Below are 124,355 nucleotides of genomic sequence, written 5' to 3' on the forward strand. Positions count from 1 at the left end.
TATTGATAAGAAATCCAATGTGGAATACAACTTACACAATTAAAAGAGAATATAGAAGCTTACTTTAGAAATATGAAGTGTCCCACTATGTCCACTAATCAATAAATATTTTAAAGTCACAAGAATGGAGGTAGATCTCAGGCCTAATAAATCAACCATAAACTCTATATGAATTCAAAATACTTATTATTTTTCTTTCAATTAGGAAGGAAGATGTGTTCCTCAGACACAGCACTTCACTCATCAGTCTCCGCAATTTTTGGTTGCTATCCTTCAGTTCACTAAGGTTACTGTTTGAAGAATTGGAAAAGTGTTATCAGTTACTGCTTTTGAGGAATTTTCTAAATTCCTCCACACTCCTGCTCCTTGCACATTCCCTGATGACACAGGTTTAAAGTCATGTTCTTCTTTCTCCTTCTTTTTCTAAAGCATTCCTTCAGTGCTGTGTTTTCAAACAGAAGTACTTTTTCTTCGGAGAAATGGAGTTTCACTATTGGTTCCATCCAGTCTATGAGAATCAATTGAAAGATTCCTTCTTGGAAACATGGGCTTTGGATCAGAGTCTAGATAGTTTTTAATTTGGGCAACTGAATGACATTGATTCTTCAAAACAAAAACTATGAGTTAATTTAGGATTCAAAATAAATCACACAACTGACCAAGCATTAATCAGTTTTATAAACACTGCAAGAGCTGTTGTCCTAATCCAACACAGCACTACAGGACATCCATAATTACCTGATTACTGTATTCAGATTTAAGTGTTTTACTCACGACTTGTACCAAAAATAGATATTCCAGTCAACTACCAGAGCGCAAACTAAAATCCGAGTCAAGTCTCTTTGATATCCAAGCCCTGCTTTAAAGTAGTAAATGGCTACTGCAGCTGGTGTTCAAGTATTTTCGGCAATCCCAGACTGAAGGTACTGCCTCTGAGTTTGCGAAATGCACTCAAGCGGATGTCAACTCAAGTCATCAGACCAGCTGAAGGAATTAAAATTTCTGTTCTTTAATTTTTGCTCTACGATGATTACTTTTTGTGGATTTAATCCTTCATTTCTTGCTCAGACAAGATCATACCTGATAGGTTTCCAATGCTTTTTGACCTGGTGTTAAACTAATGCTGTGATACTGCACCATGACCTCTCTGGTACGCTATGATCCTTACGGGAGCCGTGGGCCCCCTGAAAAGACCACGTAGCATTATCATTTCTTTGGGCATCCCCTCATTCAAAAGACTGCAATACCAATAATTGCAAAGGCAAAATTGTGCGCATCTTCTCTCTGTGATGGGAAACACTCTTGGGAGCCTCTGCTACTCTGCCCCCAGAACAAACTGGTGCGCGTTGCACTAGCTCTGCTTCATCAGCACTGATGTTAATAGTCAAAACTGGATCATCTTATCACCATCTTCAATAGCCTAAATATGGGTAGGTTTGCAGAAAATCAGAGCACACCTTTCATGAAAATGAGAGCCTGGAAACGATCCATTATTCCCGGCAACATCCAGAACCAGAGAAACAAAAGACGACTGGCCTGTATCTCCCTAATCCCACAAATATTTGCACATGTTCTTTAGCGTGTGCACGCAATCCCATGGAATCCAACGGGACTATTCACGGCGCTTCGTTCAGCACCAGGGTGAACTTCGCACGTCCTGCAGCCTCTTCCCGGCCGACGGATACGCACCCACAGCTCCGGGACGTCTCTCTCACTGGCGTGGCGAGCCGGGGTGGTGTGACGCTCGCGAAGACGGCTTTAGCCAAAAACCGCCGGGTGCCTGCCACGTGCGTGGGGAAGACAGGGAGAGGACCGTTCTCCCTCCCGGCGACACCACGTCCCACTCAAGCTCCCCGGTCACCGGTGGGTGCCCTGCGACTCCTGTCCCGGGCCGCTCCCCACAGGCAGACCCTCCTGCCCACGGCCCCGCACCTCAGGAACCCCACGGTCCCGCGGGGCGCGGCGGGGCGGCGTGCGACACCTCCCCCCCCCAGCCCCACCGCCGGCGGGGCCCCGAGCCCGCCCCCGCCGCCCGGCCCCGGCCGCGGCCCCTTCCCCGGGGCGGAGGGAGGGAGGCGGGGCCGGGCCGCGGCTCCGCGGGGCCGGGCCGGGCCGCGCGGGGCTGGCGGCGAGAGCGCGGTGCCGCCGGCGGTCGAGGAGCGACGGCGAGCGGCGGCGGCAGGGGCGGCGGCGGCGGCAGGGGCAGCGGCAGCGGCCGGGGGTGCGCAGCAGGGCCCGCGGCGGGATTGCGCCCGGCCCCCGGCATGGCCGGGCAGTAGGCAGGGAGCGCCGCCCGCCCGCCCGCGGCTCCCGGCGGCAGCCCCCGCCGCGCCCCGTCCGTCCTATGTGACCCGCCCCGGCGCCAAGATGAAAGGTAGGGACGGGAGCGGGTCGCCCGCTCCGCCGCCCGCACATGTGCGCCGCCGGCACCGGGCACCGGACACCGGCAGGGCTGGGTGCGGGCAGGGCAGCGTGCGGGCGGGACGGGCAGGGTGCAGGCAGGCACCGTGCGGGATGGGTGTGCAGGCAGGGTGCGGGAAGGCAGCAGGCGGCGGGCAGGGTGCAGGCAGGATCGGTAGAGTGCGGGCAGGGTGCAGGTAGGGGAGGTTTCGGGCAGGGTGCGGGCAGGGCAGTATGCGGGTAGGGTGCAAGCGGGGTGCTGGCCGGGCACCGTGCAGGCAGTTTGCAGGCAGGGCAAGCCGGGTGCGGGCAGAACACTGGCAGGACGCGGGCAGCCGGTGCCGGCAGAGGCAGAGCGTGGGACTCCCCGCGACCCCGGGGCGCCCACGGGGCAGCCCCGGCCCCGCGCATGGGGCTCTGCGCCACCCCTTCGGTTTGGCTTATGTTCGTCAGTGCCGGTCCGGGGAGCGGGGTGTCGTTCTGTCCGTGTGTCCGTCCGTCCCGTCCCCCGTCCCCCGTCCCCCTCCCGTCATAGGTGCTCACCCCAGCACGTTTTCTCTCGGCACCCAACTTCTACCGCCCCGCTCCCCGGCGTCCCGAGGAGAAGGCTTTTATTTCTTCCTAATTTAGTTGGGGTTTTTTTTGCCAGCGTTTTGCGATGTTCTTGGTGTTGCTTCTAAACATCTGGCAGTGATTAGGTGCCAGTAGAGGCTTAACTGGCTTGTGAAATGTATTTGGCGTATTTCTCCTCAACATCCACCGACTGGAAAATATTTGGTCTTTGCTTTGCATCTGTTAGAGCTGAAACTTCCTTTCTTTTACTTTTTTTCTCCCTTTTTTCCCTTCCCTCTCTTTTTGTTTTAAATGGGTGAGACATGCCACTTCTACCGGTTGACTCCGTCCCACAAAGATGTGACTGAGAGGTATTAGATAATAGACTTTTAAAATCAAATAAAGCAGCAGATTGCCAAATTGCTATATTGTAACCTAGTAAAGATGTATTAGGGGGGTTGCAAGAAAGCCTTCTGTTTATGAAAATTGATAGCCATACAGCAGAAGGCAGAGACTTTACATGCTGGGGAATAGTTACAATGAGAACATCAAAGGACATTATAGAAAGTTTAGGAAGTAGTTGGGAGTTTGTGAGAGTGGAATCTAGCTTTTCTTCAGAGGCAAAAATAAACTTGAAGGGTGGGAAGGAAAAAAACGTACACACAAGAAAATTGCTTTTGGGCACCAGTGTGCCGGTGCTTGGATTGCAGAGTTTGATTCCAGATGCCAGGAGGCCAGTAAACATCATGATAGTTACACTCAGTTTCCAGAGTCTGGGACACCAAACGATGTGATTATTTATTCACTTGCCAGAGTAGCTGCCTGAAGGGAGGAGAAGCTTGGGGGGGGGGGGGGGGGGGGGCGTATTTTTGCAAGCCCACACATGCTATTTAAGTTACTTCTGGCACTGTGACATGGTGTCTCTACAGGGCTGTGCAACATATTAAACATAATATATTTACAATGTTCTTATTTATAGGGTACTCATGCCAAAAATTTTGTCATCAGCTTGTCATTATCAGCGTAAGTGTAATGGCAGGAACCAACCAAAACAAAGGGAATCCAGTAATATAAACCCATATCTGTTATCACTGAAAGCCTTATGCTCTATTTTTGTTGGGGCTGAGACTGCACCAGTTTTGGGGGGAGGCAGGATGCAAAGGACCGAGAACAGCAATAACATTTTTGGGTAGCCGCATACTGTGATGACACTGGGAACCAGACTTTGAACCCACTGAAGCCAGCAAGCATTTTTGCTGTAGTTTTAAGTGGGTATAGGACATGGCCTGGTATAATGCGACTTGCATGTGCTTCGTTCTGCCTCTGTCACTCTTCTTTGCAAAGTGGAGCAGTGGCATTTGGAGGGAAGATGTTACTCCTGCTGGGAGCACATGTTGGTGCCCCACGCTCCAGCAAGAGAGAGACATTTCATTCTGGTTGCTGGTCCTTACCATTCGATTTCGCTAAGAGCGATCACAGCCATCTTATTTCTTTCCCCCACAGAGTTAGGAAATCAGTAATAAAACATGCAAAGAAGAAACCTTAAATAACAGTGCTAATAACAGGAGAAAAGAGAGACTTCAAACAAATCATCACATCAAGTGCCATTGCCAGTGTTATGGAAGTCGGAGAGCCAAACCAAATTTTGACCCTGTGATTTCCTTTTCTGGGTACAGACTTGGTTTTTCGTATTTTCTCTTCCAACTTGATGGTGGTGAGAATTGTAGGACTGTCGAACTTGGTGTAGTTACACATTTTTCTCAATAACAACAAAATGATCTGTTGATTGCAGCTGTCTCTGTATCTACCCTCTCTGGAGAACGGAGGAATATCTGAATAATTACATCACTAAATATCTGTAAGGAATAAATTATATTTTCCATTGCTGGTATTAGTAATGCGTTATGTTTTAAATCAGTAAAACAAATTGAAGTTTATGTTTAATATCCTGGCAGTTTTATTTCCAGCAAACTACACTGACCTCACAAACTTTGTGAGATGCTTTTTAGTAATAATTCATGTGATTTATAAAGAGACTTGACTGCTTTAGGGTCAGATGTATCTTTATCAAATGATATGCCTAAGTTGTAGTTATTTATTTGGGTATGAAGGAGTATTTGTTGCCTGGGAAACAAATGAAAACAGCTTCATCATAGTCAAGCACCACCACATGTTCAAAAACATTGGCCCTAATTTAAGACAGGGACAAGCATTGTTAAAACTGAGAACTTCTTCCTATATATCTGTGATATATTTTGTAATTATTACTTTAAACTGTATCTGTAATCACTACTGTCAATGGTGGTTCTGGTGGTAAGTATTTTTGTCTGAAATGTGAATAGTGCTTGGATAACAACTTAATACTAATGCCGAAAGCGGGGCAATGACAAAGTCAAGGTGGTCATTTTGGGACTCTTGCTCCAGGATGACAGAGGAGCTCTTCATTACAAAACCCAGGATAGCTTAGCTGCTTCTTTCTTCACTGGTCCTCCTCCTCCTTCCTTTCTGCCATCACAGGCACCTCGCTATGTACCGCTTTTATAGCGATGGTGCTGGAGGCTGAAATGGCTGTTGCCTTGTGCTTGTGAACTGGAATGTGACCAAATATCCTGTCCTGTGCAATTTCTCTCATTTAAAAAAAAAAAAAAAAAAAAAAAAAGATGCACAGAGTGAAACAACAGGACAGGTTCATCCTTGGTTGTGGTCCACTGAAATCAGTGAAGCCGGCACTGCCTCAGGAACGGTATAGTCTGAACGCCCAGCTTTCTTGGTGTCAACCAGTTTGCCTCAAAGGCAGCTCTATGTGCTTCATGCACAGAGTTTTCAGTACGTAGATTACATTGAGCTTTCATGGGATATGCTAGCTCAGTTTACCTTAAGTTTCCCTTATACAGTGCACACTTTAACAGACGTATCAGCCCATATTGCTAAAATCATCCCTTCTATGTTTTAACTTGGAGCCTGTGTGTAATCTGCAGGTAAAGCCTCCATTTGCAAAAGCCGAGTGTGCATGCAAATTCAGTTGCTCTTTCTTGGCTGCCTTGAAAACTCTTAAGTAACCTATTTATATGAGCTCTACCTTCTTGACAGGTTTCATCTTTCTCTCTAACTATTTTGATGCCACCACTATTTTTAAAGAATAAAGGAATAAAGCTAATTTTATAATACTGGAGAAGAGTGTATCTCTCTCTCTCTAATCTCCTTGTGCACAAAATGAAATGAGCAGTCATCTGCAAATAGGTCTTTCCTGGCTAGAAACTTCAAACTGCACATTTAAAAAAAAGTCCAGTCCAGAGCATTTTGCAGAAGCCAGAAAGCATCTGAAAACCAAGGATTAGAAGTGGAGTGATCCAGTAACCTTTACTTAGTCCAGTTATAACAAAGCTTATATGAATATAGTGACATAAACATGAAACATATGCAGGAGCTCTGAGTAGTGTGTGTTGGACATGTCACAGGACCCTACTGCAGTAGTTCAAAGGCATGAGCAGTTATAATAAATGTGTGATACAACGCAGAACAAATCCCGAGCAATGCTACTCTACAGTCAGCATGTATCCTGAATTGGTTGGTAGCACAGAGGATTTTAAACATATGGATGAGAAGGATGATCATGCATGCATGTGTCAAAGGATATTCTTATTAACAATATAGAGGAAAGCAGAGTGTTAGAAGCTGTGAAAATACAAGAGAAATCTGTTATTGCACAGATAGAAATATTACCGTACAGCTGTAGTGGATATTGAGCAGAATTAGCATATAAGCTATTTATGACAGGAGTATTTTCGTAAGAAATTGTAATTATTCATCTTTGCTTTCAATCTTTGACTTTTCCCAGCCACATAGGACTAAGAATAGCACCAGCGAGCCCATCCCTGTGAAGAAGAGGGTTGTTTAAAATCTCTTGTGGCTCTTTCTTCTCCTACTTTGGGTAACATAAATTTATTCTAGACTGATTTTTCTACAGCTGAGAGCTGAACAGAGCCCTTTTTTGTCACAACCGCTGAACAGTTTGCTTAGATCCACATCAAAGACCATTGTGCCCAGAGGTTCAAACACCTTTGCCTGCTAGGATAAGGAGGGAAGGGTAATCTTGCAGAGAGAGCGAGCTGATCAGGCCTTGCAGAGCAAAACCAGAGTAAAATAAAGAAAGAGAGCTGGAAGAAATGTCAAGGATGAAAGCAATTCAGTGCTGTGAAGGATGTGTGCCCAGTTATCTTCAGCTTCACAAAACATTCCTTATCCTGAGGTTCTGTGTGTCAGAACAGAGATTCCCCGCTTCCAGCCCTCCCCCTTGGAAAGCAAAATAAAGACGCTTTTTACCAGGCACTGAAAGTGAACCTGATCCTCCTAATAATGTGAGCATGGTCTGTATGAGTGAGGGATCTACCTAAGATGAATTGTCTTTGGAGTTTGACTGCTTCCACCTAAAACTGCAATGCCTTTCTGTGCATAAATTTGAAGTGAAGACTGGGACATCACTGGGGAGCAAAGTGGATGAGTTATAGGAGGTAAGAGAGATGTGTTGTTAGGAATGTATATGCCATTTTAATGGTGGTGTTAATTGCCTCCTCTAACATACAGACAGGGAGGCACAATTTTTCAGTGCACTAATGAGAACAGATTGTTTGCTTTTAAATCATTACACTGAAATATGATATGATTTAAACTTTTAACTTGTAAGGTCAACCCCTCCACACCGTGCAGCTGGTCCAGACCCCAGTACTGTAGCAATGCTCTGCAGCACTTATGGGCTAACAAGTTTTGTCCAAGAAACACCGCTATTTACTGTCTTCATTTTGTGCCTAAAAAGCAAAACTAGAGCCATCATTCTTATGCCTCTGAACTTCTTAATCATCTGTCTTTTCTTTGCATTCTTAGTGTGAGTGTTCACATTTTTGGGGCATAGCAGTGGGGGAGTAGATTGAGACCAGAATATTAAAATGCACCCATTTGCCATGATTCTTTGTTTTGTTTGTTTTATGCATGTGTTAGGTGATGAGAGACACAACCTGAGTCTTAGGTTATGTGTCAGGAGAGGATCTCTGGTCTGGGACCTTGCCTCTTGCTTTCTTGTGATACTAAAAGCTGATAAATTCCCAGATCAGCAGCCTGAAGGACAGAGGTGGGGAAAAGCCTCAGTCTCATTGTCAGAATCCAGGCTCAAACGACATCCCAAAGGATGGGGCTCTCTTCTAGGACTGCCTCAGCTGAATCTCTGCCACAGCTCCCCTAAAGATGAGGTACTCTGCAAATGAAGAATCTGGGTAATCCCGTCCGAAGGAGCTTACTGTATGAGAGGTCGGACAAAGGACGGGGTGGAAAACATGGGCATAACACAGCCAACAACAGTAACATTGTCAGCTTGGGAGCTCGTCAATAGGGAAGGGTTTTAAGTGTGGGGTAGGTTTTTTTGAGGGAGGGCATATCAAAATAGAAGCAGAGAGAAAGACTTGAATATGAAAAGGGGCTATAAGGAAAAAGTAGCGGAGAAACGCAGAAGAGGGCAAGTGAAATGAAGCATCTGTGAAGAGAGAGGCGAATGAGCAGCCTGTTAGCACAAGCAGGAGACTGTCCAGAATAAAAGCTATGAAAACCAGTGGAAACCAATTAGACTGATGAAGTCATCAACATCTGAAGGCCACAGCTGCTTGCTGTGCTTCTGCTGGCTCCGTTTCACCTCTAGGTCAGCACTTTGAATGTAGACGCAGTTAATAGTGACCAGAAATGCATATAAATCTGGTGGCGGCTCAAAAAGCTTTTGAAATGTGATATGAGAAACATATTGGTGTTCACTGTTCTCGTCTGTCTGAGCAGTTGTTAATATTACAGAAACCTCACAAGTGGACAAGTTTTGCCTTTCCGTGAGAGGGCTGAGCTGGAGAGAGCAGGCAGAAGTAGCTTTTTGACACTGCAAGCAGTCCCTCGTGGAGGAGATGCACTTGTTACACGCTTCTGAGCAGAGTTCTGCATCCACGCTGGTTTATTGGTTAAAGAGAGGAATATCATCATTTTCAACTAATGGGCACAGTGTCTTTCCAAAGGGTACAAAAAAAATCTGTTCTTGATAACGTTAAAATGAATTTTACAGAGTTGCACTGGGACGTAACTATATTGTTCCCATTAAGTCAGTGGGAAAGGCAGGGACCTAACTATTAAAGCTCTTTGAGAGAGAGATTTATTTTAAAGGAAACTCTTACACTTGATGTCATTGTTACTACAAATTAGTCTTACAGTCGTGAGTTCCCTGTGAGGTACTTAGGGGTAAGGTCTAATGTACTGTAAATCCAGTTTTCAGGGGGATTATAAAGTAGCTTCTAAAATCTGAGTTGAAACTCGGCATGACAATATTCAGCCCAGATGCCTCATTCTCTCCTGAAATAGATTTCCCCAGATTTTGAAATGCAGTGTAGAATATTGGTGTCTTTTCTTAATTCAAGACTTCAAACACAGTCTTTAAACAAAGACTTTGAGCCCGTGTTTACAGCACACAAAAGTTCTAGTAATGTTTGGATACCAATGTGTCTGCAGCCACTATACGACCCAGCGTCTCTAATGGTTCTGAGATCTAGTTTGCTTCATGTTTAAATGGCTGAGCAGGGTGTACTGTTAAAAGGTGACAGCTGGACATGTACATCGGTAGCATTCTCTAACACCTTCTGTATGCCAACAACAACACCCACAAAAGGAAGGGGATAATATGGAAATAATTTCCCTAAAATCACCTTGCACCAAAGGCTCCTTAGATCTGGTGCTGTTCCAGCAAAGGGACCGAGTGGTGCAGTGGTTATAGGCCCTATATAGTCCTGGGGCAGATTTGGCATCCTTTTTGGCTCCAGGCCAGCTCTTTCTTACTTGACCTCAGAGTGACTTGTAAGTGGTCCATGATTAATTTATTTAAGATTTAAGAACAAGAACTAGAAATTGTACAGTTCTACTCCACAGATTTTTGCTTTGCCTCTAGCAAATTAATCAAATGAGAGTCTAATTTGTTTTAGATTAAATGAATTCCCTCTGTTCGCTGTGTTAATCCCCAGCTGAACTGCCTTTTTATAATTTCCACTCCCTTGAAGCATTGTACTGTAACTTATTTAACTCTACAACTGTATTTATTAGAGGTGTTGCAGTAACAATTTATAACTGGAGGGCAAGCAGAATTTGGCATTGGTACATGGTGGGGTGTGGATATTGCCAAAATATCTCAAAGCTTTTTTTTTTGTACCAGAGCTCTTGCTTTGTACTGACTCCCTAAAATATTTGATGTACTGCTGTTCAGCTACAGTGAGCCACTCATTTTTAGCAGTTTGCTGTAAGCTCCACATGACAATCTGCTGTAGCCTTCAAGGAGACTCTTGTAAACCTGATGAAACAGGAGATCTCCGGTGGTCCTTCCCCTACATGGTTAAATACAATTGGTTGCTCACATGTGTTTCTGTTCTGCCCAAAGTTCACCTTTTTATGGACCTTCCTACTGCCAGAGCTCAGTAGAAGTCAGTGGAGTAAGAAATCACATATTAACCAGCTTTTCGTGTTTCTTCATCTTTCTTATTCTGGATTCCGTATCTTTTGGCTCACAGCTGAGAGCTCGGTAGAGCAGCTTATAACTAAATTATGGCTGGTCTTCCCAGCACTAAAGATTTAATTCTTCCAGCCTCTGGGACTTAACAACGGATTCCGCTTTATTGTCTGCTTCAAGGAGGAGTCTGCCCTTCGTATTTTTCACCCACGAAAATAAGCTTTGCCTGTATATAAATGTATATGTATGTAACGGAAATATTGCATTCATTCCAGTCCTCTTTGTAACTGAGAAGGGTTGGATTTCAACTGAAGAAAAATATTTCTAACTTACGGCTTTCACCATGTCAGACAAAACCCTCTTACCCCAGCTGCAGCCCCACTCAAGTGTATTGGCACCACTGGTGTAAAAACACAACATTTCCTTCTGCAATACCAGCCACTGGTGCTCAAAACTCATTAATTTCTTCCACTCCAATTTCTGATACTGCCTTTAAAAGCATAAGGCATAAAAACATGCTGGAGGTTTTCTTACTATTTGCTTTCCTACTTGGTGTGTATTTTCTTAACCTCTGTAATTCACCACAGATCACATTTTTGTAGTTCCCTTTTCAAAGAAACTTAGGTTCTCTTGTATTTCACTGATTCAAAGGTATCATGAAGCTTTGAGATACTTTTAAAACTTGTGACAAAACTTTAATATTTTCAGCACTGGAACAGGGAGCTGAGGGCCAAGTTTCTGCTGCCTCCAGTGAGCACAATACTGCCCAAAAGGCATAGGAGGAGCAGGCTGGGACACATGGCTTTGCCTCAAGACAGATTTCTTTTGAAGTAGGACTTTCAACCCATCGTAGTCTCTTTTTCCAAAGGATGCAATGCTGTTCATTTCTGAACATTTAGTCTAATCTTATTTTATTCATTTCCTCTTCCCATCTTTATTTTCCTTAAACTTGTTACATTACAGTTAATATTGTAAAGTATTATATTTGCACATGCTTCGAGCAAAGTACCTAAGTGGCAGTTGTGACTGAAAGGCTGCTGAGCTTAGTCTGTTAAATAATTTAAATAGACTTCCCCTAAAATACATTGCTGTCTGTTGCTAGAACAACTCATAGGGATTAAAAAAGGGTTTATCTGATGTTTTAGATTTTAGTGAGCAGGGAGCCAGGTCACCAGTAGGCAAAACTGTCCTTGCCCATCTCCACTTCTTTGCTTCAAATGCCACAAGCGCTCTTCAAAATTAGGAGATTAATGAATAATTATAAAGTATTCAAAGCTTAAAAAAAAAAAAATCATCCCTAGCAAGCACAGCATGCAGTGTTGCAAATATTAAAAAGTATATATATATTTTTAAAGTATATAAGTGTGTATATAAATGTATGCAATATAAGTGTGTATATAAATATATGCAATATATGTGCAATATATATGTAATATATGTATATAAAACATACATATATTGCAAATATAAAAATGTCCAAAGAAACAAAAATATTATAAATGCATGGCCAGGGGGCAATGCCATTGGGCTAAGTGTGAAAAACTAAACGACTAGGGAAGAGGCTAGCAGCCTGGGAGGAAGGTCTTGGAGATGTGGTGTAGGATGAAGCCACAAGATTTAAACATGGCCTGGCTGCATACATCAGATATGGATCGGATAAGCCAGTTTACACTGCTGAGAAACAAAGGAGGCGATTGTGTTACAGCCCCGATAGCAGGAGCGGGCAGGAAGCTAAGGGCTCTGGAGCTGATACCTTTTTTTGTGCAGTGCTTTATCTTTTGTGCAAGAGGGAAGATTATTCCTGAGTAGTTCACTGCTGAGATGAGAAGCTTCGTTGTTGACAGTTTATGGTTTATTAGTATTTGTCATGTTTTGTTGGGTGACCTTGTCTTCAGATAACATTTGGTACAATTGTGAGGGTTTGTTGGGTTTGTTTTTTTAAAGGTTCCTTTGGGCCTTCAAAACCAGGATGTGTTTGTTTTGCCTAAGGAGTGTCCACTGGTTCTTCCATTTCTTTATATGCACCTTTGAACTGGGGGGTCTAGCTTAAGATATGGACAGGAGTGCCTCTGGCAGTGAGCAAACTTTGTGTTATCTGGAGAAGAACATGAGTTCTGAGCTGTTTTTATCAAAAGTGCTATCTGAGTAAAGGGTGAAGTTCTGCAGAATGATGCATTTCAGAGACTCCTTTGCTGCTTCAGGCAATGTCTCCCTCAGACTTCAGTGCAGGGCACCTTGCAGGTCAGAAGGAGGTGCAGGTCAGATTTGTTGCTGGACATACACGCAAATGATTTATACTTTGTTGAGCCTGGATGAGGACCGTCTCTTTAATTCACCTTTGAATTCATCCCCCCAAAGCTCTGTTGTGGCCTGAGTTAGCTGTGGCACCAGTTAGCCCAGTCTCATGACGCAGAGAAGCCTGTTCATGTGCAGTAAGTCTCTGGACAGCAAACGTCTAACTGAGCACAGACCTCTCGCTCCATCACATCTGTTTGAGCTTGCTTTTCCACTGCCGCTCATTAAAATGTTCCCTTCTGGCGAATCCCTTGACTGGCCTTTGAGCTTCTGTTTCCTTCTCCCCTTGTGTCAGGGAAAGGTCTGGATGGAGAGGTTGCAAACGAGTGAGCTTCCTCAGCATCCCATGCTGGAAGGGTGGCACAAGGTGTCGAGCAGGCGCTGAAGCTCCCTGGGGTGCCGAGTCTGCCTCCCCGGCACTGCAATGCAAACGAAAGCCCAGGATTATCCAGGTTTTGGAGAGCAGGGATTGCCGTCAGTCCCCGGCAGTGGTGTTCACAGAGTGGAAGCAGGCTTGCCTGCGCGCTTCTGCTTGGAAATGCAGCAAAGGCAATGTGGTTCCCCAGCACAGCGGTGGGCTGTGAACCACCAGCCACTGCTTGGGAAGCCGTGTCCTAGGTCCTGTTTAAAGACAGCCCTGAGGAGTCTTCCCCCCACATGAAATGGTGCTTGTGGGAGGGGGAATGGGTCTACTGTGCTCCCCCCTGCGAAACAGGGAAGCGGGAGATGAGCAGCCTGGGCTGTGCTGCCCTCCCTGGCAGTCGCCTGGTGCAAAGCCTGGTGCTGGTGATAAGGCAGGGTTCTTGCCTTCCTGACTCAGCAGAAAGAGGGTTTGTGTTGGTAGGAGGATGAACACACGAACACAAACATATTCTTTTTTTTTTTTAAAGAAGTCATGGGTGTATTTCTTCTGCTGATGCCAGCCTTTTCCATTGCTGCTGGAAGGAAGCAGAGAGAAATTAAGCTTCTGACAAAATAAAATTGTGATTATTAGCATTTTACTGCTGGCTAGCTGGTGAAGATGAGAACAAAAGGGCTTGAATGGTTTTTATTTTTCTCATCTGTTTGAGTTTGTCAGTTCTGTTTCCCATTTTTTTATTGGATCTTGCCTCTTGAGGCCAAGCTAGTGCTTGTGGGAGGTGGTGGATGGACGGACAGCCATCCTTTCTGACTCCTCTCTCGTTACTTGGCATAGCTATGCATAGCACTTTGTGCAAACAGCCCAGCTGGTGCATGTATAACCTCAGCCCAACTGCCTGGACGGCACAGGCAGTGGGCTGGAGCAAGTGCCATAGTCCGGGCACAATTGTGGCCGTCATCATGATGAAGGGATGTGTCTGTTCTGGTCTATACTTAGGTGGCCAAGCAGGCCTAGGGATAGCTGCCAGGTGATAAACCATTTGTAGTCTGGATGTCTGCTGGGGATACTGGTTGGGGGAAAGGCTCTGAAATGCCTTTTCTACCTGGGGACAGAGGTGGGACATGAGCAATGGAGGAGAAGATCAGTAACATGCCTTGCAAATCTATTAAATGTTCAAGTACATTAATTTATGAACATGCACCTGTAAAAACCTTTTTCATCTTTTTCCTGTGGTAGTAGTAATACTCTGTTGCGCTGTCTTTCTTTCTTTCTTTCTCCAGACGATTTTGCAGAGGAGGAGGAGGTGCAGTCCTTCGGCTACAAGAGGTTTGGTAAGTGGCAGCAGGTCTTTCAGCTCACTGTTGTATAGTGCTTAGGGTAAGTGAAGTCAAACACTTGCTATGAAAACCTCCCTTGCTGGCAGGATCCAAACACACAGGTACGGTCCCATTATCCACTTCAGTGTAATATCTGCCTAGAGGAAAGTGTGATTTTTAGACTTGGTTTATTTTCTTGGCACTCACAACACTTCAGAAATAGCCCTGATCAGAAACAAGAAGTGGTTGGTTTCATTATTTGATCATTAGCATTATGAAAATGAAGCCCACACCTGAACAGAAATTAATCTGCAGGCTGTAAAAAAGAGGTTCATACTTCTTACATGTCCTCTGCCCAGCTGGGCTTTCCTTCGGCCCACAGGCCAATGTGCAGCAGGGTTTGTAGGTGTTCCTGAGTGGTGCCATAGGACCTCCTGTAGACTCACAGAAGTTGTACTGCCAGCTGAGCCAGGACATATGCTGTGCACTCCTCTCAAAAAAGAAGTAAAAGTATATGGTATGAATGCATTCTGATGTCAAAAATTATTAAAACGAGGTCAGTCACTTTCTTTCCTTTTTCCACTTTCTTTCCTTTTTTTGATGTTTATTCACTGAAAATGGCCTTCTTGTGTGAAGAAGGCAGTGCTATGCATCTCTGCGCATGGGTCAGCAGCCTTCAAGGCTCCTCTTTTCAAGGCTCTTGTGCTGCCTTTCCCTCGGGGAAACATTTCAGTCTCTGCAGCCGATAGCTTCACCTGGGGCAGGCTGACTCCCATCCCTTCAGCCACAGGGAGGTGACACAGTGGCCTCTGAGCTCCCACAGGGCCAGCTCTGTTTTGGAGCAGCCAAAGGGGCTCAACATCCAAGCTGCTAGCTGCCTTTTCAACTGTAAGGCATCAGGATAAAAGTTCACCTTATTTTTTCTATCCTGGGAAAGTGGCTGCAACAAGAGTCACTTTCAACAACCCCACTTGGCAAACGGATAGGAAAGGCAGGCTGAAAATAAAAAATAAGTCAACAATTCACTCCATCCCAAAAGGAGCAGGGGGAGCCAGCATAAGGAGATGGGGCATTCAGGAGATGGGGATCACATTCGCATGACCTCTTCTACCCCCTGAACTGCTCCACCGCTTCCTGCTGTTGAGCTTTATTTTGGATAGGTCAGCCAACCACAGAGCCAGCATCTGTGGCTTGGAAAGTCCTGCCATAAGGCTGCACACAGGGGTTTTTCCTACTCTTTTGTGTGTGTGTGTGTGTGTGTGTGTGGATTAGGCCCTGGAACAGCAAAAAAGAAAAAAAATCTTCAGAAATGGGAAGAAATGTTAACTGTTCATTTCTGTCACCTCCAGCTGAGCAAAAAATATTAGGATTCATTAACACCTCTAAAAAGAGCTTCCCTCTGTGTTGCCCACTACCTAGCTATCCCTGGTCAGCATGCTTTTGCAGTGAACTGCAAAAGATTTTAGCAAGGAGCGGGTACCCCACTATCCTTACTACCCCAATAGTAAGTGAACTGTTGTGACATGATGGTATTTTTGCATATTAACTTGCTTTCATTTCTTTCTTTCTCCTGGGTAATGTGGTTCTACCAATGTGAGTTATTTCTCCCCTTAGAAATGCAAGGTTTGTCTGAGCATTTCCAGAAATGCTTGTGCTGTTGTGCTTGGTGGGGCAGTGGGGAGGGAGGAGAGGGCCAGCAGTCTGGCAGTGGCAGGAAGAGGAGATTTCACCACAAAAGGAGGAGACAGGGTAGTTCCACCCTTAGGAAACAACCATAACCCCCTTCTTCTCCATGAAAACAACATCACTGTGGTCAGGGAGGTGTCCCAGATGTCTACAGCACAAAAGAAGAGCCTTGACTAAAGGGGGAATGGGGTCATGAAGCCATATCATTGGCACTGGTGAGTTGTGTAATTCAGTAGTGCCCTGATCCAAGAAGCCTTCTTTGTCTACACTATTTTTGAGTCCAAACTTACTCCCATACCCCCTTCCTCATCTTTCCCAGCATCATGGGGCAGCACAGAAAGGAGCTAGGCTGACCTGGTTTCCATATATCCCTGCACCAGCACGCGTGCTGTTTGCCTGCAAGTGCTTATGCTTTTGTGACCCCTAAAGGGGTTATTTCCCCTCCCTCAGAAAACCCAACTCGGTAAGTTCCCATTTCTACAGTCCCTGCTGCATTTCCAGGCAGCTTCTGAGCAACCTCTGGAGGGAGTGGAAGCCACGTGCCTTCAGCAGCACTGGCTGCTTCACCTGGCACCAGCCTTGTCCATTCAGGAAGGTGACATGCACATCTTTTAAAAACTCCAAATTCACTGGCCAGCTGGGTCAGCATTTCCAGTGAAGCACCAGAGGTTGCTCTTGGTGCTGAAATGCAGCCGAGTAGTTCGAGCTCCTGTCTGACCAGAAGGAAATGTTATCCCTGCTGTCCCAGCTGGTGTCCCCTCTTGGCCCTGTGTCCTCACTGGTAAGAGAAGGCAGTATGGGGGAAGCCCAAGGCAAGAACCAAGTTTTGTTATACAAACCCTTGATAAAAGATATTTTTTGAAGAAGTCTTGTCCTGTCTGCTGGCTGGCACTGTAGAAATCCTAGCACTGTTCATGTACAGCCTGCTGGACTGAGCAGTGATAAAAGCAGCAGTGGGCTGGGTTTTTTTTTTCAGGAGTCATGGTGTAAGAGCAGTTATGTTAATATATTGTGACCAGAGTAGTACCTGTATGTCCCATTGACATGAGACATGGTAAGAGGACCATGACTCAAGTGCCTTTGACTCCATTTGGAAGTGTCAGGCTGTGTCTGGAGCAAAACGTGCTCTGAGGGGGAGATGGCTAAAGCATGACTGGTTTGTAAAAAACATGGCTTGCAGTGAGTCACTTCTGGCAGCTGGAAACATGTGTTGGTCAGCACTTGGCAGGCAAAGCCTTGACCAAACTGCTTTCCTAGAGTTCAGCTGAAGAGTTTATTATTAGCTGCCTTGTTGCTGGAGCCTGTAGTTTGATTCAAGGAAGGAAGAGATCTGCAGAGGTAGGGAGGGAGAGAGACATTCTCCAACAATTCTCCTGCACTGCTTCCCCTTTTTCCGAATCTTTCTGTCCTTCCTCCTCAGATAAGCTAATTTCAGAGAACTTATCATGCTACTTTATTTTTTAGTTGGCAGAAAATTAACTGGTCATATTAAGCCAAACACACTAAGCAAAACACACTAACATATTAAATAACAATGAATACAGATGCAGACAACTCCAAGATGCTAGGAAAATACACACCAGCATTTTTTCTCTTTTGAGCTCAGGACAAATCTGCTGCTGGGGGTCAGGGAGGTTAAGGAAAGCGCTCTTTCCAGCTGACTGATGCTGTTTACTTCTTCTCAATGGATGCTACAGATGTGCAGGGACGCTGCCAGAAGTGCGAAGCTCAGCTGCAACGCCTCCAGATTGCTGCAGTGAGAAAGCACGTGAGGAAGCATGTTTCTTATCACTGTTACTTCATCATCAGTTGCTGTTCAGGCTGCTTTGAAGTTATCTGCTCCAGATAACAAGCTATGCCTCTCCACTGGTTTTCCTCTACCAGATTGCCACTGATGTTAACTCTTTCATCAATCAGCGTCATTGGTTTGTACCACCCCATGCACTCCCCACTTTGGGAGAGAATGAATGAGGAAAGGCCGAAACTTGCTTTTCAATATTACACACTTTTGAGATGCTAAATGTCAGACTTGAGAGCTCAGACCAGTTTCTAGATGGTAGATACAGGATGAGATCTCTTTACAGCAGGTTTTTGACTCTTTCCTCTGAGATTGGGCTCTGGGCGTTGCTGCAGGCAATGGAGTTAAAGGGAACTAATGGACTCCAAGGTGGCAGATCTGATCTTCCTAACTTGTGGCATTCCCAGGTAATAGATATAGAGATCATTGTGAATTTTGTTACTTTATGTTAATGTTTCAGAACTTAAAACACGGACTTTACTGAATAGAGTATTCAATGTAGAAATTTCTGTGTGAAATTATTCAATGCATAGTTTAAAGCTACAGTATGATATCGACCAGCTGAAAGCAAAGGGCATGGTCTTTGAACTGTCAAAGGGGATGGTCTTTGAACTGTTGTGAAGCACATTTGTAATGTTTTAGAAAACAGGCTTTGAAGAAACTGGCTGAAAGCCCCTGCTGATGAAGAGAAACCTCCCAAGGAATCAAAAGATAGGGCCAGTATAGTACACTATAGATAAGTAGGAGACTAAACAGCTTGTGTAAGATAATTACCCTTTGCCCTTGGCAAACACAGCCAGAATTGGAGGCTGTAAGCCTGTCCTCCATAGTAGGACCCACCTTGGTCACCCTTATGCTCTTGACCATGAGTCAGGATCCTCCCTGCCTTCACCTTCCCGCTCCCCTGCCATGGGGCTGAGCCGTCGGTAGGGGACAGTCCCTCGTGTGCCCAGGTATCTCCTGTGCGCTAAGGCACTGGTCTTCCGGTCTTCCCCACATCCTGTTGGTCAACAGCTGATGGCAAAGTAGGGATAAAAATTACTTGGGGCCCCTCTCAAGTAAGGTAGTTACTTTTTTAGGTATCTTCCATAGGGTATGCAAGAGATGACTGGGTCAGGATGTCCCTACTGTGCAGGTATGACGATCTAGCTCCTGAGCATCATTCCAGGTGTAAGAATTAAATCTAGGAATTTCTGGACCAGAAATGGATGAATCATCCTGCCATGTGGTAATAAAAACTGCTATACTAAAAAGAGGTGAGGGGACCCCCCCCCCCCCCCCAGTTTAAAAACATATTTGGAAAATATGATTTTTTTCCCTGATGAGTGGCTTGGGAGCAGCTGAACTAGATCCATTTAATAACTGTTTTCTCACTACATATTATTTATAGTATTTATACAGTGAGAAGCTATGTATTATTTCTCCACCTTTGGTAGGATACAACTGGGGAGTTTTAGGAGTGTAACAATTGATAAAAGCCTTGTGAATGGTTTACAGTGAAAAATGAAAACTTTGAGATAGAAAACTTATTCAGAAAAGGGTTTAAAAAATACAATTCTTTTCTGCCTATAAATAACAGTTTAAACATGATCACGGTAAGCAAAACTCATGGCTTGGAATTTTGTGATAGTTCAGGAATAGCATTTATTCATTAACACTGCACAGACTGAATAATTTTAGTCCTTATCTCTGGATAAATCCAAGCCATTGTTCACATCTATAATAACATGCACAAAAAAAATGTCTGGCATCAGTCTGGTGGTGGGTTATATCCACAAAAACCTTAAGCCCCTAACAAAAAAAAAAAATTCTGAGCTTTAGGAATTTGTCAGCTTTTCTTTATGGTTTGTAAATGACCAGTGAGGGGTTTCAGGTGCCACAAGCCACATCACTCCCTGGGCATTCTTTCACATGTATGCCTGCAGTGTGTGATCATATGGCTTAATAAAAAGTCACGGGGTCACCGATACTCACAAAGCCAGAGGAAAGTCGGGCATGTTGCTTCCAGTTCACTGATCTGGCCATATTTATCAGATGAGGATTTTGTGTCCAGGGGTATTTAAATCCTCAGTGAATGGCAGTGCCCATGTGGCTGTTCATTTTAGGCTGAGAAATTTCATTTGGAGTGAACTTTTTAATTGCCATGGCCAGTAAGGTGGAAGGGGGCCGAGCCTGCCCTCTCCTGGGGTGAGCCCTGAGCAGCAGAGAGAGCCCAGCGCCCTCGTCCAGGGTTTATGTGGGGGCTTCAGCCCCATGCATCAGGGGCTGCATCCAGAGGGGCCGCCTGTGTAAGGGTTTCTTCGTCGTTCTTTTCTTTTCCAGTACATACTTAGAGTACTGGGGCAGTTGGCAGGGAACTGAAGTCTCCATAAATAAATAAACACTGACGTGTGTGCAGTATTGCCATTGCAGAGGAACGTCAAGGTGTTCACGAGCCGTCAAGGTGCCTGCATGTCGCCAGCGTGTCCCTCTTCTGTCAGTAGCTTCTGTCTCTTGTGATGTAGAAGGCATGGGTGATAAATGGATTATTGCTGATATATCCAAACCATGAATTTAAAACTGCCAGTCTTCCTAAAGATGGAAAATAATTGGTGCACCCTGACAAATCTGTCAGTGTCAGGCAGTAATAGTGTGATCCAAAAGTTATCAGATCTGTGTGTCCTGTGCTAACTTACTGAGGAGCTGTAGGAGCTGTTCAGCTCTATGGGTTTGGAGTTGCACCTCTCCAACCTGTCCTGCTGTGCCTGGCTAAAGGCACTTCTCCTTCTAATCCAAACCCATAAAGAGGCCTCTTAGCAGTGCTGTGGGGACTAAAGTCATTCCAGCTGTGTGCTCTTATGTAGGCAATCTATTTTCTCTTAGTTACGGGTATTTCCTATCTAGTACAATTAAAATTCTTGACATGGTTCTTCATATATTGCATTTGCATGCTTGGAGCAATACCTGTTTGATCAATCTCTGTCTTTTACAGAGGTGTGTTGAAAGGTGGTGTGGTCACCATTATGTGTGAATTTTCCTCTCTATTATTCATTAGAGCTATAAAATAGGTGTGTGGGCTGAACAGCCCGTTGTATTTACAAATGGAATGAAAAACACTGGCTGTACTGTAAGCAACACCTGGGGATTTTGTATTTATTTGCCTGTAAACTAGCTGGACAAATAATGATGTTTAGTAACATCAGCTTGCTGCCAAAACACCTAGGCTGCATTATGGGCTGTTCAACTTCATAACAAAATTACCTGTGAGTTTAATGTCTTGGAAGGAAACTAAGCATTGTATTTGCAGCACTTGGTACCATTATGTTTCCATGCAAAGGAGTAACACAGGAAAACTGTGGGAGAAATGAAAATTTCCAATAAGAAGCCTTCACAAGAAGGAAGAAAAAATGATTTGAAATACCTGTAAGTGGACTGTCCCAGCGCTGCTGTGGGATTGTAGCACACACCAGCATTACTCCTGAGTTCCTCTTAAGCTTCAGTCAAAATACAAGACTGCATCTGTAGCCAGCTGCTACTATACTCTGCTCTTTACTGCATGCTGTTAACTATAAGGTTGCAAGTGCTCAGATGTGTCTAATTGATCTTTGGCTTTTCTGTACCTGCTTCAGAGTTATTCTCCATCAGAAAGCTGCTGTGCTGTGCTTACTACCAGTGACACAGACACACTGGTGTCTCATGAGAAAGGGAGTGCTATTTTCACTTGAGAATATGTTGTTAGATATATCTAACAACATGTGCAAATAAAACACATACCTGTCCAGTGCTGCTTACATTGGTATCCTAGATTCCTTTTATTTCTTGGGAAGTTTCTCAAAATGTCCTGGAGTGCTAACACCCTCGTTAAGTGAATTGGCAGAGGTGACATCCCCACACCTGATTCTGCAGGGTGCTGAGCCCTTTGCAAACGCTGCTCAGCATGCCATTAGTCAGGCCCCTGAACGTGCAGTCTGCATGAAGTGGTGCTGCTGCTATTACTTTGTCAGCTATTTATGAACACCAAGTATGCTAACAGCAAAGAGCTGTGTATTTTAATTAGCAGCTACCAAGAGAAATAGTTGATACAAGTCAGTTTGATAGACGAGTTGATTGACACATACACTGTCTCATACAGTAAGCCCCTAGCTGTCAGATTAGGAAGCCTCTCTGCCTTAGGCTGCCTTGCTCAAAAGCCCCTGTGGTCATTCCTGCTTGCTACAGGTAAAGGAGCAGTCATGTCTCCTGCTGTCCACTTCAGCAGTGTCCCAGGGAAGGGGAAAGATCAGATTAAATTGTTAGTATGGCATTTTCTCTGCTGCACTCTCAGAAGCATTGGAACGTAAGTGCCATGATGTTTTGACATAAGATGTTGTTTAATATTACATCAATCTTCCCTGCCTCTGCATGGCTAGTGCCTGGTTTCCCATGCTGCTGGGGGAGCCACTGTGAGGAAGGTGTGAAACGTCACCAGCTTGGCCCAGAACTGAACCCAGACCTGGACCTAGACCTGGACCCAGACCCAGCAGTCTCTGCTGTCCCCCACCATCACACTCAGCAGCCCTGAGCTCAGCCAGTGTCCTGGGACAGGTGACACCATGAATGCGGTACATCATGTTGTTGTGCTTGGCAGATTTCTTGATGGTTTTCAGAGAGAAAATTTTACATCTGAAGATTGACTTCCATGTGAAATCTGAATATAGGGCTTAGGGTGGGAGGCATTTCACCTACTTTTAGGGAGCCTAGAGATCTACGTCTTTAAAGACACCTGTCCTTAAAATGGTGGTAGCAAGGAGAGGCTAATGCTGCGTGAAGGGACTACCATGCTGAGCAAAAGCATCAGGCTCCTGGTCATTTTGAGTTACTACATAGAGATCTTCAACTCCAGATCTCGGTCTTATGTCCTATATAAATGCTGGGGAAAGCATGTAAATACCTAAAGAAGCCTGTGAGAGAGAAAGGTAATGGGCATAGCGCAAATAAAGAATCTATAAGTATTCTAGGCTGGTTTTGCCTGTTGCAGACACTAACAAGGAACAGTATGTTGCTTTGCTAAGTCAAAACCAATTCAAACTCCGCTGTGCTGCAGTACAACAGATTAGCCAAAGGAAAGCTGGAATAAAATTTTATCCAGTCTCGATTAACCTTCTGCATATGGGTAAACCTAAGTGAAGCAGCCAAAAGCCAAGAAATTTCCATTTGTCCTGTTTCAGCCTGCGTTAAGTGAGTGGGCTGAGATTCCAGAAAGCAGAAAGGGGTCAAGAGGCAGGCGTGAGTGGGAAAGGAGTCTTGCTCAGTGCCCAGAGCCAGAATGGACAAGTGTTGCACAATGGGTGCATGGAGTGGTTTGTGTCCTGCAGATAATCTTCAGCTTGGTCAGGAATGCACCTGGAAAATCTACCCAGCCAGAGAGAGAGATCAATGCCTTAAACAAAATGTGAATGTGTTTTTTCGTGGTTCAGCCTGTGACTCCTAATGGAGGCAGCTGGAGTTTTTGTAGGAGATGGAGTGCAAGACACAGGCATCCACTTCTCTTCAGCCCAGCTAAGGCTCGTAAGGAGATTGTGTGTTAAAAGTCTTGTGCAGACATTCAGGCCAAGCGTAACAGGACTTCATAGTATCTTTTCTGACAGCCATTTCCTAATGCCATGAAGATACAGGGCACATCGGTTTTCTTTTAAGGATGTCTGGGCACTAGGGTCTGCTTAACAGGGTTTCACTGCATATCTTTCAAAAAGTGAAATTTTCAAAGTTTGGAAAATGCTGATTGATTTGCTTTAAGTAACGTGTATCTGTTTGCTTGTTACCAAGGTCTTGGCCAGGAGCGTGGAAAATTCTACCAAGTTTTAGATTTTGAATTAGCCCAGGAATGGGCATGAATGCTTTTACTTGCCAGGCTTGTTAAAGTCAATATACCCTACATTCAGGAGTGCTCAATAGCAGAAAAAGTACTTGCCTTTTATATTTTGCTAAGAGGTTAAGGTATGATTTCAGACCATCTGTGTATGTAGTGACAACTGGTAACTGAAAGATTCCTTACATACATTTCTGCTTTATCATATAATGGAGGACAATCTGGTTACAAAAACTAATAACACATAGAGCCAAGGGATATTTTTCTTCCTTCCTCCCTTCTCCCTGGAAGTTAATTCCTTCAGGTGGAAATATGACATATAATGCCCCATGTAACTGATGATTTCATTTTAAATCTGACCTGTAAGACTCAAGTTTGGAGTGGGAAAGCTCTTGTCCTTAATTAACATTTTGAACAGTCTGAAGCCAGAATAATGCGAACACCCACTGTCGAAGTTTCAACATAACATCTGTGCACAGCTAAATTCACCTGTCCCCAGAAGTTATCGCATGTCACTGCTTGTGTGCACAGATGTTTATATTTAATCCTATGGGCTCCGTTTCATATGAATACATCCAAACCGGATTTGGGTCAGCATGTTGGACTACCTAACAGCATGACTTCAAATGTACAAAAACCAGACCCGTGGACTAGATTGCATGTAGGTTCCATCTGGAAATTTGTGCTCCAAACATGTTCCTAGGGGTATTGCTCTCCAGGTCTGCAAAGCCAAAAATCAGAGAGATGGTTCTTGTCCTCACCCTGTTCAAAGTCCCCAGTCACAAGTCGTCTTGCTACCTCAAACAGGCCAACTAATCATTGCTCCATAACTTACTTGTCTCCTTAAGAAAACAGGTTTCTGCTTGATTAATGATACTACATATTTAACCTCTTTTACAAATTTGTAAAAATGACCATATGCATATTTCAGTGTTAGGCGGAATTTCTTTACTAAGTGCCTTGCAGAAAGCAACAGAGGCAAGGACTGGAGAATATGCAGCATGGCTCACTTTTAAGGGGGAGCAAACAAACGAACATCTGGTTCTTCTGCTCATTGCAGAGGAGCGGAAAAAGCTTTCCAAAATATTGAAAACTTTAAAACTGGTCCCTTTTTAAATAGTTGGTCAAGGTTAGCTAAAATTAGGAGAAAACTTTGTTGTGTCAAATTAGTAAGTTTGCTGTGTGTGAGGGTCTGAATCAGCTGAAATACTGCAGGAGGAGGAGGAGTAGACATGTCTTTGTTGTGTGTCTCTTGGGTCATCAGACAGAACTGAAGTAAAGATCATTTTTCAGAGACCCATAATTCAACCCCTCTTTGCTCCATCCCTGCTGGTCCCAGATCAGACATATCCTTTCTGCAGGATGTGTCTGTTCAAAACAGTGCATGAAGCCACATGCATGGAAGATCCCTGTGCTTTGTGTAGTGTTCGCAGTCCAAGTTTTATATCACTGAGGTGCAGAAAACAAGGTACTTTGCGGAGATGCTGGTCTGTGGTGCCATAAGGGAGCCCCATGTTCTGCTTTTTCTTTTGAAGAGGTAGCAGGAGCAAAGCAGAGATGGCTCCTGTCCTTTTTCTGTTTAGCTGGAAGTCTGTCTCTTATTCCCCACATTCCCTCTGCCCATACAGGTTAGCTATGGAGTAGTCCAGCAGGAAGTAAAAAGCACGTCTCAGCCTCAGGATCAGTACTGAGCCCACCAAGAGGAGGCAGCAGGGAAATATGGTAGCTGCCTTCCATTGTCAGAGGGTGATCAGCACCCCGTAAACCCCATAAACTTCACAGCTCGCCTCTTGTTTCAGTAAACCTTGACTCTGGGCCAGGAAGAGTTGAAGAGACGGCATGAATTTTAACCCCTTTGCCCAGCGTGTTACCACCATGCGTGCTGACACACGGGATGGGAGGGTGTTAGCTGGGTCCCACCTTTGCAGCAATAGCCACATCTGTTCCTCTGCTGCAGCTCAGCATTCCAACTCCTGAGAAACTCATATTCTTGGCAAGCTGCTTTGTGAAATACAGCATGGTGGAGCTGTTTTTATTCTCGGTCGTTTATGCAAGAGGTTACTGTGAATAGTTCTGTGCTTTAATAAAGAGAAGTGGAGCTGTGTTCTCCACAACAAGCCCTTTTTATTACACTTGGTTTGAATAGCAATTGAGCCTGTAATCATGTCTCCAATGGAAAGAAGACCCTTTGTGAAGGCCTTTCATTTACTGCAGAGAATGAATTTTCACATGCATGAAACCAGATTACCAAAAAAACCTCACAAAATAACCAAAATAGCCACCAAAGATATGTATATGTCCAGTGGGTGTTCAAGGTGGCCTAGAAGATATTAAGTGGAAGTGTCTTTGTAAAAGGAAGCAAAAGAGCTGAACATGAAATTAAAAAGCATCTTATGTCAAGGCAGTACTTAATGTCACTGTAGTCCTCTTCATTTTGAGCTTGCTGATTGCACTGATGTGGCACTGTAATAATTTTATTTTATTTTTCTCCCTTCTGGGAGGTTTCTAAAACAGAATTTTAGAAAGAAAAATAAATAATGTCTAATCTCTTTTCAGTTGTTCTTCTGGGAAGACTTGTGGTGAGTTAAAAGAAAATACTTAGTGAAGCTGTGAATGGGAAACGTTTCCAGGGTGGGTGTGTTTTGAGGTTTGTTTGGGTTTTTATAATACTCTACTCCTATGTCTTTTTTTTTAAATAGTTTTCATATGCTTTTAATACAGTGGAAACTGAATTAAGAAACTCCTCCTTATTCCACCAGTTACGGGAGCTTTGCAGGGTGATGTGTTATAGGACTATCACCACCTTTGCAGACGCACCCTTCAGACAGTTCTGCTGGAAGGAAGCCGTGATCCTGCTCTAGTCCTCCAGCCTTCACCTGGGCAAATTACCAGCAAGGACTTTTTGGCAGGCACTTGTCTCTCCTTTTGCTATCGGATGGGTTTGTAACCTCTAAGTGGCCATGTTTCACCTTTTGAGACTGCTATTTCCAGAACGTCAGAGCTCCCAGCAGGGACCAAGGATAGTGCTGTGCTCATTATGGTCTCTTTTCCCCAACACCTTCTGTTTGCAGATCATGTGGCTTGCTCCCCCTTTCCCCCGTGCTAAGCAACACTTCACGTCACAGGCAGGACTTGTTCCTAAAGCATTCTGCTGCAAAGTGAGAAACCAACACAGCTTCCTTTGAGCTATTTTAAACTAAATACTCACAGTCCTGCAGAGCTGATGTGTTTTATGAAAGACATCCCCTCTCCGATGGATCCATTGCATTAATGCAGCTGCCAAAATTAAGCAGTTGAGGGCACAACTGGTTTTTTTGGCACTGGAGTTAATAAAGCTGCATGAGGTCAGCCAGGGTTTTCCTCCTGCCCCGTGCTGGAAGCGCAGTGTTGAGAGCAGCAAAAAATGGAGAGCCAGGCTGCAAGGTGACAGAGATGCTCTGCTGCTGCAGGGAGGCTCGGGCCCTGGTGACAAAACCATGCAGAGCCGGTAGGGAACAGTGGGGAGAGGGTCATCCCAAAGCTCAGCCGAGGGACTCCATTGTAACAGTTTTGTTACTATTATTTGGACCCTGTTCAGCACGGTTCATATTTCTGAGGCCATTCATAGAAAGTGATGTAAAACCCTTTGGACTGCTCCGACTGGTGTCTGTTGGGGCCGTTCCTGCACTGCCTTGAATTGCTTTTATTTTATGTACGAGGCTTGAATTCATCAGAGTGGAGCATGCTGCATGGGTGCATTTCAGGACAGGGTTAAAACCATCTGCAGTCTGGAAACCGGCAGGCTCCCTGGAGAGGGTGTTAAACCCAGAGAGTGCTGATCTGTTTCCTGCCTTTGTTATGATTTCTGCCTTGTAACCCAATCTTGCCTGCGAACCAGCCTGAGCCCGGCCCAGCTGTGTCAGCAGGGCACAACCGCCACTGCTGCCTCCAAAATCCTGGCGGAGAGTTCAGTAATTTGCAGGTTAAGCCATGCTGGATCTGCCGCGAAATTGGTGGGTGCTTGCTGTCTTCGCCTGTGTGCTCAGGAAAGCAGAGCAGAGAGGAGGAGAGTGGGTGGTGAATTGGGTGCTTACCGGTCAGCTGCAGTTGTGTGCCTGTCTAGAAGGGATATAAAGGGCTATAAACATGACTCATTTTTTTTTATATGGGTCTCAACATGGCCCTTTAGGAAAATCCCATAGAAAATAAGTATGGCATTTAAGACTCTGGGGACTCTTTCTCTGTGTTCACCTCCGAGGCTCGTAGAAGGCTTCATGTTCTTAAAGGAAAAAGACCATTATCTGCAGGCTTTTGCACATTTTTAGCACAGCACAGTCCATGTAGTCTCGCAAATACAGACGAATAGAATGGCCTGTGCTGTGGCAAGAGCAGAGAGGGCGAGCTGTGCCATGACCAGACGGTGCTCATGCTCGGTGCAGCCCCACGGTGTTTCACCTCCCACCCTCAGAGACAGCCAGATGCTACATGTACATCAGTTACCCACCTGCGAGAAGGGCTGCCATCACCCTGAACCCTATCACTCTTTGATAGTCAAGGTAAACCAGCGCCCAGGCTTGCTTCCCTTCCCCAGGAGTGGTAGCCCAGCGAGGAGGAGCGCTGCGAGGAAAAGCCCAGCTGCTGTCAGAATAAAGTCTGCTGAATCAATTTGGGGAGAGGGATGGGGTGGAGGTGGATGGTGCAGTCCCCCTCACTCTGCAGGTCCGGGCCACACGGCAGAGATGCTGCAATGTGCCCAGGAGCCCTCGCATGCAGGTGGGTAGTGTGGGGCGATGCATGGCAAGAAAAACTCATCTTCTCTGTTTGTTTGTTTGTTTTCTTCTCTTTCTTACGAGACTTGATGTGAGCTGGCCCTGCCATCTGATCCACTTTTGATCTTTTTCTAGCACGGCCTGTGTGTTTTTTAAAGCATTTTGCTGCCAGAGCTGACCACTACTAAGAGAGAGAAAAAGCAGTCAGCAAACTTCCCCGTTTAAAAATACACTGGTTTAAATCTTTGCAGATTACATTGCTTGTTTTTCAACCAACTCATAAGGACATTGCCAGCAGATTTCCAGTAAACTAGACATTTAAGTCAAAATGGCTTCTTTGAAATATTTGAAAGTGGCGTGAGGAAGGTTTCAGTGAATGATGGGGCAGAGGGGAGGACAATCTGTACTTTTTCTGCAGCTCTGCCTAGTGCAGATGAGATACCCACAGCAGACCGTCGTTCTCTTCAGGTTACGGTTTGTTATGAGGATTTGGGATTTTCCATGCTGATTTCCCAGGCTTTAAAATACTGATTATTCATTTCAGCTGTAGTACAGTAGGCAAAGAAATGGTTTTTTTCTGGGATTTCTTGCTTCAGGCTCTTTTTGAAATTCACAGGAGCTGTCTATAACATCATTTTCTCATAATAATTTTAAATGGCTTTTAGAAATCTGAGAAGAATAGAGAATATTCTGACTATTTCTCACAAATTGCATTCCTAGATCACAGACAAATCTGCTGTAAATAGGTACCACTCCACTAATTAAAGCAGCGTTGTCCCTGCCAGTGTTGAAGTGTGAAATGACTTGACTAGATTTGTGTCATCCCACTGTTGGAAGGCAGGGCATTAAATGATACTTGTGCAGCCAGCTGAAAGGCCTAAATAAGTACGTTGCTTTAAATCACAGTAAGACTCATCATTTATTTTCATTGTATTTAGTGAATTAGAGTCCCACTCTTGGTGAACAGAACTACTTTCCTCTGTAATTGCACGCACTGTGCCATCCATTAACACTTGTCAGAGGAGCTTGAGGTGCTTCCTGCAGAAACTAAGGCATCAAAGTATGTTTCAAGATCTTAAATACTTTTGTGGGTCTGTACCTGCACATTTTAATTTTGCAACCTTGTATTTTTTTCTACATACTGTAAAAATGAGGATAGTTTACATTATTATGATAGTATATCTAGTAAGTCACACAGAGTCCTCTCCCCCTACCCTCTAGTTCAAGAACATTATATAAATTCGTAAGCAAGAGTTTGCTAAAACTTGAATAGCATCAAAGTATTATTGCATCTCACTGTGAATGTTTTAAAATTTTGCAATAGTAAAGTTAATCCTGCCATGGAATTTTGCATTAGGTCAGTATGGGATTTATAAAAATAAATAACATTTTGTTCAGTACTGGATCTTCTTGACAAGCAATAATATTAAGAGTCTGTTTCCCTTTACTTACCTAGTAGGTTGGTATTCACTGCAAGCTGATTTGAGATGGATATTCCTACATTCTCATTGTTGTATTATTCATTTTTAATGAATAAAAGAGATGTTGAATGTAGTCCTAGATGACTGGGTGATAAAATGGCTAACAGTTAAACTTGGGTTTATGATATTTTATGTTTCAAAACTATATCCATCTCCATCTATACTTGATAATATATATTAACCCACTCTGTATGTTTCTGATATTTTCTTAGCTTTTATTGGGGGAAAGGTTATAAGAAACCAGCCAGATAACTCAGAGTTTGCCACCATGTAGCTCTGTTCTTCAACTATCTTTATTTCTTGCTGTGTATCGAGGAACCATGTTAGTTACTTCTTGTTATGCCCCAACTGACTTGCAAATATATACCAGAGGAGAAATAGCAAGGAGTGGGCTTATCTTACTTCCTCTATTTTGCTCAAAAAAGCATCAATATTCACTCAGCTCCCTTGAGGCAGTCCTCTGTCCTCATCTTGATTTTAGAAAAATGTTTGTTGCTGCTTTTATATAACTGGCCCGCTGGGCCATGTGCACATCCCTGCTCAGCAGATGAGCTGCTGCAGCCACGTTCACGCTCCCATCTGAGTGGTAGCACCCCTCTTGCTCTGCAAGGGTGGGCTGTGAGCACAACATGGCGGACCTTGGGTTTCCTTCGTAAGATTACTTGGAGCGCAGCCCAAAAATACATAGGCAAAAAATGGAGAGTTGAGCAAAACAGGAAGGCTAAGCCTTGCTTTAACACAAAATGTGGTCCTGAGTATTACCAGTCTTTGTGAATTGTGAGCTCATACCCATTCCCTCGATGGCATTTCCATTGCAAGCAGAGCGAGTGTGCTATGAAGAGACAAAGCACCTGCTTTATCCCCTGTGCTGCTCATTGCAGGATCACTGTGGTCTGCGCTAATCAGAACTGACAGCAATTAAGAATAATTGAGGTAGTCCTTCTAGTTCAGTGATTTCCCTGTAGCTTTTAATAAGGAGAAATCAGAAGGAAAAACAAATGCTGTTGTTCACTAAGCTCTCATGAGCCGTTTCTGATTTTCTTGGGATTCAACAACTCATTAGATGGAGAATTGGCAGTGCTTGGTTTGAGTAACACCAGTTTTCTGCATGTCTGTGTGATGACATTTTTGTTTACATTCTTTAAACATGTGGAATGTTAATTTTTCAGTATTTTTTTGGTCTTGGTATGGGGTTCTTGGGTTATTTTGAGCCTGAGCTTGTTTTCCTCTATTATGTAAGAAGTCAAGATAATAGGAAGTGTGATGTACTTTTCCTCTTGTGATACTGCAATTAAAGGAACTGCGAAGGCAGGACTGGCCAAACAGGATCCTTGTCACAGACTTCTGGTCACAATAAATCACTGGCTTTGGAAAACATATGAATAGTATGATTTTGTTTGTTTTATAATATTGTCTGTGTTTAGCATGAAGAGGACAAATAAGTACCAAATAGATTGCAAAAGTGAAACATGTTTGTGGTGGTGACAGCCCTGGATGAACAGCTGCCTCACCTACAGCCTGTGTGCTGGGCAGTCTCTGCTGGGACCATGCCTGACATACCAAACCTGTGAGCAGTGTCCAGTGTCTGCCAATGAAAAGAAAAAATGTCTAGAGAAATTTTTCTCTCTTATACCCCTGTCCCAAACTGTGGGTATTTTTTTTCTCCCCATTTGTTTTGGCCTAAATTGAGGACCCCAGAGCAAGAATTGCAAATGGTTGGTGTGAGGGGGGAAAGAGGGATCCATGTCAACTGCTCATCCTCCTGCTCTCCTGCAGATTGCTCCTCATGCCCACTGGTCTGAGGATGCTCTTGCCACACCATACCTGTGGGAAGAGCTTCATATTCATGCATACCTACAAACTGGGGTCTTCTCTAGCCTCTATTAATAAAGTGCAACTAAAATGGTGAATCCTCTACCAAGTTCTCCTCTTAAATGCCAAACTTTTTTTACAATCAAGCCATTTGAGCATAACTTGGGGTCAGTGATGAACTGTGGTAGAGAGCACTGTAACAAAGGAGAAAATTGTTGGGAAAATTGTACTAGTAAATGCATAAGCTTTTCAGGTACAAGAAGGAGGCAGCTGCTGATAAATTCTAGTTTACCACAGCTTCCCCTAGAAGATTTGCATTTTTCACTTTCTTGACATCAGGGCTTCACAAATAAAGGCTTATAGGCTGGCATCTTTATCAGATACCTATCAGGCAACTCAGGTATTGTTTTGGAGGGTCCGTATACTCTCGGTCTATCTGTAAACAAAATACATATGTATTTGCCACATGTCCTAGAGAAAGTGAACAGAATCAAAGGTCTTCACCTCTGATTAGCTACTACTTTGAAAATACTTTCTCAAAATGCAGTTTTCATGTTTAAATAATAAACTGTCAAGTTCTTCCTTCTTATGCACCACCTGCCTCACCCAGATGTTGATGTGCATTATTCCTGTCATCCGTGCAGTAACCCGCATCTTTGTGTACGCGTTCATTACATGCTCTAAGTTTGATTTTTCCAAAGCTTGATTAAATCAGCCCTGTGGCTCCCTGTAAAACTGGAAAAATAGAGATTCTCCTTGGCTGACATATCAAATACATGAGAAAAGCTTTAACTGGACAGTAATTGATGGTTTAAAGCAAGTCTGTGCCCAAAAGCTAAGCCTGTAGCCATGATGGCACAGGAAATCCAAGTAACGGAAGCCACACTGGATTCCCACTCTTTCAGTGCTTGGGTACCTTTTTGGGTATCTAGAATCATAGAAACACAGAATCACAGAATGGTTTGGATTGGAAGGGATCTTTAAAGATTATCTAGTCCAACCCCTCTGCCACAGGCAGGGACATCTTTCACTAGATCAGGTTGCTCAAAGCCCCATCCAACCTGACTTTGAACACTTCCAACAATGAGAAACACACAACTTCTCTGGGCAGCCTGTCCCAGTGTCTCACCACCCTCATCATAAAAAATTTCTTCTTTATGTCCAATCTAAATCTACCCTCTTTCAGTTTAAAACCATTGCCCCTTGTCCTGTCACTACAGGCCCTGGTAAGAAGTCTCTCTCCATCTTTCTTATAAGCCCCCTTTAAGTGTTGAAAGGCCACAATAAGGTCTCCCTGGAGCCTTTTCTTCTCTAGGCTCAACAACCCCAACTCTCCCAGCCTTTCTTTATAGGAGAGGTGTTCCAGCCCTCTGACCGTTTTTGTGGCCCTCCTCTGGACTCACCCTAACACGTCCATGTCTTTTTTGTACTGTGGGCACTGGATGGACATCCAGAACTGGATGCAGTGTTCCAGATGGGGTCTCATGAGAGCACAGTAGATGGGGTGAATTAATTCTCTCCATCTGCTAGCCATGCTTCTTTTGATGCAGCCCAGGATATGGGTGGCTATCTGGGCTGCAACGCACATTGTGGGCTCATGTCAAATTTTTCATCCACCAGTACTCACAAGTCCTTCTCTGCAGAGCTGCTCTCAATCCCTTCATCCCCCAGCCTGTATTGATACCAGGGGTTGCCCCAACCCAGTGCAGGACCTTGCCCTTGGCCTTGCTGAACTTCATGAGGTTCACATGGGCCCACCCCTGAAGCCTGTCAAGGTCCCTCTGGATGGCATCCCTTCCCTCAAGCATATCAACTGCACCATTCAGCTTGGTGACATCTGCAAACTTGCTGAGGGTGCACTCAATCCCACTATGTCATTGATGAAGATATTAAATAGTATTGGTCCCAGTACAGATCCTTGAGGGACACCACTCCTTGCTGGTTTCCACTTGAACATTGAGCAGTTGACTGTAATTCTTTGAACACGGCCATCCAGCCAATTCCTTATCCATCTAACAGTCCATCCTTGAAACCTGTATCTCTCCAATTTAGCAGCAAAAATGTTGTGGAGGACTGTATCAAAGGCTTTACAGAAGTCCAGGTAGATGATATCAGTAGCTCTTCCCTTGTCCACTTATGCAGTAACTCCATTGTAGAAGGCCACTAGGTTGGTCGGGCGTGATTTGCCATTGGTGAAGACATGTTGGCCATCTCTAATCACTTCCCTGTCTTCAATATGTTTGAATATAACTTCCAGGATGATCTGCTCCATGATCTTACCAGGCATGGAGGTGAGGCTGACTGGTTGGTAGTTCTCAGGGTCCTCCTTATTATACTTTATAAAATTGGGTGCAATATTCCCTTTTTCCAGTCACTGAGGACTTCACCTGACTGCCATGACTTTTCAAATATGATGGAGTGGCTTATTGACTACATCAGACAATTCCCTCAGGACCCTGGAATGCATCTTGTTGGTCTCGTAGACTTGTGTACATTCAGGTTCCTCAGGTGGTCTTGAACCTGATCTTCTTTTATGATGGGACAGACTTCATTCTCCCAGTCCCTGCCTTGAGGTTCAGGGACCTGAGAGATGTGGGAAGAGCAGTTACCATTGAAAACTGAGGCAAAATAGTTGTTGAGTACCTCATCCATCTCCATGTGTGTTGTCACTAGTTCTGTCTTATTTACCTGGGGAGGATACATTTTCTTCTACACTTCTTTCATGTCAGTGCACAAAGTGCTGACATGTAGGCTTCACTCTGTGGGTGCCACTCCCCTTGTTCAGGTCAGTGCAAGAAAACCAAAGCCTTTCCATCTAGGGCAGTATCCTTTCGCTGAGTGCCTCTGTCACCAAGTGACCAAGTATGACAAAGTATAAGATACTTTGCATTGGTGAAACATGAAATAACTTGCCCCTTCTCTCGGCTGCTGTGACTTAGATATTGGGCTCAATGCAAAAGGATGAAGATCCAGAGTTTCACATTGGTTGGTACAAGTAGGTGCTTCACCTGTAGACTTTTTTTTTGGCACATCATCACTCTTAGCAGTGAATTCAGAAACTTAATGTAAGACTAAGTGGAAAAAGTATTGTTTCAGTCTATTTTCATCATGATTAAGGGCTCATATATTTGTGATATGGAAGTTTCTAAGCACCAGATACTTCAATCATTTAGACCTCATTTGGGGGATTCCATACTGCAAATATGACTCCGTTGCACAGGGCTGAATACTCCAAGTATATTAGTTTGTTTGTATATGGAAATACTACTGTTCAAAGAGAATGCAATGCTGATGTATTGCTCTAATATTAGAGCTTGTCAAAAAATTTTGACTGTTTTGTCCCAGAGTAAACTCTCGTGTTTTAACTTTTTGTTTTGTTGCACTGAATAAAGACAACATGTGATTTGTCCCCCACTTCCCCCCCAACAAGGGGCTGTTGTAGAAAGGATCATCTTGGAAAAGCCTAGACTGCTTTATTTTGAGGTCTTCAGTTGAAGTGCAATTTCAGAATTTCTGAACAACTGAGCTATTCCACTTTATTCTGGTTTAACTTTAAATGTTGTTTTTTCGTTTCATGGGAAAAACAGATTAGATAAATTACGTCTCAGTTTTCACTAGGAGGCTGAGCTTCCTAGCCAGAGATGCATGGGGTGTCACAGTGATTTATTTAGAAATACTGTCCAGTTGTTTCCTCTTTTTGTTACCTCAAAATAAATACATTTCAACTGAGTAATGCAATTTTTCAGTTTTACAGAATGTTTTGGTGCTTGTTCATTACAATTTGTCCAGAATCTAAACATTATCCACAGCTTATTTTAGCTTTTCTTAAAGAAAAATCTGAAAATGTTTGTAAAATTAAATCTTTCAAATGGAACTACCTTATTCCATAGACACAATATTCTAGTGAAAACTTCCACTGGGTTTAATTTCTCCCCCAAAATGTCACATTCTTCACTATGGTTTAATCAGCAGCACCCTCTAAAAAATATTACAGTCTGCCCATCCATTTATAGAAACTATGTATTTCATATGTACAGAAAATCTGAGCAGTGGCTAAAATGTTTCATGCTTGCAGTGAACAACTTTCCCTTTCCAGTGCCTAAATGGTGGGCTGCTGCTGTTACTTATGGTGCTTATTTCAGTAGCATCTGCTGCTAACCAAAATTCAGGCTAAGAACCGTGCAGGTACCAAAGGGCTTGTGGTCTCAGCAGTTGAGATAAGAAAAGAGTGGGTAATAACCTGCAAGCCAAGGGAAGGATGTGATAGCAGCAATTAGCACATCTGCTCTGCTGGCTCCTAGGCTTGAGATCTGAACAGAGTAGAAATAAAAGACAGTAGAGCTCAGTGAAAGTTGAGGCGGCATTTTAGGAGCATCCATGGTTCCAGGAGAGCCTCCTCACTGAATGACTGAGTCCTCAAGTCTTTATGAGCAATAAATAAATTAGTTCTTCTGTTAGCCATCATATTGTCCTGGTTTCAGCTGGGATAGAGTTAACTGTCTTCCTGGTAGCTGGTACAGTGCTATGTTTTGAGTTCAGTATGAGAAGAATGTTGATAACACTGATGTTTTCAGTTGTTGCTCAGTAATGTTTAGACTATAGTCAAGGATTTTTCAGCTTCTCATGCCCAGCCAGCAAGAAAGCTGGAGAGGCACAAGAAGTTGGCACAGGACACAGCCAGGGCACCTGACCCAACGTGACCAACGGTGTATTCCATACCATGGGACATCACATCTAGTATAGGAACTGGGGAGTGGGGGTGGGGAATCGCCGCTCAGGGACTGGCTGGGTGTTGGTCGGCAGGTGGTGAGCAATTGCCCTGTGCATCATTTGTACATTCCAATCCTTTTATTACTACTGTTGTCATTTTATTAGTGTTATCATTATCATTATTAGTTTCTTCTTTTCTGTTCTATTAAACTGTTCTTATCTCAACTCGTGAGTTTTACTCCTTTTTTTTTTTTCTGATTTTCTCCCCCATCCCACTGGATGGTGGGGGAGTGAGTGAGCGGCTGCATGATGCTTAGTTGCTGGCTGGGGTTAAACCACGACACATATAAAAACATGTTTTCATCTATATTGCTTTCCAAAAAAATTATTGTGAACAGGCAATTGCTTCTAGGCCTGTTTGTAAACAGCTAGTAAACAGGAGGTTGAAGTATTAGCCAAGCAAATTCATAAATGCTTTTTTTACTTGTTTGGGTTGTTTCACCTAACACATCTAGGTCTGTTGGTACAGGCCAAGGAAGGTCTTTATGTGTTGATCATCTTCATCTCATTTAAACTTCATAATCTGGAACCAACACAGGGACATTTTACTAAGAGGTTTCCAGTTACTTTTTTTTTTTTTTTTTTCCCAGTTTGAGTATCAGAATACAATGTGAGTTTATCATGCACAGTCAAAAAATCACCAAGAGAATACGTAGTAGAGCTCAAAGTATGGTTTCTAGATGCATCCAAAATATGCCTTGGAGAATAAAAACCTCTCTAAAACTTAAAGAACAGGGCATGGGGACGGAGGATTGGGAGGGATGTAGCATTCCCATTTCTTCTGAACAGTTCAGCAAAGGTTTAGCATCAAGTGATGTGGTTGTGGCTACAAAACTGCTCAGCTTCCCACACAAATCAAGGCTGTGTTTGCCTGGAGCACTGTATGCTGCAAAAGAACTTGTTGACAGACTCCTTGCTGCAGCAGCATCATGGAAGGTATTACAGCTAATTCAGCATGTCTCTGGCAGCGGTTAGACAAGCTTGAGACTTCTGTGGTATCATTGTGCTTCCACATCAGCATTTGTGAGAGCTAACTCAGCTCTTTATAAGCAAATATATACAAACCAGTTCAGGTTGTACAAATTCCAGGGGTGGTACCAGCGCTCACAGCTGTGGCAAAGCAGGAGTGTTACCTGTCCAGAACAGAAGGATAGTGTTTCTCCTGAAAGGCTCTAAAGGTAGAGAAGATGGAACCTCCTGAAAACACATTTTTACTCTGACGAAAAAACTACTGTGAAGTTACTGCATTTTCTGATATTTAATTTATTCTGTTTATCATCTGAAATGATGTCACAGGCCCCTTTATTACTGTAGTATGTGTTCACATCAAAGAACCGAGTTTCATGTGGTTAGGCTGTTTTCAGCAGAAATAAACAAACTGAAATTTATTATGAATGAAGAGCAGCAAGTGAGATCTGACCCTCATGCAGTTCCTCCTAACAGAAATCCATGATATTCAATTATATCTTTGTTCTGCAACTGTGGAGACAGGCAAGGTGTCCACTGAACCTGGTGAAAGTCTTCCCTTGGATTATTCAGCCAGCTGAGTCCATCAGCCCTGCCTGTTTTTTTGTCTGAATTAGGTTGATTGTGATGAAGCCAGGTGTAGTAAAGCAAGCTGGACAGATCATGCTTCTGTATAATGTGTAGTTTATTATACTGATATTCTGGCTTTTGGAGACTTGCAGCCCATCCTGCTGGATGTCTGTAGGTGGAGGTGGATGGTGACTGCATTTGCGTTCTCGGAGAGACAGCTGTGAGAGCTTCAGCTCTGCAGAGGGAGCTCAGCATCGAGGGCTCCCGTGGCACATTACAGAGCGGTCCAGGAATCAGCTGCAAATTTCAGTGACCTGTAGCATTATGGCTGAGGTGTTGTGCACCCCAGCTCCCAAAATGTGAACAGGATGAGTATTTTTCTTTTTCTGGTGAAGTCTGGAAGGAGTCTGGCTGACCTGTTGTGTTCCTCTCCAAAAACTTTTGGATGACTTCTAAGCTAGGGAATCTCCAGGGAGGTCAGGGATTAAGTTGTGAGAAAGGTTTTTAGAGTCGATTTAGGGTGTGCTCACTGCTGAGGTCTAATGAAGTGTAGCTGTCCTTGGCTATGCGTGTGGTAGTAAAGGAGGGGCTGATTCACCCTTGGATAACTCGGGGGATGGAGCTCTTCAGGGAAGCTACTCTGGGGTGATGGTGCTTGAGCCCTTGCATCCTGGTTTCTGCCAGCAAATGTGCCAGTGCGTAAGAAATCTCCCTACCCAGTGTGAGCACTCGCAGCTTGCTCTGGCCTGGGGGCTTGCTCCTCTCGCTCCCTTCCATCTCTTCCCCAAGCCACAACAGGCTTTTTCACAGAAACTTGGTTTCTGGCTCCTGTGGCTGGCAGAGTGCTCCTTGGGTGACCCTGTTCCTGTGATGTCTCCCTCTTTTTTTGGAGAGATAATACTGAATTATTTAGCCCATGGGCCACTTCCATGTAAATTAAACCCTTGTTGCCTCCCCATGGGGTTGGGGCGGGGGCGGGGTTTGGCATGCACCATTTCCTTTTCTATTCAGAGCACTTCTGGATTTGTAGCACTTCTTGAGACTTGCACAGTATATACCCCAGGCAGCGTTCAGTGCGTGGACCTCTCCTTTGGTCCACCGTCTCCAGCTCTGGATGATGTGCTGACAGGGTGGGTGGCAGATTGACTGCCTCCAGCTCGACCCCAGGCCTGCAGTCAGTGGCAGGGGTGCTGGAGCCACACTTCTGGGTCTGTTCCCATGTTTGATCCCTAACCCTGTCAAACTGGGGAATTTTCACTTGATCCATCTCACCAGGCTAACTTGTCCAGTGTCAGGCTCTTATGCCTATTGATGACTTTTATCATGGCTAACTGAACTAAGGAGGTATTGATGAGAGAGATTTTTGTGTCCAGGATCCTCCATTAATTATCACTTAAGGATGACTGTGAGCTCCAGACTTTCTCCACTTTTCCCCAGTTTTCACAAGGATATCTCCATGATAAGATTAAATAACCTTCCTCAGGATGCGGGAAATGGGGTGAAGGAAACACTCATTTGGAAGAAGGAAAAAGTAGCTTGGAAAGTTATGTTAACCTGTGCACTGAAAGAAACTCTGGATTCTTGAAAATGTTTTGCAGGGGCTATCCCAAAGCCCATATAGCTTCAGTAATCCATGATCTCTTCCAGCTGTTAGCATGAGCCCCACAGCACAATAATCACCTCTGTGTGCATTACTCATTCTCCAATTTATAGTATGTCTCTCTACTTATTAAATCATTGACAGAGGGAACAAGCCATCCATTGAAGGAGACCTGGATGTAATTATGCATATTTCAACTGGATCCTATTAGTGTTAAACAACAAAAGATGTTACATGTAATCCAAGTTAGTAAGCTACATGGAGGGGTATGGCAGAGTCAGGAAGACAAGGACTGATGCTCAGCAGAGAACGCTGCTTGTGGACATACAGTCTTGATAACATATTAACCATGATGCATATTAGCCATGGGTTGTTAATTTTGTCTTAACATTCTAGGTATGAGAGAAACACTGAGATTACACAGGAGTTGACTAATGACAAATAAAACCTGGCCTGGCACAGACGAATGGGAGACTTTTGTTGTCTATAGTGAGCACATGCACAAAATAAGAGAAGACCAAAAATATTTCAGGCTGGTGCTTTTGCTTTGTCACAGGAATGGGTATGAAGATCCTGGGGAATCCTCTGGCTCTGTGTAATAAAGCAGTAGGAACCAGCCAGACCACTATCGGCAGACCCCAACAGGGACTCCTCATCATGCAGTTGGTTAGCACTGCACTCACAAGCCTGCTTCTGTAACTGCAGCGCAATGCAGAGATGCACAAACACACATTCATTAGTACCAACAGCATCCAGGGTAGTGCTGCTCAGTTTCTGCAGTAGTGTCCAAGGCAGGATGGTTAACCCCCAACCCTACCAAGCACCGAGCCCGTTTTCTGGCTGACTTGCATCCAATGTGTAGTTTGCACCCCAGCTCAGATTGCTAATAAATTTAGTCTGCTGAAGTGCTCTTGTAAGGGATCAGTTTTAGGCTCTAGCTAGATGCATGTCTTGCCAGTGTAACTGTGCTTAAGTACTTAATTTTGCACAGATTTCCTCTTAGCACTTGGAGACCTATAAATGTGTAAGTTGAAAGGTTAGGGGAGAAAATCCCTTGAAAGTGAAGCACTTGATTTGCCACTTAATGTTCTTGATATCAGTACAATACTGTGGGCCAACTGTAGCTGTTTTATTCCACCATAAAAAGGATACAATTTTCAGTCAATTGTTCAAGCTTTCCTTGTCAATAAGGTTGTTAAAAGAAGCTTTCTGATTTTTGAATAAACAAGAAACAAAATAGCTGTGGAGTTTAGTTTATACCTCCCATGTTCCAACACAGTGAAACAACGTAGCAGTTAGGGCCAACAGGTACAAGTACTGAATGCAATGGTGATGCAAATACTACTAGTAGAATTAGGGAAATATCCTGATTATTATTATTATTATTGTTATTATTGTTTCATCAGAGGCCATTAGTCTGCATTTTTCTTTCAGAACCAGATTTCAAAATTGATGAAGTGATTTTCTTTACCCAGCCATATTTCAGAAAATGCCATTCTCACAGCATATACTTACAGAGGAAGATGTTCAGTTACATTTTGCACATCCGTTTGACTTATTAAATACATGCGAAGCCAAAGAAAATTTTTTTCTAGCCACTCTTCTTTTTTATTAGAAAAAGAGAAATCACTCTGTCTTCAGTACAAATCTTTTGGTTTCTTGTGTGTCATGTCATTGAAAAACTGCATATTCATCAACAAGGTGAGGAGAGATGAAGAGTTTTTACGAAAATCTTTTCCTCAACAACAGTAGGAATTCACTAGTCATCTCAGAGTGATCATGGATCTTTTCAATAAGGGAAATATGTGTCATCATCCTTTTGGTACAGGAGAGGAGACTGAAACCGAGGCAAGGAATCTGCTTGCAGTCATGGCAGATCAGTGTTCCTGAGGAACCTGTGGAGCAATGAGCAATTAATCTGAGCTCTGATACGGGGCAGGAGGAGAGTCAGGACATCCTGATGGTCTTCTAGCTCTCGTGGGAATGCGTATGTTGTGTTGAGAAATTCACTTAATGTCCATCTGAAAAGGTAAGGAGGAGAAAACACACTTTACAGCATTTGTGTGGTTCTCTGCCTCTGAGAACAGCAGACCACAGAGTTCAGGAGAAAGCAACGGAGCTGCAGACAAAGGCTGGTGGAGGGCATCTAGTTCACTTTACCCAAATATATCTCAGATCCACAATCCCAGCATGGAAATAAAACACAAAACACACTGATAAAGTAGTTTGTAACCCAAGAGATAAGTACCAGAAGTTTTGGTATGCTTACTAAAAGTTTAGTGTTACTGTGGGAGGTTCTTAAATTGCAGCAATGATGGGGAACGGCACTGATAGAGAAATTTATAGCTATTTCTAAAGCTTGTAAAAATCCTTGGATGAAAAGTAGTATAGCAGTGCAAATTATCTTTTGTGTTCATTATCTTTCAAAATGTAGTTACAACAAATAAGTAACTGTATGGCCAGCTTGTGCTGTGGCTAAGAAACTTTACAGGACTAAACATATCGTACAGGTCTTTCCAGTGTGTAATCCTTAGTAAGACTCCCCAAAAGGTCCTAGGCCCCAGAGCAGAGTTTCTTGGTTGTACTTTAATTATACCATGCAGAACAATATATTTTGATTAAATATATAACAGCTTCTCTGGAATACATCCTTTAGGAATTCTTCCTTCTTCACCATATTGTATTTAATCTGTAAATTCAGCCCCATGTCTCAGCTGATGGCACATTCAGAAGGAGCAGCTGCCAGTTGTACCAGTGCTAGAGATGAGTTGCATCCAGCCAGAACCTGTGGGAACCCAAGCTCCACTGTGTTTCAGGAAGGAAAGATCAGACCTCAACTTTAGATCAAATTTGACTTTGTGATCTCAGTTCTCAAGCTGTTTCATATCTGGGAGAAATTGATAATTTCCATAAAGTTGAAACCTTAAAATGTTAATTGTTCTAGAGGGGTTTCTGCCTTATTCAAAATAAGTGATAATATTTTGTTGCATCCAAAGAAGAACCTAATTTATTTGTCAATGTACCAACTTCTCCGATCATCTCTGATAGCTGTGTCTGTCTGAGGTGAAGAAAATTTTCAACTGAAGAAAGTAAGTATAGTCCAGTTTTCTTTTTTTTTCTTTTTTTTTTTTTTAATGAAACTGCAGAACAACCACACATTCTGTACAAACGAAAAAAGTCCGTGAAGAAATCACCTGAGAGGTGTTTGCTGTTGTTTTCAGAAAATCCATAGTGCTATTTTCAGATAAGAAGTTAGACTGTAGGAAATAAGCACAAACCTCCCAAGCCCAATGTTTGAAAGATATCATCCAGCTTGTAGGCCAGTCCATTAGAAGACAATTTGGTCTACCATGTAGACCCATAGACTTTGTCCCGTACCTGTGGTTCATGAATGGCTCCTGTTTTGTTTCAAAGCTACGTTGTAGTAGACAAGTAAGTGGTTGTGCAGACTGAGTTAGGAGCAGCTTTCAGCTGGTACCTGCTGACAGGCAGAAAATCATATTTGCAAATGTTTTATCAACAATATTTTATGCAGAACTTTTTGTAATGCTAACGGTAATTTATCTTCTTGTTTACTGCAATGCTGAGGTTTTGATACATTGCTCTCCCTCCTAACCATTGCATGATGCAGGGGTTTGGAGAGGCTGATAAGTTCACCTGGGCCAGGAAGGCTTTTCTGAACCGTGCTCTTACTGTAGCTATTGGTGAGGCAGAAATAATGTCTGGTAACCCACCTCCCATATTGCTAGTTTGTGTTGTTCCCCAGCCCCTTCCTGGGATCGCTGGAGCTGCCATATCCATAGGATGGGAGTAGTCTAGCACATGGTCTCCAGATCAGTGGAACAACCAGCCCTGACCAGGTATATACAGGACCTAGGATAGAAAAACAGTCGCTTGAGGCAGCAATGAAAGTGCAACTCTTCTGCTTCTGGTTGCTGAGAGAATAAAGAGTAAAATCTGTCTTTAGACTGGCAATGATGATATCCAAGCTCTTTGGCTCCTCTTTGGCAAAGGTAGTCCCCCTGTTTGTTAGTGTTCAAGACTCTCCTTAACCATGGAGAAGTGAAGAGAAATTTTGGAGGAGTGTTTTGTCTGATGAAAAGCTTGCTTGCTGAGATGGCTGAGCAACATTTCTTGCTTGTTGAGCTCAAGATATATCTTAGCACTTCATGAACTGTTGAAAAAAATCCCTTACTGATGCTCAGCCAAGGTGGCCATTGAAAAGCATCATGGCTTGAAGGGCTGTCATAATTCCTAAAATTGTTTTAAACACTCTGTGCGAGAAGTAGCTTTTCAAACAATGTGAGTCCTTCATGGTCATGTAACCTGGGGAGTCTGTGCTGCAAGATGCTTGGGAGGCTGCACTTCCGCTGGAGAGGATCCTATGGTCTGCCAAGGCTTGGCACTGCCATTAGCTATAATGGGAATGTTGCTACCTGTGATGCCAACAGTTTGCCAAAGGGCTCTGTTTTCCTCTTTGAACTGAGGACCCCAGAGCAGAATTTCTTGGTTAGACGATAAAATAATAAAAATGCTAGTTTAAATTTTGAATTAGTAAAGGACTATTTTTGGCTTTCTCAGAGACAGCATATGTAAATAATCAGGCAGAAGCCTTTCCATAAAACAACACAGAAAAACCTCAAAGAGCATTTAGATTCTGCAACATTTAAACAAGATTTTTAACTCATGGGGAAGCCAATGTCAACACAATGCTTCCTGCACATAAAAGCATGGAATTTCTTAGCAGTGTAGGAGCAATAAATGACTATCACATTTCCCTCCTTTCTAAAAACTAAATATTTTTCAATGGAAGTAGTAATATTGATGGAAAAATAAAAGAGAACCATGAGTTATGTAAGAATTGATTTAAGCGCTGAACTCCCATACACTGCAGACTGTAAACTAATTAAAGAAAAACTTAAGCTATACAGTTTTTCTCTAATTGTCCTCCAAGCTCAAGAGATCAAATCTGCTAGCTGAGATCCTTCTTGTAATCATCCACATTCATGACTCATGTTCATTCCTGCTGCTCTCAGCCAGGTGCAACCATAATGCAAACAAAAGAGGTGAATGATATACTCTTAATTATGTCCTCTACAAAGACAGGAGAACGTGATGACTAACAGCTATACACATATATGCTCCTAGCAACCTCTGACCACAGTGTTTGCCCACAGTGTGTGTCAAATCAGAAATTTGTCCATAACCAAGTACATATGGATGGGTTATATGCTAAGGAAAAATGTAAACATTGTCCAGTGTAGAAAAATCAATACTTTATTCAAGATGCTGTTACCTTGGTTTCTTGGCTGTTGCAAGGGGAGTGCTGTTGGCTTAAGGGGCTGTCAAATCAGGCTCTTGTGCATTTGAGTGGAAAATTGTTTATGAACAACTGGCTACATTTCTGGTCATTAGGTTGACCTGACTGAAACCTATACATCTTCAAGCTGTGGACAAATGAACCAGTGAATACCAAATTTGAGGGATGATGACCAGTGCAGGCAAACAGAACTGAGAAATGTTACCATTTAATACGGTTCCATGAGCAAGCTCTGTGGTTTCATGAACCACCCCTGGTTTGTGAACCGCTGCTAGAGAAGGGCTGAATTAAGCATTTATTTCATGTGTGTGAAACTCTGGGTAAAGAAGCAAAAATCACAGTCTTGCAATTCCTGTTTACCAGTCTGGTTAGTTTTTAGCTGTAGTTCATAAGTTGTTATTTAGAGTGACTAATTATCTAGCTTCCCACAAACGACAGATTTCCGTCTTTTCCCAGATGAGGCACAGTTATGAAAAGTTACATAGTAAAGAAGTCAAGATAATGGCATGCCAAACTGTGCCTAAATCTGTTTTTCTCTGCTAAATGATTTACTCAATTTGATATTCTGAGAGATGCCAAAGCAATTTCCCCAAAAACTAGTGTTTGCTTCATCAGCAGCTTTCAGAGAAAACAAAATGTTGTGGTTCAGACACAGGAAAAGATTGTCACAGAGATACTGAGCTTACCGAAGTGCATCCATTGTAATGAATTCCCAGAACTCTCAGTAACGGGTCAGTCAGTGTTGGTGGGACCTGGGAGCCTGGCACAGATGTAGCTCTTAGCTGAGCCATCTCTCCTGGCCTAGCACAGCTGTAGCTCCTGGCCAAACTGTGTCTCCTGGACACCTCCTGCTTTGTGGCTGCCCGAGGCAGGTAGCATTGGAGCGCAGGTGCATAGAGCTGTGCTCCTTCCCAGACTGTGTGTGATCTCTCTGGAGCTCAGCGCTGACATTTCCAAAGGGACAAAGGACATCTAAGCTGGTTTGCACCTTTGAAAATCCTGGTTGGGTCTACCACCACATGAAAATGCTTTGATGAAAGTAAAACATGAATGAAGAGAGACTCCATCTTCTGGGGCTGGAAAAGTTTTGCTCCATCCTACAGTAAGGATTTCTTCCTTTTTTTTTTTTAACTCTGTCAAGCTTGGTAGCACCACAGATTGCCACACTTTGATCATGGCACCATGTGGAAACTAAAAGTTTGTGCTGTACTTGCCGTCTCAGTGTAGCTTTCTTTTCAAATCAATCTAAGCTGCCATCAGAAGAACAAAAAGCTGGTGTGAAGTTTGTTATCACGAGACAGATGTGCAGTGATGAAAGTGTGTGTCATCCCCTATGTGTTGTCCGCACATTAGTTTGTTTACTTGTTAATGTGACTTGTGGCTTTTAATATTTTTCTTGGACTATAGCACTTACGATTTAAGAAAGATACACTGTAAGATTCTGTTAAGAAAGATACCCTTAAGAAAGATTCCCCTGTAAGCGGAAAGGATGCTGAGCAGAGGAGATAACTGTCAAAGTAGGGCAATCCTGCAACTCTTCAAAGTAGAGTAAGAAAGTGTCACTTAGCAGCAATATGGTTGATGGAAAGGTTTATTAACTTGGTTAACACAGGTATCTTCAATATACAGTTTTTCAGGTAGTGTAAGCTGGTGACAATTGATATTTAGTACTTAAACTGAAGACATAAAAAGGACGCATATTTCCCTAATTTACTTGACTCTACTTGTCTTATGCTGCTGCATTTTCATACAGGTACTCCAACTTTTCATATTAAAAGCAGTGCCCGTGCAAGTCACAACTTCTCATAGTACTTTTCATGAGTACAGAAAGTCAAGGTAGGAACAGGGTTGAGGGTAGTCTCGTAGATCAAAAAACAATGAACGAGATCATGCTGTTCAGGTATTATGAAACATTTTTCCATCATGTTAATTCAAAAGGTAATAAGCACAGAATAATCAACACAGAAGTAATAGTATACAATATGGTTGTGCATTTTTTGTTCATATCTTACCCATTCATTCTCCTCATACCATGTGGGTAGCAAACAGATGTATTACATTATACTACATTAAATCCTGTGGAGGCAATAGTCTTAAGTGCTGCGTCAAATATTTATAACGTGGAATTATTTTAGGACAGGAGCCAAGTGCAATATGGCATCCTTCATAGCATCTGTCTTGTTTTTGTAAGAAGCGGAAGCTCAGCTACTGCCTTACAATTATGCTTGTTCTCTAACCTTCAACATCCCTTTTCATTTGTCACCATCTGAATGTTTTAATTATTATCATATATTAGAGTCTCTGTTACTTTCTTTATTAGCTTTCTTATTTAAGCTGGGAAGGGCCATGTTTTCAAGAGCCCCTTTCTAGCCCTACTGCTCATCTGGGTAGGCAAGACCCCACTCTCTTGTGCCCATGAGGTGCCACACGCGCGTGGGGAGCATATGTTTCAACTCTGTGCCCTCCAGCAAACCCATGGCTATGCACCTGGTGCTGGGAGAAGCTGGCCTGTAAGTCATCAGCGCGGGTTGGGTGCAAGGCAATGCCATAGCCCCAGCCATGACAGGGATCCCAGGACTCAGCTTATTGGTGCTTCTGGCCCATGGCTGAGGGTGTGGGGTGGGGGGCCCAGGGGAGACGGGTCAGGGCAAATAAGCCTGGCACATCCTGCCAGCTGTTTTACACTCTGTGCATTGCAGGGAGGTTATGCTTTTCAAGACTATATTCTCTGTGGTGCACAAGACACTAATAATTTCAATAGCAAGAGGAATTTCCACTCTTAAATCTGCTTTATCTGCATAATGCTGTGTTTCTAGACAATGTCTTGCTTTTCTTTTACTTTGCAAAAATGAAGACCCTAACCATAGCAGCCAGTCCTGAAAACATCTAAAATATCTGCAGCTATTTTGTCTATAGAAAATCGGCACATTGAAGGAATTTGTTGTTCATCTACGGCCACATGTCTTCTATTTATGAGTCTGTTTAAATGCCAAACTTTTGCATGCTTCTTTTACTTCCTTTGACTTCCAAGCTTATCCAAATCACTTTTTTTATGGAATTAATTTACAGGTCAAGTTAGTCATTAGAAATTCTCTACTCAGAAATATTGGCAATATTTTTACTCTTTATTCAGAAATATTTCTCTCTGAACATGTTCATTACTCAACCAGCTGTATGACTGACTTCATAATTGAATTGTTGAATTCTTTTGATTGTTTTGATAATTTACCCACACATGCAGGATCCCAGCTTCACAGTTTGACATTCAACAGGACAATGTCCTTTTGTTTGTAGACAATTTTCTGTAGACTTAGAATGTTGGTTTTTTCATGTAGATGAAAGTTTTGGAGCATCATCTTTGCCTACAGTCATTGATAGGGTTTGAGTTTGGTTGAGGTCAGAGCCCATTGCAGTGTCTCAGTTTGTGGAGCCAGCTAGATGCTGACCAATGCACTCCAGCACAGTCTTCACGTAGAGCCTACAAGCCACCCATTGACTGCCCGAGGAGGGGGGGGGGAGGGAGGCAAGTTCAGCCTGCCTTATTCATGCCCATTTTTCTTTGCTGAAAAGGTGCAGTCTTGAATAACCTAAGTGTGGTTTGTCATCCTCTTATGTCCTCTTTGTGGTTATGCATTTCAATATTTAACATGTTGGCAGATGCATGGGAGCTCGTGGGTCAGAACTTCCAGAATAAGAACATTCCTCTTCATAGTGTGCTGCCCTGAGCCTGATGGAGAGATTGATCCTTCCCTGTGTGCATGGCTAATGTAGCATGGACAGTGCCCAGACATTTCCACAGGGTTGTAGTGAATCATCTCAGTCTCATGCAGGGACACATAAATAGGACTGTTGGCTCTCACTCTATCACTTGAAGTAAGACTTTACATAGATCAGCATTGGTATGTCTGTAGTTGAAATACAAGGAATGATGAGGTGAGATGAGACGAGATGAGACAAGACGAGATGAGACGGAGAGAGTGCAGAGCTGAGTGATGAGATATGGCTTTATTTTGTACAACAAAAGTGTGTCCTCTGCCAGCCATTTTCTGAGCGGTGCCTGTCCTTACCTCAGCAGAAGAGGGCATGCATTCATTTCAGTGCTATCACTCTATTGAAAATTTTTCTCCACATTTAGGAATTTGGAGAATCTATTCAACTACATCTTGGTATTTTATCAATATTTGCTTGCCTTAGAGCTGATTTCCAAACTAATTCAACAGCTTCTTTATTCTAATCATTACTGCAGTATGAAGGGGGGCGGCTATGAACAGTGTGTAGCAGGGAAAATGAGGACAGCCTCCAAGTTTCTCTGTAAGGGCCCTCTTTCAATACTTCCAATCCCAAATCCTAATGTGAAAGTACCATAACTCCTATCATGGTACCTTGACAACCGTAATCCTCTCTGCTGGCACAGGCTGTAACTCACTCTTCAGACCCTTTCTCCTGTTTGAAAGTGGCTTCAAGGAATATGGAAACTACTTTCTGCTGTTACTTTAAAAAGGCAATTGAAACATAAATATCTTGGCACAGAAGTCAAAGCCAATCTATATTTTAGTTTCTCAAATTCAGTGCGGCATTTTCTCATTCCATAAGAAAGGAACACTGTCTGAGGTTTCCAGCTCCTCTGGGTGGGCTCATGAGCCAGTGAAACAGAGGGTTGGTTTCTACCAAACTTGGCTCAGGTCTCATGTAGCAGCTCATAAACACCATGATTTGCATAACCTCTCCAGCATCTGAGGGAAAGAGACTGTCAGTCAACACTTCTGGCATGTCAGGGTCATTCTTAACACATTTGATCTGAAAGGGGACCAACAGGGTGAACTTAATCTCCTTCCACTGATGTGACTCACATACCATCCGAGACAGGGAATGATGGTTTCAATCAGGTCAAAATGAAGATGACTACAAGTTGATACCGTGCAGTCTATAAGCCTTTTATTTATCAAACTTCATATGGGATATTCCTGAAACTATCTAAATTTGCAGGTCTCACTGAGACATAAAATACCCAGACTGTCAGTCTGGTTTTCATTTGCACTCCTTCCAGCTCTGCTGTAATTGACATCAGGCCTCATACAGTCTATCTATAGCTTCCATATACCTCTTCTAGGCCTGTGTGTTTCCTGGTTTCATACAGGGTCCATTAGAACAGCAATGAGAAACAACTTTGGGAAAAAAGTAGAAACTGTACAGAATATATTTTGCTTTCACAGATGACTAGATGATCCTGAAGAAAATTTGCGGGTTTAATTCATGCTTGATTTCAATGTCACAAAGTGATGGTTTTTGCTTGTCTTTTAATGGTTCTTTGATTTCAGCAGGATTTAGTTGTTAAGGCACTTTTTAAAGTCACGGAAGGTTTGCATCTGCATCTTCAGATGATACAGTGCTTTTAAGAGGCTGTGCCTGCATGACTTGCTCTGAGGCCCAGTAGAACCCAATGGAAGGACATTGTCCATTCCAAAACAACATCCTGGCTCCTGGGCTGCTTTTCCTTGGCTGTACCAAGGAAAATGTGTGAGGCATGAGAGGGCAATGGGGAAAATTTAAATTAACCTATTCACAAAAAAATTTAATGAGGCAAATGACTTTGTGAAAATTGTCACATCTCTGTCTGAATCCTTCCTTAAGCTACCTGGCATTTCTTAGGGCATTTAAGAGTCATCTCAGTCCCTGATCAACTGGAACTCCTGCTTTCATGCTGAGCATGTTGTTAACTGCTATCCTCCTCCTCCCAGCAGGATTGAAGGAGGGAATTCTTCTCAGGCCTTCTGAGGGTTTATTCACTGCCCTATTCAATGCCTGTTATGGCAAAAAAATCAGCTTCATTCTTTACATATTTCCTCACCATTTGCCTGTCATTGTTTGTTAGGGTGTTTTTCTAGTTCACTTTAGACATAATGAATTGTTGGATGTTCTGGTATATCTTGATATATGTTATCCCTGAAGTCCATTTAGTGCCTAGTATTTTTCCAAAGTGTTTATTTTCAAAAGCATTCAGATTCTGCCTATGTCTTTGATAGATTTCCATCTTTCATATCCACATATGATGACAAAAGTAATATCTGAGTTGGAGATTTGTACTTTTGTCTTTTAGCAATGGATGTTTGCTGACCATATATTGTTTAAAGTTATAAATGCAGCTGTTGTCCTGCCAATTTGTGGCCTCATCTCCTTTTCTGCATCTCCAGGGGGACAGTATGTTGTTTCCAAGGTATGGAAATGATTTAATTTCTGGTATTCATTCTTATTTCCAAGTAATATTTGTACTAAGATGTCACCAAAGTTCTCATTAGATTTGTTTTATAACAAACTATTAATACTTTGGTTTTGTGATGTGGAATGCTACTTAGATATTTGTGTGTTGGCTGGGCTGTCACTTAGAAGAGCAGGGCTATCAGCAAAACTGAGCTTACTGTTGATAAACTTTGTGATAACTGTATTATAAACTGCCATACTTCTCTTTCCCCAAGAATGAAGTGCAAGTCAACTAATGGAGATGGCTATGGGGATGTTGCTCTGGAAAGGCCCAAGGTGCTGGGCTTGGGAAGGCTAGGGAGGGTGTGCACCCTCGGGGGAGTGCCTTGTGCTCCCAGACAAGTTTGTCATGGCTTTATTGGGGAAACACTCCAAAACATTTAGTATGATTCCTAGCAAACGTTGGATCGGATGTAAGAAGAATGTGCTTGTGAAATTAAAGACAGATCTAACTTTGGATCAGTCTATGGTAATGCCTGCCTTTAGCAGACCTGACTGTATTAATTTAAAAAGAGACTGAAACGCCATGATGATGCACATCATTTGGAGAGAAACAGTTAAAGTAGCAGGGAGTTCAAATGCACATCCTTTCTCTTCTTCATTTTAAAGTACTTATTTTGAATAAGGTCCAAATGACAAAATCAGATTAGTTTTCTGGTGCCTTTTGTCAATTGATTTTACCTCTTTTTGACAGCTGCATCCCTATGCAAATGTAAAATCTGAGCTCCTCACTGAGCCCTGACTTCAGAATAACTCATACCTCATCGAAACTCTTTTTCCAAGCTTCAGTACTGCCATTCTTTGTATATATATGAAGTGCAAGCCTTTTTGTTACATGAAAATGATTGAAAGGAAATTTTTCTTAACTGAAGACTGGTTGAGTAATGTTTAATGTAGTTAATTCCAAACAATCAGTTCCATGTGTGATTATAAAATTCTTTGCTTTGCAAAGAAGTGGGCATGTCATTATTACAGCTTTATAATGCCACTACATCTTTCTCTCTCCTAAGACTTGAAGGCTATATGCAGCTAGTAAGAGTACTAAAAAAGGTCCATGTATACAATGCGTGTGTGTGTTTGTGTGTACATACACATAAAACATACATAAGTGTCACACATATCTATGTTAAGTAGTATCCTATAGAGTTCTAGGTACATTGTTTGCCACAATTAAGTTGTTTAAGGTGATGGTAGGTTTCCAATCATATTCTGCATATGTCACATTGAGAAACAATGAGAGCTTTCCAAAATAGTTTAGATGCCATATAATTATTTTAGCAGCTGTGGTTTCAGTTACCTTTAATTAGTTCCCCCTGCAGCTCTAAATAAAGAGAGGCTTCTGTTAAATGCAGTTATTTTCTTCTGCAGATGGCATGGTAAAGTGTGGCTACTCATAAAAGGAGGCTGCTGAACACTACATGGCAAACTTGGGGCTCTAACGACATGTGATTATTAATTAAGGACAGTTTCTCCATGGATTATTCATGATTTACAGTCACTAAGATTTTATATCAGAATGGTCAACCCTAGATTTTATGCCAGCTGACATTGCTAAAACAGTTGGCTTAGATGCTTGAGAGCTGGTGAGATAACCCTCCACCATGGAAGCAAATGGTGTTTTGACATTGCCCTGTATTTTCCCTAAATCAATTACTTGGTTCAGTGACCCCAGCACTCATAGAGAGTGTGGCTCAATCTCTATGAACATGTGTTAAGCAGACAAAAAAAAGTCTCCTAAAGAGTATTTCTTTCTCTTACATATAAGACAAATTCTCAGACCCTATTCAGGCCAATATGATTTAAAAGTATTTCAGATAGAAACTGGAGGTCCACATTCTGTTTCCATGGGATTCAATGATACATGCCTACTGCCATCCATAGGAGCAAACATAGGCACTACTTCTTTCCAATAAAGATTTCATATCATCATTTCCACAGAATCCTTCACATATTTCAAGTCTATCAACTTTGTGACTCTTCAGTGGTATAAACAAAAGCCACATGAAGCAAAATAACAGTTCACAACAACACAACTTGAGTTTTAAGGGTTAATTTATTTTTTTAAAGGTAAAAAAAAATATACATAAATAAATAAGTCTGACTTGTATTGCTGCTGACTGACAAGGAGGGATGGTATCAGAGTCATGACTTTATTCCCTGAGAGTGAGCTTCAGCCTGGGAGGCACTGTAAGATGTAGTGCAGCAGATCTCAGTGGGCCAGAGAGCTCTGCTGGCTTCATCCTGCAACTTCTGGATCATTTAATTAATTAAAGAATTGTTTCTGTTGCAACCACAAATGTTCCAGTTTGCACTGTTACCCAAGGTCAGAGCTCGCCTGACCTCCCTGGCAGAGCAAGAGAAGAGTAAGGAAGTAGGAAAAAAGAGAGTAAGCAAATCACTTCAAGGAAGCCTTGTTTCCCTTACCCCCAAACCCAGCAGAGCAGAAAAGGCTGAATTGAAAGGGAAAAGGGCTAAGACTGAGATTGATTAAGAGAGGTCGAGCCTGCAGAAAAGCAAAGAATGAAACAAGTAAGACAGAGAAAAATAAACTACATTAAGAGTGAGCTCGGATGAGAGAGTCGGCTGCCGGCCAGGAGGGAGCAGCTGCGGCAGGAAGGCCCGGATCCCATTGAAACAGAAAAGGGCCCATCTCTCTGCTGGAAGGAAAGGGAAACAAAAAAATAATTCGCCTTTAAAGGCATAGAAATGGGATTCGATGCTAGGGGAAGAGCAGAGAAGAATAAGAATTTGTGAATAAGACGAGTTATTTTTTTTCTGAGAGCAAAGTGATGGCTATTAAAATCCTCCCAGAGAGCTCTGTGATGGTGCAGATAAATCAGACTGGCCAGAGTGGGTAAGACGCTCCAAGCAGCTTCATGTTGCGTTAGGACTCTTGAATGAATGCTGAGCATCAAGCAAATTTCCTCATTTTTACCAGGGGAGATGAGGCAGATGACATGCTATACTGATGACATCATGCCTCACTCCAGATGTGAACAAAGAGGGAAGAAAGTGTAAGACGGATATTTCACCACAAGCCAGAGTAATCCTCAATACTGAGGGGGAACATGAGGTTGCAAATCTCAACACACTGAGGTTCAACAAAATAAAGGAAAAAAAGAAACAAAGCAAAACCCTGGGGAATTCTGAGCAGAAACTTCAGTTTCAGGCAACAGAGAACGGACATCTTAACTTAAATATTCGTGCCTTCTAGGAAAACTGTGCACAATAAGTGAATGTCATCAGTGTCACAACAAAACGTTATACTGGACTGTGTAAATCTGGTAATTTAGGCATAGGCTGGAGAAGAAGCAAAGGCTGTAGAGAGAGCATTTCACCTCAAAGTGTCCACAAGGAGGTTAGTTAGAAAGCTCCTGTGGTTTTGGATGTGTCAGTGCACTTAGCTGCTGTTAAAAGAAAGAAGGCTGTTGATGTCCCACTTCAAGAACTGTTTTAGTCTCATGGTACCAGAACTGTAGGTTTTAGGGCCCTGCATCGGAAGGCAAGGAAAATTTTCAAGTGTATGTATCTAATGAATGTAGAAGCAAAATATTCTCTTTAAAAGTCTGCTGGACTGCAGCTCCTAACTATCACAGAGCTCTTCAAACTCCCCCTTCCTGATCTTTCCCATTGATTCTTGCTAAATAAGATGGCAGACCTTTGCTTCTTCAGGTGAACTGCACTATCTCCAACCAGACTATGAGAAGGTTGAGACTCTTTAGCTTGATTTATCAGTAAGATTGACAAATCCTGGAAAAAGGGACAATTTTGGAATATATATACTAAGGTGTGGGAAATATAGCATATAAACTCAGCTCAGGACATCTTCAGAAAGCCCATTTGAGTCTGGGAAAAAAAAAGGAAATAAGTAATACTGCTGTAAATCCTTCAGTGATGCAAATACTATGTGGGGACATAACAGGAGGGTGGTGCCACCTCCTTTTCTTTTTCTTGATCTCAGAACTTCTTACAGATTTTTTTCATGATGGTAGAAGTTAATTAATAGTGAACTTGTTTGAGTCTCTTGGTAGTGTTTCCATCATCTTTGAATAGGTGGTTTATCTTGTGTGCCTGATACTGCAAGAGCTCACAAATGTACCAGAAATAGCTGTTTGTCAGCACTGCATAATTATCCCCAGATTTATACTGACAAACTATGCAAAGACATTCTGGAGTTTTGCAATATTGTAATGCATGTTAAAGCCCTCCTATAATCTATAAACATTAGGTTAAAGAATGACCGTCATTTTTGCTATTTGAATCTTTTGCAGCATTTTCCCAAACTCCCAAGTACTGTTGTAAGCAAACAAACAAACCCACAGGAATGACTACAATTAGGCAGTATAAACAGGCTGCCTCCTGATCAAAACAAGGGCTAGCTAAATTCAAACAGTTATGGTTGCATTCTTATGCAAAAGAGGTTGGTTTGTAGTCTGAAAGACCCTATCCCTGCTTAGTTATGCCAGGCTTTCCATTATGGTGTTTACTGTTAGGAGCTGCACTTAGGTGAACTGGAGGTTAGAGTACAGCCCTGAGAAGCTGTGCCTCAGCTTTGGCTCTCTGCTGTCCAGCATGACACCTCCCAGATAACCACCGCCTGGTACAGACCTTCCACCTTTTCAGCTGGTAACACAATCACGCCTGCATCCCTGCTCAGCCCAGTGCCTTCTCTGAGTCATATCCTGATTTCCCAAGGTGAGCAAAATACATGCAGCCTGAGTTACAGATCACCGGCTCCTGCTCAGTCCAACGAGGCACAACACCGAGCAGAGTGCAGCACAGGTAGCTGGCTCTGCAGGGACATTTCATCCTTGTGTGGCAGGGGTCCAGCAAGGAGAGACAGTGGGGAGGCAGAGGGGCACCAGAGGAGCCTGCTGATGAGGTCTGTGGAGAGGGCACAAGCAGTGAGGTCCTGCTCTAAAAGGCTTAGGAATTCACTGTAGCCAAAGTGAGATGCTGCCTACGCTTCATGTGGACTGAGTCCTTGGTTTTCCAACCTCAGCAAGCTAACGTAAAGATACCAGCTTCCCTGCATCTCAGCTAGCCTAGATTAATGCAACTTTGAACATGAGAGATGCGCATCTGCACAGTGTGTTGAAAGAGTTGTTGTGATGTCGCCTGTGGTGAGCAATTCCTAGCAAGTGGGAAGCCACAGTGCGTGGCAGCTGTTGCTTCTGAGTGATCTTCAGGGGTAGCTCCAAGCTTGAGTGCATTGCAGTAATTACATATTGAAGAAAAACTAAATGGAAGTGGAAACCTTCAGTTAACTGTGGCAGGACCTGGGCCTGAAGTAAAGGTTGTAAAGCCTTCAGTGAAGCAAATACTACGTGGGGACCTAACCAGGAGGGTGGTGCCACTTCCAAATCATGAGCTTCTTGCATGAGAGGAGAATAACAGTCCTCAACAGCAGCAGAAACAACCCCTTCCAGTCCATCACTGGCTTTCCCTCCTGTATGTCAGTGACGTACACCGCCAGCATTTCATCCCAGGTCAAGCTTCAGCAAAAAGTATCAGTCCAGTCCAAGTCCCTGTGCATCCAGAAACTGGAGAAATTAAGAAAAACAGTCCTGCACTGCTTTAATGAAGGCAGACTTAAAATACACATTTTGCCTCTGAGTAATGTGGCAGCCCCGTAGCACTTACTGAACTGGACCAGTGGCACTAGGATGTGCAAAATAAATTGCATACACATTTTTAATTTCTAATTTGATTCCTTCAAAGTCTATTCTGTCAAACCACTGTGGAATGTTAACTAAACTTTAAATACCTATTTACATGACAGAATAGATATTTTGTATTTATACTTATTGCCTCTAGACTTTTTTTCCAGTGTCACATTGCGATGCAGTTGAAGCATTTTTTTTAATCCAACCACAAGTTTCCATGGTTTTCTCAAGATAAAGCCAGAAATGTTAACTGTAGTCAAATTCTATACTAGTTTGGTAATAGGAACATGAGAATTGAGGCACAGTTAAGTTAAACTTAGCTTTGGTTTTGACCTATCTGTACCCAAGTGCTTTCTCTTTAAGCTTTTCCAGTTCTCTATATTATGTTCTTAAAGAACATAACACTTGTGAGTGGCTATGTAAACATCCCCCCCACAGTGTGAAACGAGGTGGTGTGCAGAACGTGTGGTTGAAGTTGTCAGCTACAGATACTTCTCCACATGAAGAAATGGAAATCTCAGTGACATTCAGCTGTTTTCAATCTGCTGAAGTATTTTGGTTTAGTTTGTCTTTTTTAATTCTTTTGGGGTTTTGGTTAAATTAAAAAGATGACAGACACCTTATAACTTCTCTGTAGAATTTATAGTAGATGTTTCTGTCTGTAATGGGTACATCACACAAATATGCTGTGTAAGTAGCTTCAGATGAGTTTTCATATGCATACTGTAAGACTCGGAGTCTGGCATTGTAGGTCCCTTCTCTGTATGTCCCCTCACAGAGACGTTCCCTGAATGCAGTGACAGCTACAACTCCTCCATCTGATGCTGTTACCTTTTCAAAATATTCTTTAGCAAAACGAGACAAGGAGGCAGTTTTGGGCTTCTTGAAGTCTCACAGAGGCTTTAAAAGAACTTTTTAATTTGTTGAAACAGTTTTAGGTAAAAAAGCTAGAGATGGATCACTGCTGAAAGTATTCATTGGAAAGCAAAAAAAAAATAGGGCTCTGTTTTGACTCAAAATCATGAAAAATTAAATGTAGGGCTAGCCTTGCACAGATTTTCAAGAAGGTTGAGAAGAACAATGTGAAGAGATTTCATTTCCCCTCTTTGAGCAAGGAGAAACCAATATCCTTAGCCTTTTGCTCCAGAATGGCAAAGATCTGGATTTGATACTGGGAATTTTCTCTTTGGTATAGTAAGGAGCAGTTGCAAGCTGGATACTGGCTGTAAGATCAGACCTTTAAATGGCTTTCCTGAACATCAAAAATACTGAGCAAAGCTGCTGTCTCAGCACAGTTATCACATGGCCTGAGCTGGACCTGAGGCTCTGAACTTCAGTGGAAGCTTAGTCCTGCATCAAACTTCATGCCCACAAAAAGTAGGCTCTTTGAGCATCCTGTAGTGATGTAGTTGTTTATCCTTGTGCTAAGAGGAATACAGGGCTCATCTGGTCATCTAAGCAGAAAGGCTCTGGAGGAATTTGTGCACAGAGTTCTGTGAAAAGCAGACTTTGTTCTCAGGAGGACATATCATCCTTCCACATTACTAATCAATCAGCTTTTTTCATTTTTAGATGTGAAGGCATTTGCCCAAGACCATTGGCATCTCTTCCTAGACCCTCATTGCTTTTCACGACACATTACAATTGTAAAATGGTGTAGCTTTGAAGTCATCTTTGCAGGGAAGTGAAAGCCTTTTTATTCTCCTGAATAAGAGTAACCACATGAGGGCTTAAGTTGCTTTAATTCACATGTGATGTGCTTCATATGCCTAATTGATTTATCTTAGCTTTCCCACATGTCCTCACACAGGCATGCCTCAATGCAGCTTGAAAGGAGGGAGTGCAGCCTTATGGCTGAAAAAGCTGATGGTAAGTAATTAAACCTAGCAGCAGCAAGAACCCCTGAGACAAAATTTTTGCCAGTTTTCTACACCATGTAGTGAGCTTGGGTCACCAAGGGCCTGTAAATAGCATCATAATGACTGGTTCCTCAGCAGGGATAAACATGTGCTTTGAGTTTTCTAAACGATTCAGAGGCATGCTGTGAGATAACTACTGATAACAAGCAGATGTGAAGTTTGCTTTTCAAGACAGGGAGACTGAGAGGGAAAGTCAAGTAGATTTTGGCTTATGGTCCTCTCAGATAAGCCTGATATTTGAAGATCATTAAAGCGTCTTTTTTTTTTTTTTTTTTTTTTTTTGTAGGGGAGGAACTCAGTTGTATCTGATGAAGGTAATGCTGCTTTAAACCAGTGCTTGTGAGGGCTAGTGAGATACTGTAGACAAAACTTCCTGTGAGTTTGAACCTGAAGACAAAATTGGAACGTTATTTTACAAGATTAGGAATATTGTATATTTTCAAAATCCATTTTACATTATGCCAGTGTCTTTGCAAAAGCTTTCTCAAAACTTGCATATGTGTAATTCCTTTTGTATTTAAATGGTGCCTAAGTGTTGAAGGATGCATTTCACCGTACCAGACAGTAAGACAAAAAACAAAGGTGCTGAGCTAATGTGCCCATACTGGTGTAGCAGTGCTGCTCAGCAGCATAGCTGCAGTAATGCTGTGGTGCTGTGAGTCCAGGGATGGGGTCAGTGTTAACTTGGGGCTCTCAGCACTTGTGGTTCACATTAGCAAGATAGATACACAAGCAGTCCTGTAGGATGACGCGTTTGCAAGGTCTCAAAGGAAAGCTGTTAGTCTCCCAGGTCAAAGGCACTTACCAACAGGTCACCCATTCTATCTTTGGGGAGCTTTGGAGTTTCACTAATACTGTACAAGTGGAGTAAAAGAGATTATTTAAAAAGCCAAAGAACATGTCAATATTTTTCTCAATTACAAGAGTTCCCAGCAAACTGAAAGGCAAGGTGAAAGCTGTTTCGGTGTTCAAGGAGTGAACTATTTAGTAAGAAAAGTGACTGCAGACATCACTTATGCACAGTGACTCCTCTGAAACATGGAATAGGTGTGAGGATGGACTTTTTTAAAAAGCAATTTCTCTGTATGTTCTTTAGGAGTTCCCTTTTAAATGGCTTACCCTGAAGCCTCACAATACTTTAAAAAACCCTTTTGCTAAAAGAGCAAAGGAAGAGGAGGAGTTCCTCCCTGCACTTTTCTGAGGGGCCAGAAGGGGAGAGAAATGAAAAAACGTCACCAAACCATATCGGGGCTCATCAGTTGCCATATGTGTCTGGTGCCTCTTCAATTTCTGCTTTGTCCCAGATTTTCCAACAGAAATGCACTGATTCCTTCTGAGCAATGCCTGGCAGTCTGTATTGTGACATTAGCTCCCTATTCGAAGGCTGAACCTCCAAGTACAGTGGTGATACACACTGCCGAAGCAGGAGCTCACCGCTGGTTTGAGGGTGGAGGAAGCCAGCCAGGTCTTCAGGCTGGGAGGCTCCAGCACAGTGGGACCCTGGCGACACTCGAGTCCTGCATGCCCAGTCAGTCTGACATGACTGGCCTGACCCACCTGGCTTTGCAAACACAAGTCCCAACCCAAGGGCAGTTACTAAATGTGAGAAAGATGTAGCCAGGGTGACTACTGGTGCAACAGAAAAATTGAGTTCAGATAAAAATCTCTTCAAATGCACAAAGGGAACAAGCATGATGTTTTTTTAATGTTTTCCTTTCTGATCTCCTTCAACCTGAAGAAGAACCCAACGTGGCTCAGGCAGCCTCTGTGCCCTCAGGGAGTCTTTTGCACAGGCATCCATGTGGTATCTATATGTTTGCTTTTGCAGTTGAGTCCGTTTCCGATAAGCATAGCAGCTGGTTACTAGCTGTTGTGAGATACCCTCTTCAGCCTCTCCATCTAGAGAGTGACTAATTTTTATAATCATATAGTTCAGTGCAATTAACTGTTTTCAAGAGCTTAGAGTGCTTTAAAAATGCATAGGCTCATAACTTTATATGATCATGCAACCTGACCTTTTGCATAATACAAGACAGAGTTATTGCTGAATGATGCCCATAAATTTTTTTCTGGCGTGAAGGCATATCTTTCAAAAAGACATCCAGTCTTAGTTTTAAAACTTCATGTGACAGAGAGAATCCATTAAATGTCTTTTCCACTGTTGCCCATTGTTAATCATCTTCTCTGATAACAATCGTCAGCTTGTGTCTACTAGGAATATGTTTAACTTCAATATCATGACTTTGTTTACTAGAAAGCCGTGTATTATCAGAAAGGGTTTCATTTATGAGCAAAACATGAATAAGTCAGCTTAACCTCATCTTTGATAAACTCAGTAAAATGAGGTTCTTTAGCCCATCATTTTAGGGTAGGCTTTTATCATCCTTTCATCTGTACTAAGCCATTGCTGCATTTCAGTTCTTCAATGAGTGAATGCAAAAATGACATACATTATTCCATAGCATCACCAGACACAGCTATGCCACATCTCTAATCTTGCTTATACACCCAGCCATTGCATTTGCTCTCTCCTCAGTTACAGGGTTTCCTACTGTCAAGTTCTGGTGGTTACCCGTACTGCCTTCACTGCTTGCTGAAACACAGTCACCTATCCCTCCTACACGATGAGGCTCTTGGGTTTTACATTTAGTTAGCAATATTTAAAAAAAAGACAATACTGGCTGAGTTAAGTCAATTGCCTCACAATCGAGCTGCTTTGTAGATCTGACTTATCTGTATTTTCTAAAGTTTGTGTCCTCTGGTGAGGTTTTCAGCCACGACTCACAGACTGTGGTGAATCCTGCTGAGTACCCACCGCAGTTGCCAGATATTTTATGTTGTACAGACGAATTCTCCTTATCCTCACATATCCTGTTGGAGATTATATTGCCATTTGAAAGGATGTGGTGCTGAATACAGATTTCACATCAGGCTGTTTCTGGCTCGGTGCCTCTTTGATGTGTCCTCTTTCAACAGCTAGGTGGGCTTGAGGTCAGTACAAAAGCCCTTCTGACAACTGCAGCCTTCAGATAACAAGTTTATCAGGGTGGTGGTAACTGTCTTTTGATATATCATCAACATCTGTTTCTGCTGCAGCCTCTTTACATGGCATGATGTGATTTGGGGAAAGCAGATATTCTTCTGAGCTTTTGTTGAAGTGTTGTTGCCATGGAAACAGGTGAATTTCTTTGTCTTCTGCTCTTTCGGGGACTGGGGGGGATATTAGAGGGTTCAGGGTTGTTTTTTAACAAATTTTGTTCTGTAGCTTTTCAAAAGCCCTCACTATCAAGAGCCCAGGCGGACTAGCTGTAGTGCTATATTCACCAAGTCATTTATAACACACTTTAGGTTGCACTGTCCAAACCGCAACATATTCAGTAGAGGCCCTGCCCAGAATTGCTTCCAGGTTAAGAACGGGGACATAAATGAGCAAGCCCAGAAGGCAGCACACATGTGCGCAATGCAACTGCTGGATCTTAAGGGCACCAGGGACTTCTGCAGGAGAGGAGCGGGCAGGAGGAGGTGATGGAGCAGGGCTGGGGCTCTGTGCACAAAGACTGGGTGCTGCTCTGCTCATGGGAGATGGAGAGCAGACTCAGCTTCCTGCTGCTTGTCTGGAGTTTTACAAGTTAAAGCAGGAGGGAAAGGCCAGGGTGTGAGAAGAGAGGCATTAGGAGTGGGAGTCTGGCTAGGAGTGGACCTCTGGAGCGACCAGCAGGCCCATGTGTGTATTGCGGAGATGGAGAAGGGGGATGTGGCAGACGGATACAGGGAAGATGACGGAGTCGGATGGAGGAAAGGGAGGTAGCAGCCGCCTCAGAAGTCTTCTGGAGGAGGTCAGAAAGAAATGTAAGGAATCCAGTGGCAAGGGGTTTTTAATCATTGAGTCCAGGGGTGGGCAACCTAGGGTCCAAAATCTTAGCAGAAAGAATGTGGAGAAAGCTCACTGTAGAAATTTTTAAAGAAAGAACCTGTATGACTTAATGACAGCTTCAGCCTGAGCTAAAAATCTGAGATTTATTCATAAACTGGCAAGGGATGATCCATTGATATGCACCCCTTTGAAACAACATGGAAAATTAACACATTGTTGTAAATACCTAGAGGAAGGCTTTCTGGCAGTTTTAATCTCACATTGCACAAGGCTTTAGCTTTCACAGGGAGAGCTGGAATTGCTGAGCAGGTGAGAAATATCCTGCACAGACAGGTGGGATACCAACAGAAGCGGTGTGTAATATCTATATATCTATATCTATATGTTCATACACAGGAAATGAGCTGTCATTAAAGTGTTAGACCTGAAGAGCTCTCAGGGTGTTTATGAGGGGGAAGGTAGGGATGTGTGAAGAAGACTGAAGATAACTGAATAGTGAGTTATTGCACCACATGAGTCACTCAATTTTTACTTCATCTGGCTAAAATTCAAAGTCTGGTTTCAGACAGCTTATTTATCCCAGCCTGGTTCCTATTTCTCTGGTATCTACTGAAGTAACTAGCTAAATTAGAAGAGAGACCTGGGACTGGAGTAACAGGGAAGCTAGGTCAGGATGGAGGCATGTGAACTGGGATCACATGATTCTTCAACCTCACACTTTCATAAATATTCACTTGGCTAAATGATGTGCTGTTAATTATGAGGTGTTCTGAATGCAGATAGCTTGCTAAAACTGTTAAGTGAGCCTTTAGATTTTTCTCATGTACAACTTGTATAAAGGAGGAAGATAATTTAGGTACAGGAGGCATTGCAACTGTGCATGGTGATCTTGCAGGGAGACTACTTTGCATTCATTTCTCCTAATATTATTCCCTATAGCCCAGACTTTGTATTACATATTTTCTGAGTCCCCAGTTCATGGAAGCAGTGCCTTGACAGGGAACCGGGAGGGACTACAGAAAGATTTGGTCCTGGGAAGATATAAGCTGATTTTGAACATTATTTTTGTTCTGAATTGATGACCCCTCTTTTGAAGACCTTTTGGATATCCCAGAAAATATCTTAAAAGAATAAGGTCAGAGCTTTTGGACATGGCTTCCACAATTTATTTCAACAAGCAATATCTTAAATACTTCATGCTGTTCTGTTTTCACTTGTACCCATTTAAATCTAGAGTTAATACCCTGGAGTTATCCTGGATTTGCATTGATGTAGGAGTTAAGAATGCAGTTCAGAATTAAAAATTTGCTCAGAAAGGCAGCAAATTCCATGGAAAACTTGTGATTATGACTTTGCTTGGTGCATCTTAGCAGTAGAGGGATATTTCAAAATACTAACTTCTGGGAGTAAATTTTTGTTCCTGTGCTATTTAAGGTGGACAGCATGACTGGCAGTCTGTATTTAAAGGACAAAGGTGTAAATACAGAGAAGCATAGTCAAAATTTCTCCAACAAATGTAACAGAATGCTGTAGATCTGGTGAATTTGGCATATTTTAGGTTTGAAAATTGGGTTATGCTAAAAATCTAAATTGGAGGCAAAATTTTTGTGACAAGTAAAGACTCTTCTGTTGGAAAAATGTCAAAATTATAGAAAAAAAATTCTTCTGTTTTCTTTTCTGTGGTTGCCAAATCATAGATTTTTTTCTCATGAATTCGTGTAGGTTTCTTTTTCTAGAGCTTTTGTTTCACTCTGTCTGCTTGGCCAAAATCAGGAACTCCAGTCACTTTTTGATTGACAAAAGTAAGGAAATGGGATTAGTCCAGTCTTCAAAACAGGGACCTTGGCTATAGAGGCACTTGCTAAATAGTAATAATAGACCAAATTTCAAAAGAGCTGAACCACCAGCAACTTCAGTTAACCTCCTACTCATGTATTTAATGTTAAACTGTTTCTTTGATGAATGGTCCCAATTTCAATAGGACTTGCCAGGTAATTTTGAAATGTAGGCTGTTTATTTAGTAACTCCCCTGAACCTGGAAGTGCTTTACATTCTTGTGGCACGAGAGCATCTCTTTTTCATATTCCATGTAGAGCCGAACGGTGTGTCAATACTGAAGAAGTGGTTGCTTTGCTGACCAGTATGTCAGAGGCAGAGGAAGATATATTTGAAAAACTGCAGTGAGGGCAGAACTAGAAAACCCCACTAATTTCCACTTTCTCCTCATTTTTACCAGCAGTGGTGTTCTGTGCTAGACATCCTGAAACTCTGTGTTATAAAACATCTTTAAATAATCTGTTCACTTAAAAGTAATAATACATTAATTGTGTCATCAAACAATTGCAGATTTAGGGACAAATTCTGCTGATTTTCTAGTGCCTACAGCTGCAAGTGAGTTGGCACATCTGCAAGGCCATATGAATACCAGACTTGATTTATGAGGTGAATTTACACCACAGAAAATTATCTTAATTCATGGTAATAATCTTTTAGAGCTGAGTTTCAGTCTATAATAGCTGCTAAGCAAATTCAATCTGTTTAAATAAACATACATTCACCAAAGAAAGTCTTGATCAAGGAAAGTAAAAATATACATTTTAGAAGCATTATTTTGTTAGCATTTTTCATCCTGCACAACTGAAGGATGGCCTGCCCTCTTTTTCTTTGAAAAAGAATTGAAAAGCAGGGAATGGGCAACAGCCAGCATATCAAATTTTGGTCCAAGTTTTATCTGTGTGATGACATTAACTGTGAGTCTCCACTGGAGCAGGTACAAGGATAATTTGGCCTCGCTACTGTAAGAAAGTAAAATAGATTAATCTGCAATTTATCTTGAAGACAGAGTGAGCCAATGGGAACTGGCACTGAACTCGAACACTAAGCCTTAATGAAAATTCAAGGCAATGTTTTTCACTTTGTAAGATTGCCAGGTATTATTCAGCTGTGTTAAGGAGACACAGGCCCTCAGTCTTTCTTTTTGCAACACATTAAGCATCCTTGCTGAAATGCAACACTGTTAATTTAAGGCACCCTCAGTACTACAATGGCGTTTTATCTGTTAATAGGTGTCAGACTGAATAACATAGTATGTCTGGTCACTCAGCTTTCCACATTCTGCTGCCTACTACATGAAAAAGTTGAAAAAAACAGTAATAGACCTACAGGCTGCAGTAAAACTCAACATGAATGTGAACATCTCTCAAGCGTGTCACCCTGAAGCAGAGGTGGCCACACACTTTCTGCAGTGACTGTCCCCCTTTGATGGCGGAGTCACTGCGTGCTGCGGATTCCCAAAAGTGCCCTTATCCTTTCTCCTGGCACAGCAGAGTCGTGGCTGGAAGCAGAGCACAGCCGCCCCCAGCTGTGACTAACCTGGTGAATGATTCAAGTTACAGCTTACAGGGAGGCAGGTGTCTTGGCTGTAAAAGATCGATGTGTTGATTACCCATTATGCCATGAAAAGCTGACAACACACACACCCCACACACCCCCGATTTTGTCTCTGTTCTCTTGCAAGTTGTGGGAACCATCCGAACAGATGCAGATAAAGGAAGTTTGCAAGAAAACAGGTTTTAATGCTTAAGCCTAGATGCACAGTTGTCCAATACTTCTAGCAATCTTCCAGTATTTCATTTATTAAATCACTCATTATACTTTTTTGGTTGAAATCAAATCATCCTGAAATGCAGCATTTAATTTTATTGCCATAAGTAAGGGGTGCAAATACAGCAGAAAGTATGCTCAGAATAGGGACCGTAGGGACAGGTTGGATCTCAGTAGTTTTCTGTGAATATCAAGTGAGCTCTGCCTTAAAAAGTACTTAAGTAAATAGCTTCTACAAGCCTGTCAAAGTTAGCATTTTCCAGTGTCCTAAAGAATGCTCCTGTTTCACATCCTGGTCCTAAATCTTCACTCTCCATACTGTGCCTTTTAGTAGTCACTAGCATTGTCATCAATTTTCATTGATTTGTGTAGTCATGATACATGAGGTTTAGTACTATTACCTTTTCCCAATCTGTATTAATTGACTGAAACATTGTTCTTCCCTCACACTTTTCCATATGCTTAGTCTACACTTCAAGGAAAAAGTTGCACTTTGACAAAAAGAGCTTACCTCCAGAATTTGGTGAGCAGCTCTAAAGAAGGTCCTTCTTTAGGACTTTGATTCAGTACGTTTATTTAAAGGAAAAAAAAAGAAGGGCCAAGATGAGAAATGTGTCCTTTCTCCCCTAGGTAAGAGACATATGCTTGCCTTGGTGGTTGTCTCTCCAGATGGATACCTGAATGACAGGACACCCTGGCTGAGGATGGCCAGGTCACACACTGGAGATGGTGCCCGCTTTCAGGAAAAGCAACAGAGGGATTTCTCAGTGGTAGTGTTTAATAAACAGGACTGAAAATAACTCACCAAAGCTCTTAGCATTTTCTGGCAGTATTGCAGGGCCCTGATACAACATAATGGACTGTTCCTGAGCAGTTTCTCCCATTGTATTACTAGAAACAGGCTTTTAATTAGCTTCCAGCCTTTATTCCTTTAGATTCACTCTATTTTGTTTCTTGAACAAACCAACTTACTACATGTTTTATAAGAAAAACAAAATCTCTGGTGTTCCAGCATACAGAGCTATGCTGGCCATTATCATCTGATGTCCCCTTTCAGTGCCATAAAACATCTGGGAGGGTTATCTGCTCACTCCCTGTCTTAATTCTGAGCTTAGCTGGATCCAAAAGGCATGTCCCCCTCAGGGCAGTAAGACGCCTTGTCATCAGCTTTGATTTCCCCTAAAGACATATATTTTCTGTGCAGCAAGCCATAGTGGAGACACACCTATTTCCATTTGTAGGGTTTAGAGCCAAAACACTTAACTACTCTGACCTCTTGTGTATGATAGGCCGTACAATTATATCCAGTTACTCCTGTACGAAGTCCAATGACTTTGTTTTTGGCTAAAGCATATCTTTTAAATGAGGAGTCAGGCTTGATAGGAAGACATTAAAATACAGGGAATCCCCTGTGATGGTAATTTGTTCCAGTTGTAATCACCCCCACTGCTTGAATTTTTGCTTCATTTCCAAGAGTCATCTTTCGACATCCAACACGTAGCCAGGGGTGTATGTTACTCCTTCTACCTCTTAATAGAAGTGCCCTTTAGTGCCAGTGCTCCATTAAACCACCTAGGCTCTGCAGCCAAGTCTTCTGTTTTTCTTTTTTTTTTTTATGTTTTCTTCCAAGTAAGAAAAGCATTTGGTTCAATTTAAGCCTTTCACTCTAAACCCCAGTCCCCTGGTAAGACTCGTAGTGAGGAAGCACCTGGTAAGACTTGCAGCCTCCCCCCTACAGATGTGAGGAGCTCAACAGGAGCTCCCTCCCGTATGTGCTCCCTTGCAGCCGGTGGCCCTCCAAGCTTCTGACCCCACCAGGAGCTGCCCTCGGTCACCAGCCCCAGGAAAACTTTTCTCTTGACCTTTGCATGACGAGCCTGGCCCTGAGCCACTGAGCTTGTCCAAGGTTGTCCAGGTTCCAGGTGCTGTCTCCAGCATGAGAAGGCTGGAGAGCCACTGCAGTGGCTTTTGAGGTCCCTGTGTGTAGCTGGGTGCCCATCAGCGCTGCAATGCCCAAGACCTAACCAACTGCCAGCTCACTGCAGCAAGGCAGGAAGCTGGATCTGCCCTTTTTGCCCTAACTTCTACTCTGTGGTAGCTTTCTTGCCATCTCACTCCTGTTATCCTTTTTCAAGCCACAGCTCTCCAAGCACAGCACACAAGGTTTATGCTTTTGGTTCCTACCATACTCTTAGGTACATTGACATTCACTTTCTGTAAGTGGTCCCAGCTCACCGTGTGATCAGCTTGCTTGAATGGCTGCTCTGTACTCATCACTAGCTATGCATTAAGTTTTGTGTTCCTTTGGAAACCTTACATTTGTGTCCACAGCTGAGAGAGGCTGAAGAAAGATCTCCCACAAAGCTGGATGCCATTTTCAGACAGTACAAAATATTATGGAGCAGCTAAGAAGTTTAGTAACTAATGGAATAACGATTAAAAATGAAGTGCTCTTCTGTCCTCTGGCTTCTGTCCATGTACAGCAAAATTTTGACCTGAGTTTGCTCATGCACCTTGGCAGAACACTTGGAGGAAATTTCTGTAAGTGCTTTTAACTTTTCTTTAACAAAGCTCTCAAGAAAACAAAGAGTGGAAGAGAGAAGAACCTGCATAACAAATTGGACTACCCTTACAATCTCTACAGGAGTGTAACACTGTCGCTGGGCATATCATCTCTCATCTTTTGATAAAGAGCTACCAGGACATTTATCAAGCAGTTTACTCTATTTTAGGGTTGCATTTGTATCATGTGCACAATTGTGCAACATCTTCTAAAATTGTACAGGTGTTGATCATGCCATTAAAAAGTAGTATTCATGTAATAGGATATGAAGAACCTGAATCCTTTCATTCACCTTAAAAACATTTTTTAGAGCTTTTGTTTTTGCAGCATTAAAGAAAGTCTTATCTAAACTATTTAAATAGAGTAATGTATCATGCAAATGAGCAAACAGGACACCACTTTTCTTGTGGATCAGGCCAGAAGTCCAGAACAAAAAGACCATGCAAAGTAGTGAAAACATTAGTCTCCTACATGCAAAGGCTACATCTTATGTGCCCAAACATTTCTTCCTTGTGGAGGCTTGAGGAAGATTCAGTTAGAGTATCAGGAGGTGACGTATGAAGTATGCTTAGCAAACAAAATACATCTTTCATTAAAAAAGAAGGTTCTGCTCAAACTGAAAGCTCTGCTTTTCATGGTCCTGTTTGTGATGTGTGTCTTTAGCTATAGTTTATGGTTTTCAACATTTCCAACTCTGCTCTTCAGGAGTATATAGTTCAGCCATGGAAAAATTCACTCTGGACTGAAATTTGGCATACAAGGAACCAGCCAAGAAATAAATGTTCTAAGTCAAATAAAACTGCTGAGAAACAGACATTTTAGGAAAATATTTTTACTTTTAATACATGAAAATTATTTTTCAGCCTATTATTTATAAGTCTTAGAGCAGTACAGGGACTCAGTGCCTGTGGACTCTGAAGACGCGAGGAAGAGTTATTTTGAAGTTTATTGGATTTTGCTTAAATAGGCTATAGTGCTATGTGTTAATTTTTTTAATCCAAAGTTTCTACTGAGCTGCCACTTTGGCTGCTTCACCTGCTCTTCTGTTCTATGCTTTTAGCTTGACATGGAAGAAAAGACATTTTCCAGCTCCCTGGTTGAGTGATACACCTACACCGATATAAAATGCATGTAACGCTGTGGAAGCCAGAGAGGTTACACTTGTGCAGTTGAAATTGTGATAAGGAACAATAGTGTTTGGTGCAGTTTAGTGCTGAAAACATTTGACACTTGGGTTGAGCAAATAAATTATAGTGTCTCCACACTTAGGTTGAAAGACTGTGGGTCAAGGATGTGATGTATTTCTCTGTTGGAGTTCAAAAGAGCAGCTGCAGAGTATGGCAGCCAATATTGACTTCTCTGGGAGTGAAAAAGCAAGATGTGTTGACCCTGAAGTTAAATATTGACCCTAGATTTGCTTCAGTCATTTTTTTTGCTTCAAGGACCAATAAATCTTGATATTTGGCAAAAAATAGGCACTGAAAAGCAAATTCAGGCTTGACACAAATGTGTGCAATTTTTATTAACTTTCTAAGTGTTTGCCACCTTTTACAATAAGTACAGAAAGGGATCATTTTCTTTGTATTTTTAGTGTTATATCATATCAAAATAGGGAAACCTGATTATTGCAGACATTATTCGAGGACTTCAACATTCTTAAAAAAGTTAAAGGTATGATAAAGTTACAAGTCTAGAAGAATATTGGAAACCAGTGAAAGAGTTGTAAGGCAGATATTTAGGTCTGTAGTCTGAAAGTATTTGGCATTAAATTCAGGAAGAATAATTTTTCAAAATAAAAAATTTACACATCTCGCCTGTCTGACTTCACTCAGTTCCCTTCTTCCTTCTTTCCTGAACCGTTGCCCTCCAAAGAAGGAAACATTATTTTCAGTTACCTTGGGACTGCTTTCACTGAAACACAAGCTAAGTTTTTGTTTGGGTTTTTTTTATTACGTAGGATTGTACCTCTCTCAAGAACTTTTAATAATATATTTACACATCAATTAGGGGAAGAAACCACAGGTCTCCCTTACAACTTCTCCTCTAAAATAAAATTCACAAATTCCCACTTGTAGCTATAGATTTATATAATGCCTTCTGCCTCTTAATTAAAAAGTCCTTCATTATCTGGGTTTTTCTCTCCATCAAAGCACATAAAGTTTGTTGTGAAAACTTCTAATTTTTTAATTTAGTCTTCTGGATAAGAATAGCAATTCAATTTAAGCCTCCCACTGTAAACCTCAATGCCCTGATAAGACTTGTAGCAATGAGCCTGAAATGCCTGGTAAGATTTGAGTCCTCCATCTGCAGATGTGGAATCACAGGAGCCCCTGGCCTCATGGAAGCTCCCTCCCCTACGTGCTGCTCTGGAGCTGGACACCCTAAAACTCCATGGCTCCATTAAAAAATATTTTGCAAATACTTAGTTTTCCATGATTTTGTAAGCTATCAAGAAAAGGATTATAACCAGGAGTATATGTTTCAGGAAGATTATTATTATTATTATTGCAGTATTATTATTACTATTATTATTGTAACTGTAGCAACATGTTTAATGCTGTGTTAGGGGTGGTCTAATAAATTTCCCAGGATATTAAAAAATGGCAGGTTGTGACAAGGCATACGTACACCCTACAGATTCAGTAGGTTAATGCTTTTAATGGATTTGTCAACTTCTGTATTTCCGTGATTGCAATAGAGTTTTCACCTACTTAACAGGTGATTGCATTGACATTAGGAAGGCAGTGGGTAGGTGCTATGTAGGTAGGTAGGTAGTATGTTTGGTTTACTCCTGGCTAGTTGCTTATCTTGTCTGTGACTACAGTGCTCTGGATGCCCTTCTGCATAGCTTTTCCTCACCTGTAACAAGCAGATTCAACTCAGCGGCTTCCTGTGTTTATCAAGACAGTATAAATTTGCTTATTGCTTTGTTAGGAGGGAAAACACAAATTGCCTTCATCAACCACACTTCCACCTCTGTACAGGAAACTTTTTCTAGTAATTTACGGAATAAAAATTTCCTCTCTAGGTACAGATGAATATTAAGCAGGGAAATATCACAGAAATTGTGATGGTATTAGGTGGAAAAAATCCATTTATCAGGGCTGTTTGCTCCTTAGATTGTACAGCCATTGCACAGCCATTGCACATTGGCACAACCATGTGAAAAATGTTTTGATTGCCTGAGGAATTCATTCCAAGTCTGCTTTTTATCCAGGAAATTGGATGCTAGTGAGATGTGTATGAGCCGGGGTATGGGGAGAGCTCAGGAGCTGGAGATACTGCAGGACACAGAGAAGACAGGAGAGAGGGAAAAGGGGAGAACAGAATGAGAAAACTAAAAGATGGTAGCTGCGTTGGATCACAGTCCTTCGTCTTAGCCTAGAGATCCAGCTTCACAGAGAAAAACATCCATTTTGAAGAGATAAGATTCAGGAAAAGGAGGCAGAGACTGAGGTGGGTTGGGGGAGGTTGGTTAGGCTGGCGGGTGGAAACAGGATTTATTGTCTCTACCATCAAGCCTGCAATATTTCTGAGGAAAAAGCTCTACCTTTAGAAAGGGGTTTTAGAAGGGCAGTGAGGTGCAAAATAAATCCTAGCCCTGCCAGCCCCTCTCCTTTGGAGGTGATTTAATGCCATGTCTCAATTTGGCCAAGGGGACTAAGGCAGCAGACTTCCAGAGGAGCAGTGTTCATACCTGGACATAATTTCTCTCCTGTAGTTGAACATGTAGCCTCAGGAGATTAGGAATTAATTTACAGCCAGTGGATTTGTGACCGTGAGCTACGTTCAATGCAGTGCCTGCAAGGATCCTTTCTTCTCTGTTCAGTGTTGGTATCTCAGCCAGACAGTCTTCATAGCATCATGCAAAAGGCTAGTCAGAAGTGGCAATTTGCACTCACAGCCATAATCAAATGCATAGAGCAGGCTTCCGTATCCATACTGTGTTTTCTGCACTCACTTTCTTCTGTGAGGTCCTACTGTATTCTTCTTCATGGTCCTCTTCATTTCTGGGGTCACGTTCCAAGTAAGGGGCCTAAGTAACTGCTAAGTACCCAGCACAAATAGAAACACCGTCACCTCTTCTTTTATGTGCACATAAGTCTTTTAAATTCCAAATAATGTCCTCAGATAAACTTTTCAGCTGGAAAAGGGGCAATTTTTATATTAGAATGCTTCTTAATGAAGGCAATGGAAGCCTTACCACTAAATACAGCAAAGGGCGGATAAAGGTCTACACATTAATTTGTGGGATCGAATCATCATTAAGTTTTTTCAGTTCTATTAATGTCAGCACTTCATTGCAGCATTCCAGATGGAACGTGTGACAAAGCCTGCAGATATTGATGCATCTGCATTTTAAAGCTTACAAATCACAGTCCTTATAATTTTCTCAGGGTTTTGCTTTTTGGCATGAAGTTGGGCATACTTGTTCATAGCCTGCAGACAATCATTTTTTCCTGCTGAAAGTCTCATCAAAAGTAGCTCTGTGGTTTTCTCTAATGGAAAAAGATAAATACAATTTTTATGCCATCAAATACGATCTAAACATTATTTTGTTCCGCTCCACTAGGTAATAGAGGAGAGAAAAAAACCTGATGAGTGAGAAGGACACACAGTGTGCTTCCAACTACCTAGTGAAAATTGGTTTAGATTCATATGAGTTATAAGAGTTTAAAAGCACACTTTGCAGAGACACATGGGATTTTATAATGCGCTTAAACAAATGACCTGCCTCGACCACGTTAGTGTTGCATGTGTGCACGTAGGTATCCATACAGAAACTTCTGCGGAACAGATGGTTGCTGGGTATTCCCATTTAACTTGTACAGGCACATAAAAAAGTTTAATTTCTGTAGATAGCTGGAATACCATTTGTGGTAGCATCGGTGAACACAGAAATGTGGCCTCATTGTCTGTCGCTGGAGTCTTCATTTGGCGAGGGTGAGCTTTTCTTGTTTTGTTAAATAGTGATCCAACATTTTTAGCACTGTCCTTAACATAATGTTAAAAGGTGTAGAAGTTAGTAAAACAAAGGGTGAAAGCTTCCCATGAAGAGAACGGTTTTTCCACCTGTGCTCTGGATGACTTCACCGTGTTCCTGGTGAGCCACTCTGCAGCACAGGTGTCACTGCTGGTGATATCAGCACCTACCATGCTCACAGCCCTAGACAAGATCATGTTGCCCTCTTAAGCAAATGTATCTCAAAAGCCACAAAGCACAGAGTTATTATTTTTTCTACTTACCAGTTAATGTAACACCATTACTAAGGTCGCTAACACCTAAATAATGTGTTATAAAAATAGAGAATGTTACAGGAAATCCACACTTTCAGTGTGTTACCTTTTTTCCTCCTTTCAGTCAAATGTAGTTTGAATTAAGACTAAAAATCATGTACATTAATCATCAAATTATACCATCTTAATTAGGAGCTATGGTTCATTAGGAAGCTTGTTTATTTCAGAACAGAGGGCCCAGACTTAGACAGAAATGGCATTACTTTGCCATCTGGCATAACTCTGAAGGACAGATCCCTTCTGTGACTTTGCAAATGCCTTGTTCACTCTAGTTTTAATTAACTCATTGGATTGTGTATCCTCAGGTTGTCTTAGGAGGCTGTGGCACAAACCAAAGGTCTGGCTTTGATCTCACTATAGATCTGGCTATATGTCTTCTTGTGAGGCAGTCTAAATTCTTCTCTTTTGGGATACAGTTTGAGAAGCTCTTTGCTGTGATGTATCGTGGCTGTCTTGCCTGCCATTGAACAAGTCTTCAGTTCATACATGATTTTCATCTTCTTTTAACTGTTCTAGTTTTTCTCTCATCTTCTGAACAACCTAATTAGATTTTGGGGTTTAGTTCCAGAGAGGTGCACTGACTGATTCCTTGCTTGATTTTCAGTGACTGAGGATAGACACATAAAAGCACCGGCACTTACTGGATTTTGTTCTGGTTTAAGTTCTAGACATGTCTTTAAATCTAATACTCTATGGGATGTTAGACCATCTGGTGGTGTGATATTTGTAACGCATTGCTATGGCTGGACCTTAAACTGTTGCAAATCCATTATTTTTCTTAAAATTTACCATGCTGGTCCTTCAGTTCTGCTCATAATATTTGCCTAACATACAGTTCAGATACTCAGCAGTCTTTGCTTAGCCTGTGTTGTGGTCAGGCTTTTTGTATCCTTTCAATTAAGATATTTAGTGTTTAAACACAGTAGGACATTGTTTGGTAATACTATATAATTAAATGGTGATGGTCGTTGAAGTGTATAATTAGGATTTCTGACAATTCATTGTGAATCTCTGGTCTACTGTGAAGAACAAAGCCAGAGAGAAAATGCTAGCTGGGTTATATAAATAAGTGAGAGATGATGGTCAGGCTAAAAATGAGGGTTCTCCCCTCCTTTAATGAAAGGGCTTGTGTACCTTACATAGAATAAAGTATTTCTTAGGCCAAAAGCTTTCCAGAGATAATAGTGTTGGCCCTCTGAGGCTCTTTATTATGTCAGATGTGGGATTTGGATTTACAGGAAGCAGCCACTGCCTCCAACAGACTCAGTCTGGTGGAGGAGAATTTGCCTGGCCTCCCCTGCATGCAGAGCTTTGGGCTGCAACCTGTGGATCATCAAGGGTGGGGTTTTCCAAGGTGTCCCAGAGAAGGAAGCCCCCCATTTCCACTGAAATACCCTGGGCTCCTGGGACAAAGTGCCCCCCTCCAGCTTCAGGGGATGAGGGACACAGTGAGCCCTGGCAGCCCCAGCCCCAGCATTGCCCCCTCAGTGGTGAGAGTGGCTCTTTAGGGGCAGGATTATGAAAAATCCTGTAAATGGTGGATTCTTCTATTGTCTTAAGCCCTAAGGAACAACTCCTCCCTGCTTTTTTAACAGTCTAGGATATGCTGTTGTCCTGAAAGCTGAAAGTCTCATAATTGTATAGCTGCAAGAATCATAGAGTAGTTTGGGGTGGAAGAGACCTTTCAAAGTCATCTAGTCCAACCCCTGCAATGAGCAGGGACATCTTCAACTAGATCAGGTTGCTCAGAGCCCTGTCCAACCTGGCCTTGAATGTTCCCAGGGATGGGGCATCTACCACCTCTCTGGGCAACCTGTTCCAGTGTTTCACCACCCTCATCATAGAAAATTTCTTCCTTCTATCTAGGCTAAATCTACCCTCTTTTACATTAAAACCATTACCCCTTGTCCTATTGCAACAGGCCCTACTAAAAAGTCTGTCCCCATCTTTCTTATAAGCCCCTTTTATATATTGAAAGGCTGCAGTAAGGTCTCCCTGGAGCCTTCTCTTCTCCAGGCTGAACAACCCCAACTCTCTCAGCCTGTCCTCACAGGAGAGGTGTTCCATCCCTCTGATCATTTTTGTGGCCCTCCTCTGGACCCGCTCCAAGAGGCCCATGTCTTCCCTGTGCCGAGGACCCCAGAGCTGGAGGCAGCACTCCAGGTGGGGTCTCACCAGAGCGGAGCACAGGGGCAGAATCCCCTCCCTCGACCCGCTGGCCACGCTGCTTTGGATGCAGCCCAGGGCATGGTTGGCTTTCTGGGCTGCGAGCGCATGTTGCCGGCTCACGCCCAGCTTTTCATCCACCAGTGCCCCCAAGTCCTTCTCTGCAGAGCTGCTCTCAATCCCTTCATCCCCCAGCCTGTATTGTTACTAGGGGTTGCCCCAATCTGGTGCAGGACCTTGCACTAGGAAAGAAAGGGGCACCAGGGTGAAAAAGAAATCCCACAGTGTGAAGCTTAGGATAAAATCACAAGCACTGGCACCACTGGCCCTGGCAAGAGTCACGCAGCTCTTTTGAGGCATAAATTCTCAGAACAGGCTTTTGAGGTGTGTTTTTTCCTCTTCAGAGGTTATTCATACAAGCTGCTAGCTATGTAACAGGGTGATTGGGTTATGCAGGATACTGTAGAAACCTGTGAGGATGGAGTGATTTGGGGTTGGTCCATTTATTTATTAATTTATGAAGAAAGAAGCTCTGTGTCTCGCAGTGTTTATTTGAAATACAGAGTGGCTGTTCCATCCTCTGTCTTGCTGCCATGTTTCATGATTTTCCACCTGGCATAGGAAAACTGGCACAAGTTAGGTGAGTACATACCCACCGCTTAGATTTCAAGTTTCGCTGCTTTAATTGCCTCCTAGTAAATGACCAGAAACCTTTTCAAAATAAGCATAGCTTGCATTTATCCCTATTTGATTACAAAACCAGAAGCAAAACTAGTAAATTCCGGAACAAATGACAGCATTTTTGTGCTAAATATTTTTTCCAATGGCATTGTAAAAATCTGAGAATGAAGTTAAGCAGGCTGTCGCGATCCACCTGCCCACAAGGTAGCACTGCACCACCTGGGCAAGCAGGACCATTGCCATTGCAGAGCCAGGGCTTGGAAAGACTGTGGATGTGGGAGGAAGGCTGGCACTCGTGTTCCCCTTAGGGCTGAGTGGAAAGGAAATCATGGCAAGAGACTGAGTGAGAAGTGAAGAAGGGGGTGGCAGCAAACACAATTGAGTAGTATCACCCCAGTTTTATAATGTACAATAAAGGGCCTTAGTTTGCCTGGTCAAGAGCTCTTCCCCACAAAGCCCTGGGGATGGATGTGCATACATGAGGGACCTGTGGTGTGAGGAATGGCTCAGCATGCCACTGAAGGCAGGAGCATGGCTCTTCCAAACCAGGCGCTTCACAACTGCAACCTAAGGGCTCAGTGCTTTCCTGCAGGCCAGCCGTGCAATAACTGTGACGTTTGCTCTTTTAGCCATGCTTACCCCCAAGGAAGGGTTGTCCAGCAGCATTTAGGTCACAGAGATGGAGAGGGGCTGGGGCAGCTGCTCAGAGAAGCCCTAGTATATGCTATGCTTCCCATGACTGCAGCCTCATGCTGAATGCCCATCCAATAACTTGGGGATGGGCATAGACCTTTACGCATTACCTAGGAAAAATGTAGGGTGTCTATTTACGCTTAGCTCAAGTTATAGCCTTTATAGTGTAAGAATATACTCTAAACTGAAGGAAGGAGACTTATCTCAAAATAATAATTTAAAAAAACATGAACCAGTCTCAGTTTTTGCCATTTATAACCATTACAAAGAACGATTGCTTTCTGAGGTAGGTTAGTCATATGGAGCCATCGAATCATCGGTTTTGCTGACTGCAATGAAACCATTCATGGAGGATCACAGAAATTGTTTTCATGAAGGGTAGGTTAATAACCTATAACACCATGCAAAAGAGAAGACAAAAATCTCACTTTGAATTTTGTGGCTGGATGGATCCAGTAATCTCAAAGCTATACAAAGCTTATTGTTGGCAAAGATGTGTCTGCTTTTGATTTGAGTGTGCTAATGTAATATGGAAAAGCTTCTCTGTAAAAAACATATACACACATATATTTTTTTCTATATATTTGAACATAAGTGTGTGTGTGTGTGTGTATGTGTGTATATATGTACATGCTTATATGCCTGAATTTTAAAATCCTCTCTGTCCTAAGAGACAGACTTACTTTCCTAATGGCTAGTCATGCATATTAGTAAGAAAACTACCATATTACACTTGGGTGCCTGAATTTAAGCACTTACAGCCAGTTTTTTCAAGGCATTTAGTTATTTACACCTAGAGTTGGGTTCCTCATGAGATCATCTACTTTTGCTAGTGAGATAGGCGCCCACTGGGAGCTTGTTACAACTCTGCATGGTTACCTCTCAGTATCTGATTCCTACCTACGTGTTGAATCACAGAATCATAGAATGGTTTAGGTTGGAAGGAACCTTAAAAATCATTTAGTTCCAACTCCCCTGCCATGGGCAGTGATACCTTCCCATGGCAGGGGGGTTGGAACCAGATGGACATAGTTTGCTCAGGCCTCTTTAAATATAAATATTAGATCTACTGTTCATCAGTTTTGCAAACATTAGCTTCGAGAAATTTATCATTTGATGGCTGCAAACTAGGCTTGCAGTCTTCCTTCTAAAATTCAACATAGGTTATATCTCTTCAGTGAATCACACTGGGGAAAACCCCTCGTAACTAATGTATGTATTTTCATTTCCCGCACTACATTTCTTCAATCATCTTATCAGTACATTTTTTGTCATGGTTATGAAGGGAACCTTGCGTCTTTGTCAAAACTGATCTGCTAGCAGAAATATTATGAGGCCACCTAAGATCCTGCAGCAAGCACCAAGAAAAGGACACAGAAGCAAATGCTTTTAAAAAAATTATTCAGCAAAAAAAAATATGTGTGCATATCATATTTGAGTGTTCAAAGATATGCTCCTGAAGTGTAACATAGTTGAGGAGTCAGGCATTTTGTAAGGTAGTTACTCCATGTCAAAGAGCAAATATAGTTAGTCTCCCATTAAAAAACACGGAACAACAACAAAAAAACCCCAACCAAAACCACAAGCTCCTCTCCCAGAAAAACCTCTGCTTATCTGGAGCCCAAAAGGAATCTGCAGATGTATACCCCCTGCATGAGAACAAAGTCTTCAGTCACTGGAATGCAATGCTATAAAAACAAATACTACAAAGTCTGGTAACAGGGGGATGTCTCACTTGCATATTTTTTTGTGACCATCTTGGTTTGCAGGGAAGGGGCTCCCCAATGCATGTGAGCCAGCAGGATCTCTTTGTACTAAGTCGCTGTCTGTTTGGCCAGATGTCTTCCCAACAGCGAGATAGAAAAGCCAGAGCTCTTATTAAAATAAGTTGGGAGAAGGAATGGAAAAAAGCATGTGTCCAGCGAAACAAGGCACATTTTGTCCCATCTGATATTTATTAAACGTTGATCAAATCAGCAGTGAGAAATGCACATCATGCGGAAGTGACCCTGGTTCCCTGGGTTTGGAAGTTAGTGACAAATGTCTGGGAGCAGACCAACATTGAAAACATGTGTACAGGACACAGAGAGGAGTGTGCTGCACTAGAAGCAGCAATAACAAAGGGAGAAGAGCTTGACTTCAGCTGAGAACCCCTTTTGCAGGTTTTACATATGTTCTATCAATGGAATGAGCGTGTAGGGTCTTTCCCTGTACATTTACTCTACAGCTTTCTAGATGAGAGGTTACACATCTCCTGGAAGAACACTGCATTTTATGTAAGCCATGAAAGCAAGCAGTTGAGTGGGTAAAATTGGGGAAGTTTTGTCAAATTAAAGCCAACCTGCTCAGTTTTGTGTAATCACAACAAGCATTTGAAATCATCTCCCATCTGTTGTTGCTTAACGTTTTGGCTATCGCGTCTTGTCAGAGCAACCCTTCAATAAAAATGTGTCCTCACAGTGCAGACTAAATGCATCTCCTGTATCAGAACAATCTTATTTGGGCTTGGTCCTTAAATAGGGTAGTGGGGAAGAGCAACGGGGCGAGTTGAAGCCAAGGTAGGTACTTGGGGAGGTTGTGGAGCCCTGGTTACACTGTAATTCTTCCCTATAGAGAGGGTTGCATTCCTGGCTTTTACCTTTGCTCATAGCCTGGATTATTTAACTGCACAGAAAGACATCAGAATGAGTCTTCCAAATCTTTTCTTCAAGGTACCTCTATCTTTAGTAATTTTTATAAGTTTAGTAAACTAGAAAGTCAGGTGTTAATAGTAGCAGAGTTAAGAGCTATGTATTTGCAATAAAGAATAAATTTAATAGCTCTGAAAGACTTTACCGTGTCTATCTCTAGGTAAAGGAAAACAAAGGAGCCTCTTAGAGCTCCCTGGCTTTTTACTCCAGCCCTGGACCTGGGACACGTTAGATGAGGGTAGTGGGGGTGCAATGGCAGTCAGATACAGTTTTAAGCTGATAGGCAGAAAGCGCCAGCAGACAATGCAATACATAGTTCCAACCCAGCTTAGTTAATGGAATCACTCTAGCCTCTATGATCGCTTCAGGATGCTGTGTTTATATTACTGATACCAACAGCACTGGTCTGTTAAAAGTTGAAAAGGTCTGGCTTTTGTTGGGGCGCTGTTCTGATGTCAGTTTGAAATACGCTGAAAGTAAAAGTTCCAAAAAGCCAAAGTGCTGTTTTATTGAACCAGCAATAGAGAGGACTGAGACAAGTGAAACAAGATCCTTATGAAGCACTGGAACATATATGATGCTAGATGCTGAACTACAATACATCCAGTGACATCAGTGAAGTTTCAGTTCATTATACTACACAGGAAGCCAGAGTATGGTGACAGAAAGCAGGTCATGTCATAAAATGAGTAATCTTAATATGAGACTGTAATCAAGTGAAACTTTTTGATGTGCAGTTGCTGTCAAAGGTTTTGTTTTTATTTCTGCCTTTCTCTGTGCTTTGTACCTCTGCAGTCTATCAGTCTTCCCGGTTATGGATCTGGTCCTGCTTCCATTAACATTAAAATAGGGAGGATCAAGCTTTCTATTATCTGTGTACTTGGAAGGTGAATGTGATGTGCTTTTTGCCCCAAGTTTCTCATGGGTTTTGATATGTGGGATGTTCAAAGACTTAAAGGATTGGAATCTGAATTTTAAACCCTTCGGAGGAGGAACCATTCAGTGCTCAGGGGTTCAATGAGCCCATTGGTACCAGTTAACAGCAGCAAAATGGTGCTCCATACATCACAAGTTCCTACTGCGAAATAATTTCAGTCTCTGAATACCTACTGCAAACCCTTAGAAAACTGTACTTTCCCTCTCCAGCTTTTTCAGTATGCAGAGCTTCCCCACGAGCAAACTCCTTGAGACTGTCGGCCAAAGACAACCAGCCCACACATCAGGATCCATAAGCAAACTTGGCTATTGAATTATGGACACTTCACCTTTTCTTTTGTGTTGCAGGAGTTATCAGCCTTCCAAATCCAAGTTACCAATAAATGGGCTATGCAACTGCCTGTCTCTGTGCCAGCTCCCTTCCCTCCCACCTACCCAGGCAGGAAAGAAGCCTTTCCACTCTGGAGTTTCTGTTCTTGGGTGTATGCTTACAAGTGTTTGTCTCATTTTCCCCTGATGCTCCTGTTCCTGAAAAAAGAACCAGATGTTCCCAACTGGTCTTATGCCTAAACACCAAGGAACCCAAATCTATGACATATTGGTTTCATCACATGGCAGCAGAAAGTCATGTCACAGCTAAAAAGTTTAGAAAAAACATTAGAGGACATAATGCAGAAGGTGGGCTGACCTGTGAGAGATGCATTTCTGCCTTAGCCATGGCTAGTATATGTGCAGAGGGAATTGAGGAAAATGCCTTGTCAAATAAACTTTGTATAAATCCTCTTCCTGAGTTGTTCCAATATGGTAATCCCTCCTTCAAGTACCCTGGGCTCAAGGAATTCACTGGAAACTGCTGTTCTTTGAGAGAGAAATACAGTTGACTTAACTTGATATGTTGGTCACCCATCCTCCGTGAACCCGGGGAAGTGAGCTGTGCTCTTCTCTTAAAAAATGTAAAATAAAAAACCATTCTGCAGAAGGTCATGAGTTGGGAAAAGTAAAATCATCTGTGGGTAGGCCTCAGGGGAAATATAAGTTACTCATAAAAAGCTACGGAGCAAGTTTTGATTAGTTAAGTAATCTGGTACATAGAATTTATTAGAGCTTAAAGGTTTCCTGTGGGACTCCCCTAATAGTACACAAATAGAGTAAAATATCAAAGAAATGCATTTTCTGACAGACACAGAAAGCTACATTAATCCTGGCCTGCTTAACACACATCAGAAGGAGGGATAAATCCTGCCCATTAATTCCAGCACAGTGGTCCAGTATTCATGTTTTTACACATTTGTGTTTCTGACAAATTTCTTGGTAACTTAATCAAGGCTTCCAACACTCTCAAGCTGTTCCCAAGGAGGATGTAGAGAAAAGAGGAATATTGCTTCCCTAATAGACTCAAAGATATCAAACCATTCTGCAAACAGTGCAAATATAAAATAATAAAGGCCTGTTTTCTCTCAACTTGAGGCCCTTTTTCTTAAACTTGTCCACAAGGGGAAATTCACCAGCATTTTTCTGTTGGTATAGATGTACCGCTAGCTTTACCAGTATAGCAATCCTTCTTTTCTGTGGAAATAATATTCTCCAAACCCCCCAAAAGTAAGGAAAAAAGTCTCTCTCATTATGGAAAAAAAGTGTTCATATGGTAACCATTTGTGGTAATGGTTACACAGCAGGACCAGTACTCCTATCGGGTTTTCACAATGCTATTTTATTTCTGTATTTTCCTTCTGCCGGAGCATTTACTGTCTCCTATTGCCTCTGTAGGGAGACTGAATGCTAAGAAAGAGCTGCTACAGTGTGATGCCTGACAGAGGAGATGCTAATAACCATTTGACTTCCAAAGCTCACCATAGTCTTGTTAGCACAATTGGAAAATAGCCCTGTCTCTCAGGAAAGCCACAGGTTTTCCAGTGAAGCAGAACCTACTTCTCTTCCACATGCTAAGATCCCAAAGTGATTGTATCACTAAGCTGATGCTTTAACCACTGTGGAGGCTATCCTGGCAGAATAGACAGATAGATAGGCACCCATACATCATCTGCTTACATAAATAATTTGTTTTTTAGAGAATGGAGGAGAGGAAATGGGGAGATAAAACCAGCGATGTGTTCTTTGCCATTGTTTTAAAATTCTTAAAATCTTCTTTTGCAGGTATTCAGGAGGGGACTCAATGTACCAAATGTAAAAATAACTGGGCACTGAAGTTTTCCATCATCTTATTATATATTTTATGTGCCTTGTTAACAATCACAGTAGCCATTCTGGGATACAAAGGTATGTATGAATCAGGCCCAACATTTCACTTTCAGCCAGGCATCCAAGAGCATTTACATATATTAGATAGACAGGCAGTTTATCACATTTCACCTTAAATATCAATACCTTGGCAATGTTGGCTTTTTGTACACACATAACAAACTGCAACCTTAGATTTTCACTTCCAAACAATTATGAAGTTTTGAAACTTGATTAGACATTTGAAAGAAAAGAAAAAACTTAGAACAAAATGATCATTCTTCCACACAAAGTACTAACTGGAAGACTTAAAGCTCTGTAACATGTGCTATACCTTGATTTCATTGAGCTTTTTTACATATATTGCACCTTTCCAGAATAAATATCCTTCTTAATGGGAGAGCCAGGAATAGTCTTACTAATATAATATTTATCACAGGAACAAAGTGTAGGATCAATATTACTTTGAAATATCTGGAAGAAAGATTGAACCAGGAGGTGCCATTGTTTTGAGTTATCTACAATTATTTTGATGAACAAAGATGCTTAGATGCTTTTGAAAGTAATTGCAAAGATTCTGGTAGTTGGGCAACCCAGTAATGGAGAAAATTTCATTTGTGCAAGTCATTGGTAGGGCACATTGGAAAGCATGACTTAAAATTCCCATATGTCCTCAGCACTAATTAACTGTAGCTACTTAGGCATGCTTATGAATGTTTTGATGTAAATGTCTGCATGTTGTGCAGTCACATCTGTAAGTTAAATAAATAAGACATGAGTTTCTGGTAAGAAAAAGAAAGTGAGTAACATCTTTGTGAGTTATTATAACAGGACATCACAGCATGTTGCGGAGAAAACCAAGCTAGCTTTAAACTAGCTGCTTGAGTATGGCCCTGAGAGTAGCTTCAAAACCCCTCCAAGAAGCTGGGTAAATATTCTTGTGATTAGCATGCAGTGTGCCCTGTGCCACCAACAGCTGCACTTGTAGAAGAGCTGACATCACCTCTGTCCTTTGCCAGTGAAAGAAAATGTAATTGTAGAAATAGAAAGGGATAAATATTTATTTAGGAGGATTTGGTACAGTTTTGAGTGGGAAGAAAATTAAAACTGATTGGTTTAAATGGAAGATTTAGCCGGGGAGATGACAGAATGTGAAGGACAGATAGAGACACGTAGGTATTCCTTTTTCATGATCAAGCAGGCAGAATGTGGCAAATTAAAATCAAATGTAAAGAAATGCAGTACATATATAATTGGTCATACATTCTCCTGAAGAATGTGTAACTGGTCTCTGGAAGTCAGATTCTGAGCAAAAAAAACTTTCCAGGATTCAAAACCTTGTTCTTGATCTATAAAGGTAAGATAATTTGGTTATATGGACTAGGGGAAGACAAACTTAGGCCTTTTCCAGGTACAAATCTGCAGAGATCTGCTTACAGCAGATGAGGATGGAATCCTTCCAGGCTATAACCCAGCCACTAAACGCCTGGGATTTAGCAGAATTTTCCTCAAGAGAGTTTTATACAGGGCTATCAGTTCTGGGGCTCATCAAAAGACTCAGACCTCACTTGGCATCAGAAACAGCCTATCAAGTTGGAGGAACCATTGCTCTGTATCTTGCTTTGGCAAATGTTTTTTTGTGCAATAGTAATAAGAAAACTGTCCAAAAGATCTCTTTGGGAGAGGGAATTTCTCTTCCTCATTTCAAACCACAGTTTTCAAGCTTCTTTCTCCATGGGGGCCTCTAGCACTGTCTTTTCCCCAGGCTTTGCTCTCATCTTGAGGCCCCATCTTTGCTACACTAATTTCTAAACCTCCCTCTTGTACTGAGTAGTCATTGACGCCTGACCAGGGACTAGTCTTTCTGTTATAGCAGTATCAGGGCAAGGACAAAAGAATTTTCTCTCCCACAAAAAAAATGGGAAAAAGATTATAGGAAGGTCGATAATGCACATCTTGCTCACAGACCTTAAGACATCTTGGTGACCACTGCTCCACCACTCACCAACTTGGTGACTGCTCTATCTGAATGCCAAGGGAAAGAAGCATATGCTGGAGAAAAGTCCTGTTTAGTCCAAGGTATCCTTTCTGTAATGCCAAGCAGCAAATGGTCATACGTCAGGCATTAATTTCACCCTTTGTAACTGCAGCTTAAGAGCTTCATCTCCACAGTGCCTAAGCACTAATTTGCAGGGAAAACATGAGTTAGACAAAACCCCAGCTGACAGTACATATTCAAAGGAATTATTGAAATATTTTTGATTGTTGGGAAGGAATTAGGCCTTAAAGGAAGAACAAAACTCAAAATAAAATTTTATAGAGCTCTTGAACTCTCCTCTCTGCATTAGAGTTTTGCTTATCTGTCTTATTGCAATATTACACTGAAAGAAGGAATTCTGCTGGCATAAGGGATTCTTTCAGTCTCTTAGCTAAGTTTCCATTAAATTTGCCTCCCACACTTATGTTTATAAAGCCCAAAACTACTTTTAAAACTTTCATTTCCTACGTGGTATTTAGATATCCTTTGTGATTTAAAATGTTAAAACTACTAATCAGTGGATTAAATATGGCAGGCAAAAAAATAACTCAATGGGAGGTGAAGTCAACACAGAACAAACCTCCAAACTGGTGGTAAAAATTACATACTAGGTTGGAGAAACCTGAAACCAAAACATGAATTAAACATCAAGGTCATGAAGGACTAACAAGCTGAATTTACTATTAGTTTGCTTTGAGAAGACATATTAAATTATTGTTAAAAGCATTAATAAAGCAATCTGTAGTTTTTTACGCATACTTTCTTAAATTAAATGCAAAATACAAAGTTACAATTTTTCTGGCACCAGCCAGTGTCTGATTAGCCTATTGAAGGTGAATGATCTTCCTGTGACTCACTCCAGTGAGGGAAGCTAGCATGCTCTCAGCTTGAATTTCTGGTACTTCTCATTCTTTGGTCAGTCCTTGTTTTGAAGTTTCTTGACTAATGCCCTGCGTGACTTTCATCTACTTCTACGAGTTTGCCTGCCATTACCTAGGGCCCACACATCCTGGTGAGATGGCACATTTTGTCCCTACTTCCAAAATAGTGGCTCAGATGCAGGAGGTCCTCAATGTTCTGGTCAGCAACTACTTGAAATTTTGGCTTTGGAGAGTCTTTACCACATATTCCAGTGACCTTGTCAGAAAGTGAGATGACAATGTAGAGAGATCTGACCAAGCTTAAGTCTCTAAGCTTAAGGCATAGATAGACTTTGCATTTTTGAGAGCAGCAGACTGTTGGGAGCAGCAGAGTGGCCTTCATAAGGGATATTATGGCTGGTCTGCCTGTTTTGCCTTTGCCTTTTTCTGGAGAAGATGGGAGATGGCTGTTCGAACCCAGGGCACTCCCCAGAGGTTTACTTCCACTCCTGAGAGTGCTCCACATGCTCACCTACCACCGAAGGCTCCATCCAGCGATGGTGGTGGGAGCTACTGCCAGGGAAGCAAAGGCATTCCCATTAATAGGACATCCATTCATATGACCCCTTTTCACAGCAAGAGCAACAAAACCTACTTTGGCCATAGTGTTCTACTTGTTCTCCCCAGAGTTCATCCTTTCCACTTGCAGGCCAGTAGCAGGAAAGTACATAAACTACAACTTGCTTGGGTAAGGAGTTTGGGCAGGAGATCAAGTCCCCCAGGCCCACAATTTGTTTGACTGTGGAGGCTAAGATTCTGTCCCTGTGTAAAGCAAATATATGCATTGGTTTGACTATGGGATGACAAAATTCAGCTTAGCCTGCATCACTAGGAATCCTTGAGCTAACCCTACAGTTCACGTTTGCAGAGACCTCCACTGTTTCTGCTGCTGGAGCTGGGTGGTTTGAACTTGGTTCTGGCCTCTCTCCTCTACACTTCACGACAGGGGAAACAATTAAAATAAAGGAAATGGTTTGCCTGATATAGCTAATTCTCCACTTTGCATCAGTTAATCTGGGTAAGTCATCACCAGTGTAGTGTCAAATAGACAAAAATCAATACCTTGTGTGTTTGAAAGTGGCCTTGTCTTTCCAGACTCTCTAAACCAGCATCGTCCAGCTAAGTGTCATGTCAGCCCACCCAATCCAGGGGTGCTGTCTTGCACCCAGTTACATGCTAGAATTAAGAACTATTACTTTCTGTAGGTGGCATGCTGCTGGAGACTGAAAGACCTTTTAACAGTGCTCATTAGTGATCTTTCAGACACAGTTCAGGCACAGTCTTCCCCACATATCACGGCCAATTGTCAATAATACCAGTAAGGCTTCTGATTAAAGTCCTGCTTCAACAAATTTTTGGGGTGTTCCACACAAATAATGTCCATAGCTACAGACCAGCTCAGTCTTTAGAGTGGGGTGTTTTTTTTACTTTCAGCAATGAAAATACCATACGCTGTTGTATCTTTAATTCCATCAAATCTCATTGAACTGCCAGTACAAGCTACTACATATTGATAGGATTTCTACTATTTTCATTTGCTTTGGACTCTTCAGGGGAATATTTTAACCCAAGTTTCCAGTGTTAGATTTCATTCAACCATGAAAACATTCTTGTTGTTATAGGACAGTGTAAAATCTCAGTTTTACAAACTTCAAATCTGAAGTACAAACTGGCATTCATTTGTACAGCAAAAGGAAGAAACTACATTTTCCTTTCATTATTGATAACATATATCAATTTGCCAACTCCAAGTGTATTGCATAACTGGAGAAACCAGGTGAATATTACACTAAATCTGAATTAACAAGACCCATCGGTGATGTGACATTGCTAGTCAAGGCACAGGTCCAGCAGAAACACTTGGAGTAGGCCTGCTTTTCAAATCCAGATGCTGTCCTGAGGTCCTCTTTAAGTGCCCAGAGTGAACCATGTCCTTCACACTGACTATCCATAAACAAAGCAGAACACAACAGACTGAACAAGGAGCTGGCTAGAGCTAGCCAGAAGGAAAAACCAAGTATGCTCCCTACACTCACTCCATGTGACACATAGTTGTAAACATGCATCAGTAGCGTGTCAGAAGTAACTGAAGGACCTTTGCTGATCTGGGCTCCAGCATGGAAGACAGTTTGGCAGGACAAACAGAGTATCAGCTCTGAGTTCATTTAGGAAAAATGGCATACAGCATTTTGACAAGTAACTTTAATGGGCAGAAGAACCAGTGAAAAATTAGTGCTGTATTGGGGGAAGAATGCTTTCTAAAGCAGAAGGTATTGAGCAATGATCCCCCTGAAAAAATAAAGCCATTATTGTAGCCTGGATCTGGTGCTTAGCAAGCAATCTGCCATCATCTCTAATACAGAAAGCCACACTCTGACTCGTATCTTTGCACACACAGTAGAGTCTCTGTTTTCCTGGCTTGTAAGCAGTATAGAAAGGAGCAGACAGGTAATTTGCTAAAGGGTGTCTAGTCTCTCTGAAAACCTTGAGACTTTTTCTCTGTTGTAACTCCATTCACCTGAGTGCAGTTGCACCAGAGATAATCTTGGTGTGCTTTTTCTCCTGTTGGTTTTGGGGAAGCAATAAAAGCCTGCTGTGTAACTGCGGTACCCAGAGTCACAAAAACAAGGGCAAAAGTTAATAAAAAAGCAGCACTTGGTGGACTACACTTTAAAGGTCTGGGATTCTTGTGGTTGATCATGAACAGCAAAAGATCCCCTAAATTTCCACTTCTAGTAAAAAAACAAATCTTTACATAGCAACAACTTCTGTGAAGCTATTTCCTAGCTGCAGATTATCTCCCACACAGAAAGAGTTAGCAGTACCCCCTACACCACACAGGTTTACAGAATTGGCTTCACTATCTCAAGACATGGGAAGCACCTTATTTCTTCTGTTTTAAAGAGGGAGCTGGCACGATAACTTGTGTAGCCTCTCCCAGGGTTGGTTCAGATCAATTCCGTTCCCAGTGTAGCAAAAGGGCTAAATAATCTTGTGATGAGAAGAAATTTCTGCCCCTGGTTGCTGCTTGAATGCAAAAGCCTATTAGACAAGATTTGGTGTGGAAGCTGAAGGCTGCCTCTAAGCTTGCAAGCATTTCACATTTTTGCCACTGGAAGCCACCCCAGGCTCTTTATTTGTTGCTCTGCTTTTTCCATTGCCATATCGATTCCATCAAATAATCAGATTGTCTTAGTGACAAGAAAATGACTCAGACATTACAGAATAAAGAGCACATCAGCCATAAATATGCACTTGCTGAATGACCATCCTTTCAATCTTAATGAGGCAGAATGGTTTCAAGACCATTTTGAGTGATCTGTACCATTACCAAGGTGTTTAAAAGTTGATCCCCAATATATTTAGTAATTGCATCTTCAAACTGCTATCTCAGTCCAAAGTTTGCTATCCAGGTGGCAATTTTTAATGATTAAAAGGCACAGGAAAAAAAAGAAATGTACTTCTTAAGGAGAAATGGTGCATAGCAAAATAAAAGGAAGTCTTCTCTCATGTGTCTGACCCTTTAGCAATCAGTCTTCCTTTGCCACACAGCACTGAGCTTGGAGCATGAAAATACTGTTAAAAGAAAAGGACTTGGTTCATGAGGAAAACCCTCAAAAAGGGATTTCCTCATTCGGAAGAGAGATTGCTGATGAACAAAGAAATGTTTCGGGACTGTTGGCAGACTGAAGAACTGGAAGAATGCTGGGTCCCACCAGCAGATAGGAGCTCATCCTTCCAAGATTTTACAGAGCAACAACAGAGTGTAGTGGCAAGCAAGGCAATTTTAAAGTGGTTCCTTTTTTTGTTTGATAGTAGTGGTTGTTTTTATGGTTTGCTTTATTGTTTACTAGACTTTTTTCATAATTTCACTTTTCTTCTTTTCATAAAATACTGTTCTTTTTCCCTAGTTGTAGAAAAGATGGACAATGTGACAGGTGGCCTGGAAACATCCCACAGAAGATATACAGAAAAGCTCACCGAGGTAGAGAGTGATCTGAAGAAATTAGGTAATCTACACAAGCAAAACCCCTTTGTATTATGGCTTTGGGGTGTTCTCCTGGCAGATAGTGGCAGGAAATTTGTCTGAAAAAATTTCTGGCTATGACAAGATACAGCACGTCTATTCCAATTTCGCAAGTACTTGGGAAAGCACTTAAAAATAGTTAAGATCAGCTCTACTTAAGACAGCATTTTAAGCATACTTCAATATTTACAGTTTCCACTGAAGTCACTCTGAAATCATTTATACTAAAATAAACAGACACTTGAAGGTTGTCCTCAGGAGAGAGTCTTCTCTGAGGTAGAGATGTAAAACATAGCAGAAGCTGTTCCACAGCACAAGAGATTCTACATAAAATGAAAATCTGTCACCCGGTCATCTTGATGCTGTTTTAGCAATTAAGATTCAAAACTGAAGGCCATTTTAAGGAGTGCACAAATAATCAGTTGTTCAAAACTCTTACATCTGAGGCAAGTTGATTACTTCCATAAAATGTTTCTTAATCATCTCAGGGAATATAGGACACAAGGTTGTTATGAGTTCATGTCTCCCAAGTGCTATCACAGTTCTCAGTTTGCAGTAAGATGGAAAAAGATCATGGATAAGGATTCTACTCACTAAGTGTACATTTCTACCTTTCTTCCTTGTCTGGGAAGGAAGCAGAGCTGTTATCAATTTATATATACATAGACTTATAGTTTATTTAATTAGTTTTTATATGAATACTAATATACACATACATGCATGCGCTTGTTGAAATAAATTTTGTTTAGATTCATAAACCATATATTGAGACACATATTTCTAAGAAAAATGAATTGCATGCAGCTTGATCATAAATTTTTACAACTTTTTCCCCTCAAAAATAGTCTGGATTCTGAAGTATTTCCACACTGCATTTAGTTCAAAGACATGGGGTAATTCGGTGGCGTGTATTTTTACTTATGCATGTACAGAAATAATTGTTACACTTTAAAGCACATGCAACCTTTTGGGTTATATTTGGGTTATTATACTATGCTGATTAAATTTTCACAACCTGGAGCACCTTTGATTCATTCACACCCACACATTTTTACATGCTGCTGGATGGATGGCCAGTGAGATGCTCAGGACCATCAGTTCCCATTTAAATGGACTTGCCATAAAGGAAGTTAAAAAAGTTATGGTGCAATGTGTGGGGGAGGCATAAAGGTAAGAGAACTGCTGTAGGGCCAGTAGGATAACAGCATGCACTAAATGAAAGACAGACCTTCAGGGATTAGCTGTATGTGGACCTGGCAGTTGTCAGAGTTGTGTGAGGAACACAATATAATTTGAGCTATAATCGAGAGGTAAACATAGAGTCAGAGCTGAGAAGATCCTGGAGTGAGGCAAGTGGCAGGGAGAGGAACCGTGCTTGGGAAGATGTCCATCCACAAAAGACTCCGTAAACACTTCAGACTGAAGTCTCACAAGCCAGCATTTGATGTTTGCCATCACGAGTCACTCAAACACACCAGAAGAAAGCTTCATACACAGCTGTATTCACTGTAGTTTATGAAAACCATCCTGCTCTCTCTTGGAGTCATCTGAAATGATGGACTTCAGACCACATAGTTCATAAATATAGCTACACTTAGATGAGGACAAAATATATGGACTGCATGTAGGAGAGGGAAGTGACTGAGGTCAAGAAAGGGAACTTTCCCTGAAAGTGAGTGTTGACTGCTTATTTCCTTGGGTTTTATGTCCTGGCTGATAAGCTGTGGAGCCTCAAAAGCTTAATCATACACAGACAAGCTTCCAGAAGTATTTTGTAGGGCAGTGTAAGCAGGAGCAGAGATGTTCCTCAAAGATTAAAGGTTTTGCCTTCCTCAAACTCAGAACATAAGGAAACAATAACAGCAAAATAAATGTCATTAAAAGCAATAGTAAAATATTAGAAAGAAAACCAGGAATACATCATATCCTGTCATATCTGGAGTAGCCTGCTGGCAAAGCTTTTGTCTGTAACCTAGATTGTTTTAAAATAGGTATTAGAACTTTTTTAAAACTAAACCCAAGATTTTAAAAAATGGAACTATATGTACTAAATCACAATGAAGATACTCCACCTGCCAGGAAAAGGAGGAAGAAAATATCAGCAGCTAAAATTTACTTCTAAGCTTTCAGTGAAATCCAGTTGTAACTTCAAAACATATTGATACCTCTTTAGTATTTGAAATTCTGTTTATCATTCAGTTTTCATTCAGAATACAGCACTACTTGACTGAGTATACTTATAAGTTTCTAATGGTAGTTTTTCCCATATATAATGACAGAATCACCATTTTGTTCTCCTCAGCAAGACACAAGGTCTTCCTTGATTATTCTTTGATTTTTTCTCTGTCTAGTGGCAGACCTTTGCTTAGTGGTTTCTCTTTTCTGGAGAAGATAGCATAGAAGTTCTATTGACAGAATATTTTGACAACCTGACTATACTTAAAATACACTATGCTTTTTTATAGTGTGTTTTAAAAAACTCATCCTAAAGCCTTTCAATTTTTTTCCTGTACAATAGATGACCAAGCTGGACAAAAAGCCATGAATACTAACACTGAACTGTCTAGCTTCAGATCTGACATTCTGGCTCTTCGTCAGCAGCTTCATGACATTGCAGAGAAAACCACCAGAAACAAAGATACACTGGAGAAGCTGCAGGAGTCTGGAAATGTATTAAATGATAGACAGAGCCAAATGAGAAGTGCCTTAGATAGTAACTCTTTCATGATCATCAGTGTCAATAAGACTCTTCAGGCATATACCGGCTATATCAACAATCTTCAACAAGACACAAGTAATATCCAAACAAACTTGCAAAACCAAGTGCATTCTCATAATGTGGTCATCATGAACCTGAACAACTTAAACCTGACACAAATACAGCAAAGAAATCTTATCAGTGTCCTGCAGAAGTCAATGGAAGATACAAGCTTGGCTATTCTAAGAATCAAGAATGACTTTCAAAATCTGCAGCAGGTTGTCCTTCAAGCCCGGAAGGACACTGACTGGCTTAAGGAGAAAGTGCAAAATTTACAGACTTTGGCCGCCAACAACTCCGCATTGGCAAAAGCTAACAATGATACACTTGAAGACATGAACAATCAGCTCAGCTCCTTCGGTGGGCAAATGGAGAACATCACCACAATTGCCCAAGCCAATGAACAAAATCTAAAGGATCTCCAGGAACAGCATAAAGAATATGAAAACAGAACTTCTGCCAAATTCAATCAGCTAGAAGAGAGGTTCCAGGTCTTCGAAACTGATATAGTCAATATCATTAGCAACATCAGCTACACTGCTCATCACCTACGGACACTGACTAGCAATCTCAATGAGGTCAGGACAACTTGTACAGACTCCTTAAGTAAACATTCAGATGAGTTGATTTTTATGAACAGCACACTAGCCAATATTCGCTTAGACTCTGCATCTCTCAAGATGCAACAGGATTTGATGAGGTCAAGGTTAGATGTTGAAGTTGCCAATTTGTCAGTAATCATGGAAGAAATGAAGCTGGTAGATTCCAAACACGGCCAGCTCATCAAGAACTTCACTATCTTACAAGGTATGCAGCTTCCCTAATGATGCCTATAATCGTCTATGCTAAATTCCTGCTTGCATTACTACTTTAGTTCTGTGGAAGTTAGTGCATGCTGGTACAGAGTCCTGAGGTTTTCCATTATCTAATCCTAAACTTTGGAAATGTAAAAGTAGCTGGGATTTTCCTTACTAATTATCCTGTGCATTCTTTACATAGCTAGAATGGGGATGTTACGAAAGAAGGTTCTGACTTAGCAAAGTTTTATTCTGTCTGACTGACTGGATCAGCTTTTGATTTAGTTTCTAAAATAAGCTAGTGAAGGTGTGGAACCTCAAGAAACCAATCCCTGCTAAGGAGGAAATGGCTAAGAAATATACGTTGGACTAGTCCCAGAAAGGTCCACCCTTACTGAAAAACAAGTTGCTATTTCACTTTAAGCCAGTTGTTAGACTGCCAGAAAACATCCTACTTCGCTTAGTTTTTAATCCTGGGATATTTTATTTTCTCCAGAAATAAATAGCATCAAGTTTAGGAAGTTTCTTCCAGCCAAATATTATCCCAAATGAAAAGAACATTCATATTTCCAACCTGATGTGAACCAGTCAGGCCTAAAACTCTAATCACAAATATAAATCCATTGCTCCAAATAAACTAAGGCTGAATTAGAGCCAAGATTACATGTCAGTAACCTTAACCTTCCTCATTTCAACGAGGCCTAAATGACTCCATCTTAGGAATTTATCTCTGGAAGAGTGGAAATTATGTAGGTTGACGGGGGCGGGGGGGGTATTGACAAGGCATTTGCTCACCCATGATGAGAATCCAAAATTATTTTGTTTATTGCTGTCACAATATTGCCATTTCTTATCATGGGTATTGTTCTCTTTCTTGTTAATAGCCAGCTAGTTAGCAACTACTACTTCCAGTCTTTCCCACAGTTGGCCTATTGCTCACTATCCATCATTTTGTCTCTTTTTGACAACCCATTATTGACAGAGCAGCAAACAGGGTCATTGCAGGAGAAAGAGCCCAGTAGTTTAATAGCAGAGAGATGGGGATGGAAGGAAAAGGGAGCGTAGCAGGGTGAAGGAACGGGAGCATCAACACACAGGAGCACATGCATCGACAGCACGGAATGTGTCTTGCAGGGACTGGCACCTCGGCTGGTCACCTGGGGCATGGTGTCACTGTCCAGTTCACAGGATGAGGTGCATCAGATTATTTTCTTCTGTATCCTGTATTTCATGGAGGTTAAGGAAAGAGCAATGGTATGTAGCACCTGAGAAGCAGACGTACTTTTACAAGCACTGCTCAAAGTAGCTGCTAGCCCATTTTTCACAGTGCTGAATAGCCAGTGTTGCTGGCCTGAGATAAGTTAAACAAGGACCTCATGTGGGCTTTTTGTTTTGTTTTCTGTACATATCCCCACTTCACATGCTTACATTGTTTCAGGCCCTCCTGGTCCAAGGGGACCTAAAGGTGACAGAGGCCCTCCAGGTCCTCTTGGCCCTGCTGGCCTAAAAGGACAAAAAGGAGAGAAAGGAGAGCCTGGACCACCGGGACCTGCAGGTGAGAAGGGACCGCCTGGGCCAACTGGGCCACCAGGAGAAAAAGGAGGGAAAGGTTCAAGAGGATCGCCTGGCTCCAAAGGTCAGAGAGGTTCTCCCGGCAAGACAGGTCTGCCTGGACCAAGCGGAGACCCAGGGCCACCAGGTCCACAAGGCAAAGATGGTCCACCTGGGCCACAAGGCCCACCAGGATTTCAAGGCCTGCAAGGAACTGTGGGAGAGCCAGGGGTACCAGGACCTCGAGGACTTCCTGGGCTACCTGGAGTCCCTGGGCTGCCTGGTCCAAAGGGCCCACCAGGCCCACCAGGGCCGCCAGGTCCAGGGGTGCCGATGGCACTACAAAGTGAACCGACATCAGTGCCCGAGGCTAATGGTAAGCTATCAACATACCGCATACATCTTTGAATGAGATACAAATATATGTAGTGGAGGGTGCTCACCACTTAGTTACTGGTTCACATAACCTCTGCTACCTTAGACTAAATCTCTGGGATTTATCACAAAGAGCTCTGTTAAGTGAAGCCATACCTGTTGGTCTTCCTTCTGATGACCTGAAACTGATTGAAGTTAATTTTTACAGCTAAAGAAAAGGCAGCAGTAGTATGAGTAATAAATAATCCCCTTGATCACACGGTTTAGCCTTGATTTCACAGAGTCAGTATCCTAATAAGTAAATTCCTAAACTGTATGTAAGTGCTTTAGGTGGCAACATGCTGTAGATGGGTATGGGATCCTCCACTTACTGGCCCTGTGCAGAAATTTACCGCTGGCCTGTTGAGTTAACAGTAACTGGCTTAACACAAAAAATTCACATCACAGGTTGTTCTCCTCACTGGAAGAACTATACAGAAAAGTGCTACTACTTTTCAATTGAAAGAGAAATTTTTGAAGAGGCAAAGTTATTCTGTGAAGAGAAGGCATCACGCTTGGTTATCATAAACAACAAAGAGGAGCAGGTAATTACCTTCTCTTTCTGTTTTTCAAGGAGAGAGTTTGAGGTTATTTAACATGTGGAAGCCACAAGGCAAGTGCGAAGCTAAGAGCATCATGAATTCATGTAATGAAGTAGACACAGTGATTGACTCCAGTTAGCATTTTGTCCACCCTCTGCCTGCTCAGCAGCTTCTCCATGTGCAGAAGGGCAGTGTGAGCAGAGCTGGTGCTGACCCTGAAGGTGGTGGGCACAGAGCAGCCGGAAAGGCTGGCAAGAATTGTAGGAGTTTTTGAACCTTTAAAGATGGAGTCCATTATGCCTTGCATATTATCCAAAATGTATTTTTTGCAGTGGTGAATATAAATTAATTTTAAATTTTCTGATTTAATACATGCAGCCTAAGACTACTGTGATCCCCGAAATATTTTTAATCTAACTATAAATCTAGTTATACTTTTACTATTGTTCAACACAATTATTTGGTGGCTACATAGCAGTGGGGATGTCAAGATACAACTGCTTCTTCTTTAGGTTTTTTTTCAATTTGTATCTATAAGATGTTGGCTGTGACTTTATGTCAACCTAATTTTCATGCCTAGCTCTCTCTACTTCACATGCAAACACTGCGATGGATTCTAGTGTGGGCACGGAGTCGCAAGGCCAACTCCTGAAACATATCTTCAGCTTAGAAAAATTTCTTTGACCCTTCCTATTCTGATAACAAAGATGCTCATGAAACCAGAGTAGCTTACTGGCTCCGAAGATGGTTGTGTTTGTTTGTTATAGACTAAGACCTTTCTTCCACAGCAATGGATAAAAAGGCAGATTTTGGGGAAAGGCAGCTTCTGGATTGGACTAACGGATTCAGAGAAGGAAAATGAATGGAGATGGCTTGATGGATCCTTACCAGTTTACACGTACGTAAATAAAAAACAATGGTGTTTATTTTCTGCAGATGCTACCACTCTTGCTGACACTTCTAAAAGCAGCATCTAGAAATTATCCAATGGATCCAGAGGGTTGTAGGTGCCAATGAAATAATTTGTTACTGAGGGTGCTGTTGAACTGTTTTTTTCTCTCTCTTCTCCATCCACAAGGCTTTCTTTCCTTGCCAGGAAGAAAACTGAATGTTGAATGAAAGAATCACATAACTACACAGCGCAGTGTTTCTTGCCAAAACATTTCCTCCTGACTTTTATTACAAAGTTGAGATGGAAAGCACAGACAGTTTTGCTGTCTTGGTTTGAATTTTCCATATTTGCATTACAACTGGCTATAAATAGAGTGCTCATTCCGATAAAAAATGACCGGCCTTTAGATAAAGACCAAACCCAAGTGGAAAGCGTTAAATGTAAGGAAAATGTATGAAATGAGGGTGTCTACACTTTGGCCAGCTGAGAACTGAATTGGCAGCTCTCCAGGAATCCTAGAGCTACACCTAATTTGTCCTAAATGGAACAGATGTCAACCACCCAAATTTTTAATACTGAGGAGTGGACTAAAGAGTTTATAGAGCTGAACATGCTGTGCTCCAGGAAAACAGGCTACAGTCAGTCAGATGTTACAAAATGATTAGCTGTGATCTCATTGGTGTTCATTTTGATGAGAAACATGGAAAAAGTCAGATGCATTTCAAATGAGCCGTAATATTTTTCCCTTTTTCTCCCTCCCTGTTTTCATCTTTCTTTCTCTTTATGGCAGCACTGCGACTGATTCCCACTTCAGCTGCTGCTTTCAATAGATTTCCACTACACCATGATTTTAGGTGCCCTGTTGTAACCTCAGAGCAATCAGTTACTGATTTTCAAAATATTTCGTCACTTCAGGAAAGCTGTGTGTCCTCCCAGGTGCCTGGTCAGACTCTCTGTGTCAGGCAGCATATTTTTTAGCCGGGCATGGACCGTATCAGCCAGCAATCACAAGCTCTCTTCAACAACCTGTTTCTTCAGGAAAATGGAGCTTTTAAGTCCTGAGGTTGGAAGCGTTTCTTACTTGTTAAACAAAAACAGGGTGAGGAAACACTTGCTGCAAGCTTTTTACATGCTGTGTTAAGTTTCACCATCGAAGCTAACAATCTCAAAAGATAAGTGTATATATGCTTTGTACATTCCTTATAAGTCCAAAAATTCACTTCCCATCCAAGCATGGGTCCATAAAACACATAAATCTTTGCTTTTCCTCCCAAAGATCCGCCTCTGTGCAGTCAGAGCGTGATGGCAGGGTGCTGCCATCTTGGAAGCACCTGTGAGCCTGCCAGCTCTTCTCAGTCCCATCTGCCGGCAGGAATGCAGTGCACAGGGTTTGCAGGCTTGGAGCAATGCACATGGAGCATGGAGCACTCCCACTGTATGTGCATGTATATTCAGAAACAAAAATAAAGTTCATCGGTCTAATTTTAGGTCTCTGAGTTTTGGCAGCCTGAGGCTGAATAGATTCCCTTCTCTGTAATACATCTGTTTTCCATTTTCAGCAAGAGTCATATATTGTTTGTTTCAGTGTGTATTTCCTGTTCAGAACAGATCTCATGATGTTTTTGTTAATTTCTTGCAGTGAAAAACTGTCATGTGTGCTGTGTTGTGCAATCATATCTTTTGCTTTTTTGTTGAAAGAAACTGGAAAATTGGGCAACCTGATAACTGGAGCCATGGGCATGAGCCAGGGGAAGATTGCGCGGGGTTGATCTATGCTGGGCTCTGGAATGACTTCTACTGTGAAGATGTTAACAATTTCATTTGTGAAAAAGACATGGACAAAGGTAAGCAAGGTGCTTGGTTTGTTTATTTCACCCTACCCATAGTCAATTTTCCACAGCTAGAGGGCAGAAGAAGATCCAGGGTAGATGTTATGGCAGTGCATTGTTGAGGAAGAGAGGGAATCACACGTGGAGCACTTCTACTCAGATCCAGCCCAACGTGCACTTTTGTAATACTCTGTGTGATGCAGATGCTGGATTTATTGCACTCGGAAAGAGCAGCCTCCAAGCTGACTGTAGCCATGGCGTGCTCTGCGTCTTGACCATCTCCTACATGCCTAAAATTTCAGGCATGATTTGGCATGTGCTGCAGACCCTAGCCACACTGGAAGCTGTTTTTATGGACTCAGTGGCCACACAAGGGGGAAAGCTGGTCTCAGGATAGCTCAGGGACAAGCCTTCAAAAACCAAAAAGACTCTGTTTTGAGAGTTTGTGCAACACAAGGCACTTGGTGACTGCTAAGGAGGTCTTAAAATTCCCACCGCTGCCAGGAGAAGTCCTATAGGGCTGAGAGGCTGGGTCCACAGGCCATGAGGAACTCATCTGTTGCAGTTCGAGTGAAGGACTCATAAACTGCCAGTCTGACCCAGCGGTCACCCAGGTGTTTGCCACAGGGCATCTCTTTCTGGTTAAACAGGCATTTCTGCAATGGCAGAGGGTAGGTGGTTCTCATGGCTGCTTAGAGCCTGGCCCCATCATCACAGAGTTAGGTGGTATTTGTGTTCATGGTGGGGCTCTGCCTAAAACATTATCTCCTCCATACAATGTGTTTAAACATTGCTTTGCCAAGTGTGCCTGGGTGCTCCAGTTGCAAACCTGTAGGCTGAATTTCAGTGAAGGCAGATGGAAATGTCAGCTAGAGCCAAAATTACATCCCATCCACAGAAATGCACCCATAAAACAAAACAAAACAAAGTGCTGAACAAGCTTTGTGTATGTATAAGTCTGGATGTCCAGAGCGAAGAACCATGTGTAAGTAACAATGTAATTTGCCCTCATTTTCCTACATACATTTGTTATTTTAGGAAAACATCATGGTTTACAAATTTTTATCCTCCAGGACTTCCAGGGTCTGAATGAGTCCACTTAAATTTTTTGCATACTTTCATCTCTACGTTTTCTTTTTGGAAATGCATTTAATCTTCACAGGCTTTTTACGTGATTTTTTTTTTCTCTTTGTTTTTTCTCTCATACTGTAGGGCAAATATTTGGAGTGTAATAGGTTGTGACTTTACAGATACCTACATATTATGGAAATTTACTTAAAGACAAAGAAAATCCTGGGAGAGAGCAACATTGCCTACCAAAATTGGGGAAAAAAAACCAAAACAAAAACCACAAAAGCAAGCACTGAAAACTGGTTTAAATGCATAAAGGAATTCAGCATCAACTCTTCTCCAGCATCCTGCAATTATTTGAGGCCTTTCAACCCACAGCATCAGGAAATACCATTGGACTAATTCTGTTATCGATTTTCTTCCCAACCAGTAACCACATACATAAGCAACTTGTGTCTTCTGAGAAAAGACATTCTGTCAATCTGAGTAAGACTGTTGGTCACTCATATAGAAAAACATATAAAGCAACTGTGTAAACAGTATGTTTCATTTGCTAAAATCCCAAATGTAGGAAAATTATACAGATACACAAATATATAGATTTTATATAAATATATATATATAGTCCAACTCCTATCAATAATATGGAATATACTTTTAAGAGCTTTTAAACTTTGTATTTTTGTACAAAATATTTGCTTTTTACAATTGTTCTCTTTTTTACTGACTTTTTTTACAAATATAGTGCACAGGGGCCAAAGAAAACAATAAAGGTACTAATAATTCATTAAGGTTTGCTGTCAGGCCTAGCTCAGCTATAGAGAAATAATTTTCCAGTTAGAAATATTTGTACTTTCCCAGATGATTTGTTCTGGTTAAATAACTCTAAAGCAGATTTTAGATAGTGTTTTCCTTATTATATGCAGTCTAGTCTGAGTGTGTAACAAATTAAGTTGACTAAGGACTAGATACTGATTGTAGCTCTGATCACAGCCAGTGTTCCATTGGGGTACTATGCAAAGACCATGTTAATAAAAGCGTTTCCTTCCTTCCTTCCTGCCTACCCGCCTGCCTTCCTTCTTGCCTGCCTGCCTTTTCTGCCTTCTTTCCCGTCTGCCTGGCTTCCAGCCTGCCTACCTTCCTTCTTTCCATCTTGCCTGCTTTCCTGCCTTCCTGCCTGCCATCGTGCCTTCCTGCCTTCCTTCTACTCATGAGAAAATGGCACAGAAGTAAATCACCAACTTCTAAGAATGATTTTGAAATGTTTTCATTTCTTCTCCTTTCTTGTGAGGAATTCTACCCCAGTACGTGCTACCCATATTGCAAGTGAAGCCCAGATGGAGGATTTTATGAAAACAGAAACAAAGGAGCTGCACACACTGAAATATGTTTCTTTTTAAGACAGATTTCAAAATTTGGTAAGAAAAACATGCCATACTCAGAAAAGTCTAATCAACTTGCACTTTTCCAAAGTGCTTTGTAAATCGATCTCTCTGTTTTCTTGGACCTGTTCTTCTCTCCCAAACAAATTAGAAAATAAAATATGCTGCAAAACAGAAAGCAGTGTGGCTAATGAGATGATATCATCACCCAGCCAGTTTCCTGCGAGGTCCCATGAGCCGTTGTCTAGGTAGCAGTGCTGCTTATCAAGAATTTAAAAAAATTAGCAACCATTTAAAGTTCATTAGCAGAAACCCTGGTTTTGGTTCCCAGTTCTTACACTCTTTGCACGGCCACACGCTATACCACGAAGGAAGTTGTTTTGGCTTCTTGGGAGGGAGAGTTGTTTTTCCATTGCCTCCTGACCTGACGTTTACCTTGGCTGAATGCAGATAAGTTTGTTGAAATACTCCAGCTCTGTTGGAAAGAGACAAGATTTTGTACTTCAGATTTTCAAATATTGCTTCTAAGACCAACCAATTAAAGACTGCTGCTTTCCTCCATCTCACACTCCCTCCAGTGTTCATTTGGGGATGAGGGGGGGATGTCTTTTTAATTTTAGCTATAATTTTCCTAAAGAAAATACACAAAATGTTACATTTGGGAATCTGTCCTGTGGTACCTATTAGATACGAGACAGGAACAACATGAGAATTGCATATGTTTAATAAAAAGTGAAAGGTCTGTGTATTACAGCTGCAGAAACCCTGTGTCACCATCTTGGAGGCAGGGCTTCTCTTCAGACAGTCTGGATCTCCTGAGACTTTTCTTTGGGCTTTTTCATCAGGTTTTGAATACAAGATGATTCTGCCATACACCCTGTCATACACCCAACCTAGGAGTTGTGTGTAGATACACGCTGTAGGGTTTACATATATATTTACACAGTGTCTGTGGAGATAACATTAAACTGCTATTTTTGGATAACATGGTACAAAACTATTACTTTGCATGCCCAGAAAGCCTCACAAACCCTGGTGAGTGGAGCTTTGCAGAGCCACACTGAATTGGAAGCACTGCTAGCTTTGTTTTAGCTTACTTAGGTGAAATAAGCCCATTCTGAGCATCTGCCACATTAAATCATGTTCTTCCTGCTTTTTACTGATGTGATAAGACTTCTGTTGACAAAAGAAGTTAATGAGAAACCTCTGTGTAAGCCCCAGCTGTACTGTTTCCTTGCCCCAATTTCATCCTTCTCTTCCTTCAGCAATAGTAGTGGTGGTATATATTGAGATGAGATGATCCAAGAGCCACCTAGTATCCTCCAGTCCTTCTAAAGAGGTTTTCTGCGCAGTGGTGATCAACAGCTATAGTTGCACTTATGCATGCATAAGGTTACAGAAATGGCTGTTTACCAGTGATAGCTGCTTAGTTTGTTGAAAACTAGCACAGCAGCTATGCTAAACTATGGGCAGTTGGGTGGCCTTAGCATGGAAATAACCACTGAACTAGGACAGTTTAAGGATGCAACATGTTTATGAATTAAATACTTATTTCAAAGCAAATTTCAATGCTGGGTTGTAATTATCTTTAATAATGCTTTAATTATCCACCTTTAACTGAGAAACGAAGCGCGCCTGGGCTTAAGCTCTCTGTTCACACATTTGAAGCAAAGAGTGTAGCTGTTAGGCAAAACTGGCTGGAGAGGGATGCTGCAGTTGCATGCCTGGCATATTCATCCTTAAAATCTGGCCTGAGCAGCCAGGTGGGCTGAGACAGACCATCCTTCTTACCCAGTATTCCTGCAGGAGGGAAACGGAGGTATCAAATGGCAACAGAGATTGAAATCACTGGGAGAACCCGGGGAGTGTTAAAACAGCTCAGGAACCTGTCAGAAAGGAGAGATTGGCAGAGATGCAAGCAGGACACCAGAAAGGGCCAAGAAATTGTCACGAAAGTCAGAGCTGCCACACGGGGTCTGGAAAACATCCCCATTACATCTGCTTTCTGTATGGTTTGAGCAATAACACAGGTTGTATGGAAAGTTTTAAGTGATAGGAAATGATTTTGTCCCAGCTCGAGTTTTGGCTTTCCTTCTTATGCACAAATACTGTAACTTGGCACACTGAGTACACATTTCCATCATCCTTTTTCTTGTTTTATATCAAACTAAATGCAAGTTCATATATCCTGGCAAGCACTACGACTGTTGCAAGAAGGGGAGGGGAAGGCAGAGAGGGTGCAAAGTCCTTGTGATTTACGTCCAGTGCTGGATTTCTTAATGTCATTTCTGACTCATTTCATTAATATCTTTAGAAACACCTTCAGCTGATTAGAGCTTATAAATCTCAAACTCTCATCCCCTTTGATGTGTATAAATAATACCTACAAATGTTCCAGTAAAGGAAGCACTACTAAGCAGAGACATGGAAGTGAATGTTGTTTACTGTGTACGTGCTTGTGTAACCAAGAGAGATGTGGAGATGAGAAACGTGAAGACAGAAGCATTCGTAGGTATTAAAAATCAAACTGATGAAAATTATTTCTGTTAAAGCCTTCCTTCTCACTTACATCGTCCTAGTTCTAAGTGTGACTGTGGCTATTTTATCCCTCCATTGCAGTTTTAGTGCATTGTTCTTGCAGCACCTAGGTGCTAGAAACTTGGTTTTAAAGATTTGAGCTGAACAAGACCTTTAAGGTCTTAAGAAGCAAGAATTCCCTCTTGCAGTTCACTGTCCTAGCAGAAGCATGCAAAGCACCTCAGATGGGCCTTTAAGTGAAGGATGTCTTGACTCGAGTAGAGCAGAATCAGTCCCTAGATGAGCCATTATTTCATCTAGCTTAAATTGGCTGTTTATAATGCCTAATCTGATCTTGCTATTTCTCTCTCTCTCAGATGGCTGACCTCCTCTTTTAATTTTCTGTTCCCAGCAAGTAGTTCCTCTGTTTTTAGCAAGTAGCAGGAACTGGTCTCTGATCACTGGCAAGGCGAGAGGCTGGTTGGAGGGCGGCTGCTGGCTGTCAGAGGAAACCGCTCCACAGCGAGTAGGGGAAAGGTGGCCAAGTTGATTCACGTGTGAGAAAACAAAACCACTTTTCCCCAGTGCAGCTTCCTCAGTTAAAAGCACAGCGGCTCACGCAGATGTAGCATCCAAAGGGAACAAAATGTCTGCAGCCCCAGCCTCCAGACTTGCTTTGCCTTTCTTCCTCCCGCATCTGTGGGTCTCTCTGTGTGCCCCAGAGGTGTTTGCGCCTCCATGAACGCCCTGCTGCCCCCAGAGCAGGCTCTGTGCTGCCACGCGTGGGTGTCGGGGCTTACACCAGTGAAGGACTGGCAGTGGGACAGCTGCCCATGCCTGGCACTCCCACCCGCTGGGAGTCGTATCTATAGATGGGAAAGCACGGTGCCTTACGGACAAAACCCTTATTCCCCAGAAACCAGGCCTTCCTAAAACCAGAGACTATTTGTTCATTCACTACCTCCACCTCACTTTTTCCATGCTGTTTAGTGAAAAAAAAAAGAAAAAAAAAATTGGCTACAAAAATTTTTGAAAGTTCTCATGTGTTTTCTTTCTTAGGGTGGAATACATTTGTTTTTTCTTTCCATCTGGCTCAGAGATGAAAAAAACATTCTTTGATTTCTTTTTCAAAATAAACTCAGTGTAACACTCCAAATTCTATGTAGAGATTTTTTTTTTCATACCAGAAGAATAAAAGCAATCACTAGGCAAATAGTGTTCTTTTTAGAGATGATCTTGCATGCCCTGAGGATTTTCTTACCCAAAGGGCTTCCCAGAGGCATGTAAGTATTGCCAGCCCCATTTTGTGACTGGAGGAAAAAGGAGATTTTCAAGAATATGATTCATTTTGATGTCTCAGTTTTAGGGATTTTGTTTTTGTATGTTGGGGAGGTGATCTTTAGAGGTGACTTTTTCCAATGAAACCAATATTGGCACAGAGCAAATTAGTTTTCACACACCTCAGTGAAAGGAGTGGACTTTTCACCGCTAAATTAAACAGAATGGTGTCTCTCCCACATCACCATGCATATGGGAGGCAGCCATTTCTGCTGCTGTTTTGGAGAGCAGAGCTCAGTGTGATAACAACAGAGCAACATCAGCCCTGCAGAGAGCAATGTCTTGTGTAAGAATTAACGATTGACACTAAATTACCAAGAGACCCCTTGATCAGAGGGAAGAAGGTTAAAGGACTGCTGAGACTATTGACTCCTCTGCAGCCCAACTTCAGTAAATCTTCCAAAAAAATGTACCAAGTTCTACTTTAAAAATAATTAGGGGGCTTTTTGCCCCTTTAATCATTTTGGCTGCTCTTCGAAAACTTTATTAGAAACCTTCTTTTAATAACCAATGTGAATGCAATTATGTCCAGTTTAGACACATTTGTTCTCTTTCCAGTGCCATCCTTTAGCTAAAATAGCATCTCTCCTGGGACCGTCAAGCAATTGTAGTGGTCAGTGTGGAGCCATTCATCTTGAGACACAGTAAGGCATGGTTGGGAACAAACACATGCCTCTGACCAGCTGGGGAGTCCTGATGACAGACCCTGGCTCTGGTCCCACCGTCCAGTCCCACAAGGGATTATCTGAGGACACGCTGGGCTTCTTGATGAATGGTGGAAGTTTCCATACTCTTTTCTTGTTAGTACTGCTAGAGGACAGGGAGCAACAAAACAGGTGTAGAGGATGGTTTCCTGCTGAATTAGAGTAGGTTACAAGTGCTTTATAAGGTAATACCATGTTTTATAAGGCATTTGAAAAATTAGTCTGTAGGTCTGGGCTTAAGCACACTTATTCTGGTCTTACACTAGAGCAGAATCTAAGTGCAGGTCAGACTTAGGCCCTTGATCTTCAAGAGATTAAAATCTCTGATTCAGAGATTAGCATGTGACTTCTCCTTTTTCTGATCTATATGTCCTGCCAAAGCACAAATCCACGGCTCAGGCATCAGAGTGTTTCCAGGCTCTGAGAATTGCTTCCAAACTCCTTGCATTCTCAGTCATGCTCTTGCCAGCCTTGCCAGAGGTCCTGTTGGTGGAAGTTGAAATTCTGAAATGTGACTTTGGAAGAAGTTTGTTTGGGAATCCCTCTCATTCAGAAGTCTGGGCATATTGCAAAGATGACATTTCCTTAATTCCAGCTCTATTACCCGCATTCATATAAAACAGATGATGAATTATTTTTCTGAATGGCAACAATGTATTTTTGTCCACTTCTTTTTAATGTCAAAATAAAAGCCTGAAAGTGGAAATCAAACAAAACATCCCTTGGCATTGCAGTATCCCACTGTAGCCGGCAAATAATGTTCCTGGATTAATGCCCATGAGAACAGCATGAACTGATATTTGAACAGCAGACAGCTTAGTGCTATCTGCTTGTGGAAGCAAACTTAACTGCAGGTACAGCCATCTTCTGACAGGCAGGGGCAACCCTGCATGCCTGCAGTGTTTCAAAGAGACCGTGGGAGATAAGAGATGAAAAAAAGTAGAGAGAAGAGTTGAGAATGGAAAGGGAACAGAGAAAAACAGAAAGAGAAAGGGACAGATAGGGAAGAGAAGAGAGATAGATGGAGAATGATTGAGGAGGAAAATGAACCCTGATGTTCTTATCGTGGTTTCTAGTAAGATCAACCACAGAGGAGCTCTCTTCTCAGAAACAGTATAACATGGCACTGTCATGGTTCTTATAATTCCCATTCTTGGTTGTGAAAAGAATACATCCTTGTCTTTCAAGAGAAGCATGTCATTCAGTTGGTGCCTGAAGTCATGTACTACTTTCCCAGCACAAACTAAAATTCCTGGTGGCTCCAGGTCTCCAGGGAGCTGGGTTGGGGCTTTTGTTTTGGTGGTTGGTTGTTTTTTCCTACATGTCCTTTTCCTCCTACACAAGTTTTGAAACACTGAATATTTTCTAGTTTTCCAGCTGTATTAGAAGTACAGAGCTCGACTTTGGAAGAAAGATTAAAGCAAGAACATACAGCAGGTCTCCAAGCAACAAAACAATGTCTGCAGTGGGAAATAGGTCCACAACGGTATTTGGACTCGTAACTCCTATTTCCGTACTAAACTCTCATTGGTACCTGCATTTGAACAGGTGCACTTTATGAACAAGCATGCATCTTTAATAATTGTAATCAACAGCAGCAGAAAGTACAGATGTTGAAAAAGGAATTATTAAAACAAAAGTGAGGTAGTTTAGTGTTAAAAAACAGAGACAATTGTAGAATTTGAACACCAGATACAGTTCAATTTCAAATACCCAAGTGCTTGAATTGGTTTTAGAGGTGGCATTTTTAAATGAGTGACCAGTGGCTTTCCCCAATTTTTAACTTTAAGGGGCAAAACTTGGAGCTTCCAGGGGACTCTCAACAGTCACCAGCTGGTGATTTCAAGCAAAAAGCTAATTTCAAAGGCAGGTTGGATCTCTACATCCCATTTTATCCAGATTAGCCATGTTAGGAGTGGGAAGGTGGTCAAAAGTCCAGGTCATGACTCTTCACTAGCTGAAATAAACTCTCTACTTCCATGTTTTGCAATGTCAGATAAGCAAGAACACTTTTTAAACATAGTTTGACTAAAGTATTACTGGGAGCACTTTATTTATTTTGCAGACATCACCCCAAGTTCTCCCAGTCTGCGTCCATCTCCTGGCATTTTACATATGAGAAAAGTCTAAAAATAAAATAAAACAAAACAAGAAAAAACACAGGCAGAACATCTGTTGTTCTATCCAGACAAAGCTTTGAATGAAAGCCATTATGATGGAGCAGACTCTGCAATTGAAAATCCATTTACATTTTCAAGTCTAATTCCAACTGTAAATCTTAGGTTATATAGATGACAGATTAAAAGACTCTGGCCCCAATACACTTCTCCCTGGCAAGAGAAAAGCCATCTGCACAGCATCATTCATGGTTGCTTCAACTCTGTAGGTACACATTTTTAAATGACATGGTGGTATATTTTTTCATTTCCCTTCCCTTCTTTTTCACAAGCAGCAAAATCACGCGCATGGCATTTTCCCCAACTCTGTGGTAGTTGGTATGCTGGCTAAGGAGACCGATGTGTGTTTTGATTTGCTCTTTTCCCTCAATTTGAGGGGCTACTGCACCATTTCCTTTGTAATCAAACTAGCCAGAGTAAAAACCCTGTACGAATAAATGGCTGTGAAACCAGGCAAAAAAGCCAGGAATATTGCTCTCTTTCCGAGCACAGAGAGAGAGAGAAAAAGAGCATACACCATGTAACAGGCTGCGCAAACCCATCTGAAGCCAACTCCCACAGCACTCTGACCATGCTGTGGGCCCCATGCTCCTCGTGTGATGGGTAGGGGATGAGGGATGACAGTCCTTCCACATGGGGAGCCAAGAGCAAGCTTCCCAGAGTGCAAGCAAGCTTTGCTTTGACAGTTTAACTGCTGGCTGAGAAGTGCATGGCTCTTGCACCATAGCTGTTGGGGAGAGCTCCCCCAGCATGGCTGAGGTGTTTCCATGCCCAGAGACCCCATAGAGCACTGGGTCAGCTATTTTCCAATGCATATGCAGCAGCTTGCCAGGTTCAGCCCTAATTTTTGAACATGTTAAAAGCAAGATGAAGAAACTAGGTGAAGGATGTGAAGTTCTGCTGCTGCAAAAAAAAAAAAAAGTAGAACAGGTTAATTCTTTGATCATTAGCCAGAACATGTGACAAGTAGAACTTAAGGAAAATATATTATTTGTCATTATTTATTGTCGATGTGATCAGAACTGTACAAACACTGGAAAGGAGTACACACCACGCGCTTCTCCTCCACATGAGATGACACATCCAAGAGGTCACAAAGTGTAATGTGGGAGGGCAGAATCAGAGCCATTGCTTCTGTTCAAAAGCAGTTGCTGCCTGAGAAAACAAACCCAGAGAGCAAGGGATTTATTCAGGCACTTACTCATAGCTGCTTAGTGCTCAGGGCCATCTTCTCCTGCAGCCAAAGGTATGGTCTCAGGCTGTGTCATATATGCCACCCTTGTGTGAACATCTCAGCTAGCCCACAGCATCCAGCACCTGTGATTAGGTGACATCAGAGAGGGCTCTGCAAACACGCCACTAATGCCATGCAGCATGACAGACAACCTTGGCCTGGTTTAGTTTGGTTCATATAATAATAAGAGTGTAATTGCATAAATAGATTAAATTCTAGAGCATGAAGAGTGTGCACTTGAAAAAATATTAATTAAAACGTCAGCTAAAGGATTTTCAAGTTGGCTTCTATTCCTGCAATTAATATAGCAGGCCAAATTACGTCATTTACATGCCAACCAAAGAGGTAAGAAAAAAATTTAAATAATGAAGAGCACTGCAATGGGTGTAACGCTTAACTTCAGCTCTTGAATTTAATGGAGAAGCAGTTGGGTTTAGTAGTGCTCATACTGTGATTGTGAGTGACTCCAAGTGTCACCATGCAGCAGTATAGGAAAAATGACAGTGGTAAAATGTGCTCCAGACTCTTAAAAGGTGCTATGGGGTGAGCAGGGAAAGCTCCATTCTTCCTTTAGGGAAGAAGAAAAAAGGGAAGAAGAAAAAAGGGGGGATTTAGAATTATATTAATTTCACTAGCAAATGGAGAGACCGGGTTACCCTTGTAACTAAACAGATGTACATGGAAGGAAAGGCACACAGACTTACACCCAACAGACTGACTCCTAGGCCATTGTTTCTTGATGAACCAACCTAATGGCGAGGACTGGGCTTCCTGAACAGGCAAGAGTCACATTCAAAAAGCTAAAGGTACTGTGGTATTTAAGGGCATCAGTAGGCCTAATTCAGATTGAGCTAGCTGAAGGCAGTATGGCCACTCTGAGGTTTGCATTGCATTTTGTAGTGCAGACAGCCCTGCCTGCCACAGGAGACAAAACTTGCCAAGAATATTGGCTTCTTTTGTCCTGCTCATTGATGTTTACCTTTTACTTTCTTCCAAACTAGTGTAGAACAACATTGCATTAAAACATATGCTTTAATGAAACAAAGTATTGCTTTTAAAATAGACTGTACCTTGCTTAATAGGGAATTACTGAATGCCATTGCAGTTTAGGCAACAGAAGCTAGAGATATCTTAATGTTTTTCACCTTTCAGGAAATCAGGTGAAATTTGCCTCTTAATTTAAAAACTCTATAGCCTGAACAACAGAGGATTTACCCAGAAGACGTCCATCCCTCTACTTCACAGATCCTCTGCAAACACACTCAGTCTCTAGGATCCTTTCTCCAGGGGAGTCAACCAGATTGAGGCCCATCTTGTACTGTTGTCACACAAGATTTCCATGTGCTGCAGTCTTTCACAAAACCAGTTCATTTTTCTTCCCAGCTTATCAGATTTGTTTTACTAAATTGAACAGTAGTTTGCTGTAATAATTAAAGCCTTAGCCTAGCAGAGCTGTAGGAGATATGGGTACTACCATCAGTTTTCTGGATGACATTTGGCAAAGATTTGAAGGCCCGATGTGCTAAATCACTTAATTTGTGCTTGGCTTTAAACAGATCACTGGTCCCACTGATCAATGTCTAAATGACTCTTCACCCCAGTTTCTCTCACTGTTCACTACAGACGCTGATGAAATTTGTGAACCAAATAAAGGTTTTGTGAGTATTCCCACAAGAACACCTGCAAAATACTTTGAGAAAGTTGGCTGGAAGATGGACTAGAAATATAATTACTTGCCAATGTGACACCCATTTACAAGAAGGGTCGGAGGGAGGGTCCGGGGAACTACAGGCCTGTCAGGCTGATCTCAGTACTGGGGAAGATTATGGAACAGTTTGTCTCGAGAGCACTCACATGGCAAGTCCAGGACAAGCAGGGGATCAGGCCCAGTCAGCATGGGTTTACAAAAGGCAGGTCCTGCTTGACCAACCTGATCTCCTTCTATGACCAGGTGACCTGCCTAGTTGATGAGGGAAAAGCTGTGTATGTTGTCTACCTTGACTTCAGCAAGGCCTTTGACACCGTCTCTCATGGCATACTCCTTGAGAAGCTGGCGGCTCATGGCTTGGACAAGTGTACTCTTCACTGGGTGAAAAAGTGGCTGGATGGACGAGCCCAGAGGGTTGTGGTGAATGGGGTTAAATCCAGTTGGCGGTGGGTCACGAGTGGTGTTCCCCAGGGCCCGGTGTTGGGCCCCGTTCTGTTTAATATCTTTATCGATGATTTGGATGAGGGGATTGAGTGCACCCTCAGCAAGTTTGCAGATGACACCAAGTTTGGAGGCAGGGTCGATCTGCTTGAGGGTAGGAAGGCTCTACAGAGAGATCTGGACAGGCTGGATCGATGGGCCGGGGCCAATTGTATGAAGTTCAACAAGGTCAAGTGCCGGGTCCTGCACTTGGGTCACAGCAACCCCATGCAGCACAACAGACTTGGGGAAGAGTGGCTGGAAAGCTGCCTGGCAGAAAAGGACCTGGGGGTGCTGGTTGACAGCCGGCTGAATATGAGCCAGCAGTGTGCCCAGGTGGCCAAGAAGGCCAGCGGCATCCTGGCCTGCATCAGAAATAGCGTGGCCAGCAGGAGCAGGGAGGTGATTGTTCCCCTGTACTCAGCACTGGTGAGGCCGCACCTTGAGTACTGTGTTCAGTTTTGGGTCCCTCACTACATGCAAGCATTTGGTGTCCACACGCACAAGCATAAACTGTGATTGGTTACATCGATACTGTCCACGCGTATAAACATAAGATACAGTTAGTTATACTCACTCTGTACACGTGCATACACACAGGATATAATTGGCTATGTTAGCTAGAGCATGCAAAACTTGTCTCAGTCCAATTGGTCGAGATAAGCCCCTGAATTGAGGTTGTTTGTGCCAAGTTCCCTTTATCGTGGAATGTACACCTGTGTTTTTCTAATTGGGATCTTTCTTTTACTATCTTCTTGTTTATTCTGTTCAAGGCCTTCTAAAGGTGTCTGGAATGCTCTTGTGACCATAAGCTACTTTCAGGCCCAGTAACTAAGTTCCCTATAATTGAACCCTACAAGAGGGTTGTCAGACATTGGAACAGGCTGCCCAGGGAACTGGTTGAGTCACCATCCCTGGAGGTATTCAAAAAGCGAGTAGACAGGGTACTTCAGGACATGGTTTATTGGGCATAGTTGATTGTTGGACTCGATGATCTTGAAGGTCTTTTCCAACCTAAATGATTCTATGATTCTATAAACACCCAGAAAATTCCACTAGTTCAGCAGATATTTGTAATCAACTAACTCAAACTACCCTTTGCCTTTTACCAACAGACAGTAGCTGACTACGTCAATTACAGCTTCTCCTTAAATAAGGCAATGAATGAAGAGCATCTCCTGAGCAGGTAGACAGGATTTATGGGGATGGATTTAGGAGAAGGACTCTTTGAGATAGACCCTACCCTTCCTCTTGCAAAGGCAGCAAAAATGTTATCTATAGAGAAAACCATGAACCTTCATTATTGCATGTATACTATAGAACTAAGGCAGAGTCTATGAGGCTCTACCTGTGAAAACAGGGGCACAGTACTAGTGAGATATGGCAACACTGACTAGCTGCAAACAGCATCACCACTACTCCAGGAAGAATAATCTCCTCACCAGCACCTCTTGAGTTCCCCTCTGCCAAATGCTCCCTGCTCAAAAAGCTGGGATAAGATTTGTGCTTTGCTTCAGATGGCCTTTCTTGCAACACCTCTCTCCCTAATTTACACATTTCTCATGTGATGGAGACACAGAGGTTTTAAGAGATTTTTAGATCCAGAACTGAAGCAAAAGGGTGGCCCCACTGGCTGCTGCTGAAACAGAAATTACTCTTCCAACCCTGGATTTTAAAGGAGGGTCTCCTGTGGCTATATTTAGTTTATCTAGAGCCTAATAGATAGCTAAAATAATCTTAGGAACCTTCAGGTGAATACTTTGGTAAGTTATTAGTGTCCCCTTGGGTATCCCAGAGAAGCAATTTGCATGTGAAATTTAAGTAGGTAGGTTATATATAATAAGAAAAGATGTGATTGATAGAAAGCTGTAGGTAGATTTTATCTTTTGTCATTTGGATATTTTATCTTGGTTAGAAGCCACACTGTTATCTAAGCATCCCTGCTGCTGTGAAGCACAGGGGCACCTCAGATTACTAATCCTACTTTAAAGAAATTAGGGGGAAACGTATTTTTCACTTTTTTTCAGTGGACTGACTTTGTGCGTTTGGCAACTCTTTGCATGTATTTGTCCATGCAATGAGTTCCCCGTTTTCTTCTCCTACCTGCTCTGAAGTGAGAGAAAAACAACTTGAAAACAAGGAGAAAATGTGCCACAAAGTCATTTAAATTGGCAGTTAGAGTCAAGGGCAGGTAAAGAAAGTGAAACTACTTCCAGTCCCCCCCAAACTTGTTCTTCCCCCAGCAACCGGGGTAACTCTTTCACGTGGTAGCGAATGCTCTTCTTTAGCTGCTTACCCAGCTCCCAGGTCCAGCAAAGCACTGGAACTTGTCTAGGAATTATTCTTTGGAGCTACCTGAATGTTTCAGATGGTATTTAAATGTTTGCCAGTTTGCTTTGGACTCTTAGTTGCAGGTTTTAACTTTTAGCTTCCTCAACCTGTTTCTGAGCAAAGCAAAAACCTTAGCAGACTTTTTATTATTAAGAGTGACAGAATGAATCCTTGTTCCTAAATTGCTTTTACAAATCTGCTGCTATCGCAGCCCTGAGCACAGGATCAAATGACTAGTTTAAAATCCAAAACCATAGCTCAGTGGCGCAGAGCTTCCTATGCTGCCATACAAACACTCTCATTTTAATTACACCATTGTGAAATTCCTTAACAATAAAAAATCCAGTGGCCAGTAACTATGCCGAAATATCAGAATAGTTAGAGAATGTAAGTCTCATTATGAAGAAAAATAAGAAGCCAATACCAAATGTTGTGAGGAAACTGAAACTGCGGGTAATACGACAGTGAATACACAAAGAATCCAGACTTATGAGAGCCTGGGGAACCACCTAACCAAGGAGAGGAATCACAGTGACACTCTAGGTACTACAGTGCTAGATATACCTCTCAATACATGCAGTTTGCTATCAGTTTTCATGAGAAATTGTCTGTCTCAAGAACATGACCAAGTCCCAGAAAAAGTGAGTAGGCTGATCGGACTTTTCTTTAGTTTTGTAAGACGCATCTAAAGCAAGCAGCCATCTGGAAAAGCAGCAGATCTGAGATTATCTTGAGCAAGTCAATTTAGCTGTTATTCCTAGGCTGCAGCCTGAAGGAAGGGTGGGTGTGTGCAATGAATGAAAATCATACTGCCAGTACACTGGTCTGCGCCACTTGCCAGAACACGGCACAAGAGAAATAGGGTAGATCATTAAGTTATTTCTGTCATTCAGATCCATCCCACCTAATTTATGGTACTTAACTGAGTACCTAAGAGAGATGCCTACTTGCCCTAGGCTGTCTGTAAGGACAACACACCAACACAGCATTACTCATCCCACCTATACCTGAATCATCCTTGGTTTTATCAGAACAGGTGCTCAGGAAGGCTGCGCTCCTTGCCTAGGCTCCACAGATGACTGGGATCTGGGCCTTACTGAAGAAACAGAGCTAGCTATGAGATATACAAGTGAATACAAATTAGTATTCACCTGCTTTTCTCTCAATGTATCCGAGCCAGCCATTTCCACATCTTTTGTAGGAGTGATGCTCAAGAGCCTAGCTTCAAGGCTCTTCATCTAGGAGGGACCCCAGAGGAAAAAAGTCTGTTTCCCACTCTCCCCAGTGATGACTAGGGAGATCTTTCAAGTAGTATTGGAGCCAGAGAGAGCTCTGCTATCAACCAAAGCCATTTTGCCATTGTGGGTGTTGGCGTTCTCTTTGGTCATTTGTCATCACTTAGCCTGATTCACCTGCTGGGACACTGGGGAAAACTTTCCATAACAGAGTCCCAGCAACCTGCTTGCCTCATGTCATGGTCATACAGAGTATGAGGAGCCCTTGGAAAGGAGTTGGGGTGCATCACCATAGTGGGTTGCACTATGGCAATAACACTTGATCTTCTGGGCCTGTACTGTCTTCTTACACCCAGAGAAACAGTTCACCTTGGTGAAGCTAAGGAAATAATGTGTGGATGCATGTGCATGTGAGAGCGAGACTAAACAGCTTTAGGCTTGCTACTAATTGCAGTGTTAAAGGTCAGTGGGTCTCTTCATGAGATTTTTCCAGTAGTGTATGACATGTGAGGCTGCCTGGAAAAAGACGGCTTCTACTAGCAGTAAGCACTTGGAGACAACTGACAAAAATGTAAACACTGTGCTGATTCCAAGTCTGTTCAGACATTCTGATTGAACAAGCTATACTTCCAGATGCTTTCCCATACTTCAGTAGATAAACTGTGCCTTAGTAGTTAGATAGGCAGTTGCATTAAGACAATGTTCAAAACAAGAAATCCTCTGGGGCATTTATTTCATGGGGAGGCATATTGATGTTGCAGGGATCTTAAAGTGATTGGATTCTCTAAAGCAATAAGAGTCACTAATTTCCTTTTCAATGAATCCACATATGCTCAGCTTTCATGTTTTGAAAGGCAGCCAAAGTGACATTCTTTCATGCTTTAAGTTGATATAAATAAAGTATAACAGAGAGCCCTGATAGCAAAGTTTATCAATGACACATGCCTTAGAACTTACACATGGACACGGCTGGATTTTCCACTTTGTCTTCAGCTGGCTCTTAAAGAACGTCATCAGTTGCCGTAAGCTGGCAGTTTCCAGCCACAATCCATCTGAGAAAGTGACATGAGATCCCCATGCACAGATGATCTAGAATGACATTTGGAAAGCAGCAGGCCAAGGTGAAACACAGGTCCACAAAATTCAAGGTACTTTACAAACCTCCATTTGGGCATGGAGACCTTATGGTTTTTATAGTATAAAAAACTAGATAAAATAGAAAGGGACATACTAGTGAAGTGAGCCAGGAGATGTGACACACACAGTTTGCTAATTCCCCTTCTGGCCCTCCCTATGGGGTTTTTTGTGTATCTTAATAAAATTGTTAGCTGTAGATCTTACCTATTTTAACATATTTAACTGAATTCCACTACAGTTTTTAAAGTAATGTTTTTCCATTCTTTCTTTTCTTCATTCTTTGCTGGGGAAAACCAACACATGAGAGCAGCACATGGTGATGATGCAGCACCTAACCTAGAGGTTCCCCTCTCAAACTGTGTCCTGTGATGAAGCACAAGAGAGAAGCAGCAGCTGACGGAGCAACAACTTCTGGTCTAAAGACTTTGCCCAGATAGTTTGCCTTGGTTTGGGGAGATTTTTGGATTCATTCCTGCTACACAGCCTCAGCAGGGCTTTTCCAGGTTGTATTTCTGTAGCTGGAACTACAAGAGTTGATTCCTTCTTTTCCTCTTGCCTATGCATGTGAGAGTAAGAGGTTATTTGGACTGGACTAAACACTGGTTAGGGATCTGTCATGACCCAGGCTGGACAGACCAGGGAGTTGTGTTGGGCTCAGAATTCCCTCAGGCTAAATTAAGGTGAAATGACACCAAACAATCAGTTAAACATTTTATTCATGGCAGAAGTAAACTGAACTTAGAAAGCGTTAATAGTAGGTGGCATGGTCTCTCACAACAGGAATTGGCATGGAACTACCTCAATAAACTGTGTAACCCATGGTAACCCTTATACCTCATTCAGGGAATAAGGAGATCCCTCCCGTTGAGTCACGAGGTTCAGAGTGGACCCCCTTGCTTTCTAGACTCCTTCTCAGAGAAGGGCCTAGGGGCAGCTGGATCCACTCTTAGTCCCAGACTTGGTCAACAGTTTATGTCTTATTATGAAGAGGAGAGAGAGGGAGAGAGAGAGAGAGAGGAAAAGAGAAGAGAAAGATTTCACCAGTCCTGGGTCCAGCATTGGTCTAAAGGCCCAGTTCTGGTGGGCGGGCGGGTGTGGGGCTTCAGTTTGTGTCCTTTTATCATCCTTGCCCCTCCTTCAGGCAGGCACTCAAACTCATTATGCTAATTAAGTGTCGTGCAGTTTGTGCTTTCAGAACCTTTGGGAAATGGGTCGGTGGGCTTGGGGGTTGTTTGGGGAGTAACTTCCCTGCAGACATGACCATTGTTTGATCTTCGGCCAATACATGGTGAGCTGCCCTGCGCAGCACATCAGAACAGCATATCAGAACACGGAGCTGTGAGCTGTGCACCCTCTGGCAAGCCCTCCTGTCCTGTTGCTATGTTCTGTGCTGATCAGCTTCTTTTCACCTGTGGTTCCTTGCCATGCAGAGTTCGTTGTTACATAGAGTTCATCCTTATGCAGAACTTGCCCCACCACAGTCTTTGAGACATTAACTCTTTCAGTCTCTCAGAGGATCATTTCCTCATTAACCAAGCTGCCTTGCTTCCCCCGCCCCGCCCCGAAGCTATTGGGAAGCCAAAGGTTAAACATTTGCAGCATGGTGGGTTTCTTCATTTCAGGGCAAAGCAGGCTGAATGTTTGAGCTAAGATAGGCTCTCCCTGCCTTCAGCTTCTCTTTTATTCCTCCAGGAGTTCCTTCTGTCCCTCTCCATTGAGGCCAAGCTCATCCTCCAAGTCTTCAAGGCTCTGACTCTGCCTCCTTCTTACATCTTACTAACTCCCACTCTCTTTGCCAATGTCTTTCTGGGATTCTCACTTCCCTGTCTTCTTCCATCCCACCCCAAGCCTGGAGTGCTGAGCGGCTTTGTTCTCTAATTCAAATTCATCCCCAAAGAAAAGCTCATTTGCAAAAGCTTACTATCAGCATTCGTTGCCTACCTCTGCCACCAGCTTTTGTATTTTTTTTTATGTGTATGTTTGAACTAGACTTAAAGTTCTTTGGGGCAGAGCTGTATTTTACCTGAATATTGACAAAGAAGGTCAAAAAGAGGATGACAAGGAGGAAGGAATGAGCTTCAGTAGTGCAATCTACAGGAACTGAATCTGCAAAAATGGTATCATTTTTCAGCAGTATAATCACAAAACAACAGCATACTTCAGAATTCATACCAATGGCAGATGTGAAAGTAAAGAAGTAACCCCAGGCACTTGTGGTATAGAAACATAGGTATGTGGTCCAAGAAATTACTTCCTGCATTCTTTAATAACTAAGCCTGACATTATAAAGCACTCATGAATAAAATTAAAGGAGTTCCATATCAGAGTATGCTCAAAATGAGAGGTATGTTGCAAGGAAATTCTAGCTAAAAAACATCCAACTAATCCAAGTTCTCTACTGAACTCACAGTAGTGTTATTAGGTTATAATCCAAAAAATGTTACTGACTGAGGGAAGAATGTGTTGATGGCATGATTGTTGTGAATAGCAGCCAGATGTGTGACACCTTGCTTTTGAAAAAAGCCAGATTTCTGTAGTATTAGTGGCACAGAGATATGAATTTTAGTAAACTATTTTGGCAACAAAAATGGCACATGTTCTCTGCATTGGGATAAAACAAACAGTATATGGCAACCAATTCCGCAAACTGATACACAAGACCCTCAGATCATGATGATAAGTTAGCCAAATACAAAAGACACATTTAAAAGTAGCAAATAATACTACTTGAAAATATTTCATGGGCTTTGATTTCTGTAGAATATTAATATTTTTGTACAAAAATTGTGTATGCTGATAATTATGATGAAAACAATAAAACTTATAGACATAGTGCAATGTTTTAGACACAGGCCAAAAAACCAGTCATTTTTCCTAGCTCACCATGTAGAATCAATGATGAAAAAGGGAGTCATTCAGCTCCTGGGTTTTGGGCCAGTGCAGGTACCTAGCTGCAGTACATTGTCTGATCATCATCTCTTGTTAGAATAGTACAGTTTGTTTGGCTCAATGTAGATGGAGACAATGGAGTCTAGTTTAGGCAGAATCAGCCCATAGGTGTCTTAGCATGCTGCAAGAGCATACTTCATGCTCTCAGCTTCCACTGACTCCCATTTTTATTCTACTCTAAGGTCAAAACCCTGGTCTTGATCTTTAAAGTCATTAATGGGTTAGATCCATTGCCATTTGTGACCATATTTCCATCTATATGCAGAGTGGCAGTATTCTAGGACAACTGTGCTAGTAAGTCCCATGTCCCAGATGAAAGATGAGGAGTAGAAAAATCAATCATTCTCAGATTCACATGTGAAACAGTCTTACAGGTGAATCCAGGTAAATGGACCCTTTCCAGGTACCCTTACCAAGTTATTTGAAAAATGCCACCAAAATATACAGGCAAAACATTTCTGCTGTAACTGGCATGACAGAACGGGTTCATATGGTATATATTCCCCAGCAATTTATTCAGGAAATCAAGAAGAAACCTAGAAAGTATTAAATACAGCAGAACATCATCATGAGATTTAACAAACATAAAAGTTGTATGTATGCTCTGGTGAAAAGTGTAACATACTAATAAAAGGTAGACAGATTCTCTGTTACTCACTTCTTAAAAATATAATTTAAAATTTCCTGAGGGGCTGTTCTTTGTGTTAATCTAGTTTCTCCTTCATCAGTTCACACATTATTAATTGTATCTCAGAGTCAGTAACAAACTAAAGTGGCTGGCGGGATGCCACCTAAAAATTAAGTACCAAAGGTAGTACAGCTTGTATTCATAATTGTTTAAAAGATGAAAGTATCTTGTGCAACTTCCCATGACTGGTTTGGAAATAACAGGTAAGCTACTTAAACTAGGCTAATAAGGCAATTTATCAACCTTTCATGCCAGTCCTTCCACACTGAATGTTGTGCAACGCTGTTCAGGGAGGAAGAGAGTCGAAAAGAAGAGCTCTTGAGCACAAGGGAGGGCAATGAAGGAGGGAGAACGAAGCACCAAGCACTAGTGCCATTACAGATGGGAAGCTTCGGAGGCTCCAGGTATACCCTTCTGCAGAAATGATAGCAGAAGTCAAAATGGAAACTCAGTTTGGTCTTCGAACAGGATTTTATTTGGAAATATAGCATCTGGTTTAGGTGAAATTTTTTTAATTCAAACTACACAATCTATTGACATAAGGTAATACAATCTCTGTTCTATCAACTGCCCTCTGAGCACAGAGAGAGTGTTTTTGTTAACTGCTTTCATCCATCTGGGCTTTCAGCTGGTGATAGCACTTAAATCTGGGCTGAAAACTGATTCTGCTTACAATAGTTTTAAAGAAAGTAATATTAACTCATTTGTTCCCCACTTAGCTTCCCACCTAGCACATACTAGAAGACATAGCCTAATTGATGCTGTACTTTTCTAACATACTACTAGCTAATTTAGGACACTAACTCCTCTTCACATGACTAACAGTTGTGGCATTTTAATTTATTACTGACTTACAGATATGCAGCACTACTCTTCTGACTGAGTTTCTGATCCCCGAAAAACAGAGCAATTTTTGTCTGCCAGTCCAGTGCATAGTTTGGCATCTTTGCTTGAATAGTTGATGAAGATGGCTTTAAGCAACATTGTCAGATTTTGCACTGTGGCAACACCAAGTGGCAAGCAGAAGTGACATGCTGCTGACATTGCTGTGGGAATAGTAATCTCTGCCAGGGGTGCACAGCAACTGCTGGGGTGCTAACATCTTGAGTCACTGCAGCCAGCTTGCTAGGACTTATCCATTGATATCCCAACATGAGCACTTAACAGCTCAGCGTCAATCCTCCCCAGCATGAGATCTACAGGAAAGTAACAACCACCATTCTAAACAGAGGAAAAATTCAGTATCAAGCAAGAGGTGGCTATAAAATGCTATTAAATTGCAGTGGCAACATTGTTCTTCCTCTTAATCTCTTCTAACCCCAGGAAAAAAAAGTCTTTGTCTATGCTGTACTCTCTAACAATTATATTGTACTGCTTTTAAGCATGCTGGCAGTCCTACTCTCTGTTCACATACAACATCAGTCTTGGCTTAGGGAATATTTGTATTCTAAAAAAGACTCCATTTACTTTGTCAGTGTCTCCTCAGGACACTTGTAATTGGCTTTCTACTATCTTTGTAAAAGTTTAAAAGCTTTTTTTTTTTACCTCTTCAGAGGGGTCTTTGTTTTTCTTTCATACAGAAAGAGGTGGAGGCTAGAATAATCTCAAATTATTTATTTAGAACAGCCCTTTATTCAGCTGGTAATATGGTTTAATTTCTCAAAATAAGAGATGAGAAATAGTGAAAAAGCTCTGTAAAAAGCCAAGTAAACTTTCTTCCAAGACTGAATGGATAATATTCTCATAGTATATGCAGGTGACTCATTCAAAATGACAAATCATGTGGAGGCTGTTTTCAATGTTATGAAGCCCATTTCCCCATGATTTGAAATGAACTGGTATGACTCTGACATATCCCGCATTTTTTAGGCAGACAATGATTTCAATTATAGATGAAGTGACAAACTCTGGGCTGGTGGCTTGCCCCCAGCCCCCCATTAGTGGAGCAGCACCCACGCCAGCCTCCCAAGCAGAGGCCAAGCTGTCCCTCACTCGGCACCTTCATTTTCTGGGCAAACACTTCCCTCTCTCGGTACAAGAACTAACTACAGCCACACCACATAGAAAAACTCCCATCCATCCTTTCAGAAGTTATTTTAAATATTTGCTTTTAATAATAACAATAAATTGAATTTTAATATTATTTGCCTCTTCCAATATGAACAGGATATTGGATGTTTGAGCTTTTTTCCACCTATGAACAAGATTTTGGCAGTACCTGAGCTTTTTGGCCAGACAACAAACAGCATGCTTAGGAGTCCTGGGAAACAACATTGAGGCTTGGCTTTCTCTCAGTTCTCTGAATTAAAACACAGGCCGAAGCCATGGCAGTCCTTTACCTTACACAAACAAACAAACAAAAGGAAAACTTAGCAATGGTGGACATTTTCTAATGCTCCCAATAATTCTGGTCAGACCCTCCTCTTGCAAGCAACTTTGCTGATTGAACCCTTTCCTGCTGCCTCCTACACCTACCCCCCAAAAAGCACATTTAACCCTACACTGCCTTGGCCCAGGCAGCTCTGCTGCTGGAAAGGGTCCTGGGAGCAATGTAGACATAAATGGCTGAGCTTGCAGAGGCTGTGGGCAGGGGTGGGTGAGCTACCCCCCTGACCCAGCCAGCTCAACCCAAAGCATATGTGTGATACTTTCTGCCAGCAAGGCAGTAAGGGCCCATCCCAGCCTGCTGGTCCATGGTGGAGAAAACCTGGAGCCTCCAGCCCACAAAGCTGGATGCAGGAAATTACTTCTGCTCTTAGCCTGTCAATAGAAATCAAAGCATATACTGGAGCACTGCATGCCATAACTTAGGGACACCCCAGGTGAGCATGTTGCCTTCAGGGATTCAGAGACATCAGCAGAAGGCAACCACTGAAACACTCATGCGAAGAGCCAGAGATGGGCAGGATGGCTGCCTGCACTTGTCATGCTTCAGACACCACAACTGACCAACAGCCTGATGTTACAGTACTGGAAAAGAGCAAGATCCACAATATGGAGGGCTTCAGTGCTAAGCTGAATTCCTCGTACTCTCCTAGAGATTTAAAAGATAAACGACTACTGAAGAAGGACAGTTAAGAGGAGAAAAAAACAATTGGCTGGTTAGGTATCTTCAGTGCAGACCAATTCAGCAACTTAAGAGAGTCATGAAAATGGCCAATATTTCTCTTTCCTGAGGCAAAAAATGACTACTTATAACTCAACAGAAAGCAATGTTCTTGCTCAAAAACCAGCCATTTGTAGCTCATCTGAAAACAATGTTCCTGCACTAAAAGTGGCCATTTGTAACTCAGAAGCTCAGAAGCAATGTTCCCGCTCCACTGGGAGTTGCCTCAGTATTGTGAGGCTAACACATTGTTACTGTTTTCAGCGTGTACCATGCCTGGGTGGGGAAATATATTGGTTATGGTACTCTGGCCTCTGTGAGTTGTTCATGCACTGGTGAAGGTGGCAAAGTCAACAGAAATAAGAAATGTCTCCTCCAGCCTTCCCAGGAGCCCATCATAGCTATGTGACAAAGACAGATGACCGCTGTGCTTACCATGAGATTTAGCTAAGAAAAAGCTATGGGATGAGCTTATTTGTATTTGAATCAGGGCAGGCTCAGCCTCTCCTAACAGTAAAAATAGGAAGGGATGCAGGAAAATGAAAGTATCTTCCATGCTGTTCAGCAAAACAATTTTCTGTGCATATTTCCTATGTGTTCTGCATAGTGTCAACCCTGTGCTGTCTTTATACACTGGTATCATCTAAAAAGGAAAAACACATCACCTGGGATAGGATTCATCTCACCTAACCTTAGCTGTCTAAATCAGACCATTGTGGTGAATGCAGAGACAGGCGTCGGCAGGGTCATATCAATCCCACCATTACTTTCTATGGATGTAATTCAGGTCTCTAGTGCTCTTTTTCATGTGGAAGGGCATCCTGCCTAGCCTTCAGCTGCTGCTTCAGAAGGATGCAGGTCCCATGGCTCCCGCTCTCAACTGACAGCACTGTGTAGAGGTCTCCCATACCCTGGGATGTTTAACAT

General features: G+C 42.2%; 1 protein-coding gene across 1 annotated transcript; it reads left to right on the top strand.

Annotated features, from left to right (window-relative positions):
• The first annotated feature begins 2,056 nt into the window (after window positions 1-2,056).
• On the top strand, window positions 2,057-102,002 carry COLEC12 (collectin subfamily member 12). The gene is made up of 10 exons (XM_075023094.1): window positions 2,057-2,374; window positions 14,405-14,455; window positions 83,520-83,642; window positions 90,473-90,571; window positions 93,107-94,153; window positions 95,582-96,070; window positions 96,517-96,653; window positions 97,439-97,548; window positions 99,241-99,386; window positions 100,584-102,002. The coding sequence occupies exons 1-10, from the start codon at window positions 2,368-2,370 to the stop codon at window positions 100,601-100,603; spliced, it is 2,229 nt and encodes a 742-aa protein (XP_074879195.1). The 5' UTR covers window positions 2,057-2,367; the 3' UTR covers window positions 100,604-102,002.
• Window positions 102,003-124,355: the final 22,353 nt, after the last annotated feature.

This window comes from Buteo buteo, chromosome 3, assembly GCF_964188355.1.
Source record: "Buteo buteo chromosome 3, bButBut1.hap1.1, whole genome shotgun sequence".
Taxonomy (NCBI): domain Eukaryota; kingdom Metazoa; phylum Chordata; class Aves; order Accipitriformes; family Accipitridae; genus Buteo; species Buteo buteo.

What these genes read in the sequence shown, in the direction of transcription:
- COLEC12 (XM_075023094.1), top strand. An exon ending in GGATCCTTACCAGTTTACAC is followed by an intron (nt 97,549 to 99,240) that starts GTACGTAAATAA and finishes TTTTGTTGAAAG; the next exon opens with AAACTGGAAAATTGGGCAAC. An exon ending in TGAAAAAGACATGGACAAAG is followed by an intron (nt 99,387 to 100,583) that starts GTAAGCAAGGTG and finishes CTCATACTGTAG; the next exon opens with GGCAAATATTTGGAGTGTAA.